The 144,179-nt window shown below is 42.8% G+C and overlaps 3 protein-coding genes across 5 annotated transcripts; 2 read left to right on the forward strand and 1 right to left on the reverse strand.

The window, feature by feature from the left end:
* Positions 1–736: 736 nt before the first annotated feature.
* On the forward strand, positions 737–26,884 carry LOC110491714 (protein FAM171A2). Its single transcript, XM_021565388.2, has 8 exons — positions 737–1,012; positions 3,170–3,397; positions 5,296–5,388; positions 6,764–6,922; positions 7,423–7,602; positions 8,548–8,661; positions 19,005–19,134; positions 20,954–26,884. The coding sequence occupies exons 1-8, from the start codon at positions 874–876 to the stop codon at positions 22,431–22,433; spliced, it is 2,523 nt and encodes an 840-aa protein (XP_021421063.1). The 5' UTR covers positions 737–873; the 3' UTR covers positions 22,434–26,884.
* Positions 26,885–37,771: 10,887 nt separating this feature from the next.
* Positions 37,772–49,062, forward strand: zdhhc6 (zinc finger DHHC-type palmitoyltransferase 6). Of its 3 annotated transcripts, none has more exons than XM_021565390.2 (11): positions 37,772–37,915; positions 38,850–39,406; positions 40,227–40,318; positions 41,160–41,319; positions 41,678–41,836; positions 42,437–42,490; positions 43,110–43,277; positions 44,047–44,088; positions 46,724–46,872; positions 47,519–47,565; positions 47,863–49,062. In XM_021565390.2, exons 2-11 carry the CDS (start codon positions 39,140–39,142, stop codon positions 47,979–47,981), a joined length of 1,257 nt encoding a protein of 418 aa, XP_021421065.2. In that variant the 5' UTR covers positions 37,772–37,915; positions 38,850–39,139; the 3' UTR covers positions 47,982–49,062. The 3 variants fall into 3 exon arrangements, with proteins under 3 accessions (XP_021421065.2, XP_021421067.2, XP_021421066.2); XM_021565392.2 differs by having other exon boundaries at positions 46,727–46,872; XM_021565391.2 differs by lacking the exon at positions 37,772–37,915 and adding an exon at positions 37,932–37,956.
* Positions 49,063–49,276: 214 nt separating this feature from the next.
* Positions 49,277–83,003, reverse strand: acsl5 (acyl-CoA synthetase long chain family member 5). Its single transcript, XM_036946598.1, has 21 exons — positions 82,825–83,003; positions 76,846–77,009; positions 76,528–76,636; positions 76,285–76,349; positions 70,492–70,593; positions 69,715–69,814; positions 67,432–67,610; positions 66,513–66,545; positions 66,285–66,336; positions 66,082–66,155; positions 63,100–63,177; positions 62,635–62,769; positions 62,115–62,249; positions 61,812–61,907; positions 60,862–60,934; positions 60,475–60,563; positions 58,599–58,715; positions 52,097–52,240; positions 51,877–51,978; positions 51,358–51,429; positions 49,277–50,314 (listed from the first exon to the last, which is right to left on the reverse strand). The coding sequence occupies exons 2-21, from the start codon at positions 76,999–77,001 to the stop codon at positions 50,177–50,179; spliced, it is 2,049 nt and encodes a 682-aa protein (XP_036802493.1). The 5' UTR covers positions 77,002–77,009; positions 82,825–83,003; the 3' UTR covers positions 49,277–50,176.
* Between the last annotated feature and the right edge of the window lie 61,176 nt (positions 83,004–144,179).

Below are 144,179 nucleotides of genomic sequence, written 5' to 3' on the forward strand. Positions count from 1 at the left end.
GCTGAAATAGCTGAATCCACACATTTTTGAAGGCATGTCCACATACCTTTTGTATATATTGTGTAATTTATTTTACTGTATTTTATACCATCTATTGCATCTTGCCTTTGCTGCTCTGTCACTGCTCATCCATATATTTATATGTATATATTCTTATTCCATTCCTTTACTTAGATTAGTGTGAATTAGGTAGTTGTTGTGGAATTGTTAGAATACATGTTAGATATTGCTGCACTGTCGGAACTAGAAGCACAAGCACACGTCCATAGCAATAACATCAACATTTTACAATTATGAAACGCTTACATTGTACATATGTTTGTCCTCTGTGGTTGCCTGCCTTTCTTTGTTTGATGAAATCAATACTTTTTAATAAATGTTAATGAAATACAACCACCGACTGTTTTCTTGTTGCGATTTGATTTGCATTCGCGCCGAATTACCATTTTAGAGCAACAACAATGAGGAAGCAGTCAGTGGTTGTACTTGATAAAGGTTTTCTTGAAAAGTAGGCTATGGATTTCAGCAAACAAAGACGTGTAAGGAAGTACCCACGTTTCTTTAATCAACAAGCACAAAATAGTAGCTAATCGGCCATTCATGTTGAAATTAACTTTAAGGATAATGAAAACCTTACATTTCACTTATGAATCGGAACCATCCATATTCGAGGATGTTTATCGCAGTTTAATTTCGATACCAGTAGAGGGTAGTAGAGTGAAACCTAGCGTCCACACCAGACAATAAAAGCAAGAGAGAGCTGACAGACGGCAGCTCAGGCTCAACCTCAGCATCCTTTAAGGTGGTGGGCAACCGAGAAATGACTGCGAATTAATTGTCAACAGCCCAGTAACCCGCCCGGGAGAAATATGGATGTATGGCCGCCGAATTTGGAATAGAGATGTAGTTTCAAGGATGTCACCCATTTACATCTCTCGTTTGTTCCTCTTTATTTTTATCTCCGCGGTCTGGGAGACGCGAGCCAAATCTCTTCCAGATCAAGGAGCACTTGGTAAGCTCACGCCATATGGGATGCTGCACAATGAGGGAGGATGGGAGTGGTTGCGTTTTTAAAAAAAAAGGCTTTTGTTGACAAATATTAACGAAATTGCAACCGTTGGTTTGGAAGGATTCTTTGCTAATGATACGAGTCACCGTTTTTCTTAAATTGTATTGTTGATCAATGTGTATGTTGCATCAAATGGATCTTCGGAGCATCCCAATCAAATGAAATAGCTAGTCATGCCGTGAAGCGTGTGTGTTTATAAAAATTGGTAAAATAATCTTTACCTTATCAGCTTTTTGAAGATATGTAAAATCAAATAAAAAAACTCAATATAAGCGATCAAATTGTTACAACATAATTCTCCCTGTCAGGCTATTTGAAGGGCTCATCATGATAAGGGAAAATGTGCCGCTGTAAAACATATAGCCAGCATAGTCGAGGAAAATAAATCACAGGCCTAGGTGTTCACATATTTCTCTTGTTAGTTAGGTCCTAAATCGATGTCCCTTTAGCGGCTATGCTAGCCAGGGGTCAATATAGTAATTCATTTAACAGTAACAATGTATCCCGGCCATTCGTGCATTCAAAAACTGCTCATGTAGGCCTTGGCATAGAAATATACAGGCCTATATAGTATGTAAAGCATAGTCCCACTCCCAATAAAAAAAATCTGCTGTATCTATTCTATTCAGCCCTTCATATTTCATATTTGGTTCTGGAATATATTCATTGTATAAATACACCCCCAGCAATTATTTATTTTAGCCTGTGTCCTCAAACACACTAAATGCATTTGTTGAAACATTAGGGCTCTGTAATGATGGTATGCATGGCAGAAGGAAACACATATGCATGGGAATGCATGCATATGCATGTAGCCTGCTATTGGACAGAAATTAAGAATTAAGAATTAAGAATGGCAACATATGTCTATTTAACAGTCGGCCTAGGTCTCATCCTGTAGGCCTACACCCATTCCAGTAGCATTTTTATTTGCCATCTTGAAATACACCTAGTGGAGACTCCTGTATCCACTGAAACCTCCACAGCATAACCCATATCCATGGCATTAGAGAAACAAGATGCGAAACAAAATGTTCTCAGAGGAAACAATCAGTAGGGGGTCCCAAAGTGTCTACTTGGGTGTGAAGCTACACAGCGTTGGATAGGTTTAGAAAGAAACAATTGATCAATTTTATCTGTTGCTCGTGTTTATTGTATTGGCTTATTCAACTGAAGACCAAATACTGGACTTTGTCAACAACAATAACACCAGCAGCACACACGTTTACTTCTGCAAGTTAGCAGTCGCGAGTTTGGGACTATCATGGTTCTACCTGCATTTTTGTAAAAATTTTGTTTTTGGCTCTAGCCTAGTTCTGTGCAATGTACTCTACCTATCAGAGGTGGCTGGTGGGAGGAGCTATAGGAGGACGGGCTCATTGTAATGGCTGGAATGGAATTAATGGAATGCTAGCAAACATATGGAAACCACGTTTGGCTCTCTTCCATTTATTCCATTCCAGCCATTACAACGAGCCCATCCTCCTATAGCTCTTCCCACCAGTCTCCACTGCTACCCATATAGAACTCTAAATACACCAATTCAGGTTGTTAAGTTTAAAAGAATACCATATACAAATTGCTGACACCATTCAAAACAATGACGGTTCGGAACTTTTTAAGCCAATTTATCTCAGAATCAACTTTTTGCACATACATCCCAAGCTCTCGCAATTGAACTGTTATTTAACTAGGCAAGTCAGTTAAGAACAAATTCTTACTTAAAATGACGGCCTCCCTCGGCCAAACCCGGACGACGCTGGGCCAATTGTGCGCCGCCCTATGGGACTCCCAATCACGGCTGGATGTGATACAGCCTGGAGTCGAACTGTAGTGACATTTCTAACACTGAGATGCAGTGCCTTAGACCGCTGCGCCACTCGGGGGCCCAATAGAATGACATAGAAGCGGAATTATGACAGCACCATTGTGCGTGTTTGAGATCAACGACAGTCAGACTGCACAAAATCACTGGTCTAAAAATCATCCTGCATGCCAAATAACTACTAATTATGTGATCAAGATGATCAATTTCTGCACCTCACCTCGCCTCACTCACACTGATCCCCTCAAGCACTGATTGTTTTCATTCCTTTGCAGAGGTCCAGATCAGAGTTCAGGTGTTCGACAACAGTGACCTCTCACCTTTGGCCGGCGCCGCCATAGAGGTTCATGGGAACCGGTCTGTGTTAGCGTCCAGCCAGGCAGGCAGTGATGGCGTGCTTAGGGTGACCTTCCTGTACCACCCGGGGACCTGGGTCATCATTTCAGCGTCCAAACACGACTATGTCACCAACTCCGTCCCCTGGCACGCTAGCCGCATCCCTCGTAAGTGAAAATGCCTATTAGAAATTACTTTTCATTTCAGTTCACGAAAATGTGACGAGACGACAAGACTATTATGTGACTAAAATGGACGTGACTAAAACTAAACAAACATTTTCCAGAGTTTTAGTTGAATGATAACATAAACTAATGAAGAATGAAATTACTAAAATGTGACTAACACCAAAATTCATTTTAATACTAAAACTAAGACTGAAATATAACAAAACTGTTTGACATAGAAACACTGGATTTTAAGGCGGAGTTTTGAAATAATGTTGATTAATGATTAAATCTGGTCCCCTCACATACAATTATCTGTAAGGTCTCTCAGTTGAGCAATTTCAAACACAGATTCGACCACAAAGACCAGGAAGGTTTTCCAATGCTTCGCAAAGAAGGGCCCCTATTGGTAGATGGGTAAAAAAAAGCAGGCATTGAATATCCCTTTGAGCATGGTGAAGTTATTAATTACACTTTGGATGGTGTGTCAATACACCCAGTCACTACAAAGATACAGGCGCCTAATTCAGTTGCCGGAAAAGAAGGAAACCGCTTAGTTAAATCCCTATGAGACCAAGGGTGATTTTAAAACAGTTAGAGTTTAATGGCTGTGATAGGAGATGACTGAGGATGGATCAACAACATTTTACTGTAGTTATTACTTCACGATACTAACCTAAATGACAGAGTGAAAACAAGGAAGCCTGTATAGAATACAACTATTCCAAAACATGCATCTTGTTTGCAATAAGGCTTTAAAGTAAAACTACAAAAATATGGCAAAGAAATTAACTTTATATCCTGAAAGCGTAATGTTTGGGGCAAATACAACACATCACTGAGCACTACTCTTCATATCTTCCAGCATGGTGGTGGCTGCATCATGTTATGGGTATGCTTGTCATCGGCAAGGACTAGGGAGTTTTTTAGGATAAAAAGAAACGGAATAGAGCTAAGCACAGGCAAAATTCTAGAAAACCTGATTCAGTCTGCTTTCCAAGAGACACTGGGAAAAAAATAATCTTTCAGCAGGACAATAACCTAAAACACAAGGCCAAATATACACTGGAGTTGCTTACCAAGATGACATTGGTAAGTGACTTAGTTACAGTTTTGACTTAAATCGGCTTGAAAATCAATGGTATAACTGGAAAATGGCAGTCTAGCAAAGATCAACAACCAACTTGACAGAGCTTGAAGAATACAAATAATAATAATGTGCAAATATTATACCACCAAGGTGTGCAAAGCTCTTAGAGACTTACCCAGAAAGACTCACAGCTGTAATTGCTGCCAAATGTGATTCTAACATGTATTGAGTCAGGGGTGTGAATACTTAATAATTTAATTTGCAATAAATTTGCAATATTGTCTAAAAACAAGTTTTCACTTTGTCATTATGGGTGAATTGTGTGTAGATAGGTGAGATCATTTTTAAAAATCCATTTTGAATTCAGGGTGTAACACAACAAAATGTGGAATACGTCAAGGGGTATGAATACTTTCTGAAGGCACTGTAATTGGTTTGTATGTGTGGGGCTTTAGCTGAGATTGTTCTTTACGGAGTCAAGTGTATTTGTCCAGGCCTCAATTGTTTTGCTGTCGATAATTCTAATGTTATAACTTCTAACAGTAACTGTATCCACTGGTTATTTTTTTTTAGAATAGTCACACACAAAAAAAACACAAAAATAGGTTGCTCTGCCACATCCAGACCCACGCAGAAGTGATCCTATCCTTTTGTTTCTCTGTCTCTCAAAATAGGCTGAATTCCAAATTGGGGCCCCTAGCCGCTTCTCCCTAGGCATTCCTGTAGATCTGAAATGCAGGAGTAGATGTAAGAAATTGTCTAGCTAGACTCAGTCGCCCATTAATATTGGTGTTTTTCTCTCTTGCAGTGTATGCATCGGTCAGCTTGTACCTCCTAGTCCAGAGGCCAGGCACCCTCATTCTCTATGATGATGTCATCCAGGTGCTGCATGGATCCCCAGGTAGGCTACAATAACGACCTAAGTGGTATTGCCTAGTTGGTCTTTTTCAGTCTTTCTCCCTAGAACAACATCCAGACTAACTAGGATGATCAATTGAAATGAATAGAAGCCAAACTCTCTTAGGTGGGGGGGACCCATCCTGCCTATACATTTTACATTTGAGTCATTTAGCAGACGCTCTTATTCAGAGCAACTTACAGGAGCAATTAGGATTAAGTGCCTTGCTCAAGGGAATATTGACAGATTTTTCACCATGTCGGCTCGGGGATTCGAACCAGCAACCTTTCGGTTACTGTCCCAATGATCTTAACTGCTAATGGTAAGGGAAACACTGCTTCTTTGTCCTGCTCTCTGCATTACCTTTTCCTCCTAAAGGGGCAGTCTTTACTCAAGACTATTACATAAATTATGGAAGGAATGTGGTGTTTCAGGTTTGATGGACTATTTGAAATCTGATCAGAGTTTTGAGGCCAACAACAAACATTTATTGTCCAGAATCCACCTCCTTCAAAGAGGGGAGTGAAGGTCCAATTTTCACCTGACTCTTCTCTGTTCTTGCACCCAACGGCCTCCAGAGGTTCTCACGTGACACTCTTATTTCCTTCTGCTGTCTCCATAGCAACAACCACAGTGGAGTACTTGGCTGCTGTTTTGTACGAGTCCATTTCCCAAATTCATGACTGCATGTCTCATGTCTCAAACATACAGTACTATTGCCTTAAAGGGGCAATCTGCCGTAGATACAACAACAAAGCAGGCACCCCGCCACTGTTTTTGGTAAACAGCTTAGTGTTGGGGCTAGAGAAATGTTACCTCTCAAATTCATAAACAGAGCTATGGGTGCAAGGACTGACCATCCATGACATCAAAATCATAGTTTTAACCATGTTTAGAGGCTTTACAGTTTGTTTTGAGTAGCATGTTTAAAAACAATAAAATACGCTTATATTCTGGGTTCTTATGGGGTACGACAGTTTAACTAAGCCCATGAGGCATTTATAAGTCGTATTCTTCAAGAATCAATATGTACAGTATATATCATTAATGTAAAAGTAAAAAAAAAAAAATGTATGTAGCTACTGCAGATTGCCCCTTTCAGTGTTGATAGTGATGTAGTATTTTAACCTACATACTGTAGCTTTTATGTCAAAAAGTCACTGCCAGGCGAGTGCTGTTATGGTTGTACCAGACTTTGGGTCATTTTTCATTAGCCACCAGACAAGAAAAGGGACTGAAACGGTGTGTGGGGGGGGGGACGGGACGGACTACCAGGATTTGTCCAATAAGAAACACCATTTTTTTTTATTTTCTGTTAAATGCCCTACTGAACATGACCCATATGTCTCACGATTGGCATCTGTTACTTCCTTTATAGGTGCACGGAACCAGCCATTGGTCCAGCTCCAGAGAAAGTCCCTTCAGCTGCCAGCTGATTCCAACTACACAGCACTATCGGCTGTGCTGACTACTGCCAGAAGCCAGTATGAGATCGGGGGCTTCCCGTACCTCCTGGGCCTGGAAACCAACAGCACAGGTTGGCTTGGGAGAAAGAACATTTACATTTTAGTTATTTAACAGATGCTCGTATCCAGAGCGACGCACAATAAGTGCCTTCAATAAAGTAGGTAAGATAACTACATATCACGACGATCATTACAAAATCATGATTGGCCCAGCTTGTTTGGTGGTAGTTGATATCAAGGGCATAGTGTTAGGAATGCTTGTTGTTATAGGCTATGGGTGATCAACATATCTCTCTGTTCATCATATATGCATAGTCACTTTAACCATATCTACATGTACATACTACCTCAATCAGCCTGACTAACCGGTGTCTGTATGTAGCCTCGCTACTGTATATAGCCTGTCTTTTTTCTGTTTTATTTCTTTGCTTACCTATTGTTCACCTAACACCTTTTTTTGCATTATTGGTTAGAGCCTGTAAGTAAGCATTTCACTGTAAAGTCTACAGCTGTTGTATTTGGCGCACGTGACAAACTTTGATTTGATTTAACAATAACATGTACACTACAGGGGCAGAGACAGGATGGACAGACTTAACAGCACTGGCGGTGGTCAGCGTTCAGCTCTTTGACCACGATGGGACCGCCATCCAGGTGTCTGACCCGGTTCACGTCTCCGTACCGCTGCCCTCGGATACTCGCACCAGGATCGCCACCAGCATTCCCGCCTGGCTGTACCAGCCCAAGACGGGTATGTGAAAGCTACTGGGATCATATGTTCCATTTGAAATTCTCATATTCATCCATCAGTCTGTGTTATATCTATAGACACAAACATGATCAATAGGTAATCTGGGATAAAAATGACTCCTTAACCCATAAAGCTGCACTTTGTAGAAATCGCTCCGCCATTTCCTAGGTGCAAAAATTCTAGTAGTTTGCCTAATTTAAGTTTATGTGACAAAACAAACATGTACAGTGTAGATAACCATTGTACCAGCTAAACCGCTGTGAAATATATTATCCATAACCCAAATTATCGTACAGTATTTTTAGCTGTTTGAAGCTGGTGTAAAAAAACGGATAAAACAAACTTAAGAATGGGAAGCATAAAAATAGCCCCATAGAACATATCTACTGACTTGCTTTCAATGAGAATGACAGATCTATTACCACATATCTATGTGAATTTGGTCAGGTCACCCAAAAGGTTACATATTGCAGCTTTAATCTATATTAAGCATATCCCTGGACTGCATTGAGCATGCTTTTTAGTTCATTAGAAATCTTAAGGGGCCTGCACTTACAGCTTAATGAATGTTTCGGTAATGTATTACAAAATCCCTGGATTATTTCGTTTTAGAGACCAATTTCAGACTACCAAAATGACATATTATTTAACCTTTTTCTAACTAGGCAAGTCCGTTAAGAACAAATTCTTATTTACAATGACGGCCTACACCGGCCAAACCCTAACCAGGACGACACTGGGCCAATTGTGCACCGCCCTATGGGACTCCCAAACACAGCCAGTTGTGATACAGCCTGGAGTCGAACCAGGTTGTCTGTAGTGACACTTCTAGCACTGAGATGCAGTGCCTTAGACTGCTGCGCCACTCGGGAGCATATGTTTGAAAGCTTTTAACTTGTTGCCTACTAAAACATTTATATGTTGGGTGTGTGGATTTTGTTGCAGGTCTGTGGGTCAGGAATGGAACTGGCTACATTAAAAAAGAGGGCACACAACTAATCTGGAACGTGGTCGTTCCCCAGTTGGGGTATTGGGTCGCAGCCTTCCCTTCATCTGCAGGTACTGTAACTGGCTAATCGCCTTGTACTACGTCTTGGACATTTAGTTAGGATCTTAATTTAAGCCAGTTTGCTACAGCAGGAAAATAATCCTGCAGCAACTGGAAATATGAATTATTAGGTGGATTATAATTAATGGACATTTTTGTCGTGGTTGATACATTTTTCGTTAGGGTAAATCAAGTCTGAAGTCGAAATGAAAGACTTTAGAAGCTTTTTAAACACTCAAATACACTACAGGTTTGCATTTCCTGCTAGGCAGGAAAATTCACAGCAACAAAATAGTGATCAAATTAAGATACTACATCTGTAACAGCATCATCTACAAACTAACCAATTTCATCATGTAATGCTCATTGAACCCCGGTTGTTTTCTTTCTGCCGCGGTGCTTTTGCACACTGCACCACAATATATCGCTCAGATATTTCCCTTTTAGCCCACAAATATACAGTACCAGTAACTAGTCCTCTACTGCACATATTTCTGATTTTCATAGAAAAAAAGTATTCCATCCTATTTTAGGCTTTCGATTGTATCCCCAAAAATGTTTTATTTTTACCCCCTACACTCAAATCAAATGTATTGATATAGCCCTTTTTACATCAGTTGATATCTCAAAGTGCTGTACAGAAACCCAGCCTAAAACCCCAAACAGCAAGCAATGCAGGTGTAGAAGCACGGTGGCTAGGAAAAACTTCCTAGATAGGCCAAAACCTTGGAATAAACATAGAGAGGAACCAGGCTATGAGGGGTGGCCAGTCCTGTTCTGGATGTTTCCGGTGGAGATTATAACACAATAATAATAATAATAATCACAGTAGTTGTCGAGGGTGCAACAATTCAGCACCTCAGGAGTAAATGTCAGTTGGCTTTTCATAGCCGATCAATAAGAGTATCTCTACCGCTCCTGCTGTCTCTAGAGAGTTGAAAACAGCAGGTCTGGGACAGGTAGCACGTCCGGTGAACAGGTCAGGGTTCCATAGCCGCAGGCAGAACAGTTTAAACTGGAGCAGCAGCACAGCCAGGTGAACTGGGGACAGCAAGGAGTCATCATGCCAGATAGTCCCGAGGCATGGTCCTAGGGCTCAGGTCCTCCGAGAGAGAGAAAGAGAGAATTAGAGAGAGCATACTTAAGTTCACACAGGACACCGGATAAGACACGAGAAGTACTCCAAATATAACAGACTGACCCTAGCCCCCCGACACACAAACTACTGCAGCATAAATACTGGAGGCTGAGACAGGAGGGGTCAGGAGACACTGTGGCCCTATCCGATGATACCCCCGGACAGGGCCAAACAGGCAGGATATAACCCCACCCACTTTGCCAAAGCACAGCCCCACACCACTAGAGGGATATCTTCAACCACCAACTTACCATCCTGAGACAAGGCCGAGTATAGCCCACAAATATTTATTTTTTTGCCTCACGGCAAAGCTTTGCCATAAGGGTACTGAAACTCAAAGGAAAATCTGATATTTTCAGACCATTTATTTTAAATAAAATATAGTAGAAACAAGCACTCTTTTCATAAGAACATTTGTTCAGGACATATTTGTATTGTGCATTAAGCACAATTGTCTCTCCTCTTTCCCCTCCCCCTTGTCCCTCCCCACTGTCTCTCTCTCCATATGTCCCATCTGAATCTCTTTATCTATCTCTGTCTCCCCTCCTACCTCGTCTGTGTCTCTCTCTTTGCCCTCTCCTGTCCCTGTCCTCTCCTGTCACTTTGTCCTGGTTTGGAATAGTTATTTCTTCCAGGAATAATTATTGTATACAAGTTGGGCATAAACTAGTATTTCACTGCCTCTCAAACCTGTTCTCACTATCAGGGTATGATCCTTACTGCTCGATTTGGCTCCTTTCACCCATAGAATGTCCCTGTGTCCATTGCCTGTGATTGTCAGTGCAGGTCGAACAGTCTTGAGTATCTCCTCTCGTGGGAGCCTGTATTTTTGAGTGTTTGCCCCATCATTGTGAGTCTGCAATGGGCTCAGGTCATTGCAAGTATGCACATTTATATAAACCAACCGACTGTGCGGCCGGTGCAGTGGTTATGTTGGAGAGCAGCAAGCCGCTGATGTTAAGGGTGCGTGAATGAGGACCCAAAAGCGAACTAACGTAAACAGGGCTTCTTTAATAACAAAACATACGTAGGCTCAGATGGACCGGCAGATTCCGACAGGACAGGACAAGGTTGCAGCAAACATGACGATAGTCTGGTTCAGGCATGAATAACACAAACAAGAATCCGACAAAGACAGAAGCAGAAACAGAGAGAGATATAGAGACCTAATCAGAGGGAAAAAGGGAACAGGTGGGAAAAGGGGTGAACGAGGTAGTTAAAGAAGACAAGGAACAGCTGGGGGAAAGAGGGGAAGAAAAGGTAACCTAATACGACCAGCAGAGGGAGACAGGGTGAAGAGAAAGAACAGGAACAGGACACAACATGACAATACATGACAGTACCCCCCCACTCACCGAGCGCCTCCTGGCGCACTCGAGGAGGAAACCTGGCGGCAACGGAGGAAATCATCGATCAGCGAACGGTCCAGCACGTCCCGAGAGGGAACCCAACTCCTCTCCTCAGGACCGTACCCCTCCCAATCCACTAGGTACTGGTGACCACGGCCCCGAGGACGCATGTCCAAAATCTTACGGACCCTGTAGATAGGTGCGCCCTCGACAAGGATGGGGGGGGGGGGGGGGGGGGGAAGACGAGCGGGGGCGCGAAGAACGGGCTTAACACAGGAGACATGGAAGACCGGGTGGACGCGACGAAGATATCGCGGAAGAAGAAGTCGAACTGCGACAGGATTAATGATCTGAGCAATACGGAACGGACCAATGAACCGCGGGGTCAACTTGCGAGAAGCGGTCTTAAGGGGAAGGTTCTGAGTGGAGAGCCAAACTCTCTGACCGCGACAATATCTAGGACTCTTAGTTCTACGCTTATTAGCAGCCCTCACAGTCTGCGCCCTATAACGGCAAAGTGCAGACCTGACCCTCTTCCAGGTGCGCTCGCAACGTTGGACAAAAGCCTGAGCGGAGGGGACGCTGGACTCGGCGAACTGAGATGAGAACAGCGGAGGCTGGTACCCGAGGCTACTCTGAAAAGGAGATAGCCCGGTCGCAGACGAAGGAAGCGAGTTGTGGGCGTATTCTGCCCAGGGGAGCTGTTCTGACCAAGACGCAGGGTTGCGAAAAGAAAGACTGCGTAAGATGCGACCAATAGTCTGATTGGCCCGTTCTGCTTGACCGTTAGACTGGGGGTGAAAGCCGGAAGAGAGACTGACGGAAGCCCCAATCAAACGGCAAAACTCCCTCCAAAATTGAGACGTGAATTGCGGACCTCTGTCCGAAACGACGTCTGACGGAAGGCCATGAATTCTGAAAACATTCTTGATGATGATTTGTGCCGTCTCTTTAGCAGAAGGAAGCTTAGCAAGGGGAATAAAATGAGCCGCCTTAGAGAACCTGTCGACAACCGTAAGAATAACAGTCTTCCCCGCTGACGAAGGCAGTCCGGTGACAAAATCTAAGGCGATGTGAGACCACGGTCGAGAGGGAATGGGAAGCGGCCTGAGACGGCCGGCAGGAGGGGAGTTGCCGGACTTAGTCTGCGCGCAGACCGAACAAGCAGCCACGAAGCGACGCGTGTCATGCTCCCGGGTGGGCCACCAAAAACGCTGGCGAATGGAAGCAAGCGTACCCCGAACGCCAGGATGGCCGGCTAACTTGGCAGAGTGAGCCCACTGAAGAACGGCCAGACGAGTAGGAACGGGAACGAAAAGAAGGTTCCTAGGACAAGCGCGCGGCGACGGAGTTTGAGTGAGTGCTTGCTTTACCTGCCTCTCAATTCCCCAGACAGTCAACCCGACAACACGCCCCTCAGGGAGAATCCCCTCGGGGTCAGTGGAGGCTACTGAAGAACTGAAGAGACGAGATAAAGCATCAGGCTTGGTGTTCTTAGAGCCCGGACGATAAGAAATCACGAACTCGAAACGAGCGAAAAACAGCGCCCAGCGCGCCTGACGCGCATTAAGTCGTTTGGCAGAACGGATGTACTCAAGGTTCCTATGGTCAGTCCAAACGACAAAAGGAACGGTCGCCCCCTCCAACCACTGTCGCCATTCGCCTAGGGCTAAGCGGATGGCGAGCAGTTCGCGGTTTCCCACATCATAGTTACGTTCCGACGGCGACAGGCGATGAGAAAAATACGCGCAAGGGTGGACCTTGTCGTCAGAGAGGGAGCGCTGAGAAAGAATGGCTCCCACGCCCACCTCTGACGCGTCAACCTCGACAACGAACTGTCTAGTGACGTCAGGTGTAACAAGGATAGGTGCGGATGTAAAACGATTCTTGAGGAGATCAAAAGCTCCCTGGGCGGAAACGGACCACTTAAAGCACGTCTTGACAGAAGTAAGGGCTGTGAGAGGAGCTGCCACCTGACCGAAATTACGGATGAAACGACGATAGAAGTTCGCGAAGCCGAGAAAGCGCTGCAGCTCGACGCGTGACTTAGGGACGGGCCAATCAATGACAGCTTGGACCTTAGCGGGATCCATCTTAATGCCTTCAGCGGAAATAACAGAACCGAGAAATGTGACGGAGGAGGCATGAAAAGAGCACTTCTCAGCCTTCACAAAAAGACAATTCTCTAAAAGGCGCTGGAGGACACGTCGAACGTGCTGAACATGAATCTGGAGTGACGGTGAAAAAATCAGGATATCGTCAAGGTAAACGAAAACAAAGATGTTCAGCATGTCTCTCAGGACATCATTGACTAATGCCTGAAAGACAGCTGGAGCGTTAGCGAGGCCGAAAGGAAGAACCCGGTATTCAAAGTGCCCTAACGGAGTGTTAAACGCCGTCTTCCACTCGTCCCCCTCCCTGATGCGCACGAGATGGTAAGCGTTACGAAGGTCCAACTTAGTGAAAAACCTGGCTCCCTGCAGGATCTCGAAGGCTGAAGACATAAGAGGAAGCGGATAACGATTCTTCACTGTTATGTCATTCAGCCCTCGATAATCTATGCAGGGGCGCAGGGACCCGTCCTTCTTCTTAACAAAAAAAACCCCCGCTCCGGCGGGAGAGGAGGAGGGGACTATGGTACCGGCGGCAAGAGCTACAGACAAATAATCTTCGAGAGCCTTACGTTCGGGAGCCGACAGAGAGTATAGTCTACCCCGGGGGGGAGTGGTTCCCGGAAGGAGATCAATACTACAATCATACGACCGGTGTGGAGGAAGAGAGGTGGCCCTGGACCGACTGAACACCGTGCGCAGATCGTGATATTCCTCCGGCACCCCTGTCAAATCACCAGGCTCCTCCTGTGAAGAAGAGACAGAGGAAACAGGAGGGATAGCAGACATTAAACATTTCACATGACAAGAGACGTTCCAGGAGAGGATATAATTACTAGACCAATTAATGGAAGGATTATGACAAACTAGCCAGGGATGGCCCAAAACAACAGGTGTAAAAGGTGAACGAAAAATTAAAAAAGAAATGGTTTCGCTATGATTACCAGAAACAGTGAGGGTTAAAGGTAGCGTCTCACGCTGAATCCTGGGGAGAGGACTACCATCCAGGGCGAACAAGGCCGTGGACTCCCTTAACTGTCTGAGAGGAATGTCATGTTCCCGAGCCCAGGTCTCGTCCATAAAACATCCCTCCGCCCCAGAGTCTATTAAGGCACTGCAGGAAGCTGACGAACCGGTCCAGCGTAGATGGACCGACAAGGTAGTGCAGGATCTTGAAGGAGAGACAGGAGTAGTAGCGCTCACCAGTAGCCCTCCGCTTACTGATGAGCTCTGGCTTTTACTGGACATGAAGTGACAAAATGACCAGCAGAACCGCAATAGAGACAGAGGCGGTTGGTGATTCTCCGTTCCCTCTCCTTAGTCGAGATGCGGATACCTCCCAGCTGCATAGGCTCAGCACCCGAGCCGGCAGAGGAAGATGGTAGTGATGCGGAGAGGGGGGCAACGGAGAACGCGAGCTCCTTTCCACGAGCTCGGTGACGAAGATCAACCCGTCGCTCAATGCGAATAGCGAGCATTGCTCTGGGGAGCATTCAGTGGGCTCCCCAGAGTAACACGGCGGGTTATTGATTCTGGGCTCCGGAGATTCGAAAGCCCTGGAAGTGGCCGGTGGATCGAGGCGGAGATGGTGAACCTGTTCTATGAGGTTGGAGACTTGGGTGGCCAGGGTCTCAACGGCATGTCGAGCAGCAGACAATTCCTGCTCGTGTCTGCCTAGCATCGCTCCCTGGATCTCGACGGCTGAGTGGAGAGGATCCGAAGTCGCTGGGTCCATTCTTGGTCGGATTCTTCTGTTAAGGGTGCGTGAATGAGGACCCAAAAGCGAACTAACGTAAACAGGGCTTCTTTAATAACAAAACATACGTAGGCTCAGATGGACCGGCAGATTCCGACAGGACAGGACAAGGTTGCAGCAAACATGACGATAGTCTGGTTCAGGCATGAATAACACAAACAAGAATCCGACAAAGACAGAAGCAGAAACAGAGAGAGATATAGAGACCTAATCAGAGGGAAAAAGGGAACAGGTGGGAAAAGGGGTGAACGAGGTAGTTAAAGAAGACAAGGAACAGCTGGGGGAAAGAGGGGAAGAAAAGGTAACCTAATACGACCAGCAGAGGGAGACAGGGTGAAGAGAAAGAACAGGAACAGGACACAACATGACAATACATGACAGCTGAATAGCAGCCATGCTGTATTATTGTTGTTCTGCTGACCTCTGACAATGGCTTGGCGTTTATAGTGTTCCAGGTGTTTCCAATTTGTACTGGATAAGATTCAGCTTTCGATAAAACGAAGCTTGACAAAATGTTAGAAATGAGTTCCTATACATCCTAAACCTCGTATGATCATTCCCATTCACACAAAATAATTATAAATCGTTTTAGAATGATTTCTTGTGAGGGAAGGCGGAAAACAACCCTAACGGTGTACTTTGGCTGCTCTATGAGTGGTCTGGATCACTCATAGATGTGAAAAGGTTTTTAAGAGCCACCTAACTAACGAAGGCTCTGGGAAACACCTCGGCTACTGAAGATAACATCGTAAGTTGGTTCTAACGATGATTTTCAGGCTATGAAGGCTCTGGGAAACGAGGCCCAGTACCATTATCCCGTTGGGAAATGTTTTGCTCCAAAAATATGACATCCCATGTAGCACATAAACACTATTTGGACTTCATTAATCACTTGAAGTACTGTGAAGGTGATATTATCCTACATTAATGATCTGCCATGCTAAACAGCATGTACAGTATGTACCATTCTTCCTGTTTAGTGGTGCACTTTCTCCTTTGAACATCTTTGGTGGAATGACACAGGTGTTATGTCCCTTCCCCAATCCCACAAGAAGATGAGCCATGCTACAGTATACTGATCAGACCTGAGTTCAAATACTATTTGTTGTATTTCAAATACTTTCACATACATTTCAAAGTAAGTGTTTGTTTCTTTGTAAATACAAGTGGTTGAATATTGGAATGTATTTTGAATTAAACTTGGAAAGTATTGGCATGTATTTGAGACAAGTGTATTTTCAAGTACACATATTTAAATACTCCATGCATTTGAACCCAGGTCTGATGCTGATACTCAGTCCCCAGCTGTTTCATTCCAGAAGGTTCCTCCCCCTGTCTTCATTCACACTCCTTCACAGATGTCACAGGACTGGGGGAAAAAAACATAACATTACATCCTGCATGTCCAAACATGTCCACTGTACAAGTTTCTAACCCCTACACAGAGACGATATGATCTGCGGAGTTCAAGGCAATACTCCATTTCAACAAGCCGCCCCACAAGACACCAGACATCTTTCTTGGCAAGAGCTCTCAAACTATATGCAAATTATATCTCTATCACTAAAGACATTCATATGCATAATTATTGATTTAATGGTATGCCAATTTGATGATCATGACTAATGATTTATTGATGACGCACTGTCCATGTCGTTAGGTTGATCATATGTTTTACTTATGTTTAATATTGTATGACATCACATGTATGTATGTTGCTGCATATGTACCAAGATGTTCAAAGAAACCTAAATATAAACAAACCACACATGACATATCGAAGTTACAGGGAGAGGGACAACTGCTTGTCTGAATGAAATATACAGTGCATTTGCAAAATATTCAGACTTTGTTACGTTACAGCCTTCAAAAATGGATTTAAAAAAAATCCTCATCAATCTACAAAAAATTCAAAACAGAAATATCTTATTTACATAAGAATTCAGACCCTTTGCTATGAGACTTGAAATTGAGCTCAGGTGCATCCTGTTTCCATTGATCATACTGGAATTGTTTCTACAACTTCAATTGATTGGTCATGATTTGGAAAGGCACACACCTGTCGATATGAGGTCCCACAGTTGACAGTGCATGTCAGAGCAACAACCAAGCCATGAGGTCGAAGGAATTGTCCGTAGAGCACAGAGACAGGATTGTGTCAAGGCACAGATCTGGGGAAGGATACAAAAAAAAATTCTGCAGCATTGAAGGACCCCAAGAACACAGTGGCCTCCATCGTTGTTAAATGGAAGAAGTTTGGAACGACCAAGATTCTTCCTAGAGCTGGCCACCCGGCCAAACTGAGGAATCGGGGGAGAAGGGCCTTAGTCAGGGAGGTGACCAAGAACCCAATGATCACTCTGACAGAGCTCCAGAGTTCCTCTGGGGAGATGGGAGAACCTTCCAGATGGACAACCATCTCTCCAGCACTCCACCAATCAGGTCTTTATGACAAAGTGGCCAGACAGAAGCCACTCCTCATTTAAAATGCAGCCCTCTTGGAGTTTGCCAAAAGGCACCTAAAGGACTCTCAGACCATGAGAAACAAGATTCTCTGGTATGACGAAACCAAGATTGAACTCTGGTCTGAATGCTAAGCATCACGGCTGGAGGAAACCTGGCACCATCCCTACGGTGAACCATAGTGGTGGCATCATTATGCTGTGGGGTTGTTTTTCAGCTGCAGGGACTGGATGACTAGTCAGGATCGAGGGAAAGATGAACGGAGCAAAGTACAGAGAGATTCTTGATGAAAACCTGCTCCATAGCGCTCAGGACCTCAGACTAGGCCGGAGGTTCACCTTCCAACAGGACAACGACCCTAAGCACACAGCCAAGACAACTCAGGAGTAGTTTTGGGACAGGTCTCTGAATATCCTTGAGTGACCAAGCATGTCCTTGAGTGGCCCAGCCAGAGCCCAGACTTGAACCCAATCGAACATCTCTGGAGAGACCTGAAAATAGCTGAGCAGCGAAGCTACCCATCCAACCTGACAGAGCTTGAAAGGATCTGCAGAGAAGAATGAGAGAAACTCCCCAAATACAGGTGTACCAAGAAGACTCGAGTCTGTAATTGCTGATAAAAGTACTTCAAGAAAGTACTGAGATAAGGGTCTGAATACTTACACTACCGTTCAAAAGTTTGGGTTCACTTAGAAATGTCCTTGTTTTTGAAAGAAAAGCACATTTTTTTTGTCCATTAAAATGATCAGAAATACAGTGTAGACATTGTTAATGTTGTAAATGACTATTGAGCTGAAAATGGCAGATTTTATCAGCAACCATCCCTCCTGTGTTCCAATGGCACATTGTGTTAGCAAATCCAAGTTTATCATTTTAAAAGGCTAATTGATCATTAGAAAACCCTTTTGCAATTATGTTAGCACAGCTGAAAACTGATTAAAGAAGAAATAAAACTGGCCTTCATTAGACTAGTTTAGTGTCTGGAGCATCATCATTTGTGGGTTTGATTACAGGCTCAAAATGAAAAAAAAACGATTTAATCAATGTATAAGGCTGTAACGCTACGTTAAAGACGTAACGTTACGTTAGACGTAACGTAACAGTCTAAAGCTGTAACGTAACAGAGGGTGGAAAAAGTCAAGGGGTCTGAATATATTCCCGAATGCACTGTAATCCCTTTAGTTGTAAGTAGGCTTCTGCTTCAATCATGGTTCAAATACATTATGTAAAATACTATAATATTACTGGTGTGCTTGATTTAGCTTGGAATTGGCACTTTTGGGACTACTCCACTGTTTCCATTGTACCAGGCAAAGTAAATCAAGCGCCGTTCCAGTATTTTAAAGTATTTGACCCAGGTCTGCTCTGCTTTTTCTTCCACTCAGGCGTAATCCTGGGTTTCAGGTGCCCTTGATTTAGCATGGAGTTTGCACTTTTGGAACTACTCTATCGGTTACATTTTATCAGGCAAACTAAATCAAGCGCAGCTCCAGTATCTGACCCAGGCCTGTTCCTATGGGCTTTGTCTTTCATGCAGGCGTGGGTCTGGGCGGTCACTCGGGCCTGAGAGACATCACCACCTACCACACCCTGTTCCTGCTCTCCATCCTGGGTTCGCTGGCCCTGCTGGTGCTCATCCTGCTCTGTGTGCTGCTCTACTACTGCAGGTGTGGAGCACGTAGACATACAGTGGGGCAAAAAAGTATTTAGTCAGCCACCAATTGTGCAAGTTCTCCCACTTAAAAAGATGAGAGAGGCCTGTAATTTCCATCATAAGTACACTTCAACTATGACAGACAAAATGAGAAAAAAAATCCAGAAAATCACATTGTAGGATTTTTAATGAATTTATTTGAAAAATATGGTGGAAAATAAGTATTTGGTCATAACAAAAGTTTCTCAATACTTTGTTATATACCCTTTGTTGGCAGTGACAGAGGTCAAACGTTTTCTGTAAGTCTTCACAAGGTTTACACACACTGTTGCTGGTATTTTGGCCCATTCCTCCATGCAGATCTCCTCTAGAGCAGTGATGTTTTGGGGCTGTTGCTGGGCAACATGGACTTTCAACTCCCTCCAAAGATTTTCTATGGGGTTGAGATCTGGAGACTGGCTAGGCCACTCCAGGACCTTGAAATACTTCTTACAAAGCCACTCCTTCGTTGCCCGGGCGGTGTGTTTGGGATCATTGTCATGCTGAAAGACCCAGCCACGTTTCATCTTCAATGCCCTTGCTGATGGAAGGAGGTTTTCACTCAAAATCTCACGATACATGGCCCCATTCATTCTTTCCTTTACACGGATCAGTCGTCCTGGTCCCTTTGCAGAAAAACAGCCCCAAAGCATGATGTTTCCACCCCCATGCTTCACAGTAGGTATGGTGTTCTTTGGATGCAACTCAGCATTCTTTGTCCTCCAAACACGACGAGTTGAGTTTTTATCAAAAAGTACTATTTTGGTTTCATCTGACCATATGACATTCTCCCAATCTTCTTCTGGATCATCCAAATGCTCTCTAGCAAACTTCAGACAGGCCTGGACATGTACTGGCTTAAGCAGGGGGACACGTCTGGCACTGCAGGATTTGAGTCCCTGGCGGCGTAGTGTGTTACTGATGGTAGGCTTTGTTACTTTGGTCCCAGCTCTCTGCAGGTCATTCACTAGGTCCCCCCGTGTGGTTCTGGGATTTTTTCTCACCGTTCTTGTGATCATTTTGACCCCACGGGGTGAGATCTTGCGTGGAGCCCCAGATCGAGGGAGATTATCAGTGGTCTTGTATGTCTTCCATTTCCTAATAATTGCTCCCACAGTTGATTTCTTCAAACCAAGCTGCTTACCTATGGCAGATTCAGTCTTCCCAGCCTGGTGCAGGTCTACAATTTTGTTTCTGGTGTCCTTTGACAGCTCTTTGGTCTTGGGCATAGTGGAGTTTGGAGTGTGACTGTTTGAGGTTGTGGACAGGTGTCTTTTATACTGATAACAAGTTCAAACAGGTGCCATTAATACAGGTAACAAGTGGAGGACAGAGGAGCCTCTTAAAGAAGAAGTTACAGGTCTGTGAGAGCCAGAAATCTTGCTTGTTTGTAGGTGACCAAATACTTATTTTCCACCATAATTTGCAAACAAATTCATTAAAAATCCTACAAAGTGATTTTCTGGATTTAAAAAAATAATTTTGTCTGTCATAGTTGAAGTGTACCTATGATGAAAATTACAGGCCTCTCTCATCTTTTTAAGTGGGAGAACTTGCACAATTGGTGGCTGACTAAATACTTTTTTGCCCCACTGTAGGTCTCACTTCTAATGGGCTTCTACATTATGAACATGCGTTAGGAACAAACAACAAAATAATACATTTTTTGATTTGTTTTGTCTGGGGTTTCCATGTTTTTGTCCAAGTTTTTTGTTTATTTTTGTCTGGGGTTTTGTTTGTTTTGTCAGAGTTTTTTAGTTTTGTCTGACTTTTTTGTTTTGTTCTTTTTCCAGACGGAAATGTCTAAAACCACGGCGACAACAGGGAAAGCCACACACTGCTCTGAACAGCTCCAAGCGCGACCAGGGCACCTCCACTTCCCGCCTCAACCTCATCTGTGGCGGCCACGTTGAATCCGGTCCATCCAATGATGCCAACAAATCTGACCCATCCCCCTCACGAGACTACCAGAGCTCGCGGGAGGAGTTCGCCAAGCACGTCCCCGCCCACAAGCTGCGGCATTCGAAGGCGAAAGGAGCCTCGGGACCCCAGAGGGGCGAGAGCTTCCCTATGAAGGTGACCCGCGCCACAGACACCAACAATCTCGACAACCCCCTGCTACTGCAAGAAGACTACTCACGGAACTACAGCCCCATCATGGAGGACGACAAGGACTCGGACTACCACATACGCTGCCACACCGCCAACGACAATCGTGGCTACACCTCAGATGGGGGCTCCCCACCTCGTTTCCTGTCGGACAAGTCAGACAAGCCTCCCGAGTACTCTGCGGCCGCCGCCGACCACCTGGCCCGCCCGACATCGCTCAACACGCAACCGGGCCAGATCATCTTCTGCCACTCCATGGACCAGATGAAGGAAAACATGTACCGAAGCATGGTGCCCACCTTGGTCATACCGGCCCATTACATGCGTATGTCCTCAGATTTCTCCGGGAAGGAGCAGCAGCAGGATAAGGAAGGGGGGATGCAGATGGGTGCCGGTCAGTCACACCATCCCCAGCAACAGAGCCAGCACCAGCAGCACCAGCAGCAGGGCGGCTCCCAAGGGGATGACTCGGAGGGTCAAAACTGGAACTCGGACCCATCCCAAGGCCCTGTGCGGATCCCTGTGCTCTTTAACGACTCCACCATGGCACAGATGAATGGCGAGCTGCAGGGGCTGACTGAGAAGAAGCTCCTGGAGCTGGGCATTAAGCAGCACCCACGCGCCTGGTTCATCTCAATGGACGGCCGCGCCAACCACGTGCGCCATTCTTACATCGACGTGAGCAACGACCTCAGCAGCGGCGGAATTGGCGGGGGAGGCGGTGGCCCCAGCTGCAGCACAATCCGAGAAGCCAACCTCGAAGGACCCATGGACGGCACCCAAGACCGCAAGGCTGCGGCAATCCGTAAGGGTAAGGACGAACGGTGGGGAACTGGTGGACGGAAGGGTGGTGGTAGTAAGGGCATGTCCAAGCTGGCATACCAGGAGCACAGCGAGCCCAGCAGCAGCGAGGGCCGCCCAGTGTCGCCCGAGGAGAATTCCCTTACCCCGCTGCTGGACGAGGGGCCCTCGTCGCGGGGCTCCACCGTCCCCCGGAGAGGCCGCAGCCGCATGAACAGCGCGCGCAGCAGCAACAGCGAGAACCGTCGCGACTCCATGACTAGCCCAGAGGACGACCCGGACAGCAAGGATGAGAACAAGAAGAGCCCGTGGCAGAAGATCGAAGACCGGCCTCTCATGGTGTTTCCCCCTAAAAAGTTGTAGGCTAACATCTCAGGCTCCACTCATATGGAACGTAAGAGTTGGTCCAGTAGTCAGGGCAGTTCTACAGCCATTTTGAGACACCTAGAGAAACAATAAAAGGAAGGTGGAGGAGTAGCATTTGACCGAAAGAAGATCCTAGAAAAGCACAAGCCTGCTTGATAATCCGTCAAATGGTACTATTTTAATGGCAGCCTCTTTCTATGGTTTTTGTGTTTCACATTTATTCGATCGCACCCCTAATTCCCATCATTCTTCTCCATGTCTTTACAAATCCATTTTTTAAATCCCTCTCAGTAAATTAGACTCTGAGCCACTGACTTTGGAAATAACCATCTTAACGAAGAAAACCCAAATGGCTATATTTGGAGAGAACTAACCTACAGTATCTTGTTGCGACTGAAATAATTTGCCCAGTATTGTGAATGGACTTCTACATGAGAAAGACAAGTTACTTCAAGGACAGGACTACCCTCTTCTCTCCTGGACTTGTGTACTACACATTTATGAAGGCCAGGGTCAATTCCATTTCAGTTCAGTCATTTCAGGAAGCAAACCGAAATGTGTAATTTCCGTTTGCGCCAGGAATTGGCTGAATTAAAATGGTACCAAAACTCTGATATAGGCCCACCTTGAGTTTTAGTGGTTGTAATTCTGTCACTTTGGTCTGCCTGCTTCCTGGACCATAAGGAGATACTGTATCTCTGTGAAGACATTAGCACACATTATCCCAAAGCATAAATGTGTGGAGATTATGTGGTTTCTTTCTTTATGGTTTTCTATTTGGAGGATTTTTATGGAATGATAGTTAGTGTAAAATATCTGTTGATCTCCATTTGTCGTGTGTACAATTATGTACTTTTAATGTGAAATGTGCATTACTCCTTCAGGGAAATGTATTTGCAATTCTTTATGTGTTGTAATGATTTACTATAATACTGTAAGCCACTTATCTGAGGTGGGATCTCCTACAATTTTGCACAGATTTGCCATCCTGGTACATGCCACCGGCCATTTTATATTCCACGGGTTTTATTTAGAATTTTTTCTGTTTTTGTGTTTGGAATACCACGGTTGCTATGGGAGATCATGCTGTCTCAATGCATATGATGTAAGCATTTGTAGGCCAATTTCGAAACTGTAGAATAACTGCATTACCTATAATGCTCTACTCAACCATCAAAAATCTTCTCCATCCATTGGACAACCCCTCTCTTACAATCACCACCGACCTCTGTGACAGTTTTCTGGCCTTCAGGCTATCTACCAACAGCTGCAGTAGTCTCACCTCACCCCCCCCCCCCCAGTGTTACATTTGAACCCCACATCCCTAACATCACCAAGTCAGCCTTTTCCCACCTCAAAAACATCTCATGACTTAGACCCTCTCTCACTGACACCACAACCCTCATCCATGCCTTTGTTTTATCATGCTGGCCTATTGCAACGCCATTCTCTACGGACTCCCCAACAAAACACTGGGCAAACTTCAAAATTCAGCTGCACGGGTACTCCCACACACCAGATCTTGGGACCACATCACCCCCAACCCTCATCAACCTCCACTGGCTCCCAGTTCAATACAGGATCATATTGCTCATGCTCACCTGCAAAGCACTCAATGGACTGGCGCCAACATACCTTACTGACGTCCTGCACCTCTACACTCCCACCTATTCACAGCGCCCCGCTCCATGGGAGACTGGGTTTTTAGCTGTGCAGCTCCTCAAGTCTGGATCTTCCTCACTCTCCATGTCAGAACCGGACAATCCATACACATATTCAAGTCCACACTAAATAGACACCTCTTCACACAGGCTTACCCGGATTATCGGCTGCTTTAGCTTTTATCCTCTGTCTAGTTCACTTCCCTGGTTAATCTGTCATCGTGTTTAGTGTTCTCCATGGTTAGTCTGTCCTTACATTTAGTGTACTTTTATATACTTAATTATTTTATGATGTGATTTTAATGCTTTTTATCCTGCTGATTCTCGTGTGTATGTAAAGTGACTTTGGGTGTTGTGAAAAGTGCTTCAAATAACATTTATTTTTGTTATTATTATAATGCCCATTGACTGAACATTCCAAATGACTATGGCAATTATGCATCACAATGCTACAATGGCAATTATGCGTCACAATATAAATTATATTTATATTGTGTAGGGCAGGCCAGTAACTTTTGCAACCAAATCATTGTATTGTACCCCAAAAAATAGGAGAGGGGAATTCCACTTTCACATATATTTTCTAGTTTTTATTTAGACAGATTCAATTGCAAGGGGATACAGAGGTAACGAGGGGAAAAGTCGGAAGGGTCAACTCGGGGATTAAACCCGGGTCTCTGGCGGGGAGTCGCATATAATATGTCACACAAAGATTGCATTTTTTTCGTGAGCAATTGACAGTGAGCAAAATAACCATAACATTTTAAATAAACGGGAAGGTGCAAATAGCTTATTAGCAGCATGAATTTCTGCTCTGTAGGTGGGGTTATTGAGTGAACAATCATGTGATGGGTGCAGTCCACAAAGATAAAATTGCAATGAATCAAATGAATCAGATCTATTGATTTACCGCCTGTAGGGGAGGCGGTGCCACTGGTGTATTGTATATAGCTATCAAAGATGACGATAACAATTTGAAATGTCGGTCATGATGCACAACCTTTCTTTTACTTCCAGGGTCTTCATTCATTTGTGTAGTATTGATACACTTTGCCCAAATTTGAGACATTTCTGCTTTTCTCCTGTGCCATTTGGTTATTTGCTTGCTGTAAATAATATTTAGCTTTGAGAGTCTACCTTTTGGTTGAAGGTTGCATGTATGAAATAAGCATAAGGCACCAAAAAAAAAGGCCATGCAAATCTGTACCACTTTTCTCCTGTAAGTGCCTTTTTACATAGGGTTAAGTGACTGGCATGGAGGGCCTTTTCAAAATGCAGTCCAAGAAGGTTTTACATCACCTAAGCTAATCTTGTCAAATGGACAGACACAAAAATGGAAGCACACTGCATTTAGTTAAGAACACACATATCTTCCCCGGGGGAGAGCATGCATGCCAAAATTTATCAATGACTCATTTTGTGTTCAATATGTCCTTGTGTTCATAGTTTCTTGTGTCTATCATTTCTCAACAAACGTGGTAGACTAAGTGATTGCTATTTATTGTACAAGTTTGATAACTGACAAATTCAGAGAACTATATAAGATTGTGTGTGTATATGTACTGTATGTGCATGTAATATGTAGAGTAGAGTGTTTTTAATGGAAAGTCTTTTTTGATAATATCCAGAATGTTGCTGGCACACATGAAGTATATCAAATTCTGTTGCCAAATGTACACACATTTTAGATGAATTTCGCTCTACTCTTAAAATTCACTTCCGGTCTTAAATGTTTACAAGTACAACATACTGGCCAATATGCTCTCACTGTAGATTGCATCACAATTGCCTATGACACTTAACAACTGTGAATCATATTTCTTACAGATGTAAATGAAGAAATGCATAGCTACAGTACAACACAGTCACAAAGAGTTGGTGCAGTAGATCTGTAAATGGATGTAATACCATTGAGAGAGATTGTAAAAAATAGACAAAAAAGTTATGAAAAATGCAACAATGCGAGGGTAAAACATTATTATGTTGCAGTACATTTTTTTTCTCTCTCTGTTTATAAATGGGGAGGACTTTGTTCCGTTTATATTGACAGTAGACTTTTATGAATTTCTTGTTTTTGCTATTTTCAAAGTCGTTCAGAATAATGTTCACTTAAATGTATAGTATGGCTACCCTGACTCTGGATGAAAAATTGTATAGCCCTATTCTAATGGATTCCCAGGTCTATTCTTGCCAAATTATGTCATTTTTTTTTCGTACAAGCTGTCTATAACCTTTTCCAATGCAGTAAGACAATTGTGATGTCGTGTTTGGTTGGTTACAAGAGGCAAAATAAATGTTCAGAATCTCCCTACCTACTACTAGGCCGGATATGACAGCATCTTGATATTAGTGCAATTGTGGATTTGTTTAGTTTGATACCAGACCTTGAATTGAGCAAAATTACAAAAATAGATGCATTCAAGTTTTTCCCAAAGTATTTTTAAAAGTTTTGTGATATCACAATATTACAAAATCAAAAAACAAAACGTACCTGTACACAAGTCTGAGTAATGTCCTGCAAATCTTACTTGTGGTTGTGAATTCAATAAATGTATGTTGGGGTCACCTAATTTCCATCCAATACCCTGATTGCACAAAAACACATTATTGTCACTATTGTGTATAAAGAGCAGCTGTATATTAAAAACATCTTTGGGAGTGGAAGAGGAGACAACACGTTGTATATTATTCTGTGTGAGAAAAAAAAACAGTCAGTTTGTAAACTGTAAATCGATTCTGTACATGAGATAAGATAGAAATAAACTTGTTTGCACTGTCTAACAATTACATTGGGGATGTGATTTTGTGTACATTTTTATCTCTGCTTGTTCTCATCCGTTCACTTTTGTCCTTAGCCGCTACTTTCTTTTACTGTGGTGAGGCCTTTAGCGGGTCATTTCTGTAGATCTCACACCAGCCATCCATATCTCTCTCTCTCAATTGGCTTTATTGGCATGACGTATTGAAAGCACAATGTTACATTACAAAAGAGTAATAATGGGACTAGATGAAATGATAATAGCTTTAGAAAATACACATTCTTTGTAACGATTTTCTTTGGTGGAAGAAGGAGTGGACCAAAGCGCAGCGTCGGACGTGTTCATGATACCTTTATTAAACTGAACACTGAATACAAACGAACAAAATAATAAAGGAAAACCGAAACAGTGGTGAAAACACTGAAACGGAAAATAATCACCCACAACTCAAAATGGGAAAACAGGCTACCTAAGTATGGCTCTCAATTAGAGACAACGATAGACAGCTGCCTCTGATTGAGAACCATACCAGGCCAAACACATAGAAAAAGAAAACCTAGACTTACAACATAGAATACCCACCCACATCACACCCTGAGCAAACTAAAAATAGAAACATACTAAGCAATCTACGGTCAGGGCGTGACAGTACCCCCCCCCCCCCCCCCCCCCCCAAAGGTGCGGACTCCGGCCGCAAAACCTAAACCCATAGGGCAGGGTCTGGATGGGCATCTGTACGCGGTGGCGGTTCTGGCGCGGGATGTGGACCCACTCTACCATAGTCTTGGCCCACTTAAGTGGCGCCTTTGGAGCGGCGACCCTCGCCGCCGACCTCGGACTGGGGACCCTTGCAGCGGGCCCCGAATAGACGGGAGAGGCGGGAGACTCCGGCGGCGCCGGAGTGAAGGGCGGCTCCGGCAGCCCCTGACTGACGGGCGGCTCCAGCAAGCCCCTGACTGACGTGCGGCTCCGGCTGCTCCTGACTGACGGGCGGCTCCGGCAGCTCCTGACTGACGAGCGGCTCCGGCAGCTCCTGACTGACAGGCGGCTCCGGCAGCTCCTGACAGGAGGGAGGCTCTGGAAGCGCTGGACAGGCGGGAGCACCTGGAGGGAGGAGACGGAGAGACAGCCTGGTGCGTGGGGCTGCCACAGGAGGCCTGGTGCATGGAGGAGGCACCGGATGGACCAGACCGTGGAGGCGCACTGGAGGTCTCGAGCACCGAGCCTGCACAACCTGTCCTGGCTGGATACCCCCTGTAGCCCGGCAAGTGCGGCAGGGTGGAACAGACCGCACTGGGCTGTGCTGGCGAACCGGGGACACCGTGCGTAGGGCTGGTGCCATATAACCCGGGCCGAGGAGTCGCACTGGAGACCAGATGCGCAGAGCCGGCTTCATTCCTCCTGGCTTGATGCCCACTCTAGCCCGGCCGATACCAGGAGCTGCGATGTAGCGCACCGGGCTATGCGTGCGCACTGGGGACACCGTGCACCTCACCGCATAACACGGTTCCTGCCCGGTCAACCCCTCACGGGGAGTTGGCTCAGGTCTCCTACCTGACTTAGCCACACTCCTCGTGTGTCCCCCCCCAAGACATTTTTGGGGCTTCCTCTCTGGCTTCCTTGCCAGCCGTGTTAACTCCTCATAGTGTCTCCACTCAGCCTTAGCTGCCTCCAATTCCTCCTGCGGACGGCGATACTCCCCCGCCTATGCCCAGGGTCCCTTGCGTCCAATATCTCCTCCCATGTCCATTTCTCCAGATATCGCTGCCTCTCGATACCACGCTGCTTGGTCCTTGGTTGGTGGGTGATTCTGTAACGATTTTCGTTGGTGGAAGAAGGAGTAGACCAAAGCGCAGCGTGGTACGTGTTCATGATGCCTTTAATAAACTGAACACGTATACAAACTAAATTTGAATACAAACGAACAAAAGAATAAAGGAAAACCGAAACAGTCCCCCGTATGTTGAAAACACTGAAACGGAAAATAATCACCCACAACTCAAAATGGGAAAACAGGCTACCTAAGTATGTCTCTCAATCAGAGACAACAATAGACAGCTGCCTCTGATTGAGAACCATACCAGGCCAAACACATAGAAAAAGAAAACCTAGACCTACAACATAGAATACCCACCCACATCACACCCTGAGCAAACAAAAAAATAGAAACATACGTACAAAGCAATCTACGGTCAGGGCGTGACAATCTTCCATAACTTATTGTCACTACCTGTCCTTCATCATGTGGCAGGATGTGATGTAGTGTGCTGCCAACCTACCACTGTCTATGCCCTCTAATAGTAGGATTGGTAGCTTTTCTTAATCAGAGAGGTTTTTGAAACATTTATTATCATTTCAAATTTGTGGAAGTAAGATTCTTAAATTGTTGTGTATTTTGTGCCTTTTATTGGGAAGTGCAGCTCTGTCGCTGTTTCTTGGTGGCGCAGTGATCACACAGCTTTTCTACTTTTGGCAGCCAGCTTTTTCTGTGTCTGCCCTTTTCTATGGCTAGGGGCTGTCTTCACTGAGTCTGTGCTTTCTCAAATGTTTTTGCAACGTTTTGTCATGATGTACTGTCAATTTAAGGACAGATAGCGATGGCATTTTGCTTTGTGCGTGTGTTTTTTTTTTACCCAATAGGTGATATAGTTTTGTTTTGACTGGGTTGTCATTTGTTTTATTCTAATTGATTGGATGTTCTGGTCCTGAGGCTTCAGTGTGTTAGTAAAACAGGTTTGTGAACTCAGGCCCAGGACCAGCTGGAATAGGGGACTCTTTGCTCAGCTCTTGGCATTACAGGGCTTGGTAATATAATAGGGGGTCACTGTATTTCAGTGTTTCAAGTTTTAATGTCACATGCACAGTGAAGTACAGTGAATTGCATTTCTGCCAGGTCTAACCTCAACAATGCAGTAATCAATAACAATGTAATACTAAAAATAGCAAAGTAGAACGAAAACATACAATATATAAAAACAAATAAGAGCACGATAAAGTAATCATACTATATACAGCAGAGGAAGCTGGTGGGAGGCGCTATGGGAGGACAGGCTCATTGTAATGGCAGAAATTGATTAAATGGAACGGAGTCAAACTAGTTGTTTCCATGTGTTTGATGTGTTGGTACCATTCCATAGATTTCATTCCAGCCGTTACAATGAGCCTGTCCTCCTACCAGCCTCCTCTGATATACAGGATCAGTTCCAGTACCCTATTTTTAATGTGCAGGGATACTGGATGGATAGAGGTCGATATGTATAGGGGTAAGGTGACTAGGCATCAGGATATATGATAAACAGAGTAGCAGCAGCGTATATATGCTGATTGTATGTGTGGGTGTGCGTGTGTGTAGAGTCAGTATAAATGTACTGTACAGTGTATGCATATTATGTGTGTGTGAGAGAACATTTGTGAGCGTTTGTATGTGTGTTGGAGTGTCAGTGTGCATAAAGACAATAAGAAAAAAGTCTGTGTAGTCATGTTGTTTGCTATTTAGTTAGCAGTCTTATTGCATGGGGATAGAGGTGGTTTAGGAGCCTGTTGGTGTCAGACTTTATGTACCGGTACCGCTTGTCATGCGGAAGCAAAGAGAATAGTCTATGGTTTGGGTGGTTGGTGTCTTTTTTTTGTTGTGGTTATGTCATTGGGTGAAATCTTGTGCTGGACATGAAGTGCAATTGATTTAATGACACATTTAATTGCTTTTGATCAAACTTTAATAGGTATTTCAATTTGAATTATAATTGTTTTAATGGCATGTAATTCCCAGTGTGCTTTATCTCTCAGTTCATTCACTGCCTGATCTAGGTGTCCAGTTGTGCTTATTTTTAAACATAAGTCATTGTAATGTGTACAGTACTCGATGGGGCGGTTTCGCGGACACAGATTAAGCCTAATTCTAGACTAAATTGCACTTTAAAACTGGACTAACTGAAATGGTATGCAGAATAATCGACAAAGTCTGCAATGCTATATGTGAATTCAAAGACAATTACTTCAAGTTATTTGATGCTACTGCCCAAGCCAACTACAAGGTAGATTTCTATGAATATGGAAACTTCCCTGGAGTCATTGGCTGAATAGATGGATGTCATATTCCCATCAAGTATCCCTTTACAACAGATGCTGAGAAGTACAGGAATCGTAAATACTGGTTCTCAATGAATGTACAAAGGGTGTGCACTCCCAATTTCCAGTTCTCCAACATTGTCGCACGTTGGTAAAGTGCAACTCACGATGGCTCAAGGATTTTCCAAAACCCTATGCTCAGCTTGAAGGAGGACAACATAGTGGAATCATACTTGGTGACAATGGGTACGCACAGGCCAACTTCTTGTTCACCCTTTATCTTCCTGCAATAGGACCTGAGCAACAACGGTACAACCAAGCCAGAGGTGTAGTGGAGTGCATGTTTATTGTATGGAAGAGTCGTTTCCAGTGTCTCAGAAACACATTTCAACCAAGAAGATTGTCATAATTGCAACAGCAATGCGTCACAATTACCTCAAACAGCATGGCTGCCCAGATCTTCGCATTGAAAATGAGGATGACCCAGATGTTCCCATGGTTGAGGCAGACAATGATAGAAATGGACTAGCCTCGCAGAGATGCTTTTGCTATGCAGCACTTCTCACAACAAAGAAAGCTCAAGTGATTGACGCAAACAATAGCCATGGATTCTTAACAAAGAGGTTTGATTGAAGCAAACAGCCATGGATTGGTAATCAAAGACGTTTCATTCACAAATGGAAATATTGTGACCCCGAACTGGTGCTGGTTTGAGAAGAACATTGGTACTGCTGCCGCTTCATGTTTCCCTCCGCCTTCATAGCCGACTCAACAGGAAGGACTTACATCCATGCTCTTCTTATAAATACATTAGTTTGTGCTCATGAAATTCCATGGCCAGTTTCTCATGCATGCTCAGCCTCCGTCTTTATCCTCCGGCCTGGGTTAGCGCACAATGTTCCCTCCTGACTGCTGCAGATGTAGCAAGTGGACCTTCATCCTGTCTTGTCCCCTCCAAGCTATGGTGATAATTTGCCTTTCAAACATTATTACATTGCTTCGTTAGAGAACATTACATACATTTGTATAATGGGAGTGCACGAGATGACTGACAACATTGCATATTCCCTGCAATCTGGGGATGGCACGTGTTGACAGATTGTGTCCTACCAAATGAGGATTGGAACAGTCCCCAATCTGAACTGGGTGGTGGTTCATTTCTTTACTATCAAATGAGGAGAGACAAACTTATCACACAAGTCAGAGCTTTACTTAAACTAAATCTTTATTAGTGAGAGCTTAGCAATAGCGATGGCTGGTCGACGAATCACCCTCAGGTGATTTGTTGAGAGCCCCGAGACAAAAGGTATTTTATAGCTAAGATACACCCCTTTCAACCTACATGACGAACAACAGATATATAGAATGGGTCACAAGGTTAAGATCTGTAGGAAAGATACCTATAATTCACAGCAGACAGTATCTGCTGTAAAACCAGTCATCTTTGTGTACAGACCAGGGTCTGACCCTGGGGTCATCTCTCCCCGGTACCATATAGAACAGAAACATTAACTGGAATGCGGTCTCTAGGTTTTATCACCCACAAGACAATATAAATCCTCAGTAGAACACACACACAATAGTTATACGAATACTCTATTCTGTTGCATAAAACAACTATTTGATGCAATAAAAGTATTATAACATAATCTTGCAATTAACCACCATAACTGTCAAAATGGTCATCGGGGATACCATCCAGGGGTTGCTGGCTATCAATGATCCCGGTCAACAAGTCCCCCAGCTCATCTGTCTCTGGTCTTACTGGGGTCTGCCACCAGTCTTGTTCAGCAGTCTTCTGGCTTGGGGGTAGAAGCTGTTAAGGATCTTTTTGGTCCTGAACTTGGCGCTCCGGTATCGCTTGCCCTGTGGTAGCAGAGAGAGCAGTATCACTTGGGTGACTGGAGTCTTTGACAATTTTTTGTGCTTCCTCTGACACGCCTAGTATATAGGTCCTGGATGGCAGGAAGCTTGGCCCCAATTGATGTACTGGGCCGTACGCCACACAGTCATGGATTAAAAGGGAGTACAGGAGGGGACTGAGCACACACCCCTGATAGGCTCCAGTGTTGAGGATCAGCTTTGCAGATGCGTTGTTGCCTACCCTTACTACCTGGGGCGGCCCGTCAGGAAGTCCAGGATCCAATTGCAGAGGGAGGTGTTTAGTTCCAGGGTCCTTAGCTTAGTGATGAGCTTTGTGGGCACTATGGTGTTGAACGCTGAGCTGTAGTCAATGAACAGCATTCTCACACAGGTGTTCCGTTTGTCCAGGTGGGAAAGGGCAGTGTGGAGTGCGTTTGAGATTGCGTCATCTGTGGATCTGTTGGGGCGGTATGCGAATTGGAGTGGGTCTAGGGTATCCGGGATGATGCTGTTGATGTGAGCCATGACCAGCCTTTCAAAGCACTTCATGGTTACCGACGTGAGTGCTACAGGACTGTAATCAATTTACATAAATACTCATTATAAATGTTAAATGAAAATACAAGTGTTATGCATGGAATTAAATATATACTTCTCCTTAATGCAACCGCTGTGTCAGATTTCAAAAAAGCTTTACGGAAAAAGCAAACCATGCAAACCATTCGGCGCTCAGACAAAAAATACATATATCCGCCATGTTGGAGTCAACAGAAGTCAGAAATAACATTAGAATATTCACTCACCTTTGATGATCTTCATCAGAATGCACTCCCAGGAATCCCAGTTCCACAATAAATGTTTAATTTGTTCAATATTGTCCATCATTTATGTCCAAATAGCTACTTTTGTTAGCGCGTTTGGTAAACAAATCAAAACTCACGAAGCACATTCACTAGTTGCAGACAAAATGTGAAATGCGCGTGACCAGCGCGTGACTGCTGGCAGACCTCTGACTCATTCCCCTCTCATTCAGCCCCCCTTCATAGTAGAAGCCTCAAACAAGTTTCTAAAGACGGTTGACATCTAGTGGAAGCCTTAGGAAGTGCATGATGACCAATGTCCCACTGTAACTGAGTTGGAAATTGACCAACCTCAGATTTCCCACTTCCTGGTTGGATTTTTTCTCAGGTTTTTGCCTTCCATATGAGTTCTGTTATACTCACAGACATCATTCAAACAGTTTTAGAAACTTCAGAGTGTTTTCTATCCAAATATACTAATGGTATGCATACCTTCTGGGCCTGAGTAGCAGGCAGTTTACTCTGGGCACCTTATTCATCCAAGCTACTCAATACTGCCCCCAGCCATTAAAAGATAAAGGTCTTGCTCACATCGGCTACCGAGTGCGTTTTCACACAGTCGTCCGGAACAGCTGGTGCTCTCAGGCAAGATTCTGTGTTGCTTGCCTCGAACTGAGCATAAAAGGCATTTATCTTGTCTGGTAGGCTCGTGTCACTGGGCAGCACGTGGCTGGGTTTCCCTTTGTAGTCCATAATAGTTTTCAAGCCCTGCCACATCCGATGAGTGTCAGAGCTGGTGTAGTAGGATTCAATCTTAATACTGTATTCACGCTTTGCCTGTTTGATGGTTCGTCTAAGGGCGTAGCAGGATTTTTTTATAAATGTCCGAATTAGTGTCCCGCTCCTTGAAAGCGGCAGCTTTAGCATTTAGCTCGATGCGGATGTTGCCGGTAATCCATGGCTTCTGGTTGGGTTATGTACGTACGGTCACTGTGGGGACGACGTCGTTGATGCACTTATTGATGAAGCCAATGACTGAGGTGATATATTCCTCCATGCCATTGGATGAATCCCAGAACATATTCCAGTCTATGCTAGCAAAACAGTCCTGTAGCGTAGCATCTGCGTCATCTGACCATGTCCGTATTGAGAGAGTCACTGGTACTGCTTGTAAGCATGAATCAGGAGGATAGAATTATGGTCAGATTTGCCAAATGGAGGGCGAGGGAGAGCTTTGGATGCATCTCTGTTCGTGGAGTAAAGGTCATCTAGTTTTCTTCCCTCTGGTTGCACATGGAAAATCCCGACAGCTCTACATTATCTGTGTCGTCGTTCAGCCACGACACGGTAAAACATAAGATATTACAGTTTTTAATATCCCGTTGGTAGGATAATCTTGATCGTAAATCATCCATTTTGTTTTCCAATGATTTCACGTTGACCAATAGAACAGATGGCAGTGAGGGTTTACTCACTCGCCTACAAAATCTCAGAAGGCAGCCCGACCTCCACCCCCTTTTTCTCTGTCATTTCTTCACACAAATGACGGGGATTTGGGCCTGTTCCTGAGAAAGCAGTACAGTATATCCTTCATGTTGGACTTGTTAAAGAAAAAAATCTTTGTCCAGTTTGAAGTGAGTAATATTTTTTTCTGATGTCCAGAAGTTATTTTCGGTGCTAAGAGACGGTAGCAGCACCATTATGTACAAAATAAGTAAAAAGGAGGTTATAAACAATGCGAAAAAACGAACAAACTAGAACAGTTGGTTAGAAGCACATAAAACGGCAACCATCCCCTCTGGCGCCATTCTGTCACTGGGCTCGTCTGCTACAAATGGTAGTCCAGGCATTATTTTTCTTGTTTTCTGTTGATGACTCGTGCTGTTTTTCTCAATAATTGGGTGTTTTTACACAATTTGCTTTCATATGTTTTTTTTTCAAATTCACAGAAATGATTTGAATGTTTTCCTTTACCTCTGTACATTTTTTGGTTTAGGTGACTTGCTCCAATTCCACAAAATGCTTATGTTTAAGTGTCCCATCCCTGGTTTTTGAAGCATCCTCAGGTCAGCACCTAGTGCACATTGTTATCTATTTAGGATTCACAAAGATTAACTTTACCTTAGTCTGGGGCTACCTAGTCTAGACCTAATTAATCTGAAGTTAAGCAACATTTTAGAAAGCCATTTAAAAAAATCTGGATTAATTTAAGTATAATTAGCCTAGTCCTGATTTTAAATTCAACTCAGTACACAAAACCACTCCTATATGTTTGGTACCAGTTGAGAACTTTGGTCTAATTCCCTGAGATATGGATCTTCTCTGGAAAATCAGTATTTTGGTATTTTTGTTTACTACCAGGGCCCAGGTCAGGCAGTACTGCTCTAGAAGGTCCAGGCTCTGCTCTAGGCCATGTGCTGTGGGTGACAGCAGGCACAGGTCATCTGCGAAGAGAAGGCATTTAACCTCTGAATTGTTCAGATTAATACCAGTGGCTCAGGATTTTTCTAGAAAAGTGGCCAATTAGTTTATGTAAATGTTTTGGAGCACAGGGCTGACTGAGATTGCAACCCTGGCGATGGACCCGCTCCTGGTTAAAGAATTCTGTTATTTTCTTGCCCATTTTGATGCTGCACCTATTGATTTAATTATGTAATATGTCTTACCCCCTTCACCACTTTCAATAACCTCTCTCTCTTTGGGGGATTTGGTTGGAGCTAGTTTTACAATCTTCTCTACATACCACAGTCATAAACTCAGCAAAAAAAGAAACGTCCTCTCACTGTCAACTGTTTTTATTTTCAGAAAACTTAAAATGTGTAAATATAAATATTTGTATGAACATGACAAGATTCAACAACTGAGACATAAACTGAACAAGTTCCTCAGACGTGTGACAAACAGAAATTTAATAATGTGTCCATTAACAAAGGGGGGGTCAAAATCAAAAGTAACAGTCAGTATCTGGTGTCGCCACCAGCTGCATTAAGTACTGCAGTGCATCTCCTCCTCATGGGCTGCACCAGATGTGCCAGTTCTTGCTGTAAGATGTTACCCCACTCTTCCACCAAGGCACTTGCAAGTTCCCGGACATTTCTGGGGGGAATGGCCCTAGCCCTCACTCTCCGATCCAACAGGTCCCAGACGTGCTCAATGGGATTGAGATTGCCTGCAATGACAACAAGCTCAGTCCGATGATGCTGTGACATACCGCCCCAGACCATGACGGACCCTCCACCTCCAAATCGATCCCGCTCCAGAGTACAGGCCTTGGTGTAACGCTCATTCCTTCGGCGATAAATGCGAATCCGACCATCACCCCTGGTGAGACAAAACCGCAACTCGTCAGTGAAGAGCACTTTTTGGCAGTCCTGTCTGGTCCAACGACGGTTGGTTTGTGCCCATAGGCGATGTTGTTGCCGGTGATGTCTGGTGATGACCTGCCTTACAACAGACCTACAAGCCCTCAGTCCAGCCTCTCTCAGCCTATTGCGGACAGTCTGAGCACTGATGGAGGGATTGTGCGTTCCTGGTGTAACTCGGGCAGTTGTTGTTGCCATCCTGTACCTGTCCCGCAGTTGTGATGTTCGGATGTACCGATCCTGTTCAGGTGTTGTTACACGTGGTCTGCCACTGCGAGGACGATCAGCTGTTCGTCCTGTCTCCCTGTAGCGCTGTCTTAGACGTCTCACAGTACGGACATTACAATTTATTGCCATGTCCACATCTGCAGTCTTCATGTCTCCTTGCAGCATGCCTAAGGAAAGTTCAGTAGAAAGGCCTCTTTAGTGTCCTAACTTTTCATAACTGTGACCTTAATTGCCTAAGCTGTTAGTGTCTTAACGATCGTTCCACAGGTGCATCTTCATTAACTGTTTATGGTTCATTGAACAAGCATGGGAAACAGTGTTTAAACACTTTACAATGAAGATCTGTGAAGTTTTTTGGATTTTTACAAATTATCTTTGAAAGACAGGGTCCTGAAAAAGGGACGTTTCTTTTTTTTCCTGAGTTTAGTTCTCATAAGGTTCTCCAACTGTCCAACTAATGAATCGTTTTCGTCACAATTTGATGTACACTGTGACATGGTTTTATTGTATTATTTCAAATTATTGGTATTTCATTCACTTATTATTTTTGTTGTGTCAAAAGTAATAATTTGTATCAATTTCACAACTTTCTGTTCAAAAAGTAAGTGCTTCTGTTCAAAAAGTAAGTGCTTCCGAAAATACGTTTATTTTGAAATGCATGGAAAAAAACGTTGACGCCAGGTCCCACGGTAATCTCGCGATAGACTGGAACACGGCTTAAATCAAGGAAGTCGCAAGGTGGGTAGTTTACTTCATTCATGAACATTGACATGTTGTCGGTAGTTATTAATATCACGATTATCTATTAAATAATATGTTTATGGTCTTTGAAAAATGCCTATAATTTACATGTCATGTAAATCGCGCACAATTTGAAACATCAGGGTTGGGCTAACGTTAATGCTTGGCTAGCTAGCTAGCTCGCACTGGGAAACAAAACAGTCAGGACAGGCAACGACATCGTTACTAACGTTAGCTAGCGTAGATACTAGCTAGCTAGTAATGTTCGCTAGCTAGCTTTGCCTGAATTTGCTTTGAGAACCCAGTTATTTTCACCTGTCCGTGTTGTTCTTGTTTTGTCGAACTGACAGTCTGTTGTTGTCTTTCCTGGACACTGACTGCTGGCATATTCAAAATATTTATGTTGATTTATGAGCAGGGAGGCACTTTAACGATGTTAGCCGACTGTCTGCCCAAATTAGTCAGCTAGCTAATTACCATGAGCTAGCTAATCGGGGCCATCGTCTCGGTCTGCTCATTTTAAGTTTACTAGCTAGCAACCTATATGTCATTAAAGTAATGACAAAAGCAAAAGGCTCAGGCCATGTTCAGTGTGATCTTTTAGCAGGTCACAGGTGCTTTGGTTAAATTGAGCAAAACCATAGGGTGCCTTATTGTAAAATAATTTGGCATAACTATAACGTTGTCACACTCAAAATAGTGTTACACATAACTTCCCCCCTTGTTGACAATAAGTAGCTTTGCAGTTGGTTATTATATTTGGGAGACCTTAAACAACTTGGCTAGCTACTAATTTGAAGTAGCTAACTTGCTCCAGTGTTGTTATGCCAAACAACTGTTTTAAACTAAAGTATACAGTGCCAATCTTTCAAACAGTCAATTCCCTATCAGTGTCACTCACAATGTGGTCATATTTATGTCCTTCTCTCAGATGGAGAACTTGCATCTCTCACAGGGATAGTGCAGTCTCCCGTGCTGTCAAAGGATGCCGCTCATCGCCAGGAACACAAAGAACTCTGGGACACGGACTGCCTCTGTAACTTGCAACCCAGCCGGTTGCTGGGTGTTCAGAAGACGAGAGAAAAGATGCCCGTTGTCTTCATTGTCTGTGCCAGATAGTAGAGAGAAGCAGTGCGTCTAACCTCTGTGTTCGACAAACTCCCCAACCACAACGCCTTTAAAACCTTAACACAACACACACAAAAACAACCAAAAAAAACTATGAACTTTCTTACAGCCCTCGTGACGTTTGAGAACATCCATGAGGTCCGGAGGTTGTGTCACTGGGGCCCAGTGATAGCCCTGACAGTCATCGCCGTGTGCTCCTCCATGGCCATATTAGACTCCATTATCTGGTACTGGCCATTGGACACCACAGGAGGGAGCTTCAACTTCATCATGCTCATCAACTGGTCCGTGCTCATTCTCTACAACTACTTCAACGCCATGTTCGTGGGCCCTGGTTACATCCCCCTTGGCTGGAAACCAGTAAGGAGCTAAGCTGAGAAATACATCTATTAATAACCCATTATACAGAGACAAGGGAAACGGATCATTTTGCTGCTACACAACAATGTGTTGATGAACAGAGTGGTCACTTAGCCTTATACCCTGGTCCTCCTGGAGAGCCAATTGGGTGCAGCCAGGCGTTTGTTCCAGCCCAGCACTTGATTGGTTCAATCCGGAGTGTTGGTGTTGGGTTAGAACAAAAGCCTGCTCATCCTGTAGGACCAAGGTAGCGATGGGCACGGTTAATCGAATATCCGAACGGACATTAGTGTTATATTATTTGAGTGAGTGTTCATTTTTGGAGAGAACATTTTAACAATGAAAAGCTTTGTCTAAATTAAATACTTATTGTGGCATTTTTACCTTCAAGGATATACCATGACTTTTAATTTTTTTTATCTAATAAAATGACAAACTTTTGAATGTAGTTTTTATAACGGTGCGTTGAGCTACTGCTGAGCATTTATCCCTCCAGGCTGCCTTGACATCAGTATGATATATCCCCCACTTCAAATAGCATTACAGGCACTCACCTAATGGACTTTCCATTAAACCTTTTTGTAACAGAAACAGTTCTATCATGGTGAAAATCTAACTTATTTTTCTCTGTTGCTTTTAGCTAAACCACCGGAGGAAAGCAGCATATCCCGTTTACCTCTGTCATGTGTATTTGCGTCATTCTGATTGGTCTAGAGCCAATAGCGTTTAAAAAAGAAATACAATTTGTCTATCCGGATATCCGATAGAGTAGAAATTGAATGCATCAGGCCCTTGACGTGTGTTTTCTCCTCTTAAACAGGAGAAGGAAGAAGACACCAAGTACCTTCAGTTCTGCAGAATGTGCCAAGGCTACAAGGCCCCGAGATCCCACCATTGCCGCAAGTGCAACAGGTAGACTTGGCAACCCTGACTCTGTCTTGTCACTGCTACAAATGTGCTCTAGTTGTGCTTCTTTATAGCGTATGCTTACTTTTTTTTTCAGGCAAGTCTCCCATTGACGTAAATTAATGATTTACTTGAACATTTTATTTGCCCACATAGCTCACCTATAATTTGGTCCCAAAATGATTGAATAGCACATGTTGGGCTTTAAAGCAAAAGGGTTTATTCACTTGGAAGCAAACCGGACGAAACAGGGAGGGACTAACTGGATCTTGGCCAGTAAGTTGCAAAACATTTTGCTACTGTTTGCTACGGTGTGCACTAATGAATAAACACCAGTATAGTTTAAGCCAATTTACTGAAATGTATGCACCCATCCATTAGTTCTTTATATCTTAGTAGAGGTCTAAGCCTGAGCTCTACTAACTCACTTAAATATGGGGTGTGCTCAGCTGGGTGATACAAAGGAGATTGCAGTTAGAGATTAACCACATAGAATGGGCGCTGATTTTTACTACTGATACTTTCTACTAATGCTACGATTCATAATAAGGTAATTGTCTGCTCTGTAACGTCACATTTCTTCCTGCCAGTGCCATCAGCATGTCAATCATTCAAGCCTGTGTTTCACAATGCTGATATTCCTCCCCTTCCACTTTTTCCTCCGCCTTTCTCCTCTTCCTTCTCGCCTCCACCACTTCTTTAAGATCCACAATGAAAATAAGTCTGACTTTATTGTTTTTAATCCTCAATTACTTTTAATGTGTGTGTTGTTGTATTCACATGGCTGAGACAAGTTCATATGCTTTTTAAAATTGATAAATCATTTCATTCATTTATTCATCCTCAGGTGTGTGATGAAGATGGATCACCACTGCCCGTGGATCAACAACTGCTGCGGCCACCAGAACCACGCCTACTTCACCAGTTTCCTGCTGTTGGCGCCTCTCGGCTGCTCGCACGCCGCTTTCATCTTCATCATGACCATGTACACACAGCTCTACGAGAGGGTGAGGAGTCAGTGGCACACTTGCATTTGACATCTTATCAATTCATCATTGTAGGCTGGTTTCCCAGACCCATAACCTCACGTTATTGCCGACTCGAACCATACTGTTTTGTTTGGATATATTACAGTACTTTTTATGCTTCCAGCAACTATCTTGGATATGTAAACAGGCCAGCACAGTACACTTTGGCTCAGTTTGACTTGACTCAGTAGTGTGAAAAGGGTACCAGATTAAGCCTACTCCTGGACTGAAAAGCATGCTCAATGGAGATTCTAAATTGATAGTGTATTTTCGTCTAGTAGTCTTTGGGTCCTAGAAAAGCTCAATATAAATGCATTCTTATTAATTGTTATTATAGATATCCTTTGGCTGGAGTACCGTGAAGATCGACATGAGCGCCGTCAGACGGTTTCAACCCATCATGCCGTTCAGCGTACCCGCCTTCGCTGCCACTCTCTTTGCCTTAGGGCTGGCACTGGGCACCACCATAGCCGTTGGCATGTTGTTCTTCATACAGGTAACATGCTCATTGGGGTTAATATTATACTGATGGTAATTGTGTGCCCATTGTCCATATTCAGCTATTTTCCAGGTGCAGGGTAGACTCATATGTCTAGTGGATTCACCTCTCGTAGATGACACTGTATACTTGAGTGTGTATTTAATTAAAGACATTCTCCGGAACTTTGGCGACTACTTTTTCTAAACTTTACTGTCTTACCTCAATTAGCCACGAAATCCCTAGTTTGAACTGTTGTTCTGGAAGCTATGCTGTGCCATTTTCCCTACATATGCCCCCATGTGGGCCAGCCCCCTAGAAATGTAAGTTCTATCCAATGAGCTTCAGCCCCTCGCCATTGGAGTGACAGCTAGCAAGATGAACACACAGCAGAGATGGGGAGAGAGAGAGCGATGACATGGTGCACATGTGAAGTAGTAGCAATTTACGGGGACCTTGTGAGCGCTACTTTCAGAGCTGCTGGCTAAAAACGATACAAAATCTCTTTAAGAGATGATGGTAGTACTTTTTGATAGGTGTTACACAGTAGTAACTGTGAGTTGCCCATGTTTCCCTCAAATAATTCCCACCAAACCTTTATTCTTCTCTCCACCCAAGATGAAAGTCATCCTTCGAAACAAGACCTCCGTTGAGGCCTGGATCGAGGAAAAGGTGAGTGTTTGTCATGGAATAAGCAGTTTGATTAGGTTTTGTTCAACCACTATACAACCTTACCTTGTTTGAAAATTACAACCTCATTACTCCTCGTCTCCTTTTTCTTCTGGCCAAGTTTTTTTGTTCACCTGCTAGGCCATAACCTTCATGATCCCTGGTGCGAGTGTGTTTGTCAACAGCCGTGCCACTGTTGTCCAAAAGGCAGGATAATCCAGTAGATCTCAGCTAATCTAATAGACTAGACATCAGTGTTATTCTAGTGGCTGCTTCGCCTGTCAAGGGCTTAGTACAGAAGAACTTAGCTAATGTGACACTAGGATTTTAAGATGGTAGGTAAACCCTAAGACAAACATTGGAGCCAGAAAGAACCATGTGAACTCTTTCACTCTCTTTCTGTGTGTGTGTGTCTCATTATCAATTACTTTATTTATCTTACTCTTTTGCTCTCCCTCACTCTGTCTCACTCCCTTTCTCTTATCTCTTTCTCTCTTACTTTTTAATGTATTTTTCTCTCACTCTGTCATGCTCACTCACTCACTAAATGTTTCTCTCTCTCATGCTTTCTCTCGTTCCTGCCTCGTTTCTCTTTTTCCCATTCCGTCCCCTCTATCCTCAGGCCAAAGACAGAATTCAGTACTACCAAACGGGGGAAGAGTTTATCTTCCCCTACGACCTGGGCCGGCGCTGGGAGAACTTCAAACAGGTGTTCACCTGGTCAGGGAGCCCAGAGGGCGACGGCATTCAATGGCCCATCCACGCCAAGTGTCACCAGCACACCTTAACCGTAAGCGATAATGATGTTGATGTAATGTTGTCAATTAGCATTAGCAGACATTTGTATCCAATTTTGACTTACATTCAGTTATGCTATTATAAGCATTTTTAAAGAGAACACTAGGTTTGTATTGTCATGTTGTTATGGTGATGTAAAATGGAATCCGATGTGACTGACAGTCAGATGTGTGTGTAAATATACAGTGCAAGTCAAAAGTTTGGACACACCGACTCATTCAAGGGTTTTTCTTAATTTTTTACTGTTTTCTACATTGTAGAATAATAGTGAAGACATCAAAACTGAAATAACACATATGGAATCATGTAGTAACCAAAAAAGTGTTAAACAAATCAAAATATATTTTATATTTGAGACTCGTCATAGGAGCCACCCTTTGCCTTGATGACAGCTTTGCACACTGACTTGTTGGAAAGGTGGCATCCTATGACGTTGCCACGTTGAAAGTCACCGAGCTCTTCAGTAAGGTCATTCTACTGCCAATGTTTGTCTATGGAGATTGCATGGCTGTGTGCTCGATTTTATACACCTATCAGCAATGGGTGTGGCTGAAATAAATATAGATAGATATATATAATACATTTTGTTGTCGTAAGTATGTGTGTGGTCCATCTGGTAATGAAATCCACCATTCTGGTATTGCTAGCGCCATGCTCCAACCCAACTGAACCATCAGAACATGGGTTGTCACACTTAACAGACTTGAGATGTTTGGCATTTTCAATGATAAACCTTTATCTTGTGTTTGTTTGCTTTCTAGATTGAGCAACTGAAACAAAAAGCTGACAAGCGGGTGAGAAGTGTAAGTAGCTGACCTGTTCCTGTTCAGACAGCAATGGGTAGCATTGGTTCAAAGACACCTCGTATGTATTGATGGATGGTGAAATATTTGCAACCTCATCTACTTAGGTGAATGTTTGTTTGCAGTGTCTTTAGTATTCCAGACAATATGGTATTCTATTTTCCCATTCATTCAGAAAACGTGTATATACAGTGCATTCGGAAAGTATTCAGACCCCTTCCCCTTTTCCACATTTTGTTACGTTACAGCCTTATTCCAAAATGGATTCAATTAATGTTTTTCCTCATCAATCTAAACATGTTACCCCATAATGACAAAGTGAAAACAGGTTTTTAGAACATTTTTCAAATGTATAAAACAATATATTTAAAAAACGTATTTACATAACTATTCAGTCCCTTTGATATGAGACACAAAATTGAGCTACGGTGCATCCTGTTTCCATTGATCATCCCTGAGATGTTTCTACAACTTGATTGGAGTTTACCTGTGGGAAATTCAATTGATTGGACATAATTTGAAAAGGCACACACCCGTCTATATAAGGTCCCACAGTTGACAGTGCATGTCAGATCAAAAACCAAGCCATGAGGTCGACGGAATTGTCCGTAGAGCTCTGAGACAGGATTGTGTCAAGGCACAGATCTGGGGAAGGGTACCAAAACATTTCTACAGCATTGAAGGTCCTCAATAAGTTTGGAACCATCAAGACTCTTCCTAGAGCTGAGCAATCGGAGGAGAAGGCCCTTGGTCAGGGAGGTGACCAAGAACTCGATGGTCACTCTTACAGAGCTTCAGAGTTCCTCTGTGGAGATGAGAGAAATGTTCAGAAGGACAACCATCTCTGCAGCACTCCACCAATCAGGCCTTTATGGTGGAGTGGCCAGACGGAAGCCACTCCTCAGTTAAAGGCACATGACAAACGTTTCGGGTAGCCTTCCACAAGCTTCCCACAATAAGTTGGGTAAATTTTGGCCCATTCCTCCTGACAGAGCTGGTGTAACTGAGTCAGGTTTGTTGGCCTCCTTGCTCGCACATGCTTTTTCAGTTCTGCCCACAAATATTCTATAGGATTGAGGTCAGGGCTTTGTGATGACCACTCCAATACCTTGACTTTGTTGTCCTTAAGCCATTTTGCCACAGATTTGGAAGTATGCTTGGGCTCATTGTCCATTTGGAAGACCCATTTGCGACCAAGCTTTAACTTCCTGACTGATGTCTTGAGATGTTGCTTCAATATATCCACATAATTTTCCATCCTCATGATGCCATCTATTCTGTGAAGTGCACCAGTCCCTCCTGCAGCAAAGCACCCCCCCACAACATGATACTGCCACCAACGTGCTTCACGGTTGGGATGGTGTTTTTTGGCTTGCAAGCCACCCCATTTTCTTCCAAACATAATGATGGTCATTATGGCCAAACAGTTCTATTTATGTTTCATCAGACCAGAGGAGATTTCTCCAAAAGGTACGATCTTTGTCCCTATGTACAGTTGCAAACCGTAGTCTGGCTTTTTTATGGGGGTTTTGGAGCAGTGGCTTCTTCCTTGCTGAGTGGCCTTTCAGGTTATGTCGATATAGGACTCGTTTTACTGTGGATATAGATACTTTTGTGCCTGTTTCCTCCAGCATTTTCACAAGGTCCTTTTGCTGTTGTTTGGGATTGATTTGCACTTTTCACACCAAAGTACGTTCATCTCTAGGAGACAGAACGCGTCTCCTTCCTGAGCGGTATGACGGCTGCGTGGTCGCATGGTGTTTATGCTTGCATACTATTATTTGTACAGATAAACGTGGTACCTTCAGGCATTTTGGAAATTGCTCCCAAGGATGAACCAGACTTGTGAAGGTCTACAAATTTTTTCTGAGGTCTTGGCTGATTTCTTTTGATTTTCCTATGATGTTAAGCAAAGAGGCACTGAGTTTGAAGGTAGGCCTTGAAATACATCCACAGGTACACCTCCGATTGACTCAAATGATGTCTATTAGCCTATCAGAAGCTTCTAAAGCCATGACATCATTGTCTGGAATTTTCCAAGCTGTTTAAAGGCACAGTCAACTTAGTGTATGTAAACTTCTGACCCACTGGAATTGTGATACAGTGAAATAATCTGTCTGTAAACAATTGTTGGAAAAAATGACTTGTGTCATGCACAAAGTAGATGTCCTAACCGACTTGCCAAAACTGTAGTTTGTTAACAAGACATTTGTGGAGTGGTTGAAACACTTAGGTTGAAGTCATTAAAACTAGTTTATGTAAACTTCCGACTTCAACTGTAAATTTAATATTTCTGTAGATAAAAAAAAAAAATATATATATAAAATGTCTAAAAACCTGTTTTTGCTTTGTCGTTATGTGGTATTGTGTGTGGATTGATGAGGGATTTTTTCCCCCAATCCCTTTTAGAATAAGGCAGTAACGTAACAAAATGTGGACAAAGGGAAGGGGTCTGAATAATTTCCGAATGCACTGTACCTTCCAAACGCCGACTACATTGGCATCCCTTTCTGAAGCCGCGTCTGCATCATATTTCTTTACAAATATGTCACTATAATCCACTTTTAAATGTTGACGTTGGGATGTTATGGTCATGATGGTATAATAACCATATTATATCCTGTGGCTCGGCCAGCAGATTCAGTATCGGGTAGTGGAGGACTACAACGGAGCCTGCTGCCCACTGAGCAAGGGCTTCAACACCTTCTTCAGGACTCCCTGCACCGAGGAGCCCCGCATCGGCCTCCACAAGGGGGAGACCATCCTTGCCACCCGGGGGACCAAGTGAGTTTCTTTTGAGAACTAATCTGCTAGCTTTTGGGTGGGGGGGGGGGGATCAGTCTGCAGACTGTTGGGAGGCAAACCATCTGCAGACTTGTTAGGGGGGGGGGGGGGGGGGGGGGGGGCAAATCTGCAAGTTTATGGCTGGAAACAATCTGCAGTTTGTTTGTGGGGAATGTATTTTCAGGCTTTGGGGAACCAATCTGCAGATTTTGAGGCGAACCACTAAAGTGAACTCCATGACCTCCATGGTGATACACACGTCTCTTCTGATTGGGGAAAACTAGTCTGATAGTTACCGTAGTCATGGTATTACTCATTGCCATAGCGATAGTACCATTTGGAAAAGTCCTGAGTGCCTCAATAGAGAAGAGAAATGGCAATATTTTACGCCTTTGGGGTTATTAGTTTGTCCCTATAATTTAGTTATTTTTGAAGTTGGTTCTTACAGGCTCCATTTGCTGCCAGGTATTATGTTCGGGCTATTCCGAGCTTCTTTTTTTCAGCTGAGTGCTTTCCCACATGCCTGCCAGGTTGTCAGTTGATAAATTACTGTACCTGAATGGCCGGAGAATGTCAGAGAACTAATTGATTTCTCAAAATTTTCAGAGAATTTCAGAACCATGAATTATTTTCTGTGCTTCTTCAGATGGTGGATGTATGGGGACAAAGTGCTGGATGACGAGCAGACTAAAGGTATGGCTCCGAACATGAAAGAATACCAGGTTTACTCCAAGCTTTCTCACCTGTGCACATTTTTTCAGCCATTTTGCAGAAGAGAATGGAAACTTCCAAACAGAGCTGTTACATAATCAAGATTTTAATGTGTGTGGTTCTATATTTGCCCTTTTCTGGTTTCATCTTCCAGAGAGAAAAAAATACATAGCAAAGATGCAAGTGAATGACGTGAATCTGGCCCTCCCGACACTGCAGAATGACAATAATTACTGTTACTGTATATTTCTAATGTGATCTTTTTGGTTCTTCCTTCAGCTGGAGCTCGCCTGCGGGGTTGGTTTCCCCGCCGGTGCGTAGAGAAGTGCCATTACGACACAGCAGTGACTAGTGCAATGACCAGTGAGACCAGCAGTGAGGAGAAGAAAGTGAAATAAGTTTATGACATTCAGATTTGCCACAAGGCAGGGAGTGGTATGACGCCCAATTCCTGGAGGTCTGCATTGTCTCTTGTCTTTCTCCTTGGTAATATGTAATACTATATGCCACTGAACAGATGATTTTTTAATTCAAGCGAAGTACAGTGAGTGATGTGTATGTGTTCCCTGTGGAAAATGAACCCGCTACCTCGGTGCCACCAGCGCCATGCCCTTACCAACTGAGCCACCGAGGTCTTTGTGTGTCTTTCAATGGGTGAATCGTAATTGTATTTTTGCGCTCTGGGCTTTGAATACTGTTGAGACTCGCCCCCAGTCGCTCACCAACTAAGGAGTTCACAATCCCGGGATGTGTTTTGATAGTCAATTACTTGGCAAAGTGACTTTCACCCTTCGTCTGTACTGATCTGGAAACGTAGGCTCAATGAGAGCAATATGGTGAATGCTTACAGACTTTTTTTCATTCACCTGTCAAAATCACATCAGTGCAGATAAGGAGAGGAAGCCACTTTAGCCTATTGAAATACATCCCTGCTTTCCCAGGTCAAAATCGGATACTAGTTACAAGGAAACATTTTCATTTTAGCAGACACTATAATTCAGAGCGATTTACAGGAGCAGTTAGGGTCAAGTGCATTGCTCAAGGGCACTGACAGTTTTCACCTAGTCAGCTCGGCGATTCAAACCAGCGACCTTTGGGTGACTGGCCCAATGCTCTGAACCGCCAGGCTACCTGCATACGCCCCTGGCCTCCAGGAGTTTAGTTTGATACCGCTGCCATAGAAAGAGACAACTATAGTCTTAAACAATAGGGATTTCATTTGTTTAGGAGTTGGGCCTTTTACTTGAATCCGCTGTTTTATAATTTTTCCTGATGTCCTTTGCCGATTATACAATTATGCAAATTCCTCTGCCCAGCTTTAACCCAGGGCTTCGTCATGCAATTTCTTCTCTGTATTCTTTGTACAGCCAAAAGAAAATGCTAACTTTTGTTTTAATTTTTTTAATTGTTCTTATTATTTTTGTAAAACACTGTCACCCTCAAAGTGAATAAAAAAATGAAACATGTCCTTCCCTATAACAGCAGTGTCAGTTATCTTTTTTATTTCACACTCCATCAGGAATGACCTTTGACTTTATTGTGTGAAACTGTTATTTTTAGGTATATTTACTGCTGTGTCGTGTGTGTGTGATGCAAACCTTCAGGGCCCCTAATAACAAAGTGTCTCAGCACAGATCTAGTATCAGGACCCCTCTGTCCATATCATCTTATACATTATAGTTTGAAAGACTGATCCTAGATCAAGATGTACTTTATTGTCCATTAATTTACAGATAATCTAAATGTGTCTAGGTTCACAACCTAACCTTTAGGACACACGTATACCCGAAGGGGCTGGAAGCAATGAGCCAGCCTTATTGCAGGGACCTTGAAGCAAATCTGCATTGCATCTGCATTGCTTGCTGTTTGAGGTTCAGGCTGGGTTTCTGTATAAACATTTAGTGACATCTGATGTAAAAAAGGGCTTTATAAATACATTTGTGGGTTAAGTGTCTTGCTCAAGGGCCCTTTGGTTGCCAGCTTACTCTGCACCAGATTTCCCTGTCTGAACTGGGATTCAAACCAGTAACCCTCCAGTGGTTGAGATATTGTTGAACTGGTGACTTGGGCCCGTATTCCCAAAGTGTTTCAGAGCGGTGGGGACTGCAGACTTTAGGAATACGAGCCCAGGTCACCATAATGGCATATCCATTATCAATTACATTTGCAGGGCTATTTATTATTGATAAATGGCTAATTTGAGGACCCATAAAAATATAATTATGTTTCTAGGAATTATATTTATATGGGAGTACCAGCTGCCCTTGAGGTGTATACAGTTCACAATGTCGCTTCATTCTGGAGTCAATATAAAAATCATAATTTCATTCCATGGATTCACTGTGAAGGTCATTGAGAAATTCTCATTCTGAGCATATTTTTGATGTAACTTTTTTTTCCACTGTTACAGTAATTTATTAAATTATGTGCTAACAATGGGTACTCTGATAGTGGTGGTGCTTGTTTTAATGAAACAAAAGTAATTACACATTTCCCATGTAAATTCTCTCTTCAATAAAATGTACAGTATTTATCGACTGAAAGGTCAACAGGAAGTGAAGCTACTTCATCCTCCTTCTACCCCTCAGACCAGTCACTCCATGCTAGCATAGAGACTGTCGATCTGCGGCTGGAAGAGCTTCTTGAGGTCGGCCCTCTTGGCCTTCAGCGTAGGAGTGAGAAGGCCGTTCTCTATGGTGAACAACTCTGGGTGCATGTACAGGTCTTTCACCTGCACAACAAATAGAAACAGCGCATTAGGACACAATGGGAAAACATTTGAAAACATTTTGCAACAGATTCTTTAAGGTAGTTCCTTCCTGTTTTAAATTACTGTTCCTCCAATTGGTGCCTAATGAACATGACCCATGTTGTTGGGTCATTTCCATCAGGCAAAAATGGCTTTGTCACTGTGTAAGAACTGAAATAATCCCTGTGTACAGTATTACTGCTCCAACAAGTGAATTTATTGATTACATGGAGACCACCGGCTATGAGGGTTTTTGTCCTTTGTCCGTAGTCTCCTCTAGTCTTTTTCTAATCTAGCCAACTTTTTTTTTCTTTTCTTTTTTTTTCTAACTTTTTCTGCAACCGAGCTGGTCAACATACAATGTGGCTGTTGGCTTAAAAATGTCTAACCAAGACTTCAAACAAAAATGGGCAACAAAGTTTCATGGTTTGGCTCTTCTCAAACCCAATTCACATTGACATCAATCCTATTTGTCTGTCTTTGCTCAGTAGTTCACCACCACCTTTAGCTAGTTCACACAGCAAATCCACAGCATTGACTGTTGCTGAGAAAATCAGAGAAAATCAGACTGAGAAAATCAGCTCAACACACTTAGGATTAACTGCAGTAAAGAGTATAGAGTATGTTTGAAGTGGCATGTCGAGTGAAATAAAATCAAGAAGGGCAGGGAGCTTCTGAGTTAATGACGAGATTCATAAAGTGTCTAAGAGTAGGAGTGCTGATCTAGGGTCAGTGGTTCTCAAACCTCTCCTCTGGGACCTCTACTTGTTTCACAATTTTGTTGTTGCTCTGAACTAGCTCACCTGATTCAGGTGTGCTAGCTCTGGAATAGCTCAAATTCATGGAATGGCAGGGGTGGGGTCTCAGAGGAGAGGTGTGAGAACCACTGTTTTTAGATCATCATGAAAAAGATGACATAGACAGGGGGGACTGATCTTAGATCAGCACACCTACTCTGCGCTTTATGAATACGGGCCCAGGTCTTAATGGGGATCGGTGAAAGCATGTTGAAAAGAAACGCTCACCTGTTCGAATGACTTCAGCCCTGCTTGCCGGCCCAGCTTGACCAGGTCAGCGATAATGGCCTTTTTGATTTTCTGCCGCAGGAAAAAAAGGAGAGGTCAAACTCAGGCCATCATTCAGTGGTACGAAATAGATTTGCTTCAGTCAGGAGTGCATTCGAAACATGGTCTTGTGAAGCACTTGGACTGTAGTAGCAGTTTTGTGTTTAGTGGCACCCAATGTATGGACAAGCATTTATACAATATTTGTATGTCCTTTGTATCTGTGCAAATGTATGAAGAGCATTATGGACAATCACACTTCTGTTTGATGAATGAATCCCAAGGTCATGTTCATTAGGGCACGCAACGGACAGTGTTTTAAAATATTTTGGAACAGAAAATGAAAATAAGTCTTATTGATTATTATAGGTAGTCCATCTCTGTTTCAGTCCATTTGCTTCCGTTTGGTGGCTAAGTAATGAACATGATGCTGGTATTCTGACAACGTTATTAGTGGAAAGGTTCTGATAGAGCACTCACTTGGCTTTTGCACAGCTCCTCATGAGAACCCTGGACTCCTAGTTTCTGGGCGAAACCTGGCAGGACCTCTGGGTCAGGGACCACAATGGCTACCAAGCTGGCCTAGACACACACACACACACACACATTCTGTCTAAGTATTGTATGCTGCTGAAATGTTTGTGCTTGGCATGTGTGCTTAAATGTGTGTAAGTTTTTATGCTGTGCGTGTGTGTTGTACCTGAAGACTGTCTCCATGGACAAACACCTGGGCTACAGGTGCACTGCGGATGTACACGTTCTCTATCCTCTCCGGGGCGATGTACTCTCCCTGAGCCAGCTTGAAGATATTCTTCTTGCGGTCAACAATCTTCAAGACTCCACTCTGCCATCATTTTGATCATTAGTATTTTCAACAAGATATACATTATCCTAACTTGTCAATCGGAAATCGCCAAGGAACTAGATTGTATCTTGAGTAATACAGTATGACATCATGATTGCTCATATCATGAGCCTTATAAACAAAATATGCCTCTAGGATATAAGTATAGAGAGAGAACGAGAAAAGATAATTACTGAGTTACGTAAAAGTGTGTGCGTGCACATATATGTGTGTTTACCAGAGGAGGCTGGTGGGAGGAGCTATAGGAGAACGGGCTCATTGTATTGGCTGCAATGGAATATGTGCAATGGAGCCAAACAAATCAAACATGGAAACCACATGACTCCATTCCATTAATTCCATTCCAGTTGTTACAATGAGACCGTTCTCCTGTAGCTCCTACCACCAGCTTCCTCTGGTAAACAGACATACATATGCACACACACACACACACACACACACACACCACATTCACACACACGCGTGTGTAATTACTGAAACCTAAGAGCAAGCTTAGACAGGTCCCTAATGGACATGCCATCTGTCTGTGTTGAGAAAGAAAGGGTCCCCTGGAGAAATTAAAAAGGGCCTACATTATGACAGAGCGAATCAATTAACTCAATTACCTTTATCCCCCCCCCCCCCCCCCACCACCACCCTCTCTCTCCCCCTTCTTTTCTCAGATAATGAACGTCCCATGTTGAGGCTGGTGAGGCCACAGAGTGCAGAGGGAGAGATCGTTAACTAGGCTAATGGCCTTAGGGGGTTAGGACAGGTCCAACATCTGACGTCTGTAACATCTGTGACACAGCCCTCACAGGTGATAAAACTGACCCTGGGCCTATGCCAAGTCATGCAGCATTCATGTGCTACTCAGAATTGGGAAACTCACTATCCAACTGGGAAACTGATTCTCCTACTCCTATTTCCCACTTGGAAGCTCATTAAGACCAGTTTTTGGTGTTATGATGCGTTTTGGCACATAACTCTCCAAGTTTCCAGAGTTACCAATAATTTCGGTAGCACATGAATGCATCATCATTCACTGTTCTATATAGACCGGATTCCGACTTAGGAAATGACGCCTTTCTTATGCACACCTTTCCTACGCCCTTCTGAGTAGTTTTGTATTCAGACCTACCTTGTGAAGGCGCATAACGGGCTTTGTAGGAGTGGTTCCCTGGCGCGCACTGAATAAATTGAATTAACCAGCTGAAAACCCTTCTACATGCTGGCCAACAGATTTTTCTCATGGATTTTTCAATTCAGTACATTTATCTTAAACCGTCTCTTTAAATACGCTGTACCTTTTAGTTTGAATTCTACTGACAGACTCAATAGAACATATAAAGAGAACGGGTTCAGAATATTAGGGATCAATGAAAGAAAGTCATCTAAATATATGCATATTCGTCTGTTTCAGCACCAATTGATAGTTTTAAAAAATACTCTGAAAATAATAAAGGAAAATATATTAAAATATATTAATATATTTTATATATATACACATATTTTATATATTTACAAAAATATATATGGGGGATTTGAAATGATGCAGACAATTACATTGATGGAAGCCACAATCTATCTGGAATATTTAAGCAGATCTACCCCCCCATTTAAAAAAAAATGGCCAATATACCAAGGGCTGTTCTTAAGCACGACGCATCACAGAGTGCCTGGATACAGCCCTTAGCCGTGGTATATTGGCCTTATACCACAAACCCCCGAGGTGCCTTATTGTTATTATAAACTGGTTACCAACGTAATTAGAGCACTAAAAATAAGTGTTTTGTCATACCCGCGGTATAAGGTCTGATATACCACGCCTGTCAGCCAATCAGCATTCAGGGCTCGAACCACTCAGTTTATAATTAGGGTTAGGAAAGTATTTATGAATCATAAAAAACAGGTTTGGAGAGCCTTTACACACGAAAGAAAGAAAACGGTGAGTTGATTAATAAAAAAATTATCCCATGGTAATGTTGGAAGATTAGTGTACATAGAATTATAATAGGGAGAATAGTGTATAATAGCAGGCTATACCCTCGCCTATTGCCTGCACTAACCATGGAACTGTGTGATGACACAGTCGTGGCACAGTGGCTGGTTCAAACTGTTATGGCTTGGTCTGCGCTCCGCTCCATTACAATTTAATTAGCCTACATGTCTTTTAAAAAATATAATTATCCACTGTTACTAATGATCCTCATCAACATTCACATGACCGTTTACAGAGGAAGCAAATGAATGTTAACAAATCAATGTAATGATGTTAATGTACAATAGGCAATACCACCTGAAGGGATCAAACAGTCAAATTTGCAGTGCAATATGTGTTGTTATTAGGCCTACTGACAGTCAGTACTGATAGTGGCTATTATTTAACATGATAGAAATAGGAAACGTGTTAGCTTATAATTAAGACATTCAAGAGCGCCCCTCCTTGCAAGTTAAAAGGCCATACAATTGACATTTTTCGTAATGTAACAGCATTTATTAAACACTACTGTGGGAAAGTTGATATGTTTCAGTTTGCTGCCATATGACTGGTTTCACATTTGTCTCCAGCGTTTACTAGGTCAAATATATCTAAAACAAGTGTCATTTATATTTACAATTTCCTTTTCCAAATGGATTACTCATTTACCTGGCTCTTATCAATGGCCCTTATCAAGTTGTAAATGACAGTGCATGGAGAATGGTGTTATTTCTATCTGAAAAAAATCCACTTGGAACCACTTGGAACTGGTTTGTTTGCTAGACGTTATTCATGGTTTCCTTGCGTGTACAGGTGGTGGAATTATTAAGGAATTACAGTGAGTGTAAAGCACTTAGTATTTTTTGGGGTATCTGTACTTTACTTTACTATTTATATTTTTGACAACTTTTACTTCCCTACATTCTTAAAGACAATCATGTACTTTTTACTCCGTACATTTTCCTTGACTCCCAAAAGTATTCGTTACATTTGAATGCTTAGCAAGACAGGAAAATTGTCTGATTCACACACTTTTCACACACAATTATGTCTGAGTGTTCGAGCATGCCCCTGGCTATCTGTTTGGTTTGGTTTGCTTTATAAAAGGAATTGTTATTTATTTATACTTGTACTTTTACTTTTGATACTTAAGTATAATTTAGCGATTACATTTACTTTTGATACATAAGTATATTTTAAACCAAATACTTTTAGAATTTAGCTTAAGAAGTATGTTACTGGGCGACTTTAATTTTCTACTTAATTTTCTAATAAGGTATCTTATGAAAATGACTTTTTCCACCACTGGGGAATTAAGTCAAGATCAGAGACACTAGACACACACCTCTGCCACACCTTCATTTATTCTATCACCACCCAAAAAGCCAGATTCTGACCAGAGTTATTCCTTTTTTATGTACTTTTCTCTCTATGCGTATTCTGACCTTGAACTTAAGTATGTTTGAGTGGCAATCGAATAAATGAAGTGTGTGGAGGATTATATATTTTGATTTGTTTAAACATTTTTTGTTACTATATGATTCCATATTTATTATTTCATGGCTGTGATGTCTTCACTATTATTCTACACTGTAGAAAATAGTAAAAAATAATGAAAACCCTTGAATGAGTAGGTGTGTCCAATTTTTGACTGGTACTGTATAGGTTATAGCCTGTCATGTCTACCTCCGCTCCCCCTCTCCAGTGCTCCACGTCTCCATTCTACTCACCACCGGGCCTGGCAACCCTCATTACGCACACCTGCGCTTCGTTATGAGCCACACCTGGACTCCATCACTACCCTGATTACTTCTCTTTATATAGCACTCCTTTTTTTTTTTTTATCACCCACCAGGCAATGTTGTCTATGTTTTCCATGTTAGACAGTGCCTTTGGTTTGCATCCATCAATGTTCTTTGTAATTAACTCACTAACTGCACTTGTTTCCTGACTCCCTGCGTCTACATTACATTACAGAATCTTGCCTCTCAAAATGGAAGCAGCAGCCAACCGAGACATCTCCCAGATGGTTGACGAACAGGGAGACCTACTTCGCCGGCACCACAATCAGCTAGCGCAACTAGGGAGGGTGGTGGATGAGGTCCTCTAAGAGGCGTCACCCCCAACGAGCGGAGGATCCTCTACCATGAGTCGACCCAGCGAGCCAGCCCATTCAGCAGTCTGCTCTGGTCAGTGATGCCCGTTTTTCCCTTCATGACAAATATGACGAGACTCCATTCAAATATTGTGGCTTCCTTCTCCAGTGCTCCCTCTATTTTGCTCAGCAAACGGGTGCCCCCACTACCGAGTGGTCCAAAGTTGCCAAGGTTATTTCCCTGTTGACAGGGTATGCGTTTGAATCGAATACGGCCATCTGGGAGAGGGGAGAAGCTGGGTTCTTATGGGAGGTTCATGGAGCTGTTCAGAGGAGGCTTCGATTATCCACCGGAGGGCAGAGAGGGGGGGTGAGCACCTACTCCAACTACGGCAGGAGGACCAGACTGTTGCGGAGTTCGCACTCACCTTTCGTACATTGGCAGCATCCAGCAGATGGCATGAGCCGTCGCTCCACACCTTATTCCGAAGAGGATTTGCGTGAGGAGGTCCAGACAAAGCTGGCATGCCGAGACGACACCCTCTCATTGGATGCACTCATCATGATGACCATCCGTCTGGATAACCTCCTTCGGGAGCATTGGCACTCCATCGCCTCTCTCCCTCTTTCGTTGACGGATATGAGTTTAAGCCTGACCCCTTGGAGGTAGGGGCTACACGCATCCCCTCGGCTGAGTGATGCCGCCGGAAGCAATTGGGGCTCTGTCCCTATTATGGCCAGGAGGGACACCAGCTTCAACGATGTCCGCTACATACTAACCGGTTCCATCAGGTTTCCGTCTTGGGATATGGGATAAGCCCACAGGGAGTGGTTATGGAGGAGAGGAAGGAAGATGGGTGGTCAGGTCATGGCCAGTCCCAACCACCATAAAGGGACAACAAAGTTTTTTGGGGGTTGCCAACTTTTATTACCGCTTCATCAGGAACTTTAGCTCCATCGCCTCTCAACTCTCTCCTCAAAGGTGTTCCCCCGTAAGTTGGCGTGGAATCCTGCAGCCGTTGCTGAAACACCCAGACCCCTCGCTGCCCTTTGTGGTGGAGGTGGGCGTGGGGGCCATCCTGTCACAACGTCAAGGTAATCCACAAACTGTATCCATGTGCATGCTACTCTAAACTGTGTTGTCACACAGTTCCATGGTTAGTGCACGCAAGACGCGATACAGCCTACTATTGTACAAAATTTGTATTTAAAAATAATTAAATGTATCTAACAATTTCTGCTGAAAAGATGATGAATATGCATATATTTAGATGGCTTTCTTTCATTTATCCCTAATATTCTGAGTCTGTCAGCTAAAAGGTGCACTGTATTTAAAGATGGCTTAATATGAATGTACTGAAATTAAAAATCCATGAGAAAATCTGTTTGCCAGAACATAGGAGTGTTGCCAGTGGTTAATTACACTTATTCAGCGCATGCAAGGGATCCACACCTACAAAGCCCATTACGCACCTTCATAAGGTAAGTCTGAATACCAACTACAGAGAAGTGCATACTGTAGGAAAGGTGCTATTTCCTAAGTCTGAATCAGGACCAAAACAAATAGCATGTGAATAGCACACTATTAGAGTACTCATGGAGAAAAGTGCATAAAAGGGAAATTACAGTACTTTCCATTTACCCTTCACTCCCGTCGGAATCGGGCCCTATGTCAGCCTGCAAAGCCAGTTCTGCTTACAACTAATGACAGTCTTGGGGTCTCGTTTATAATGTCCTTAGACACAATTGTATGATCCAATCTTTGTATGTCCATGTTTTGGTTCATAACCATTGAACTTGAAAATCTGATTTATTGTTTTTAAAAAAAAATGCATTTAGACATTTTTGTAACTGAAATGTTGTATTAAAAACGGTGTACATTTTATAAATCAAGACACTGTATGACCTTGTACAACTACGACAATCAAATGGCCCTGCTGATGATGATGTAGACCCCAGTATAGAAATAGTGAAATCTTGAATCAGATCTTCAATTCAGATCTGCACTGCCCTTTGTCCTGCTTGTAATAATAGAACAGTTGGGTTTGGAAAGTATAACGATGCTGCAGATGACACACAACCCCAGTAATTCACCCCACTGATTGCTTGTCTGGCTTTGAGATGAATGAACAGGAGAGAGCCGGAAAGCTATTCTACTCGGTCCTGATATTAAACTCCTCTACCACTGTCATGGAAATTGATGTCAGATTGATTGTATGCGGAGATAAATTCAGGTTATTTTATTGTTCCCACGGTTCAGTTTGTATCTACGAGAATCTCACCGGTAGCCATTTGCCAATGTCTCCGGTGTGTAGCCAGCCATCTTTGTCCAGGGCCTCTGCTGTCTTCTCAGGGTCTTTCAGATATCCGATGAACACGTTTTTACCTTTGATACAGACCTGAGAAAATAGAAAAGTATGCATCAGTAAGTGAAGTGTTCTCCTTGTGTTCTGAGTACGGCCGGGGACCATGTGACCTGATCAGGCCATGTGACCTGACCAGGAAAAACTCCAGCTCCTAGTTCTAAGGCAGGCAAACCATAGAAACCAATTCATTCAAAAGGTTAAACTAAGAGAGAAAATATATATATGATAAATGAAAGTAAAAGCTGCAAAATGCAAAAATCACTCCACCATTTACTGTATGCAATTATTTATTTTTTTTTGCATAAATTTCATTTGTTTGTGACTGAACAAACAATGTGTAGAGAATCATTGTAGAGGATCATCTTAACATCTAAACATCTTCTTTGAAATATATTTTCAATAACCAAAAATATATCAGTTATTTGAAGCTGGTGTGCAAAACTGACATTAAAAAGAAGCAACTTAACTATTGTGTAGTCTTAACATTCTGTATACTCCCCTTGTCCTAAGGGTAAAAATTGACCCGCCTTCGCTGCAGTCTCAGGTGGATCAGGACAGCTTTCACAAGTGCTGCAGAGGCTTCTGTGCGGTGGAGGTGCTCCCTTCTTTGAATGTGTGGGGTTACAAGTGCCTTTCCCAGCTGTTCCAGGAACACCCTCTTGTTCCGCTTATCAGGCATCCGGATAGGGTTGATCTTGTTCCATATCACGAAGGCATTGTATGAGGACACATCAATGATGTTATGAAAGATGACCAGGGGCCAGGCAGTCATCCTCCTGCAGCTGTAAGTTCCAATCAACTTGTCCAGATTGTCCATGCCTCCTTTTTTGTGGTTGTAGTCCAGGATGATGGCTAGCTTCCTGTCCTCACGATCACTGATCTCAACCGTTTTGTGCAGTGTGCTCACGAGGACCACATTCTTGTTCCTTTTTGGGAGGTAAGAAACTAGAGTGGTGGTGGGTGTGAATGCAAACTTTGTTGAGAAGGCCTCTTTCCCCCTTGTTGTGAGGAGTGCAGGGGGTAGCTCAGGCTTGTTCTTTCTAACTGTGCCAACCATGGCTATCTTCCTCTTCAGGAGCTGCTGGCTGAGTTCAATCAGTAGCACACATATTCTAAATTTTGTGTGTGTATACGTATAGTTTTTGTGGTGTGTAAATTATTTTATAACTGCCAGGTAATAAATGACCCTAAGACAATCTTTGTACCCTGGTGGTGTACAGCTTTCATGGAAATAGGAACAAAGGCGATGTTTCACTTTTTATAATGTTCGGGTCACTTTTGGAAAAGTCATTACATTTCAAGTTTAAAAAATATCATTTAGGGGGTTTTCGCCGCTGTTAAACACAGTGGCAGGTCATTTTTTACCTTAAGACAACACAAGGGTTAAGAACAGTAAGTAAAGACATAGAGCACAAAGAACAGTCCTGCCACTTTTCAGACTTGCTTTCAAAGACAATGACAGATCTATAACTCACATGTGTATGCGGATTTGGTCGCGTCGCCCAAAAAGCTACATATTGTGCCTTTGAGCTAATTTTCTACAAATTAAGAAGTCTGGGGAAATCGTGGGAAATACCATGCCCCCCCCCCCCCCCCCAATGCTTTTGAATGACCCCTGACATTGCTACATTCTCCAAAAATGATAGCCAGATTATTCTGAACATTTACTAAATAACCAGATAGTTTTATGGTTTGAAGAATACAACACCCAAGGGAAGTTGAAAAATGTTCTTTTACATTTTTTTTGTTTTTCCATACATTGCAGCATGGCTAGGTAGTGACAACCACTTACCTCCCCTTCACCATTGGAAGCAAAGTAGTTCATCTCTTCAACATCAACCAGTTTCACAATGTTACAAGGTATAGGAGCTCCAACATGCCCTGAGGAAAGAAACACCTGTTATATAATTTGGGTGAATATATAAGGTCCCTATTTTGAGAAGGAAGTAAGAAGAAAGGATGCAAGTGTTCTCAACTTAAAGGGATAGTTCAACCAAATTACAAAGTTACATTGCGGTTGGTACAAGTGGCTAGGTAAACAAACACAAAGCATGGATTGCAGTCTCTCCTTGTCCATAGACTGCTTTTAGTGTAAGTAAACAAAAAACTAGACATTTAGGTGAACTATCCTTTTAATTTAGCATCCTCTGTGAGGTTGTAAATATTTGTAGTGACATACCAGAAGTGGCGTCTCCCGGCATAGTGAAAGAGCAGGCGGCAGTACACTCTGTTTGGCCGTATGCCTCAAAAATCTGGAGAACCAATCAGAACCGAGAGATCAGTAGGGTCAATGAGATCTGGTTGTCACAGCGACACGGACAGATCAATACATTTGAGGTCATCTCTGCTCTCCAAACAAAAGCACATGGCCTCAGTTGCTCAATGCTATTACAAGATCCACAATGGCACAGGATTGGTTTCATTATATAATAATGACAAACTTATGGTCTTTACAGAAAATATAATGGAAGTCGCACACTATTCTCTCCTTGCAGGGATTCTGATGAAGACTTCAAAAATTCTAGGTGTGCAACGGTGATTTTTATTTTACAAATGTATCCTTGTTTGGTCAGGGTATGTTCTTTTTTCATTTATACTTTATAATACGGTCTTGTTATTATCCAAAGTGACCTACCTCAGCATGTTAATTCAATAGAAATTACCCATATATGTAGGAATCAAACTGGCAACTCGGGTATTGTTAACACCTTCCAGTGGCAAGTGTGTGTGATGTTGAAGCATCTATTTGACTGCTTTCTAGGTGTATTTGATGTGAGTCATGACCTGTTTTGACAAGTTCTCCTTGACACAGTAATATGTATATGATCATTGACGGAGGTGTCTCACTAAAGAGTTTTGGAAACCCTTTAAGTCCTGTTCACACTGCACTTCAATCACAGAGCTCCAATGTCATCTAATTTGAATATTCTACTCCAAAAAGTGACCGCTGGGTTTCCGTTAGCCCAGGGTTAACACATGCTTGTGTAAAAACAGCGTAAGCTAGGGTAAAGAATAGCCATGGGCCAAGAACATGCAGTGTGAAAAGCCCTTTTGAGTGGTAGAAAAAAAATGGATGGGTAGACGGTAGATCTATGGTAGATAATAGATGGGTAGATGGTGCTAAAGTACCTGACACCCCAGAGATGCCCGCAGGAAGTTGAGAACGGAGGGAGAGATGGGCGCTGCTCCCGTCACCATCACTCGCACACGTCCCCCCAACGACTCCTGCAGAGAACCGACACGACACGTTCTAGATTGTAGAGCATTCTGTAACATAACAACCTCCCAATTCACAGCCCCTGCAGTGGAACATTCTTATTCTCCCGGAAACGGTTTACATGTAGCCTCCAAGGATTGTTGGCACAACATTGGCAATAGCATTGTTGACCTCCTTGAACACGATGACTCACTCCTACTTGGAGAGTACAATACCTGAACTTTGTGGAAGATGAGCTTGTCCCATATACTGTCTTTTCTGATGACACCCTCCTTAACTTCGGCAAGCTTTCTGTCAATGGCAAAATTCAGGAGCCATTTTTTGAAGGGGGTCTGGGCTCCACTTTGGACCTACAGTAGAAAGAGAAAGGATACTCATTTTGGTCTCATATTATATAGATAGTCCTCTTTGGTATTTATTTGGATCCCCGTTAGCTTATTCAAAAGCAGCCGCTAATCTTCCTGGGGTCCACATGAAACATGACATAATACAGAACATTAATAGTCAAGAACAGCTCAAGGACAGAACTACATCAATTTTGAATGGTCTGTAGATGTTCAAACTATCCATTACAGCTCTCAACTGTAACTCTGTAACTGTAACTCTGTAACTGTAACTCTGTAACTCTATTGACACGCAACAATTTGCTGTGGGTAAGGTTTACGTAAAGCGCTGATATTAGTGGTGGGGTTAGTGTACAGTATGAGTGCACACTTCAGCAGACTAATAACTCACTTTGTCATATACGCGGTTCAGAAGTCGCGGCACCACGGGGAAGACGGTGGGCTGCAGGTACTTCATGTCGTCTGGCAGTAGTTTAATGTCTCCCTGAAAGAATCCAACCCTGGCCCCAGCACCGTACAGCACTGTCTGGGAGAGAACACAAGCACTTCTAGACTAGCATCCATCAGCCTCAATACTCAACTCAGTGAACTCAATGTCCTCTGCTCCCATAGGTGAAAAATGTAAGAGATAAATGTCACTTGTCAATAGAAAACTTTTTTTTTTTGTAACAAGAAAGAATAATTTGTTCCTCATTGACTTGCCTGGATAAAATACTAAATTAATACATTGTAAAAAGTAACTATTTGTCATAAAGTACTTGTCATGGATTCCATGCTAAAGCTGGAGGTACTCAAAGATAATGTTGAGTTAATGCAAAATATTCAATACCAGTTTGCAGTTAGACTGTGAACTCACCTGTACAACCCTCTCAAACATGTGTGCCAGAGGCAGGAAGGAGATGGACACATCCTGAGTAGTAGGAACCACGGAAATCTGTGAGGGACACAAATTGATGCAGAAGGTTATGATTACAAGACTACAAATCTCGGCAATCCAGAACCAAATCCCATGTGAATGCTCGCCTCTCTTTTTGCCATTCACAAGAAGCTACATTATTATAAGATCTCTCTCTTTCTCTTTTTCTCCCACACACATATGCAACCCCCCCCCCCCCCCCCATACACACACACACACACACACACAAGGATAAGATCACAGTGATCATATTAAATTACTACAGTTAGCTCCAAAAGTATTGGGTCTGTGAATTATTATTTTTTGTGCACAAATTTGTTTAAATCCCTTTGAGGGAGCGTTTTGAGGGAGCATGCAATTGGCATGCTGACTGCAGGAATGTCCACCAGAGCTGTTGCCAGATCATTTAATGTTAATTTCTCTACCACAAGCCACATCGAATGTCATTTTAGAGAATTTGGCAGTACCTCCAACTAGCCTCACAACCGCAGACCACGTGTAACCATGTCAGACCAGGACCTTCACATCCGGCTTCTTCAACTGCGTGATCGTCTGAGACCAGCTGAAAAAACTGCTGAGTATTTCTGTCTGTAATAAAGCCGGTTTGTCGGGAAAAACTCATTCTGATTGGCTGGGCCCGTCTCCCCAGTGGCTGGGCCTTGCTCCCAAGTGTGTGGGCCTATACCCTTCCAGGCCCATCCCATGGCTGAGCCCCTGCCCAGTCATGTGAAATCTATAGATTAGGGCCTAATGGATTTATTTCAATTGACTGATTTCCTTACATGAACTGTAACTCAATAAAATCGTTGAAATGGTTGCGTTTATATTTTTGTTCAGTATAAAATATTTTCCTATATTACTTTCCCCTAACCCTACCACCCCTCCTGTAATTGAAGTAAACTAATTGACAACAACATTTAGGATTCTACTTCCAGTTTATACATACTATATATATTTTACGGACACAGTATATTTTACAATAGTTATGTTTTGTTTGTTTTTAGTCCCATCCTTCAGCTACCCTCAACCCCTCCCATCTATCTCTGAACACCATCCAGTTTTGACTTCTATTTGCCATATATTTGTCAACTGTGCTGTGATGTTTCACAAAAGTTCTGAACATTTCTATTCTCATAGTTTCTACAGATTGTAAATATATATATGTTTTTTTGTTAAGAGTATTATTATATTATTGACCTATTGACTATGCCTTTCAAATCCCTCAGCAGTGCTATTTGCAGAGTTAGCTTGAGGTAAATGTTGCAATTCTTCAGCCATTCCTGAATCTGCCACCAAAAACAAGCTACATATGGACAGTACCAACTTGAATGATCGAATGATTCTGTCTCTTCGCAGCAAAATTTGCAGAGCTGGGATGGTTATATCCCCAATATATAACATTCTATTGGTTGCAAGAGTCTTTGAATCCGCCGTCGTTTTGTGTATCAGTTCATAAACCATGTGCCATGGAATCGATACATCGAAAATCTCTTCCCAACTATTTTGCAATCTGTATGGCACAGCTGTCCATTTTTGGTCCTTAAATTAAACTGGTATAGTTTTTTATTTATCACCATTTTCTTTAACTAATTGTGTTCTTTAATGCAGGGCCAACAGACAAGTTCCTTACTCCCCCCCCCCCCCCCCCCCCCCCTCCACTTGCCTCTTCAACTTTTGCGCAAATGCTGCAAGTAGTTGGTTGTAATTTTGGGTAGAGCAGACATTTCCATATATTTTGTTAGATGCATGTGTAACATAACTCCACCAGTCCTATTAATGATATAATTTACAAAGATAATACAGAATAAAACATTAAAAAATGTTTTATTGACGTTCTTCTTTTAGCAATTAGTATATTTGAGTTGAACCATAATATTAGTTGTAATACTTGTTCTGTCTATTCTGATGGATTAAACTGAAAATGCGACAAACTTTCTATGGTTTGTTTTTAAAATAGCATTATATAAATAGGCCCGTTTATCTGAATTGCCGTTCCAAATAAAATGTTCTATTTTTTTTCTCAAATAATTGAAAAAACAAGCCGTTGGGTGTAGTCAAGGCCATAAGCAAATAGGTAAACTGGGATATGACTAAAGAGTTAATCAGGGTGTTTTTTCCACAAATAGACAGGTATTTTCCTTTCCATTATAGTAAGATCCTATCTATTTTTGCTCATTTTCTATTCAAATGTATTGTATTGAGATCATTTCTCTCTTCCTGAGTATGTCCACTTCACCTTCAGATCATTTTATTGGTAAACTACATGGTCATGTAACAGTTGTATTTTTTTAGTGATCCAATATGTCATATAGTACACTTATCATAATTTGGTTGTAATCCAGAGAGGTTAGAGAAAGTATCTAGATCCTCTATGAGGCTGTGGAGGGATTCTAAATGTGGTTTTAAAAGAAAACATGAATCATCAGCGTACAATGACAGCTTTGTTTTTAAGCCCTGGATTTGTGGCCCCTTGATATTATTGCTAGATCTGATTTTAATAATCAACCTTGTTTTGAGTGAGAAAGTTAGACACACAAATATCAAAGAGATGCTAACCTCTCACCATGACATTAACAGGGGCTGTAAGCATTTCTTTTGGGTGGGAACAAAACTTTTGTGCAAAAAGTGCTGTTATTTCTAAACCGTTCGCTCGATATGGATGAAAATAACCTCAAATTCAAGCTGACAGTATGCACTTTAAACTCATGGTCATTGTATCATTTCAAATCCAGTGCTGATGTACAGGGCCAAAATAACAACAACATGTGTCACAGTCCCAATACTTTTGGAGCTCACCGCATGTGTTATTGAATTACTTTATGGGATTCTAGATGTTGTTCTATGGGTAAGATAACGTTCCTACAGGGTAAAACCTGGACCTAGGCAGTGTTTATATGTCAGTTCCTGATGGAGTATGCATACCTCAAAGGTTTTAATCACACCTGCTGCATCTGAGACCACATTTTCATGAGTCAGCATGGCTCCCTTAGGGTCACCTGAAACCAATAACTAATATTTGGAGGGTGTTCACATGATATACAAGCGAGAGAGAGAGAGAGAGACACACACACACACACACACACACACACACACACACACACACACTAAAGTGCAGTATGGTCAACCTGTAGTTCCACTGGTAAAACATATGATGCTGAGGTCCTCTGGCTTTGGTGGCTGTAGGTGAAGCAAAAACACACATTTATTGTAGTATTTCTACATACAATGTTGGCAGAAAATAACTATTTTGAAATCAAAAGCAGGTGGCTTAAATACAGCTAAATATTTCAAAGATTATTTTTTTAGACTGGATAAAAAATATACAAGTAACATATTGTATGAATTTGACTTACAACTGGCTTGTGTAGATGGTCCTTCCCCAGAGCCTAGAAAATATTTAGGATTCAATTGATTTATCTAAAACAGTTTTTCGGCAATGTTTGAAAAGAGGACAGCATTTGCTCTACATTGGGCATGGCCACTGAAATACTAGAGACTAATACTTGCTTAACTACCCTTTAGCATTGTTTACCAAACCTCTTCTTGAGTACTCCCAGAGAGTTCCACAAATTGTATGCATTTCAGCATTGTCTTGCATTGCGCTGGTATAAGACTATGGAATTTCAGTACAAGCACACTTGATTCAACTCGTCAACTAATAACCATGCACTTCATTAGTTGAGGTGTGCTTTAACTGGAATAGGTCAAATAAGAGGAACTAAGTAGAAGGACGTGAGGAGGGATTTGCGAAACACTGCCCTAGAGAGTAGCGATTACCACTATAACTTTCTTGACCCATTACAGTTGGGACCTCATTAAGAAAATACAGGATTAGAGATAAGACAGCTTAAGTTGGCAATGTAAGTCCTGCAGTATTATCCCCCAAATGGTTGTTAGGATCAGCTTTACATTCCCAACTCCTATCTATGATTAAGATCAATTTGTTCTCTGAGCATGGGTAAAATACAGCTGGACTTATCATAGACCCTTGAGGAACCCCTCGGGAGAAACAAAAAATAATAATAATAAAAATTCTGTAGGAAAAAAGTCAGTTCTGAGTTTGAAGCCTCAGTCACTGTCAGAGCCAGAGCCGTGGTTGGAGACACCTGATGAAGACCCCAAGGGTCGAAAAGCTTCGAAGCATAGATTAAAGTGTGCAATCTTTCTTTCTTTACTTGACAAATATTTTGTTCCCCAGCACCTGCTCAATGCCAATGTGTGTAAATGTTTATTTTCTTATACATCCCTATATACTGTCATACAGTGCAGTACCTCCACTTCCTTCAGGGACAGAATGTCCACCCCACACTTTGCGCCCCGTGCGGTCAGCTCGGTGTCAAAGGCATCCATGAGGATAATGGTTTTGAGCTCAGGCGTCTCTCCCTTCTCACAGTTTTCCAGCAGTGTCTCGGCTTTGTTCTGTTTGTCACACAGCACTGTGGAGATGTCCGCTGAAATCACAAACAATCAGTTGAAAATGTGGCAGCTGGAACATGTATGTACAGTGGGTATCATAAGTATTCAGCCCCCTTGGATGTTTATACATTTTGTTGCGTTACAAAGTGGGATTGAAATTAATTAAATGATAATTGTCTTGTCATTGACATATACAAAACACTATGTAATGTCAAAAATTATAATAAAAATAAAACACTAATATAGCTTGATTAGTATATTCATCCCCAGAGTTAATATACTGTTGTTAGAAACACCGTTGGTAGCAACTCCAGTGTAGATGTGGCCTTGCATTATAGGTTATTGTCCTACTCAAAGGTGAATTCCTCTCCCAGTATCTGGTGTATGACAGGCCTAAAGCAGTCTGAAGCAAGTTTTCCTCTAGGATTTTGCCTGTGCTTAGCTAAATCCCATTTAGTTTCATCCTGAAAAACTCCCCAGTTTTTGCCAAGGTCAAGCATACCCATACCATGATGCAGCCACCACTATTCTTGAAAATATGGAGAGTGTTGTATTGGATTTGCCCAAACATTTTGTATTCAGGACAAAGTTTAGGTCCAAGAGGCTTCTTAACAGCTTCTACCCTCAAGCCATAAGATTCCTGAACAGCTAATCAAATGGCTACCTGGACTTTTTGCATTGTCCACCCCGCTGCTGCTACTCTCTGTTTATTATCCATGCATGGTCAATTTACCTCTACCTACATGTGCATATTACCTCAATTACAGTGACTAACCTGTGCCCCCGCAGATTGACTCTGTACCGGTACCCCCTGTATATAGCTTCGCTACTGTTATTTTATTGTTGCTCCTTAATTATTTGTTATTTTCTATTTTTTTTATTATTATTATTTTATTTTTTACTTCATTTTATTTCAGTAAATACTTTAACACTTTTTTTTCTTAGAACTGCATTGTTGGTTAAAGGCTTGTAAGTAAGTGTAACATGTGTGCTGAGAGTCAGGAAGCAAGTTCAGGGAGTGAGTGTTTTAATAAATAAACGTAACATAATACCAAACACGAGCAATGCACAGACATGACACTGGAACAGAAACAATAATGCCTGGGGGAGGAACCAAAGGGAGTGACATATATAGGGAAGGTAATCAGGGAGGTGATGGAGTTCAGGTGAGTCTGATGACGCGCAGGTGCGTGTAACGATGGTGACAGGTGTGCTCGATAATGAGCAGCCTGGTGACCTAAAGGCCGGAGAGGGAGCATACATGACAGTAAGCATTTAACTGTAAGGTCTACATCTGTCTTATTCGGCGCATGTGACAAATACAATTTGATTTGATATTTAATGTCTGCTTTTTATTTCATTTTTACCCATCTACCAATAGGTGTCGTTCTTTGTGAGGATTTGGGAAAACCTCCCTGGTCTTTGTGGTTGAATCTGTGTTAGAAATTCAGTGCTCGACTGAGGGACCTTGCAGATAATTGTATGTGTGGGGCATAACGAGGAGGTAGTCATTCACAAATCTTTGTGGTTGAATCTGTGTTAGAAATTCAGTGCTCGACTGAGGGACCCTGCAGATAATTGTATGTGTGGGGCATAAAGAGGAGGTAGTCATTCACAAATCATGTTAAACACTATTATTGCCCACAGAGGGAGTCCATGAAACTTATGTGTCTTGTGTAGCATATTTTTACTTATTTAGACTTGCCACAATGAAGGGGTTGAATACTTATTGAATCAAGACATTTCAGCTTTTTTATTTTTTCTTAATTTGTACACATGCCTGCATGTATGTATTCATACTGGGTTGCAACAGGTCCATGGATCTTGATTTTGCCAAATGTGGCACAACCCTTTTGCCACATTCTTTATAGCATTACATTTGTTTATAAATGATTTCTAAAGCATTTATGTGAGAGTTATAAAGGGTTTATGAAGGCATGCACTATACTAGCAGTGGCATAGAGGGGAGGAGGTGGAGTTAACAAGTGAGAGAGGAAAAATAAGAAGAAGATTAGTCAAGGTAAAATATAGTGGACTTGGGAACAAGCCTTGTGGAACCCCTAGGGAATGACAGGCCTAAACCTGTCCTCATTAACACTGTTAATGAAGTGCAGTACATGGTGGAGAAGGCCCAATTACCTTTCTTAATAATGAACTCCAGTGCCTCATGTCCCAGGGTGTCGTACAGGGGCACCGCCACCATGGAATAGGTGTAGCAGGCCAGCTCACTGATAATCCACTGGACCAAAGAACAAGCAGGGAGCAATAATAAGCCGTAAAGGATCAATGTTCAATGGATCAACACTCATGTGCACAGCTCATGTCTTGCCCATTTCTTTTTTTGTTGTTTAATTTTTTTTTTTACCCCGTTTTCTCCCCAATTTCGTGGTATCCAATTGTTTTAGTAGCTACTATCTTGTCTCATCGCTACAACTCACGTACGGGCTCGGGAAGGTTGAAAGTCATGCGTCCTCCGATACACAACCCAACCTGCTTCTTAACACAGCGCCATCCAACCCGGAAGCCAGCCGGCCTGTGTCGGAGGAAAACACCGTGCACCTGGCAATGTTGGTTAGCGCGCACTGCGCCCGGCCCACCACAGGAGTCGCTGGTGCGGGATGAGACAAGGATATCCCTACCAGCCAACCCCTCCCTAACCCAGACAATGCTAGGCCAATTGTGCGTTGCCCCACAGACCTCCCGGTCGCGGCCGGTTACGACAGAGGCTGGGCGCGAACCCAGAGTCTCTGGTGGCACAGCTGGCACTGCAGTACAGCGCCCTTAACAACTGCACCACCAGGGAGGCCTTGTCTTGCCTATTTCAGATTTTTCAAACAGTTCAATAACTGCAACTTCTGTATGCATCAATATGACAGTGATAGATGAAATATACTCAACCTACAAAAAATGTCTCACCTCTGGTCTGTTCTGAGCAAAGATACCAATGAAGGTATCAGGGGTCGGCTTCAGGCCCCTGTGGATCAGCCCCGACCCAAGGTGCTCAGCCCGATTGGACACCTGCGGTGGAAGGCATTACATTAAAGGTCAAAGTCAAGGATGTTACGGTGTCTTTACACACAGAGCTTGATCAAATGCACGAAGAATGCACTACGCATCCGTCTGTCCATCAAAAGTTCTAATTACGGACAAGTCACTGTCATGACTACCTCTGATAAAGCAATAACAACAATCAAACAACCCAGATAAGCGCTACAAATGAACGTATGAATTATTAACATTAACATATGTAGCCTAAAAAACAAGGTTAATGAAAACGATAACTTGCTAGAAACAGAATGCATTCATATACTGGCCCTCTCTGAAATTCAGTTAGATCATTATTTTGATGATACAGTGGTAGCAATATATGGTTATAACATCAACAGTTGAGACAGGGATGCCAATGGGGGAGGTGTTGCTGTTTATATTCAGTCATATTCCTGGAAAGCTGAGAGGATTTCATGTCAAATGCTGTTGAAGTAATATGGCTACAGATTGGTTCACCTAAAGCCTATACTTGTGGGAAGTTGCTATAGACCACCAAGTGCTAACAGTCAGTATTTGGATAATATGTGTGAAATGCTTGAAAATGTATGTGATATCAACAGAGACGTGTACTTTCTGGGTGACAAATATTGACTGGCTTTCATCAAGCTGTCTACTCAAGACAGCTTCAAACTATAACCAGTGCCTCCAACCTGGTTCAGGTTATTCATCAATCTACCAGGGTATTTACAAACAGCACAGTAATGAAATCATCCACATATATTAATCACATCTTTACTGATGCTGCTGCAAAAATGTGTTCTACAGCAGTATCCACATCCTTTGGATGTAGTGATCATAATATTGTAGCCATATCTAGGCTACAATAAAAATGAAATAGAAAACATTTCCAAAGGCTGGGCCTAATATAGTGTACAGTGGGGCAAAAAAGTATTTAGTCAGCCACCAATTGTGCAAGTTCTCCCACTTAAAAAGATGAGAGAGGCCTGTAATTTTCATCATAGGTACACTTCAACTATGACAGACAAAATGAGAAAAAAATCAAGAAAATCACATTGTAGGATTTTTAATGAATTTATTTGCAAATTATGGTGGAAAGTAAGTATTTGGTCAATAACAAATGTTTCTCTCAATACTGTGTTATATACCCTTTGTTAGCAATGACAGAGGTCAAATGTTTTCTGTAAGTCTTCACGAGGTTTTCACACACTGTTGCTGGTATTTTGGCCCATTCCTCCATGCAGATCTCCTCTAGAGCAGTGATGTTTTGGGGCTGTTGCTGGGCAACACAGACTTTCAACTCCCTCCAAAGATTTTCTATGGGGTTGAGATCTGGAGACTGGCTAGGCCACTCCAGGACCTTGAAATGCTTCTTATGAAGCCACTCCTTCGTTGCCCGGGCAGTGTGTTTGGGATCATTGTCATGCTGAAGGAGGTTTTCACTCAAAATCTCACGATGCATGGCCCCATTCATTCTTTCCTTTACACAGATCAGTCGTCCTGGTCCCTTTGCAGAAAAACAGCCCCAAAGCATGATGTTTCCACCCCCATGCTTCACAGTAGGTATGGAGTTCGTTGGATGCAACTCAGCATTCTTTGTCCTCCAAACACGACAAGTTGAGTTTTTACCAAAAAGTTATATTTTGGTTTCATCTGACCATATGACATTCTCCCAATCTTCTTCTGGATCATCCAAATGCTCTCTAGCAAACTTCAGATGGGCCTGGACATGTACTGGCTTAAGCAGGGGGACACGTCTGGCACTGCAGGATTTGAGTCCCTGGCGGCGTAGTGTGTTACTGATGGTAGGCTTTGTTACTTTGATCCCAGCTCTCTGCAGGTCATTAACTAGGTCCCCCTGTGTGGTTCTGGGATTTTTTCTCACCGTTCTTGTGATCATTTTGACCCCACGGGGTGAGATCTTGCGTGGAGCCCCAGATCGAGGGAGATTATCAGTGGTCTTGTATGTCTTCCATTTCCTAATAATTGCTCCCACAGTTGATTTCTTCAAACCAAGCTGCTTACCTATTGCAGATTCAGTCTTCCCAGCCTGGTGCAGGTCTACAATTTTGTTTCTGGTGTCCTTTGACAGCTCTTTGGTCTTGGCCATAGTGTAGTTTGGAGTGTGACTGTTTGAGGTTGTGGACAGGTGTCTTTTATACTGATAACAAGTTCAAACAGGTGCCATTAATACAGGTAACGAGTGGAGGACAGAGGAGCCTCTTAAAGAAGGTCTGTGAGAGCCAGAATTCTTGCTTGTTTGTAGGTGACCAAATACTTTTTTCCCCCACTGTATAAGAGATCATACAAGAGGTTTTGTACTGATTCCTTTGTTGAAGATGCTGCACTTAACACATTTATGAAATTGCTTATTCCAGTTACTAATAAGCGTGTACCCATTAAGAAAATTACTGTAAAAACTGTTAAATCCCGGGTGGATCGATGAGGAATTTAAAAAAATGTGTAGTTGAGAGGGACGAGGCAAAATGAATGGCAAATCAGTCTGGCTGCACAGCTGATCGTTGAATATGCTGTAAATTGAAAAATCATGTGACTAAACTAAGCAAAAAGAAGAAACAAAGATAGATTATATAAAGAATGATTGTAAAAACGTTTTGTAGCACCTTAAATTACATTTTGGCCAAGAAAGGCAACTTCAGCTCCATCCTTTATTGAATCAGATGGTTCATTCATCACAAAACCCAATGACATTGGCAACTACTTTAATGATTTTTTCATTGACAAGATTTGCAAATTTATGCATGACTTGCCAATAACAAACTCTGAACCTATACATCCATTCATAATTGACCGAATTATGAAAGACAAGCACTGTAGTTTTGAATTCTGTAAAGTGAGTGTGGAAGAGGTGAAGAAATTATATTGTTGTCTATCAACAATGACAAGCCACCTGGGTCTCACAACTTGGATGGAAAAGTACTGAGAATGATAGTGGACTATATTGCCACTCTTATCTCTTCAATCTAAGCCTACAGGAAAGTGTGTGCCCTCAGGCCTGGAAGGAAACAAAAGTAATTCCGCTACCCAAGAATAGCAAAGCACCCTTTACAGCTGACCAATCAGCCAGCTACCAACCTTTACTAAACATTTGGAAAAAATTGTGTTTGACCAGATATAATGCTATTTTACAGTAAACTAATTCACAATGGACTTTCGCAATGCTTATAAGGAAGGGCACTCAACATGTACGGCACTTACACAAATAACTGATGATTGGCTGAAAGAAATTGATAAGAAGAAGCTTGTGGGAGCTGTGTTAGCATTTGACATTATCGATCATAATCTGCTGCTGTAAAAACATATTATTATGGCTTTATATCCCCTGCTGTATCGTGGATCAAGAATGACCCATCTAACAGAAAAGTTAGTGTTCTTTAATGGAAGCTTTTCCAACATAATCAAGGTAGAGTATGGCATTCCCCAAGGAAGTTTTCTAGGCCCCTCACTTTTTTCAATCTTTACTAATGACCGGCCACTGGCACTGAGTAAAGGCTGTGTATATATGTATGCTGATAGCACAACATTATACACATCAGCTACCACAGCAAGTGAAATCACTGCAATCCTTAACAAAGTTTTTAGAAAAGATGCAAGTAACAAGCTACTACTAAATATTTAAAACATTTAAAGTTTTGTATTTTGGACAGACAATTCACTAAACTCTAACCCTCATCTAAATCTTGTAATGAATAATGTGGAAATTGAGCAAGTTGAGGAGACTAAATGGCTTGGTGTCACCCTGAATTGTAAACTGTCATTTTCAAAACATATTGATGCATTGTTAGCTAAGATGGGGAGAGGTCTGTCCACATAAAGCGCTGCTCTGCTTTCTTGACATTGCTATCATCAAAACATGTCCTACAGGCCCTAGTTTTGTCGCACTTGGACTACTGCTCAGTCATATTGTCAAGTGCCACAAAGAGAGACCTAGGCAAACTACAGTTGGCCCAGAACAGAGCAGCAAGACTGCCCCTTAAATGTATGCAGAGAGCTAATATCAATGCCATGGATATCAAAATGCTCAAAGTAGAGGAAAGATTGACTGTATCACTAGTCTTTTTTGTCTCTTTTACGCTGCTGCTACTGTCTGTTATTATCTATGCATTGTCACTTTAATAACTCTACCTACAAGTACATATTACCTCAATTACCTTGACTAACTGGTGCCCCCACACATTGACTCTGTACCAGTAACCTCTGTACATTGCCTCGCTATTGCTATTTTACTGCTGCTGTTTAATTATTTGTTACTTTTATTTCTTACTTTTTTTGGGGTATTTTTCTTAAAATTGTGTTAAGGGCTTATAAATAAGCATTTCAATGTAAGGTCTACACCTCGGTGCATGTGACAAATAACATTTGATTTGATTTTGATTTGATTTGTGAGAGGTATTGACATGTTGAAAGCACCTGTCTGTTCAAATGACTAGCACACAGCTCAGACACCCATGCATACCCCACAAGACATGACACAAAGGGTTTCTTCACTGTCCCCAAGTCCAGAACAGACTCTGGGAAACGCACAGTACAACACAGAACCATGACTACATATAACTCTATTCCACATCAAGTAACTCATGCATGCAGTAAAATCAGGTTTAAAAAAACATACATCTACACTTCATGGAACAAAGCAGACTGAAGAGACACACACAGGTTCACACGCATACGCAAACACGCTAGCACACGCTCTCTACAAAGTTTGGGGTCACCAGTTGAGGACTTGTGAGGCATCTGTTTCTCAAACTAGACACTCTAATGTACTTGTCCTCTTGCTCAGTTGTGTGCTGGTGGGCCTCCCACTCCTCTTTCTATTCTGGTTAGAGACAGTATGCACTGTTCTGTGAAGGGAGTAGTACACAGCGTTGTACCAGATCTTTAGTTTCTTGGCAATTTCTCACATGGAATAGCCTTAATTTCTCAGAACAAGAATAGACTGACGAGTTTTAGAAGAAAGTGCTTTATTTCTAGCCATTTTGAGCCTGTAATAGAACCCACAAATGCTGATGCTCCAGATACTCAACTAGTCTAAAGGCCAGTTTAATTGCTGCTTTAATCAGCACAATAGTGCTGTGCTAACATAATTGCAAAAAGGTTTTCTAATGATCAACTAGCCTTTTAAAATCATAAACTTTGATTAGCTTACACAACGTGCTATTGGAACACAGGAGTGATGGTTGCTGATAATGGGCCTCTGTACACCTATGTAGATATTCCATAACAAATCTGCTGTTTCCAGCTACAATAGTCATTTACAACATTAACAATGTCTACACTGTATTTCTGATCAATATGTTGTTATTTTAATGGACCAAAAAAAAGGCTTTTCTTTCAAAAACAAGGAAGTTTAAGTGACCCCAAACTTTTGAAAGGTAGTGTACATTGTAATATTGTTGTATGGTGGTATTATAAATGTTGTATTGTAGATATGTAGTGGTGTAATAATGTTATATGATGTAAGGTTTTTTGTGTGATGTAAGTGCCTTAATGTGTTAGGATAGGACCTAACACATTGGGATACCAAATAAATACACATACAAACACAAATTAATGTAAAAGCATGAACCACTTAGAAAAGCCATTTTCAATATTTTTTCCAAAATGTTGTATACAAAATATTTTCTGAATTCAGACCCAGAGAAACGCTGGCCTATGTAAGTAATATCAGTGATAGTGTCATACCTGTTTGTATTTCAGCCACTGGTACGGTTGCCCTGGTTTCCTGTAGCCTAGACAGGGTCCATTACCTGTAAAGGAGACATGGATTTGATCTCCTCATTATGATAACCACACAATCTCACTGACCTTGCTACGCTCAGTCAGACATGAATACTACTATGTATTCTAATGTTGATTCCAAAAACCTCTCTCTTATTCTTAGTGCAGACACAAGATATATGTGACAGAAGGAGATATGGTGGTGACCTGAGACTTGTAGTCCCCTCTGGAAAACTTCGTACAGTGTTCTGGCGTCGTCATGAAAATACGACATCAGGTTGTCATCTTCCTGCAGGGCACTTTTCCTCGCTCCATCCTGGACATGAGGGAGAGCAATGACATATAAGGGAAGACACATTGAAAAGCAATGAGGAAAATTGCAATTGGAATCTGTTTTCTGATTTGACTGAATTTAAATGGAATTGACCCTCAACCATGTGATCCAATCCTCTCAGATACAGGAGTGCCTAGGGTGTAGGTAGAGGCTAGGGGTCAATTTGGAATTGAGCCGGAGAGTGTCCTTACCTTGACTCCTACGGTCTGGCAGTTGAGGTCTGCAGGCATAGTGAGGGGTTTAGGCCTGGTGTTGAGGTAGACCAGGGCAGCCCCCATCAAGGCAAACAGGGAGACGATGGCCGAGGTGGGCAGAGGGCTAAACAGGAAGTTGAGGAGGAAGTCCATGTTCAAATCTGACGAGAGAAAGGAAGTGCTGTTACCAATACACAATATTAACACTATAACTTGTATACACTTATATTGGCGGTAGTTAGCCTAGCGGTTAAGAGCGTCGGGCCACTAACTGAAATATTGTGGTTTCGAATCGAATCAATGTGTCCAAATAAATGGGGATACTGTCACGTTCACTGTCTTCAAACTCCCCGTCATAGATGAGCCAAGGCGCAGCGTGCATGTAATTCCACATCTTTAATGAAGTGAAACCTTCACAAAAAAACAGGTAAACAGAAACCGAACTTGACGCAACCGTGATGCACACAAACAGAAAATAAATAGTTACCCACAACATAGGTGGGAAAAAGGCTGCCTAAGTATGATTCCCAATCAGAGACAACGATAGACAGCTGCCTCTGATTGGGAACCACACTCGGCCAAACACAAATAAATAGAAAACATAGAATGCCCGCCCAAATCACACCCTGACCTAACCAAATAGAGAAATAAAACGGCTCTCTAAGGGCAGGGCGTGACAGTACCCCCCCCCCCCCCCCCCCCCAAAGGTGCGGACTCAGGCCTGACTCTATAGGGGAGGGTGGGCATCTATCCTCGGTGGCGGCTCTGGTTCGGGACGTAGCCCCCGCTCCGCACGCTGTTCCCTCCGCTTCCGTGGAACCGGACCGTGGATCATCGCCGGAGGCTCCGGACTGGGGACCGTCGCCGGAGGCACCGGACTAGGGACCGTCGCCGGAGGCTCCGGACTGGGAACCGTTGCCGGAGGCTCCGTGCCCTGGATTATCACTGGAGGCTCCGTGCCCTGGATTATCACTGGAGGCTTCGTGCCATGGATCACTACTACAGGCTCCGGGCCATGGATCATCACTGGAGGCTTCGTGCCATGGATCATCACTGGAGGTTCCGGGCCATGGATCATCACTGGAGGCTCCGAGCCATGGATCATCACTGGAGGCTTCATACGTGGAGCCGGAACAGGTCTCACCGGACTGAGGAGACGTACTGGAAGCCTGGTGCGTGGAGCTGCCACAGGGCTTACCAGGCTGGGGAGACATACTGGAGACCTGGTACATGGATCCGGAACAGATCTCACCGGACTGGGGAGATGCACTGGAAGCCTGGTGCGTGGAGCAGGCACCGGATACACTGGGACGTGGAGGCGCACTGGAGGTCTCAAGCGTAGAGCTGACACAACCCATCCTGGCTGGATGCCCACTTCCGCCCGGAAAATGCGGGGCGCTGGCACAGAGTACACCGGCCTGTGAATGCTCACTGGAGACACCGTGCGCATCACTGCATAATACGGTGCCTGACCAGTCACACGGGGCTGCCTCTCGTGCTTGCTTCGTTGAGCTTACTCCTCGTATCGTCGCCGTTACGCTTTCGCTGTCTCTATCTCCTCCTTCGGACGACGATACTCCCCGGCCCTTGTCCAGAGTCCTGCTCCCTCCAGGATTTCCTCCCAGGTCCAGTCCTCCTTACCACGCTGCTTGGTCCGTTGGTGGTGGGATCTTCTGTAATGTTCGTCGTTAAGGGCAGACCAAGGCGCAGCGTGATTTGAGTTCATCATATTTTATTGAAATGTGAACCAGCAAAAAAAAAAAAACAATACAACAAACGAAAAGCTTCGTCTTGCAAAAATACATGCAACCAAACAAAGACAAGATCCTACAACTGAAGGTGGGAAAAGGGGCTGCCTAAGTATGATTCCCAATCAGAGACAACGATAGACAGCTGCCTCTGATTGGGAATCATACTAGGCCAACAAGGAAAAAGAAAACATAGATATACAAAACTAGAGTACCCACCCTAGTCACACCCTGACCTAACGAAAATATAGAGAATAAACAAGGATTTCTAAGGTCAGATTGTGACAGATACTTAATAAATACACATACAAACACATACAAAAAGCGAAGGCACTTAACCCTAATAGCTAAATGACTCAAATGTACACATTGTATTGTCTAGCTGAGATATGTAGTGATTTCATTGGAATATGACACATTTATTTTGTGCAGGGTATATGTACATGTATTACATCATGTATGATGTTCAGTACCAGTCAAAAGTTTGGACACACCTACTCATTCAAGAGTTTCTTTATTTTGACTATTTTCTACATTGTGGAATAATAGTGAAGACATCAAAACTATGAAATAACACATATGGACTCACGTAGTAACCAAAAAAGTGTTAAACATATCAAAATACATTTTATATTTGAGATTATTCAAAGTAGCCACCCTTTGCCTTAATGATAGTTTTGCACACTCATGCCATTCTGTCAACCAGCTTCACCTGGAATGATTAGTTCCCACATATGCTGAGCACTTGTTGGCTGCTTTTCCTTCACTCTGCAGTCCAACTCATCCCAAACCATCTCAATTGGGTTGAGGTCGGGTGATTGTGGAGTCCAGGTCATCTGATGCAGAACTCCATCACTCTCCTTCTTGGTCAAATAGCCCTTACACAGCCTGGAGATGTGTTAGGTCATTGTCCTGTTGAAAAACAAATGATAATCCCACTAAACTCAAACCAGATTGGATGGCATATCTCTGCAGAATGCTGTGGTAGCCATGCTGGTTAAGTATGCCTTGAATTCTAAATAAATCACAGACAGTGCCACCAGCAAAGCACCATCATAGCTCCTCCTCCATGCTTCATGGTGGGAACCACACATGCGGAGATCATCCGTTCACCTACTCTGTGTCTCACAAAGACATCAAAAATATCAAATTTGGACTCATCTGACCAAAGGACAGATTTCCACCAGTCTAATGTCCATTGCCCATGCTTCTTGGCCCAAGCAAGTCTCTTATTATTATTGGTGTCCTTTAGTAGTGGTTTCTTTGCAGCAATTCAACCATGAAGGCCTGATTCACACAGTCTCCTCTGAACAGTTGATGTTGAGTTGTGTCTGTTACTTGAACTCTGTGAAGCACTTATTTTGGATGCAATTTCTGAGGCTGGTAACTCTAATAAACATATCTTCTGCAGCAGAGGTAACTGGGTCTTCCTTTCCTGTGGTGGTCCTCATGAGAGCCAGTTTCATCATAGTGCTTGATGGTTTTTCCGATTGCACTTGAAGAAACGTAAAAAGTTCTTGAAATTTCAGCATTGACTGACCTTCATGTCTTAAAGTAATAATGGACTGTTGTTTCTTTTTGATTATTTGAGCTGTTCTTGACATAATATGGACTTGAACCAAATAGGGCTATCTTCTGTATACCACCCTTACCTTGTCACAACACAACTGATTGGCTCAAACGCCTTAAAAACCTCTTATGGATAGGGGAGACGCTAGAGTCTCAACTGGCCAATTGCCAGGGGAAATGCAGATCGCCAGATTCAAATAAAATGCTATAAAATTCAAACTTTCATTAAATCACACATGTAAGATACTCAATTAAAGCTACACTCGTTGTGAATACAGCCATCATGTCAGATTTTAAAAATGCTTTTCGGTGAAAGCATAAGAAGCTATTATCTGATAGCCTGCACCCATCTGCACCAGCAGTAAACAAAGGAGCTAGCGTAGCAGGCGCTACACAAAACGCTGAAATAAAATATAAAATATGCATTACCTTTGACGAGCTTCTTTTGTTGGCACTCCAATATGTCCCATAAACATCACAATTGGTCCTTTTGTACGATTAATTCCGTCCATATAAAAAATGTCCATTTATAAAGCGCGTTTGATCCAGAAAAAAACAGCTTACAAAAACACAACGTCACTACAAAATATTTCAAAAGTTGCCTATAAACTTTGCCAAAATGTTTAAAACTACTTTTGTAATACAACGTTCTGTATTTTTAAACGTTAATAATCGATCAAATTGTAGATGGGGCAATCTGTATTCAATACATGAACGAAAAGAAACCAGCTCTGCTTTTCACATCTTGCGCAACTCACAAAAGTGTCCCCAGTTCCGAGTTGGCCTACTTCTTCATAGAACAAAGGAATAACCTCAACCATATTCCAAAGACTGGCGACATCGTGTGGAAGCGATAGGAACTGAAAATTGGTTCCTATTAAATATCCAATGGCAAAGACAATATAGTGAACAGGGGAGGGGGGGGGAATCTGAACAGTTAGTCCTCGGGGTTTTGCCTGCTACATATGTTCTGTTATACTCACAGACATGATTCAAACAGTTTTAGAAACTTCAGAGTGTTTTCTATCCAAATCTATGAATAATATGCATATCTTATATTATTGGCATGAGTAGCAGAAAGTTGAAATTGGGCACGCTATTTATCCAAAAGTGAAAATTCTGCCCCCTAGCTTTAAGAGGTTTTAAATAAAGAAGGACATAAATTAAACAAGGCACACCTGTTAATTGAAATGCATTCCAGGTGACTACCTCATGAAGCTGGTTGAGAGAATGACAAGAGTGGACAAAGCTGTCATCAAGGCAAAGGGTGGCTACTATGAAGAATCTCAAATATAAAATGTATTTTGATTTGTTTAAAACTTTTCTGGTTACTACAGGATTCCATATGTGTTATTTCATAGTTTTGATGTCTTCACTATTATTCTACAATGTAGAAAATAGTACAAATAAAGAAAAACCCATGAATGTGTCCACACTTTTGACTGGATCTGCATGTGTATGTGTTACCATTAAATGGGGTCAAAGTCAGTGTATATTACTGTAGTGTTATCTGCAATGACTTTTGCCCCATATACATTTACTGTTAGAGTAATTCTCAATGTAGTGGTCTACTCGGTACATTGTAGAATGCTGTTTACCTAGGTTTACCCATTTCCGCCATCTCCTTCAATTCAATGCTTGCCTCTAACAATTCTCAATGTCAATATTTGTCTTTGACCTAGTGTGTGGGTGTGTTTGTGTGCACGCTTGTGTGTGTATTCAACACTGACTGTATTTCAGTAAGAGGAGAAACGAAGAATTTATCGATTTATGCTAACAGATTGGCCCTCTGAAACGCCTGCATAGGGAACAGTGAAAGACATTGATAAGACTTTATGGTCATCTACAGTCCAAAGTCAGAACTTCAAAGGCACTTGGGAGGTCGGACCCACTGGACGCATAAAGATTTTGATTTTGATAAGATTTTGATACTGTTGATAATACCATTGACCATATCTCCAGGAGTATACTCCCCCTCTTGAGATCAAATGTAGAGGGTGTACCACAGGGATCGATTTTTGGACCTTCAAATTTATATTCATGATCTGCCAAACGCATCTAAAATGCTTTCTCAGATTCTGTTACCTGATGATACGTGGATTTTCTATGTTTTCACATAGCATGCCATTTTTGTTTGACTCTATTTCCATCTATTCTCTCTCTCTATTTGGTCCTTTTACACATACTACGATTGCATAATGCATCACTTGATATCACAGTTTTTCTTAATCTGACCAATGGTCAAAATGGTGCATTGTGGTTAATACTATCCATCTGACATGCCTTTTATGCAAATAAAGGGGCAAATACAAAGACTCGGTTAGCCCATCAACATCACTAGCCAATAAAGTACACCCAGTTTTTAACAGTTTTAACTGTGCAAAACCATAGTCAGAACTACATATATGTATACTCAAACAGTCTAAAACCATTTAGCTAGGCTAACTCTGCTAACATGTTTTCTTTAAACTTAGTTGAAGCATGTTGCAGTTGAATTCATCATACTGACAGTGTCAATACTTAGTCGAACATCTTTAGATCACCTGAGAGGGGTTATGCAAATAAAATGTTAACGACATGCTTGTTTGACCAATGTCAACAGTCTAACCCCTACACCTAACAAGCACACAAAACATGACATGAAGCACTGCCACCCTACCTGTCTTTCTCCCAGGTATCTTTCTCTGCCGTCCTTTACAATTTCACCGTCTGCTCTTTGGGGGCTCCACTCACTGATGACAGGTGTGTGTTTATGTGTGTGTCTGGGACCAAGCCTCGTCCACTGGTCTGCTTGCTGACACTCGGGCGAGTGAGGAAGTCATAACCTAAGCTCCAATAAAACTGAGCTGAAAGCAAGTGACCTTTGAACCTTGGCCACTATCTTTCAAACTGATAACTGAAAATGAGCAAAGACATCTACGTAAGGCGCTACAGAGGGTAGTGCGTACGGCCCAATACATCACAGGAGCCAAGCTTCCTACTATCCAGGACCTATATACTAGGCGATGTCAGAGGAAGGCTCAAAAAATTGTCAAAGACTCCAGTCACCCAAGTCAAAGACTGTTCTCTCTACCACCGCACAGAAAGCGGTACCGGAGTGCCAAGTCTAGGTCCCAAAGGCTCCTTAACAGCTTCAAACCCCAAACCATAAGACTGTTGAACAATTAATCAAATGACCACCTGGGCTATTTGCATTGACACCACCTCCTTTGTTTTTACACTGCTGCTACTCGCTATTTATTATCTATGCATAGTCACTTTACTCTTACCTACATGTACAAATTACTTTGACTAACCTGTACCCCCGCACATTGACTCGGTACTGGTACCCCCTGAACATAGCCTCATTATTGTTATTGATTTTTTTTTAAACTTTAGTTAATATTTTCTCAACCTTATTTTCTTAAAACTGCATTGTTGGTTAAGGGCTTGTTAGTAAGCATTTCACTGTAAGGTCTAATACCTGTTGTATTCGGCGCATGTGACAAATAAAAATGGATTTGATTTGATTTGAATTGGTCATTGGGTGAAAGGTTGTCATCTAGGTGCAGCTTCTAGCCAAGATCTTATCATCTGGCTCCTCTCCTTCTCATTCAATTTTTGGTACCATTGCTAATACATGTTATACAATATGTCGACATAATGTATAAAATATGCTTTCCAATAACAGATAATTTACTGGATTGGTCACTAGGTTAAAGGTTGCACAGGCTTCTAGCCATGTTTTCATATTCTCCTCCTCACCTAACCTTTCCATACCAATATCTCAAATAACCCCAAAATCCATACCTTACTTAATACTCTGTATAGGCAACACGTGTCCTTATCGACTGGGGAAGCAAGATAATGTACATGTGTTATTGACTTGAAAAATACTTGATAATCTGTTGCGATTGAGCTTATCTTGACACGGTACTGCACTGCCTATGTGTGTTGCATTTTTGACCTCAAAGGTCAAACTACTGTAAAAATGTAATTCCATGATAAACTAACAACAATCATGTGATTTAGTATGACAATCTTTTGTATTTGGGCAAATTCTGGGGGTTTACCACATGGTGTAAGCATTCAATACACACACCCAGGCTACCCCTTTTGATTTAATTATTTATGCTAGCCAGACAGCAATGATGCTATCAATGCATAGCTAGCTATGCTAGGTGGATCAGGGTTTCTCCAGAAGGACACTAGAATGACTGAGGTTGTGGTAGCATTGTTTTGTAATGCTAGCTTATCAGAAGATACAAGACAACATGTTCACATATACAATGCCATCAAAAATTATTCACACCCCTTGACTTTTTCCACATTTTGTTGTGTTACAAAGTGGGATTAAAATGTATTTAATTGTAATTTTTGGTCAACGATCTACACAGCTGCCAAAGGGGTAAATCTCTAATAGCTTTGCACACCTGGATTGTACAATTTTGGCCATTATTCTTTAAAAAATGGCTTCAAGCTCTGGCAAGTTGGTTGTTGATCATAGCTAAAAAGCTATTTTCAAGTCTTGGCATCCATTTTCAAGCCGATTTAAGTCAGAACTTTAACCAGGCCACTCAGGAACATTCAATGTCGCCTTGGTAAGCAACTCTAGTGTAGATTTACCCTTGTGTTTTAGGTTATTGTCCTGCTGAAAGATGAATTTGTATCCCAGTGTATGTTGGAAAGAAGACTGAACCAGGTTTTCCTCTAGGATTTTGCCTGTTCTTAGCTGTTTTCTGTTTATTTTTACCCCAAAAACTCCCTAGTCCTTGAAGATGACAAGCATACTCATAACATGATACAGCCACCACCATGATTGAAAATATGAATATGAGTGGTACTCAGTGATGTGTTGCGTTGGATTTGCCCAGAACATAACGTTTTGTATTCAGGACAAGAAGTTCATTTCTTTGCCACATTTTTTACAGTATTACTTAATAAGTGCCTAGTTGCAAACAGGATGCATGTTTTTGAATATTTTTATTCTGGACATAACTACAATGTTGTTGATCCATCCTCAGTTCTCTCATATCACAACCACTAAACCCTGTAACTGTTTTAAAATCACAATTGTGCTCATGGTGAAATCCCTAAGCAGTTTCCTTCTTCTTCGGTTACTGTGTTAGGAAGGACGGCTGTATCTTTGTAGTGACTGGGTGTACTGATACACCATCCAAAGCCTAATTAAGAACTTAACCATGCTCAAAGGGATTTTTTTTTTTTTTTTTTACACATCTACCAATCAGTGCCCTTCTTTGCGAGGCGTTGAAAAACCTCCCTGGTCTTTGTAGTTGAATCTATTTTAGAAATGCATTACTCAATTGAGGGTCCTTACAGATAATTGTATGTGTAGGGTAGAGAGATGGGGTTGTCAGTCAAAAATCATGTTTAACACTTGTTATGTGATTTGTTAAGGACTTTCTTACTCCTGAACTTATTTAGGCTTGCCATAACAAAGGGGTTGAATACTTATTGACTCAAGACATTTCAGCTTTTAATTTTTTATTAATTTCAAACATTTTATACAAACAAAATTCCATTTGGACATTATGAGTTATTGTGTATAAATCAGTGACTCTAAATCTCAATTAATACATTTTAAATCCAGGCTGTGACACAACACAAAGTAAAGCGGTATGAATACTTTCTGAAGGCACTGTATAAGCTACTTGCCAGCATCAACACTAGGAAATTCTCGATTCTAGTGTTAGCTAAACAGGATAGTGTTCATGGTGGGGCTAACGATGGGGAATCTGTGGGGATTAAGGCACACCAACTTCAATCAGCATCACCTGTATTCTGTTCTATTCACCTTTAGTCGTTAGCACATGGTTAACACATTGTTAGTGCGACACAGCATGACCCTGGAAACACAATAGTTGTCACCCTAGTCATCAGCACAGAAAGTGCCACCATGATAATTGATTCCTAGGTCAATTAAAAGGCGGAGGCTGCACTACCTGATTGAGCTGTCCCATCCCACGCCTCTTCCCTATAGCTAAAAATCCTTCAGATTCAGAGTGTTTAATGGTCACATGTACAGGGTTGCAGTTGTGATTTCAGGGTACAGTGGAAGTCTTTGGCGCCAAGCTCCAACATGCAGGATCAAATCAAATCAAATCAAATCAAATTTTATTTGTCACATACACATGGTTAGCAGATGTTAATGCGAGTGTAGCGAAATGCTTGTGCTTCTAGTTCCGACAATGCAGTAATAACAAGTAATCTAACTAACAATTCCAAAACTACTGTCTTGTACACAGTGTAAGGGGATAAAGAATATGTACATAAGGATATATGAATGAGTGATGGTACAGAGCAGCATAGGCAAGATACAGTAGATGGTATCGGGTACAGTATGTACAAATGAGATGAGTATGTAAACAAAGTGGCATAGTATAGTATAAAGTGGCTAGTGATACATGTATTACATAAGGATACCGTCGATGATATAGAGTACAGTATATACGTATGCATATGAGATGAATAATGTAGGGTAAGTAACATTTATATAAGGTAGCATTGTTTAAAGTGGCTAGTGATATATTTACATCATTTCCCATCAATTCCCATTATTAAAGTGGCTGGAGTTGAGTCAGTGTCAGTGTGTTGGCAGCAGCCACTCAGTGTTAGTGGTGGCTGTTTAACAGTCTGATGGCCTTGAGATAGAAGCTGTTTTTCAGTCTCTCGGTCCCAGCTTTGATGCACCTGTACTGACCTCGCCTTCTGGATGATAGCGGGGTGAACAGGCAGTGGCTCGGGTGGTTGATGTCCTTGATGATCTTTATGGCCTTCCTGTGACATCGGGTGGTGTAGGTGTCCTGGAGGGCAGGTAGTTTGCCCCCGGTGATGCGTTGTGCAGACCTCACTACCCTCTGGAGAGCCTTACGGTTGAGGGCGGTGCAGTTGCCATACCAGGCGGTGATACAGCCCGCCAGGATGCTCTCGATTGTGCATCTGTAGAAGTTTGTGAGTGCTTTTGGTGACAAGCCGAATTTCTTCAGCCTCCTGAGGTTGAAGAGGCGCTGCTGCGCCTTCTTCACGATGCTGTCTGTGTGAGTGGACCAATTCAGTTTGTCTGTGATGTGTATGCCGAGGAACTTAAAACTTGCTACCCTCTCCACTACTGTTCCATCGATGTGGATAGGGGGGTGTTCCCTCTGCTGTTTCCTGAAGTCCACAATCATCTCCTTAGTTTTGTTGACGTTGAGTGTGAGGTTGTTTTCCTGACACCACACTCCGAGGGCAATCACCTCCTCCCTGTAGGCCGTCTCATCGTTGTTGGTAATCAAGCCTACCACTGTTGTGTCGTCCGCAAACTTGATGATTGAGTTGGAGGCGTGCGTGGCCACGCAGTCGTGGGTGAACAGGGAGTACAGGAGAGGGCTCAGAACGCAACCTTGTGGGGCCCCAGTGTTGAGGATCAGCGGGGAGGAGATGTTGTTGCCTACCCTCACCACCTGGGGGCGGCCCGTCAGGAAGTCCAGTACCCAGTTGCACAGGGCGGGGTCGAGACCCAGGGTCTCGAGCTTGATGACGAGCTTGGAGGGTACTATGGTGTTGAATGCCGAGCTGTAGTCGATGAACAGCATTCTCACATAGGTATTCCTCTTGTCCAGATGGGTTAGGGCAGTGTGCAGTGTGGTTGAGATTGCATCGTCTGTGGACCTATTTGGGCGGTAAGCAAATTGGAGTGGGTCTAGGGTGTCAGGTAGGGTGGAGGTGATATGGTCCTTGACTAGTCTCTCAAAGCACTTCATGATGACGGATGTGAGTGCTACGGGGCGGTAGTCATTTAGCTCAGTTACCTTAGCTTTCTTGGGAACAGGAACAATGGTGGCCCTCTTGAAGCATGTGGGAACAGCAGACTGGTATAGGGATTGATTGAATATGTCCGTAAACACACCGGCCAGCTGGTCTGCGCATGCTCTGAGGGCGCGGCTGGGGATGCCATCTGGGCCTGCAGCCTTGCGAGGGTTAACACGTTTAAATGTCTTACTCACCTCGGCTGCAGTGAAGGAGAGACCGCATGTTTTCGTTGCAGGCCGTGTCAGTGGCACTGTATTGTCCTCAAAGCGGGCAAAAAAGTTATTTAGTCTGCCTGGGAGCAAGACATCCTGGTCCGTGACTGGGCTGGGTTTCTTCCTGTAGTCCGTGATTGACTGTAGACCCTGCCACATGCCTCTTGTGTCTGAGCCGTTGAATTGAGATTCTACTTTGTCTCTGTACTGGCGCTTAGCTTGTTTGATAGCCTTGCGGAGGGAATAGCTGCACTGTTTGTATTCGGTCATGTTACCAGACACCTTGCCCTGATTAAAAGCAGTGGTTCGCGCTTTCAGTTTCACACGAATGCTGCCATCAATCCACGGTTTCTGGTTAGGGAATGTTTTAATCATTGCTATGGGAACGACATCTTCAACGCACGTTCTAATGAACTCGCACACCGAATCAGCGTATTCGTCAATGTTGTTATCTGACGCAATACGAAACATCTCCCAGTCCACGTGATGGAAGCAGTCTTGGAGTGTGGAGTCAGCTTGGTCGGACCAGCTTTGGACAGACCTCAGCGTGGGAGCCTCTTGTTTTAGTTTCTGTCTGTAGGCAGGGATCAACAAAATGGAGTCGTGGTCAGCTTTTCCGAAAGGGGGGCGGGGCAGGGCCTTATATGCGTCGCGGAAGTTAGAGTAACAATGGTCCAAGGTCTTTCCTCCCCTGGTTGCGCAATCGATATGCTGATAAAATTTGGGGAGTCTTGTTTTCAGATTAGCCTTGTTAAAATCCCCAGCTACAATGAATGCAGCCTCCGGATAAATTGTTTCCAGTTTGCAGAGAGTTAAATAAAGTTCGTTCAGAGCCATCGATGTGTCTGCTTGGGGGGGGATATATACGGCTGTGATTATAATCGAAGAGAATTCTCTTGGTAGATAATGCGGTCTACATTTGATTGTGAGTAATTCTAAATCAGGTGAACAGAAGGATTTGAGTTCCTGTATGTTTCTTTCATCGCACCATGTCACGTTAGTCATAAGGCATACGCCCCCGCCCCTCTTTTTACCAGAAAGATGTTTTTTCCTGTCTGCGCGATGTGTGGAGAAACCTGTTGGCTGCACCGCTTCGGATAGCGTCTCTCCAGTAAGCCACGTTTCCGTGAAGCAAAGAACGTTACAGTCTCTGATGTCCCTCTGGAATGCTACCCTTGCTCGGATTTCATCAACCTTGTTGTCAAGAGACTGGACATTGGCAAGAAGAATGCTAGGGAGTGGTGCGCGCTGTGCCCGTCTCCGGAGTCTGACCAGAAGACCGCCTCGTTTCCCTCTCTTTCGGAGTCGTTTTTTTGGGTCGCTGCATAGGATCCACTCCGTTGTCCTGTTTGTAAGGCAGAACACAGGATCCGCGTCGCGAAAAACATATTCTTGGTCGTACTGATGGTGAGTTGATGCTGATCTTATATTCAGTAGTTCTTCTCGACTGTATGTAATGAAACCTAAGATGACCTGGGGTACTAATGTAAGAAATAACACGTAAAAAAACAAAAAACTGCATAGTTTCCTAGGAACGCGAAGCGAGGCGGCCATCTCTGTCTATTTTTAAGTGAAATAAAATAATGAAAATAGAAAAACAACAACAATATAAATAGTATATATAAATATATACACTGAATATACACTGAACAAAAATATAAGTCTTAATTTTCATATGCACAGAAAGCTTATTTCTCTCAAATTTAGTGCATAAATGTGTTAACATCCCTGTTAGTGAGCCAAGATAATCCATCCACCTGACAGGTGTGATTAAACAGCAGGATCATTACACTCGTGCACCTTTTGCTGGGGACAATAAAAGGCCACTCCAAAATGTGCAGTTCTGTCACACAACACAATGCCAGAGATGTCTCAAGTTTTGAGGGAGGGTGCAATTAGCATGCTGACTGAAGGTATGTCCACCAGAGCTGTTGCCAGAGAATGAGAATGCTATTTTCTCTACCATAAGCTGCCTCCATGTTGTTGAAGATAATATGGCAGTAGGTCCAACTGGCCTCACAAACGCAGGCCACAGTGTTGCGTGGGCGAGCGGTTTGATGATGTCAACGTTGTGAACAGAGTGCCCCATGGTGGGGTTATGGTATATGCAGGCATAAGCTATGGACAACGAACACAAATGCATTTTATTGATATCAATTTGAATTCACAGAGATACCATGACGAGATCTTGAGGCTCATTGCCGTGCCATTCATTCGCCGCCATCACCTCATGTTTCAGCATGATGATGCACATATCTCAAGGATCTGCCCACAATTTTTTGAATCTGAAAATGTCCCAGTTCTTCCATGGCCTGCATACTCACCAGACATGCCACCCATTGAGCACGTTTGGGATGCTCTGGATTGACATGTACAACAGCGTGCTCCAGTTCCCGCCAATATCCAGTAACTTCGCACAGCCATTGAAGAGGAGTGGGACAACATTAAACTGGCCACAATCAACAGCTTGATGAACTCTATGTGAAGGAGATGTGTCGCACTGCATGAGGCAAATGGTGATTACACCAGATACTGACTGGTTTTCTGATACACACCTCTACTTTTTTTTTTTTTTTTACATATCTGTGTGACCAACAGATGCACATCTGTATTCGAGGTCATGTGAAATCCAGAGATTAGGGCCTAATTAATTTTTTTCTATTGACTGATTTCCTTATATGAACTGTAACTCAGTAAAATCTTTAAAATTATTGCATGTTGTGTTCATATGTTTGTTCAGTATACATCATAACTGTACAGTGATAAATAATTGTCCGTTGGGGTGGAGGCTGAGTAAAGACTGTTTAGGGCAGGGCAAAGGCTGGCCCGAGGCCGTATGTGGCCTGTGACCTGATTCAATATGGCCCACGGAATCATGCTCAGATCACATAAAGAATTTGTGATAGTAAAGTTTAGAAAAACGTAAATGTTATTCAAATTAAAAGCCCAATGAATACTCGCCTTTGTGTAATGATTTAACTCCCACCACTTGTGGGACATTTATTTTGAAGGCACGTATAAATAACAACTGCACGAGGACGGACAGTGACTGACAGGCTGACACACACGTCACAGTTACGAAAAGTATCTAGCTCGAAATTGCACAAAAATGTGTTTTTCAAAGATTTCAAAGAAAAGGAAAGTAGACAATGAGTGTAGGGTGTTCCAGCAAGAGTGGACATCAAAATATTTAGTTATTGAAATATCAGGGAAAGCTGTGTGCTTAGTGTGCAAAGAGAGCATTGCTGTCTTGAAAGACTACAACTTATCTTGACACTTCCAGATGAAGCATGCAGAGAAATATATGAATATGCCTTCTGAGCAGAGGGCAAGTGCATCGAAAGAGTTGCTTTCTCAGTTGCAAAAGCAGCAAGGACTTTTCACAAAACTGTATTCAGCAAATTACGGAATTGCGAGAGCTAGCTATGTACTGTCCCACAAAATTGCTAAACATGGCAAGCCATTCGCTGAGGGCGAATTCATAAAATAATGTTTAATTGACTATGCAGCAATACTTTGCCCCGACAAGAAAGAGCTGTTTGAAAATGTTTCCCTGTCAAGACGAACATCGCAGAGAATATGGAACAACAGTTGAAAGAGAAGGTAAATGATTTCCCCTGTTTCCCCTTGGCCCTGGATGAGATTAGTGATGCACGAGACATGGCGCAGTTGTTGATATTCTTACGAGATACAGTGCCTTGCGAAAGTATTCAGCCCCCTTGAACTTTGCGACCTTTTGCCACATTTCAGGCTTCAAACATAAAGATATAAAACTGTATTTTTTTGTGAAGAATCAACAACAAGTGGGACACAATCATGAAGTGGAACGACATTTATTGGATATTTCAAACATTTTTAACAAATCAAAAACTGAAAAATTGGGCGTGCAAAATTATTCAGCCCCTTTACTTTCAGTGCAGCAAACTCTCTCCAGAAGTTCAGTGAGGATCTCTGAATGATCCAATGTTGACCTAAATGACTAATGATGATAAATACAATCCACCTGTGTGTAATCAAGTCTCCGTATAAATGCACCTGCACTGTGATAGCCTCAGAGGTCCGTTAAAAGCGCAGAGAGCATCATGAAGAACAAGGAACACACCAGGCAGGTCCGAGATACTGTTGTGAAGAAGTTTAAAGCCGGATTTGGATACAAAAATATTTCCCAAGCTTTAAACATCCCAAGGAGCACTGTGCAAGCGATAATATTGAAATGGAAGGAGTATCAGACCACTGCAAATCTACCAAGACCTGTCCGTCCCTCTAAACTTTCAGCTCATACAAGGAGAAGACTGATCAGAGATGCAGCCAAGAGGCCCATGGTCACTCTGGATGAACTGCAGAGATCTACAGCTGAGGTGGGAGAGTCTGTCCATAGGGCAACAATCAGTCGTATATTGCACAAATCTGGCCTTTATGGAAGAGTGGCAAGAAGAAAGCCATTTCTTAAAGATATCCATAAAAAGTGTCGTTTAAAGTTTGCTACAAGCCACCTGGGAGACACACCAAACATGTGGAAGAAGGTGCTCTGGTCAGATGAAACCAAAATTGAACTTTTTGGCAACAATGCAAAACGTTATGTTTGGCGTAAAAGCAACACAGCTCATCACCCTGAACACACCATCCCCACTGTCAAACATGGTGGTGGCAGCATCATGGTTTGGGCCTGCTTTTCTTCAGCAGGGACAGGGAAGATGGTTAAAATTGATGGGAAGATGGATGGAGCCAAATACAGGACCATTCTGGAAGAAAACCTGATGGAGTCTGCAAAAGACCTGAGACTGGGACGGAGATTTGTCTTCCAACAAGACAATGATCCAAAACATAAAGCAAAATCTACAATGGAATGGTTCAAAAACAAATATATCCTGGTGTTAGAATGGCCAAGTCAAAGTCCAGACCTGAATCCAATCGAGAATCTGTGGAAAGACCTGAAAACTGCTGTTCACAAATGCTCTCCATCCAACCTCACTGAGCTCGAGCTGTTTTGCAAGGAGGAATGGGAAAAAATTTCAGTCTCTCGATGTGCAAAACTGATAGAGACATACCCCAAGCGACTTACAGCTGTAATCGCAGCAAAAGGTGGCGCTACAAAGTATTAACTTAAGGGGGCTGAATAATTTTGCACGCCCAATTTTTCAGTTTTTGATTTGTCAAAAAAGTCTGAAATATCCAATAAATGTCGTTCCACTTCATGATTGTGTCCCACTTGTTGTTGATTCTTCACAAAAAAATACAGTTTTATATCTTTATGTTTGAAGCCTGAAATGTGGCAAAAGGTCACAAAGTTCAAGGGGGCCGAATACTTTCGCAAGGCACTGTATAACCTCAGATTTTGAAATTACAGAGGAGTTTGCTTCAGTGCAGTCGATTGAAGAGCACAACCACAGATTTATTGGAGGAGGTTACTTAGTGTGTTGCGAAGCTGGGACTCAGTTTTGAAAAGTTATCCATTATACCCACTGATGGGTGCCCAAACTTGACAGGAAAACACATTGGCCTTTTAAAAAGGATACATGATCAAGTAGCTGAGCTGAACCCAGATCAGAAAATTATTTTCCTGCATTGCATTATGCATCAGGAGGTGCTTTGTAAATGTGTTCTGAAAATGAGCCATGTTGTGGTTACAGTCACTAAAGTGGTAAACTTCATAATAGCAAAATCTTTAAACCACAGTCAGTTGGTCTCACTGTTGGGAGAGACAGAGTGCAGATCTCCCTACCACACAAACGTGAGATGGCTGAGTTTGGGGAAGGTGCTTAAAAGGGTGTGGGACCTGAAGTCGAAGAAGCTGTGTTTTTGTGCAAATGAAAGGAAAATATGGATTTCCCTCAACTGCAAGATAAAAAACGGTTGGCTGATTTTGCCTTCACCGTGGACATCATGGTCCTCATGAATGAACTGAATTCCAAACTACAAGAGAAGGGCCTTTTTGCACATCAGATGTACAGCCTTGTCAAAGCCTTCAAAGGAAAATTACTCCTCCTGACCCGCCAAGTAGAAGCCAACAATCTCATCCAAATTCCGACACTACTAGTCACTACTACATGGAACATGACATGCTGTTGGTTTCCTCTCCTTTCACCTTCAATGTGGATTACAATCCCACTGACCTGCAACTTGAGTTTATCTATCTTCAGTCTGATGCAGTGATTGGAGAACTATTCAGAACAATGTAACTGACAAGATTCTATGCATCACTCGATGAACAAAACTTTCCAAAGATTAGGAGTCATGCTCAGAAGGTGTTTGCACTGTTTGGGTCAACCTATGGACGTGAACAGACATTTTCAGTGATGAAATATAACAAGTCAAGGCACAGATCATCTCTCATTGACTCTCACCTCTCAGCAATCCTGAGCATAGTTTCAGAAACTACACCTGACTTCACTGCTCTAGTCAATGCCCATCAGAGACTTCACTCCTCAAACTGATTGAGTAGTTTAAATGTAATGTTGAGCTCTCTCTCTCTTTCTTGCGTTTTGTGCATACCCGTTAACAAGAGTTCTGTCCATGGTGCTGAATGCAGGGTACTTTTCCCTCCGTGTGGTTCATTGCATGTTTAATAATGAAAATACCTACCAAAAGGAGAACATGGATGTATGTGGTTTATTTCTGTTCATGTTAAAAAAGTTAAATAAGTAGCATATCTGGACGTGATTTACCGTAGATATATCTGACCACACACTCATACACATGAGGTATAATCCTGTCGTATGATTCTGGCCCGCGATGGCAAAAATGTAGTCTAATCTCCATGGAAAATAATGAGGTTTACATCTAATTGTTGTATAAGAAGAATGAGTGAGGATGATACTGTTTGTAAAATTGTGTAATGTGATTTTGGACTGTTTAATGAAGGAAACTCCAATTCCCTTTTGAGTTGAACTAAATCAGAGGACCGCCCATTAGCCCAGTTCGGGTCAGGCATCCTGGGACAGCCCATTTTCTGCAATTCCAAATAAAACCCAACTTTGAGAAATTCTCAGTAGACCATGTTTCTCTCAATCACGGGAGGACAAAGGCTGCAGACCATTGTTGAATCTTTTAACCATACCACGTGGTTAAACTCTTAGACTATCGATCCCGACAGAATAAGAACAAGTCTTTGATATTAATTACTAGTCTGCAGCTAGGAATTTGGTATCATTGAACGCGAAGAACGACAACCGCCGAAACATCCATTCTACAACAACATGAATGAATGTTACTCTGAACTACCCACTATAACCACGACAGAGAGAGAGTGAGAGACGGACAATTCTACAAAAGAAACAAACTTTTCAACAGCAATCAAGACGACACACTGAGCGTAAATATATACATTGATTACAATTGTTCCCGAATGAGTGAGCGTTCATGTGTAAAGGATTAGCATTTCAATTGTTATAATTATTAACTCTGTTGTGACTTCTTAGTCGTGTTGTGTTGTGACCCCCACTTCCCGGTTTAGCCCACTAGGGCACATTCTCCTATAATTTATTCTAACCATATTTACTTTGTTTGTTTTGTTTATGCATTTCTGTGAATTACTTACAGTAGTTAGTAATAAATAAATGATTTAACACAATTGATGTATGGATGACTCATAGTGAAGACTGGGTTCGTGCAAATAACCAACAATTTACGACGTTTGGAATAAGACTAACGTGAGGTAAAGTAAATAATTCATTAATCAGAAGACTATTGATCAGATATGAAAATATTTGAAAGGTTATATTGGGGAATTATAACTTTCTGAATATTTTCCTTGGTGCCCCGACTACCTAGTTAATTAAAGTTACATGATTAATCAGTTTGATCGCGTAATACTAATTACAGAGAATCGTTGATAAAAACTAAGTCTTCAATTTAATGATAGTAAAGACACGACAGTGGCCACGCAGTCGACTGTCTGTGGCGGTCAAATTATCGTACCAGGTTGTTATGCAGCCCAAGAGTATGCTCTCGATGGTCCTATTGAAGAACACTGTGGGGGCCCTTAGGGACAGGCCAAATTTCTTCAGCATCCTGAGTTTGAAGAGTCGCTGTTGTGCCTTCATCACCACAGTGTCCGTGTGGTTAGACCATTTCAGCTTCTCTGCGATGTGTACGCCAAGGAATTTAAAGTTATTGACCATCTCCACGACGTCCTCGTTGATTAGGGTGGGGGCGTGTCCAGCCTGGTTCCTCCTGAAGTCCACAATCAGCTCCTTTGTTTTGTTAATTTTGAGGGAGAGGTTGTTTTCCTGCACCTTCTCCCTTTAGGCTGTCTCGTTGTTGTTGGTAATCTGGCCTACTACTGCTGTGTCATCAGCGAACTTGATGATGGAGTTGAAACTGTGTGAGGCCAAGCAGTCGTGGGTATACAGGGAATAAAGGAGGGGACTGAGAACGCCAGCTTGCGGGTCCCTGTGTTGAGAATCAGTGTCGAGGAGGTAATGTTGCCTACTTTCACCACCTGGGGGGCGGCCCATCAGAAAGTTCAGGATCCAGTTGCATAGGGAGGAGTTTAGAGCCAGGGCCGTGAGCTTTGTAATGAGCTTATAGGGCACTATGGTATTGAAAGTGAAGCTGTAGTCGATGAACACATATGCATTCCTTTTGTCCAGGTGGGTAAGTTCAGTGTGCTGTTTAATAGCGATTGCGTTGTCCGTGGATCTGTCACAGCGGTAGGCAAACTGGAGATGGTCGAGTGTGATTCAGGATAGTTTTGAATCACGTCATCTGTGCATCTTTTTATGAATCCGGTGACTGAGTAGGTGTATTCATTAATGTTATCTCCAGAAGCGACCCGGGACATATTCCAGTCCACATGATGAAAACAGTTTTGGAGAGGGAATTCTGATTGGTTGGACCAACGTTCTACAGACCTGACCACCTGAGTTTTTGTTTGTAGACGGGGAGAAGTTAGGTGGAGTCATGGTCGGATTTGCCGAAAGGAGGACGGGAGACTGCCTTATACCTGTGTCAATATGCTTGTAGCAGTGATCGAGAGTAGAATTTCCTGAAGTTAGACAGTCGATGTGTTGGTAATATTTTGGGAGCACGGTTCTCAAATTACTTTTCTTAAAGTCCCCCGCGACAATGAGCACTGCCTCCAGGAATGCGGTCTCCAGTTTTTTCAGGATCCAATGGAGATCGTTGAGAGATTTTTGGTGTTGGCTTGGGGCGGGATGTACACAACCATGGCGATAATCCCTGAGAACTCTCTCATAAAGTAAAATGGGTGACATTTATTGACCAAGTATTCCAAGTAAGGACAGAAGACGCTTGCAAGTTCCAGTAAGTTTCCTCTATGTAGTTGGTCATAAAGCAGAGTCTACCCCCGTTGCTCTTGCCAGAAAGAGCCCGCCTCCTATCTGCTCAAAAAACTGTAAAAACCTGCTGGTTGTATATAATCTGTTTGGATGTCGGAGGAAAGCCAAGTCTCAGAAAAACAAATTATGTTGCAGAATCTGATGTCCCTCTGGAAGGAGATCCTCGCTCTGAGTTCGTCAAGTTTGTTAATTATTGACTGAAGGAGGACGGGTCGCCAGCATCTTAATCTCACTAAGACCCTGCCACGTCTGCCTCTCTGTCGGCGTCTTTGCTTCCTACTCTCTGGTAGGACTCCCAAGTATCTTGACGCATCACTGAAGAAACTATGTAGCAATGCATGAAGCAAACGGATTAAGAAGATTTTAGAAAAACACTAGAAAACACGCTGAAAATTGTAGAAACCTGCAATGTTTTATCAGAGTGTGAGGCGTCCTCTGTCGGCGCCATCTTAACCATTTTACAATGTTCTGCATGATGTTACTTTAGGCACACACAAAACATTTGTTTTACTTAGCTGCTGCTCCCCCTCCACCTCCCTTCACGTTTATCACTTTATACTCACCCTCTTCCCACACCTTCCTATCAGCGACATATGATCGTCATGATGTACCTTCATATTTTTTAACAACTGAAATAAAAACCCAGCAGCGATTTGAATAAACATTCAAACACACGAAACACATGTTTCATAATATAACCTAGCCTAGGTTATGTAACATGTAGCCTAGCCCTGTCTACACATTGCATTTGGGGCCAAACAATCTGCGTTTAAACCATAAATAATATACAATTGTTATTTAGCTTCTACCCTAAAGCTACCCCTAAGAAACATATACTGAGTGTACAAAACATTAGAAACTCGACTGATCAGGTGAATCCAGGTGCAAGCTCTGATTCCTTATTGATGTCACTTGTTTTAAATCCATTTCAATCAGTGTAGATGAAGTGTAAGAGAAAGGTTAATTAAAGAAGGATTTTTAAGCCTTGAGACAATTGAAAAATTGATTGTGTGTGTGTCATTCAGAGGATGAATTGGCAAGACAAAATATTTAAGTGCCTTTGAATGGGTATGTTAGTAGGTGCCAGGCGCAGTGGTTTGAGTGTGTCAAGAACTGCAAAGCTGCTGGGGTTTTCACACTCAACAGTTTATCAAGAATGGTCCACCACCCAAATGACATCCAGCTAACTCCACACAACTGTGGGAAGCATTGGAGTAACTTGTAGTTACATATCATTTGCAGCATGCATGATCATGAGCAAAGTCAATCTAGCCTATCATTTCACCTCCCCTGTGAGAACCATGAGCACGGACTGACTTGGCTTTGCTGTACCACAGCTGAAGCCTGCAGCAGCCTACCAAAGGTTGCACTGTGTCCATTACAATGTGTAAAAACACGTATCAGCAACAAAAAATAACATTAGCTAGCTAGCTAGATTAAGTTAGCATGTTAGCTAACTACACTGACAGCCATCAGTGGCTATTTGTTGATGTTCATCAATTCCATGTGGAAATTCCCACACCCAATTTGTGAAAATGTATAAGTAGCCTTTGTCATTCTTTCGAGTTAGAACCTAAACGTGCATTTAATCTCTAGAACAGGAAATTACATCAAAATAGTGACTGCGACTTCCTCTGGGGGGGGTTTCCTTTATTTAGGTAAGGGCAAATATGATCTATTATATTGACAAGATAGTAGAGTGACTGCTCTAACAATGGAAATACATGTCCTCAAAAATGGAAAGCAGGTGGGAGGAGGCAAGGTCAGGTGGGACCATTCTAGCCAATTTGAGACCAGATATGTATGTGAACAAGAGGCACAACTCTGATGTTTTGTTTTTGTTGCCAGAATGCCATGTATATCCTCTTATAATAGTGCATTCGTAACAAACTAACCATTTTGAAACTTATATTTGATCAAATTAGCCTCACGTAGTAAATTTGCAAAACATTCATTTTTTACCAAATTCAACATTCTCTCATTGACCTCCATACAAAAATGGCTCACTTCTGGGTTTTACTTTTGTGGGCATATTTTGGGCGGAGTAAACCCTCTCACTTCACCTCTTCCTCTCTGGTAAGGGTTAAGCCCCCTACTTTTTTCAATTTCTGCCTGAAGACATGCCAAAATCTAACTGCCTGTAGCTCTGGCCCAGAAGCAAGGATATGCATATTCTTGGTACCATTTGAAATAAAACACCTCTGAAGTTTGTGTAAATGTGAATTGAATGTAGGAGAATATAACACAATAGATCTGGTTTAGATAATACATTGAAAAAAACTTTTTTTCTTTTTATTGTTGTATCATCATCTTTAAAATGAACAAGATAAAACAAACATTCAGATAGGATGATTTCACTGATTTCAGTGAAAAATATAAGAGGGCAACAGTACTTGTGCAAAGTTTCAGAATGATAACTTCCAAAAATGAGTGTGCTGCATGACATTTATCATGAAGTCACCCAGGTGTCCCACACAAGTAGCCCAAATGTGGCCATATTGGTGAAGGTATACATTTTGAAACAAATAGCTATGTACAAAATGCCAAAATGGTATTCTAACACACACCCCCAAAAAATAGAGCAAAAAATATGGAAAAAAAATATGAAGAAAAAAATACATACATTTACAAAATAACATGGGTAACTATTTACACACTTTCAATATTTGGAAGACCCTCAGTCCTCTAACAAATAAAATGTATTCATATAGCCCTTCGTACATCAGCTAATATCTCTAAGTGCTGCACAGAAGCCCAGCGTAAAACCCCAAACAGCAAGCAATGCAGGTGTAGAAGCATGGTGGCTAGGAAAAACTCCCCAGAAAGGCAAAAACCTAGGAAGAAACCTAGAGAGGAACCAGGCTATGAGGGGTGGCCTCATAGCCTGGTTCCTCTCTAGGTTTCTTCCTATGTTTTGGCATGGTCCTAGGACTCAGGTCCCCCGGGAGAAGAGAGAAAGAGAATTAGTGGGAGCATACTTAAATTCACACAGGACACCAGATAAGACAGGAGAAATACTCCAGATATAACAGACTGACCCTAGCCCCCCGACACATAAACTATTACAGCATAAATACTGGAGGCTGAGACAGGAGGGGTCGGGAGACACTGTGGCCCTGGCCGACGATACCCCCAGACAGGGCCAACCAAGCAGGATATAACCCCACCCACTTTGCCAAACCACATCCCCCCCACCACTGGAGGGATATCTTAACACCACCAACTTACTACCCTGAGACAAGGCCGAGTATAGCCTACAAAGATCTCCCCAATGGCACGAACCCGAGGGGGGCGCCAACCCGGACAGGAAGATCACGTCAGTGACTCAACCCACACAAGTGACGCACCCCTTCTAGAGACGGCATGGAAGAGCACCAGTAAGCCAATGACTCAGCCCTTGTAATCGGGTTAGAGGCAGAGAATCCCAGTGGAGAGAGGGGAACCGGCCAGGCAGAGACAGCAAGGGCGGTTCGTCGCTCCAGTGCCTTTGTTCACCTTGAAACCCCTGGGCCAGACTACACTCAATTGTAGGACCTACAGAAGAGATGAGTCTTCAATAAAAACTTAAAGGTTGACGCTGAGTCTGCGTCTCTCACATGGGTAGGCAGACCATTCCATAAAAATGGAACTCTATAGGAGAAAGCTCTGCCTCCAGCTGTTTGCTTAGAAATTCGAGGGACAAGGAGGCCTGCGTCTTCTGACAGTAGTGTACGTGTAGGTATGCACGGCAGGACCAAATCGAAAAGATAAGTAGGAGCAAGCCCATGTAATGTTTATAGGTAAAAAAATAAAAAGTAATGCCTTGTAGGTTAGCAGTAAAACCTTCAAATCAGCCCTTGCCTTAACAGGAAGGCAGAGTAGCGAGGCTAGCACTGGAATAATATGATACATTTTTTGGGTTCTCGTCAAGATTCTAGCAGCCGTGTATAGCACTAACTGAAGTATATTTAGTGCTTTATCCCGGGTAGCCGGAAAGTAGAGAATTGCAGTAGTCTAATCTAGAAGTGACAAAAGCATGGATTCATTTTTCTGCATTATTTTTGTTTGATTTTTGCAATGTTACGTAGATGGAAAAAAGCGGTCTTGATATATTTGTCAAAAGAGAGATCAGGGTCCATAGTAACGCCGTGGTCCTTCACAGTTTTATTTGAGACGACAGTACAGCCATCAAGATTAATTGTCAGATCCAACAGAAGATCTCTTTGTTTCTTGGGACCTAGAACTAGCATCTCTGTTTTATGCGAGTTTAAAAGTAAAACAATTGCCACCACCCACTTCCTTATGTCTGAAACACAGGCTTCCAGCAAGAGCAATTTAGGGGCTTCACCATGTTTCATTGAAGTGTACAGCTGTGTATCGTCCGCAAAGCAGTGAAAGTTAACATTACTTTTCCCCGAATGACATCACCAAGAGGTAAAATATATGGTAAAAACAATAGTGGTCCTAAGACAGAACCTTGAGGAACACCAAAATCTACAGTTATTTTGTCAGAGGACAAACCATCCACAGAGACAAACTGATATCTTTCTGACAGAATAGATCTATACCAGGCCAGAACTTGTCCGTGTAGACCAAATTAGGTTTCCAATCTCTCCAAAAGAATGTGGTGATCGATGGTATCAAAAGCAGCACTAAGGTCTAGGAGCATGAGAACAGATGCAGTCTCTTGGTCTGACGCCATTGAAATGTAACTTACCACCTTCACGAGTGCAGTCTCACTGCTATGATCGTGTCTAAAACGAGCCTGAAGTGTTTCGTATACATTGTTTGCCTTCAGGAAGGCAGTGAGTTGCTGCACAAAAAACGTTTTCATATTTTTTTTGAGAGGAATGGGAGATTCGATATAGGCCGACATTTTTTAAAATATTTTCTGGGTCAAGGTTTGGCTTTTTCAAGAGAGGCTTTATTTTTTTCATTTTTATCTCACCTTTATTTAACCAGGTAGGCAAGTTGAGAACAAGTTCTCATTTACAATTGCGACCTGGCCAAGATAAAGCAAAGCAGTTCAACACATACAACACAGGGTTACACATGGAGTAAACAAACATACAGTCAATAATACAGTAGAAAGAAGTCTTTATACGATGTCGAAAGCCTTGGCCAGGTCAATGAATATGGCCTTTGGGAATCTCAGACGACACGAAAGAGAGGTTGGCAGATCTTTTTTTGGCAGATCATTTTAGAAAGAAAGGGTCCAGATAGGTCTAGCCCGGCTGATTTGTAGGGGTCCAGATTTTGCAGCTCTTTCAGAACATCAGCTGACTGGATTTGGGAGAAGGAGAAATGGGGAAGGCTTGGGCGAGTTGCTGTGGGCGGTACAGTACTGTTGACTAGGGTAGGGGTAGCCAGGTGGAAAGCATAGGCAGCTGGAGAAAAATGCTTATTGAAAGTCTCAATTATAGTGGATTTATCGGTGGTGACAGAGTTTCCTATCCTCAGTGCAGTGGGCAGCTGGGAGGAGGTGTTCTTATTCTCCATTGACTTTACGGTGTTCCAGAACTTTTGAGTTTGTGTTGCAGGAAGCAAATTTCTGCTTGAAAAAGCTAGCCTTGGCTTTTCTAACTTCCCTGAAAAGGTGCATATCACGGGGGCTGTTCGATGCTAATGCAGAACGCCATAGGATGTTTTTGTGTTGGTTAATGGCAGTCAGGTCTGAAGAGAACCAAGGGCTATATCTGTTCCTGATTCTAAATTTTGTCAATGGGGCATGGTTATTTAAGATGGTGAGGAAGGCATTTTAAAATAAATAACCAAGCATCCTCTGACGGGATGAGGTCAATATCCTTCCAGGATCCCCGGGACAGGTCGATTAGAAAGGCCTGCTCGCTGAAGTGTTTCAGGGAGCGTTTGACAGTGATGAGTGGAGGTCGCTTGACCGCTGACCCATTACGGATGCAGGCAATGAGGCAGTGATCGCTGAGATCTTGGTTGAAAACAGCAGAGGTGTATTTAGAGGGCAAGTTGGTTAGGATGAGGGTGCCCGTGTTTACGGCTTTGGGGTGGTACCTGGTAGGTTCATTGATAATTTGTGTGAGATCGAGGGCATCAAGCTTAGATTGTAGGATTGTCATGTACTGTCATGTTGTGTCTTGTCTCTGTCCTTTCCCTTCACCCTGTCTCCCTCTGCTGGTCGTTGTTAGGTTACCTTTCCACCCCCTCTTTCCCCCAGCTGTGCCTTGTCTCCTCCTAACCACCTCGTCACCCCTTTTCCCACCTGTTCCCTTTTTCCCTCTGATTAGTCCCCTATATCTCTCTCTGTTTTTGTTCCTGTCCTTGTCGGATTCTTGTTTGTTGTGTTTCATGCCTGAACCAGACTGTCGTCATGTTTGCTGTAACCTTGTCTTGTCCTGTCGGAATCTGCCGGTCCGTCTGAGCCTACCTATGTTTGGTAATTAAAGAAGCTCTGTTTAAGTTAATTCGCTTTTGGGTCCTCATTCACGCACCGTAACAGAAGAATCCGACCAAGAATGGACCCAGCGACTTCGGATCCTCTCCACTCAGCCGTCGGGATCCAGGGAGCGATGCTAGGCAGACACGAGCAGGAAGTGTCTGCTGCTCGACATGCCGTTGAGACCCTGGCCACCCAAGTCTCCAACCTCACAGAACAGGTTCACCATCTCCGCCTCGATCCACCGGCCACTTCCAGGGCTTTCGAATCTCCGGAGCCCAGAATCAATAACCCGCCGTGTTACTCTGGGGAGCCCACTGAATGCCGCTCGTTCCTCACCCAGTGTGATATTGTGTTTTCTCTCCAGCCCAACACTTACTCCAGGAGCACTGCTCGTGTCGCCTACGTCATATCTCTCCTTATTGGACGGGCTCGTGAGTGGGGCACGGCAATCTGGGAGGCAAGGGCTGAGTGTACTAACCAGTATCAGGACTTTAAGGAGGAGATGATACGGGTTTTTGATCGATCTGTTTTTGGGGAGGAGGCTTCCAGGGCCCTGTCTTCCCTATGTCAAGGCAATCGATCCATAACAGACTACTCTATTGAGTTTCGCACTCTTGCTGTCTCCAGTGGCTGGAACGAGCCGGCCTTGCTCGCTCGTCTTCTGGAGGGTCTCCGCGCAGAGGTAAAGGATGAGATTCTCTCCCGGGAGGTTCCTTCCAGCGTGGATTCCTTGATTGAACTCGCTATTCGCATCGAGCGACGGGTTGATCTTCGTCACCGAGCTCGTGGAAAGGAGCTCGCGCTCTCCGTCGCCCCCCTCTCCGCATCACTACCATCTTCCTCTGCCGGCTCGGGTGCTGAGCCCATGCAGCTGGGAGGTATCCGCATCTCGACTAAGGAGAGGGAACGGAGAATCACCAACCGCCTCTGTCTCTATTGCGGTTCCGCTGGTCATTTTGTCACTTCATGTCCAGTAAAAGGCCAGAGCTCGTCAGTAAGCGGAGGGCTACTGGTGAGCGCTACTAATCCTGTCTCTCCTTCAAGATCCTGCACTACCTTGTCGGTCCATCTACGCTGGACCGGTTCGTCAGCTTCCTGCAGTGCCTTAATAGACTCTGGGGCGGAGGGCTGTTTTATGGACGAGACCTGGGCTCGGGTACATGACATTCCTCTCAGACAGTTAAAGGAGCCCACGACCTTGTTCGCCCTGGATGGTAGTCCTCTCCCCAGGATTCAGCGTGAGACGCTACCTTTAACCCTCACTGTTTCTGGTAATCATAGTGAAACCATTTCTTTTTTAATTTTTCGTTCACCTTTTACACCTGTTGTTTTGGGCCATCCCTGGCTAGTTTGTCATAATCCTTCCATTAATTGGTCTAGTAATTCTATCCTCTCCTGGAACGTCTCTTGTCATGTGAAATGTTTAATGTCTGCTATCCCTCCTGTTTCCTCTGTCTCTTCTTCACAGGAGGAGCCTGGTGATTTGACAGGGGTGCCGGAGGAATATCACGATCTGCGCACGGTGTTCAGTCGGTCCAGGGCCACCTCTCTTCCTCCACACCGGTCGTATGATTGTAGTATTGATCTCCTTCCGGGAACCACCCCCCCCCGGGGTAGACTATACTCTCTGTCGGCTCCCGAACGTAAGGCTCTCGAAGATTATTTGTCTGTAGCTCTTGACGCCGGTACCATAGTCCCCTCCTCCTCTCCCGCCGGAGCGGGGTTTTTTTTTGTCAAGAAGAAGGACGGGTCTCTGCGCCCCTGCATAGATTATCGAGGGCTGAATGACATAACAGTGAAGAATCGTTATCCGCTTCCTCTTATGTCTTCAGCCTTCGAGATCCTGCAGGGAGCCAGGTTTTTCACTAAGTTGGACCTTCGTAACGCTTACCATCTCGTGCGCATCAGGGAGGGGGACGAGTGGAAGACGGCGTTTAACACTCCGTTAGGGCACTTTGAATACCGGGTTCTTCCTTTCGGCCTCGCTAACGCTCCAGCTGTCTTTCAGGCATTAGTCAATGATGTCCTGAGAGACATGCTGAACATCTTTGTTTTCGTTTACCTTGACGATATCCTGATTTTTTCACCGTCACTCCAGATTCATGTTCAGCACATTCGACGTGTCCTCCAGCGCCTTTTAGAGAATTGTCTTTTTGTGAAGGCTGAGAAGTGCACTTTTCATGCCTCCTCCGTCACATTTCTCGGTTCTGTTATTTCCGCTGAAGGCATTAAGATGGATCCCGCTAAGGTCCAAGCTGTCATTGATTGGCCCGTCCCTAAGTCACGCGTCGAGCTGCAGCGCTTTCTCGGCTTCGCAAACTTCTATCGTCGTTTCATCCGTAATTTCGGTCAGGTGGCAGCTCCTCTCACAGCCCTTACTTCTGTCAAGACGTGCTTTAAGTGGTCCGTTTCCGCCCAGGGAGCTTTTGATCTCCTCAAGAATCGTTTTACATCCGCTCCTATCCTTGTTACACCTGACGTCTCTAGACAGTTCGTTGTCGAGGTTGACGCGTCAGAGGTGGGCGTGGGAGCCATTCTTTCTCAGCGCTCCCTCTCTGACGACAAGGTCCACCCATGCGCGTATTTTTCTCATCGCCTGTCGCCGTCAGAACGTAACTATGATGTGGGTAACCGCGAACTGCTCGCCATCCGGTTAGCCCTAGGCGAATGGCGACAGTGGTTGGAGGGGGCGACCGTTCCTTTTGTCGTTTGGACTGACCATAGGAACCTTGAGTACATCCGTTCTGCCAAACGACTTAATGCGCGTCAGGCGCGTTGGGCGCTGTTTTTCGCTCGTTTCGAGTTCGTGATTTCTTATCGTCCGGGCTCTAAGAACACCAAGCCTGATGCTTTGTCTCGTCTCTTCAGTTCTTCAGTAGCCTCCACTGACCCCGAGGGGATTCTCCCTGAGGGGCGTGTTGTCGGGTTGACTGTCTGGGGAATTGAGAGGCAGGTAAAACAAGCGCTCACTCACACTCCGTCGCCGCGCGCTTGTCCTAGGAACCTTCTTTTCGTTCCCGTTCCTACTCGTCTGGCCGTTCTTCAGTGGGCTCACTCTGCCAAGTTAGCCGGCCACCCTGGCGTTCGGGGTACGCTTGCTTCCATTCGCCAGCGTTTTTGGTGGCCCACCCGGGAGCATGACACGCGTCGTTTCGTGGCTGCTTGTTCGGTCTGCGCGCAGACTAAGTCCGGTAACTCTCCTCCTGCCGGCCGTCTCAGGCCGCTTCCTATTCCTTCTCGACCGTGGTCTCACATCGCCTTAGATTTTGTCACCGGACTGCCTTCGTCAGCGGGGAAGACTGTTATTCTTACGGTTGTCGATAGGTTCTCTAAGGCGGCTCATTTCATTCCCCTTGCTAAGCTTCCTTCTGCTAAAGAGACGGCACAAATCATCATCGAGAATGTTTTCAGAATTCATGGCCTTCCGTCAGACGTCGTTTCGGACAGAGGTCCGCAATTCACGTCTCAATTTTGGAGGGAGTTTTGCCGTTTGATTGGGGCTTCCGTCAGTCTCTCTTCCGGCTTTCACCCCCAGTCTAACGGTCAAGCAGAACGGGCCAATCAGACTATTGGTCGCATCTTACGCAGTCTTTCTTTTCGTAACCCTGCGTCTTGGTCAGAACAGCTCCCCTGGGCAGAATACGCCCACAACTCGCTTCCTTCGTCTGCGACCGGGCTATCTCCTTTTCAGAGTAGCCTCGGGTACCAGCCTCCGCTGTTCTCATCTCAGTTCGCCGAGTCCAGCGTCCCCTCCGCTCAGGCTTTTGTCCAACGTTGCGAGCGCACCTGGAAGAGGGTCAGGTCTGCACTTTGCCGTTATAGGACGCAGACTGTGAGGGCTGCTAATAAGCGTAGAACTAAGAGTCCTAGATATTGTCGCGGTCAGAGAGTTTGGCTCTCCACTCAGAACCTTCCCCTTAAGACGGCTTCTCGCAAGTTGACCCCGCGGTTCATTGGTCCGTTCCGTATTTCTCGGGTCATTAATCCTGTCGCAGTTCGACTTCTTCTTCCGCGATACCTTCGTCGCGTCCACCCGGTCTTCCATGTCTCCTGCATCAAGCCCGTCCTTCGCGCCCCCGCTCGTCTTCCCCCCCCCCCCCCCCCATCCTTGTCGAGGGCGCACCCTTCTACAGGGTCCGTAGAATTTTGGACATGCGTCCTCGGGGCCGTGGTCACCAGTACCTCGTGGATTGGGAGGGGTACGGTCCTGAGGAGAGGAGTTGGGTTCCCTCTCGGGACGTGCTGGACCGTGCGCTGATCGAGGATTTCCTCCGTTGCCGCCAGGTTTCCTCCTCGGTGAGTGGGGGGGTACTGTCATGTACTGTCATGTTGTGTCTTGTCTCTGTCCTTTCCCTTCACCCTGTCTCCCTCTGCTGGTCGTTGTTAGGTTACCTTTCCACCCCCTCTTTCCCCCAGCTGTGCCTTGTCTCCTCCTAACCACCTCGTCACCCCTTTTCCCACCTGTTCCCTTTTTCCCTCTGATTAGTCCCCTATATCTCTCTCTGTTTTTGTTCCTGTCCTTGTCGGATTCTTGTTTGTTGTGTTTCATGCCTGAACCAGACTGTCGTCATGTTTGCTGTAACCTTGTCTTGTCCTGTCGGAATCTGCCGGTCCGTCTGAGCCTACCTATGTTTGGTAATTAAAGAAGCTCTGTTTAAGTTAATTCGCTTTTGGGTCCTCATTCACGCACCGTAACAAGGATGGCTGGGGTGTTAAACATGTTCCAGTTTAGGTCACCTAGCAGCACAAGCTCTGAAGATAGATGGGCGGCAATCAGTTCACATATGGTGTCCAGAGCACAGCTTGGGGCAGAGGGTGGTCTATAGCAGGCGGCAACGGTGAGAGACTTGTTTTTAGAGGAGGTGAAAAGTAGAAGTTCAAATTGTTTGGGTACAGACCTGGATAGTAGGACAGAACTCTGCAGGCTATGTCTGCAGTAGATTGCAACACCGCCCCCTTTGGCCATTCTATCTTTTCTGAAAATGTTGTAGTTAGGGATGGAGATTTCAGAGTTTTTGGTGGTCTTCCTACGCCAGGATTCAGACACCGCTAGGACATCCGGGTTGGCAGAGTGTGCTAAAGCAGTGAATAAAACAATCTTAGGGAGGAGGCTTCTAATGTTAACCTTTTGCGTGTAGGGGGCATTATTTTCGTTTTTGGCTAAAAAAACGTACCCATTTGAAACTGCCTATTTCTCAGCCCCAGAAATTAGAATATGCATATGATTGTCAGATTAGGATAGAAAACTCTAAAGTTTCCAAAACTGTATAAATATTGTCTGTGAGCATAACAGAACTGATATTACAGGCGAAAACCTGAGGAAAATCCAATCAGGAAGTGCCTCTTATTTTGAAACCTCTGATCCTTTGCATGCCTATCCTCCATTTAAAGGGATATCAACCAGATTCCTTTTTCTATGGCTTCCCTAAGGTGTCAGTCTTTAGACATAGTTTCAGGCTTTTATTTTGAAAAATGAGTGTGAAAGATCACATTGCGTAAGTGGATAGGTAGGGGCTCTCAGAGTGAGTTTTGCGCTACAGAGTAAAGCGGCCATTGTTTCTCCCGGTGTTATTGAAAAACCTGGATTTACCTCTACATCACCAGAGGAACAGAGGAGTAGGATAAGGGTACGGCTAAAAGCTATGAGAATTGGTCATCTAGGACATCCGGAACAGAGAGTAAAAGGAGGTTTCTGGGGGCGATAAAATAGCTTCAAGGTATAATGTACAGACAAAGGTATGGTAGGATGTGAAAACAGTGGAGGTAAACCTAGGCATTGAGTGATGAGAGATATTGTCTCTAGAAACATCATTGAAACCAGGTGATGTCATCGCATGTGTGGGTGGTGTAACTGAAAGGTTGGATAAGGTATAATGAGCAGGGCTAGAGGCTCTACAGTGAAATAAGCCAATAAACACTAACCAGAACAGCAATGGGCAAGGCATATTGACATTAAGGAGAGGCATGCTTAGCCAAGTGATCATAAGGGTCGAGTGAGTGGTGAGGTTGGTTGGGGGCCACTTTTAGTGAGTTTGGTACACTTCCGGTGGATAGGGAGCCGTTTATTATTTGAAACATAGGAGGGCCAAGCACAGGAAGCAGCTCTTTCAGTAGTTTAGTTGGAATAGGGTCCAGTATGCAGCTTGAAGATTTAGAGGCCAAGACTATTTTCATCAATATGTCAAGAGATATAGTATTAAAAAAAACTTGTGTCTCGCTTGATCCTAGGTCCTGGTTGTGTTGTGCAGACTCAGGACAACTGAGCTTTGGAGAAATACACAGATTTAAAGAGGATTCCGTCATTTGCTTTCTAATGATCATGATCTTTCCATCAAAGTTCATGAATTTATCACGGCTGAAGTAAAAGCCATCCTCTTGGGGAATGCTGCTTTTTAGTTAGCTTTGCGACCGTATCAGAAATAAATGTTCGATTGTTCTAATTCTCCTCAATTAAGTTGGAAAAATAGGATGATCGAGCTGCAGTGAGGGCTCTTCAATACTGCACGGTACTGTCTTTCCAAGCTAGTCGAAAGACTTCAAGTTTGGTGTAGCCCCACTTCCGTTCCAATTTTCTGGAAGCTTGCTTCAGGGCTCGGGTATTTTCTGTATACCAGGGAGCTAGTTTCTTATGACAAATGTTTTTTGTTTTTAGGGGAGCGACTGCATCTAGGGTATTACACAAGGTTACATTTAGTTTCTCAGTTAGGTAGTTAACTGATTTTTCTACTCTGATGTCCTTGGGCAGGTGGAGGGAGTCTGGAATGGCATCTAGGAATCTTTGGGTTGTTTGAGAATAATAGCATGATCCTTGGTTGGGGTCTGAGCAGATTATTTGTTGCGATTGCAAACTTCATAAAAAGGTGGTCCGATAGACCAGGATTATGAGGAAAAACATTAAGCTCAAAAGACGAAAACGCAGTCATTTATTTTAGTTAAATTGAAATTTGCTATCGTAAATGTTAGCAACACCTCCGCCTTTGCGGGATGTGCAGGGGATAGTCACTATTGTAATCAGGAGGAGAGGCCTCATTTAACACAGTAAATTCATCAGGTTTACGCCATGTTTCAGTCAGGCCAATCACATCAAGATTATGATCGGTGATTAGTTCATTGACCATAACTGCCTTGGAAGTGAGGGATCTAACATTAAGTAGCCTTATTTTGAGATATCACAATCTCTTTCAATAATGACAGGAATGGAGGAGGGGTTTATTCCAGTGAGATTGCTAAGGCAAACACGGCCGTGTTTAGTTTTGCCCAACCTAGATTGAGGCACAGACATGGTCTCAATGGGGATTGAAGGCGGTTCACCTAGGGGTCATGATAGGGGCTGTACTAAATGGTTGCTGTATTATAATAACTGATTATGCTTATGTTGTATTAATAGAAGGGGAGGGGTTATAAGACCCCTCCCTCTTTACATTTATAGGGTCCTAGACTACAGATTAACAATATATATACATTATGAGGTTTAATATTGTTTCTCAGTACTTTTCTAGGCTCTCTGCCTCTTATGAAGAAACTGTCTGAGAAATGTGTGACTGTGAAGACAGAACTCTACAGGGGAGTGTAAGAGATAAGAGATTAGTCAGACATTCCACTATAAATCAACTTGAACATTTACTGCTAAGCTTTTAGATAGCTATATAAACAAGAGTTTTAGTGTTGAGTAGGCATGGTTTTGGTCTCAGGAGTAGAAGATAATGACGTACGCAGAGACATCACAAAGGCTGGACTTCGGGTTTAATAAAAGAACTTGGGACCTTTTCTTTGATGCAGAACTTACTCGAAAACATGCGTGCTATGTTCCTGGTGTCAACTTCTGTCTGCAATTGCATTAATAAAGGTTGAATGATTTAATTAAAGACATTGTCATAATGCTAATTTCACCAATGAGCCAATGATTGACAAGGAACAAGGAAACGAACCACAACAGGATAGCTGAGCTGACTACACTGTCTGTGCTAGTAGCAGACTCCACTAAGCTGGCAGGCTGGCTAACACCCTGCTGCCTGGCCTACACCCTATCTCATTGTGGAGCTAGGGGAGTTAGAGCCCTGTCTATGTTCATAAATAAGATGAGAGCACCATTCCAGGTAGGATGGAGTCCGTCACTCCTCAGCAGGCCAGGCTTGGTCCTGTTTGTGGGCGAGTCCCAGAAAGAGATATTTTGGGAAGGGCAGAAAACAGTTTTCAACCAGCAAATGAGCTGCTGCAGAGCGCATCACTCCCCCTAACTGGGCAGAGACAATTACTCGATGCCAACACATCCTTCTGGCTGATTTACACTCTGAAGCTATATTGCGCTTGGTGACGGTTTCAGCCTAACATCGTTGGTGCTGACGCGGATAATAATATCCCTATACTCTCTACACTGGCCAGTTTTAGCCTTAGCCAGCACCATCTTCAGGTTATCCTTAACGTCTGTAGCCCTGCCCCCTGATAAAGTTTATGATCAATGGATGATTCTTTTTAAGTCTAATACTGCGGGTAAGTCGCCAATGACTAGGGTTTTCAATGTGTCAGAGCTAATGGTGGGACGCTTCGGCGTCTCAGACCCCGTAACGGGTGGAGGAGAGACCAGAGAAGGCTCGGCCTCTGACTCTGACTCGTTGCTTAATGGGGAGAACCGGTTGAATGTTTGTTGGCTGAATGCGCAACACCGGTTGAGCATTTCTACAGCGTTTCCTTCCAGAAGCAATGAGAAAATTGTCAGGCTGCGGGGACCGTGCGAGGGGATTTATACTACTATCTGTACTTATTGGTGGCACAGACGCTGTTTCATCCTTTCTTACACTTGCATTACCCTTGCCTAATGATTACGTCTGAAGCTGGGCTTGCAGCACGGCTATCCTCACCGTAAGGCAATCGTTCTCCTGTATATTACAAGTACAGCGACTGTAATTAGAAGGCATAATGTTAATGTTACTACTTAGCTTTGGCTGGTGGAGGTTCTGTAGAACCATGTCCTGATAAAGCGTCTGAGGTGAAAAAGTTTAATTAAAAAAGTGACCGGATTACTTGGGCTGTAATCCGTCAAACCTGAGGTTGGTGTGTTGTCGGTAAGTTTTTTTTGTATGATTATATTTGACTATTTTTTTCCATTAGTAATGTAAAATTAACAACCGTGCAGAACTACAAATTTACAGAGGAGGAACTTCTTGATGCATGTCCGGGAAAACTCCAGAGCTGGATGACATACCAGAGGAGGCATATCAAACCTTTTTTAATACAGTATATTCAGAGGACCGTTATTAACATGTTTAAACCACTCCTATGTAAATGGTAGATTATCAGACACTCAACAAGAAGGTCTGATTTCATTATTACTGAAACAGGATACAAGTGGGAAATATAAAAGATCCAGTCCATTTAAAAAATTGGAGGCCCCTTACTCTTCAGTGTTGTGATGCAAAAATTCTAGCAAAATGTAGTCGGACATTATTCAATCTAACCAGACAGGTTTTTTACATGGACGATACATTGGAGATAATATGTGACCGACTGGCTCAAATCGGTCTTATGTTCAAAAATGTGAAATTGTGTTTTTTTTAAATTGGATAGACTACAAAATGGTATATCATACACTACAGTTGAGGAACAATGTGAAAGTAATTTTGCTTTGAAAGTTGACAAACTTGTAAACTCTCTTCAGAGAAAATGGCCCATTCAGCATCATTCACACCCTCTTAAGCTTTAGCCCCACTGTCACGGTCTTCCTCCTCTTCATCTGAAGAGGAGAGGCGAGAAGGATCAGAGGACCAAAATGCGGCGTGGTAAGTGTTCAGAGTGAATTTTAATAAAGAAAACACTGAAACACTATACAAAAACAATAAACCAATGACGACCGTGAAGCTACAAATGAGACCTGTGCTGACACAAGCCACTAACATAGACAATCACCCACAAACAAACAGTGCAACCCAGGCTACCTAAGTATGATTCTCAATCAGAGACAACTAATGACACCTGCCTCTGATTGAGAACCATACTAGGCCGAAACATAGAAATCCCCAAATCACAGAAAATCAAACAGACTGCCCACCCAACTCACGCCCTGACCATACTAAACAAATACAAAACAAAGGAAATAAAGGTCAGAACGTGACATCCACCCATCTCTTTAAGGGTTGATCTGAGCATTCTATACTAACAGCAGTCAAGCACCCAGGCAAACTTGCTAGCTACTTCCAGACACAAATGAGAGAAAAGCTCACTGAACATTACTCACCCTTGCAGAGCTGGTTAGGCTGTTATATTATCAAGAGCGTTGGGGACAGCAACTGTGGTGTCAGATTGTCCATTCTTAAATTCAGAGCGTTTCGCTCTTGTAGCGTTCAGAGAGCACACTGGATGCTCTGGCCAATGAGTAGGGTTGATCCGAACGTTTTGACCTCACAATTTAATAATTTTTTTGCCGATGTTTACTGACACTGGCCATATTCAGAGGGTGTTGAGCGTTCGTAAATTCACTAGTTATTCTGCGCTCTGGTACACTCAGACGAGAGTCTTTTGTTTAGACATGTAGCTAGCTAAACAATTAACCATAATCCCAACTTTAATTTGAAATTATAAATCTAAATTAGAAACAAATCACTGCAACAACCTATCAACAGTTGTTGCAGTGACATTCTATTGAAATGGATACTTGTATAGTGGAGTCTTTTGTTAAGACATGTAGCTAGCTAAACATTTAACCATAATCCCAACTCATGACATTACTTCCCTGCACGAATCTGCAGGTAGCTAACCAACCAGGTTCAATGTTAGCTAGCTAACATTAGGCTATAACTAGTCAAGTAAATGGCTGAGATACAAATAAAAAGATCATACACGTTACGTTAACTAGCGAGCCAGCCAGCAATGTTAGCTAGCTAACAGTACACTTTAACTTGACATTAGGCTTACGCAGTTTTACTATGTGATACATTTAAAAAAAAGCTGCGTTAGACAGGATTACCTAGACATACTGACCAGCTCAAATAAACAGAAGTGTGCCTAATGGCAGACCAAGCCAAACTCATCTCTCGGCATGTCCAGCCCACTCATTATCTCAGCCAATCATGGCTAGCGGGAAGGTTGCCTCTCTTTCTGTGGCTAAACCAACTAGGCTCGTAATTGAACAATTTAATTAGTATTTACAGATGGCATACACTTTTGTTATTAAGGCATATTAAAGTTCACATGTTCAAGAAGACATTTCTTCCAACAGTAACCCGCGACATATGCCTAATTTCCTGAAACGGGTCACAAATAAGGCAAGTACTGGAAACAATGGAACACTATGACACATCTGGGAAACCAGGCCTGCTATTCATAACGAACTTTGAAAATGCTTTTGATGACGTACGACTGGAGTTTATACATAAATACCTGGAACATTTAAATTGGAGAATCTCTTATAAAATGGGTAAAAATCATGTATAGTAACCCTAGATGTAAAATAGTAAATAATGGCTACTTCTCAGAAAGATTTAACCTGTCAAGAGGAGTAAAACAAGGTTGTCCACTATCGGCACATGTATTTATTATGGCCATCGAAATGTTAGCTATTAAAATCAGATCCAAAAATAATCTTAAGACATTAGGAGTCCGGGGCTTAAAAACAGAGGTGTCATTGTACACTGATGATTCATGTTCTTTTAAATCCACAATTTGGATCATTCCACAGCCTCAGAGGGTTGGCAGGGTAGCTTAGTGGTTAGAGCGTTGGACTAACCGCAAGGTTGCAAGGTCAAACCCCCGAGCTGACAAGGTACAAATCTGTCATTCTGCCCCTGAACAGGCACTGTTCCTAGGCCGTCATTGAAAATAAGAATTTGTTCTTAACTGACATGCCTAGTTAAATAAAGGTAAAATAAGAGGATCTAGATCATTTCTAACCTCTCTGGATTACAACCAAATTATGATAAGTGTACTATACATATTGGATCACAAAAAAATACAACTTCGACATTACCATGTTGTAACGATCTTCTTCATCTGAGGAGGAGTATGAAAGATCTGAACAAAACACAGCGTGGTAAGTGTCCATTTTAATGAAATATAACTGAACATAAAATAACCAAAGTGAAACAATGAAAATCAAAACAGTTCTGTATGGTGAAACACAGAAAACTACACACAACCCATAGTGGGAAAACAGGCTCCCTAAGTATGGTATTTAAAATTAAGTATTTTATTTGGAACGGCAATCCAGACAAAATTAAATGTACCTATTTATATAAGGAATATGAATTTGGAGGGCAGAAATGATTAAATATTAAAGCATTAGACCTCTCACTAAAGGCTTCAGTCATTTAAAAGTTATACTTAAATCGGAACTGGTTCTCTAGAATATTAGTAAGAATGTCTCAACCTATGTTCAAGAATGTCCTTTTATCCTTTATTCAGATTACAACCTCTCACTTTTAGTTATTTGAAAAGGAAATCCTCTCCCAAATATCACAATTTTTAAAACAAGCCATAGAAAGTTGGTTGCAATTTCAATTTAATCCAGCAGAAAAGACAGAACAAATAATCCAATAAATATTGTGGTTAAACTCAAATATACTAATTGATAAAAAAAACATTTTTTTTGTTTTTTTTGTTTAAAAAGGTTATAATCTTCGCAAAGGATGTCAGAAATAGGACTGGTGGAATTATGTCACACACGCAGCTAACAAAAACTTATGGAAATATCTGCTCCACCCAAAATTACAACCAACTAATTGCAGCATTACCGCAAAAATGGAAGAGGAAAGCGGAAGGCGGAAAAAGTAAGGAACTGCATTGAACTGCATTGAAGACCATAAATGGTTAAAGATAATTGTGATTAATATAAAAGTATACCAGTTTAATCTAAGGACCAAAAAATTGACAGACGTGCCACAAAGATTGCAAAATAGCTGGGAAGAGATTTTTGACGTACCGATTACATGGCACATGGTTTATGAACTGATGCGCAAAACCACGGCAGATTCATAACTTCACATTTTTCAATTTTAATTATTATACTAAATTCTTGCAAACAATAGAATTTCATGTACAGTTGAAGTCGGAAGTTTACAAACACCTTGTCCAAATACATTTAAACTCAGATTTTCACAATTCCTGACATTTAATCCTAGTAAAAATTCCCTGTTTTAAGTCAGTTAGGATCACCACTTTATTTTTAAGAATGTGAAATGCCAGAATAATAGTAGAGAGAGTGATTTATTTCTACTTTTATTTATTTCATCACATTCCCGGTGGGTCAGAAGTTTACGTACTCTCAATTAGTATTTGGTAGCATTGCCTTTAAAAAGTTGAACTTGGGTCAAACGTATCGGGTAGCCTTCCACAACCTTCCCACAATAAGTTGGGTGAATTGTGTCCCTGATTGTAACTGAGTCAAGTTTGTAGGCCTCCTTGCTCGCACACGCTTTTTCAGTTCTGCCCACAAATGTTCTATGGGATTGAGGTCAGGGCTTTGTGATGGCCACTCCAATACCTTGACCGTTGTCCTTAAGCCATTTTGCCACAACTTTGAAAGTATGCTTGGGGTCAATGTCCATTTGGAAGGCCCATTTGCATCCAAGCTTTAACTTCCTGACTGATGTCTTGAGATGTTGCTTCAATATATCCACAATTTTATTCCCTCATGATGTCATCTATTTTGTGAAGTGCACCAGCCCCTCAAATCAAATCAAATTTATTTATGTAGCCCTTCCCACATCAGCTGATATCTCACAGTGCTGTACAGATATGGGTGCTGCCACCCCCGTGCTTCACGGTTGGGAGGGTGTTTTTTGGCTTGCAAGCCTCCCCCTTTTTACTCTATTTTTGTTTCATCAGACCAGAGGACATTTCTCCAAAAAGTACAATCTTTGTCTGTCCCCATGTGCAGTTGCAAACCGTAGTCTGTCTTTTTTATGGCGGTTTTGGAGCAGTGGCTTCTTCCTTGCTGAGCGGCCTTTCAGGTTATGTTGATATAGGACTAGGAGACAGAGCACACCGCCTTCCTGAGCGGTATGACGGCTGCGTGTTCCCATGGTGGTTATACTTGCATACTATTGTTTCTACAGATGAACGTGGTACCTTCAGGCGTTTGGAAATTTCTCCCAAGGATGAACCAGATTTATGGAGGTCAACAATTTATTTTCTGAGGTCTTGGCTGATTTCGTTTGATTTTCCCATGATGTCAAGCAAAGAGGCACGGAATTTGAAGGTAGGCCTTGAAATACATCCACAGGTAGACCTCCAATTGACTGAAATTATGTCAATTAGCCTATCAGAAGCTTCTAAAGCCATAACATCATTTTCTGGAATTTTCCAAGCTGTTTAAAGGCACAGTCAACTTGGTGTATGTATACTTCTGACCCACCGGAATTGTGATACAGTGAATAAGTGAAATAATCTGTCTGTAAACAATTGTTGGAAGAATTACTTGTGCCATGCACAAAGTAGATGTCCTAACCGACTTGCCAAAACTATAGTTTGTTAACAAAGAATTTGTGGAGTGGTTGAAAAATGAGTTTCAATGACTCCAACCTAAGTCTATGTAAACTTCTGACTTCAACAGTATATGAGAAATACAACCTTCCCAGCTCATGAGATAATTTGTTTTGGTACTGTCCATATGTAAATAGTTTTTGGTCACAGGTCCAGGAATGGCTGAATTATTGCAATATTTACCTGGAGCTAACCCTGCAGATAGCACTACTGGATGATCTGAAAAGTCAGTCAATCGATCAATAATACCTTTAGCAAAAAATAAATAAATAAAATTTACAATCTGTAGAAACAATGAGAATAGAAAGATTCAGAAATTTTGTGAAACATCACAGCACAGTTGAAAATTGTATGGCATTTAGAAATCCAATATGGATGGGGTTAAGAGATAGATGGGAGGGGTTGAATGGAGCTCAAGGTTGGGACTAATAACAACAAGATAACTAATGTAAACATACTGTGTCCGCAAAACGTATATAGGTTAAGAACTTTTGTGAAAGAACATAGTTTGAAAGCTATGGCAAATAGAAATCAAACCGGATGCACATCATAAATGGATGGGAGAGGTTGAGGGTAGAGGAAGCAGAGGAGTAAAAATATAACTATTGTAAAATAGACTGTGTCCATAAAATGTATATAGTATGTATAAGCTGGAAGTAGAGGCCAAAGTGTTGTTGTTCACTAGTTTACTCTGAATTAGGGGAGGGGTGGTTGGGTTAGAAAGTAATAACCCGTCAGTTAGACCCATCAGTTGTGTTGTGACAAGGTAGGGGTGGTATACAGGAGATAGCCCTATTTGGTAAAAGACCAAGTCCATATTATGGCAAGAACAGCTCAAATAAGCAAAGTGAAATGACAGTCCATCACTACTTTAAGACATGAAGGCCAGTCAGTGCAGAACATTTCAAGAACCTTAAATGTTTCTTTGAGTGCAGTCGCAAAAACCATCAAGCGCTATAATGTAACTGGATCTCATGAGGACCACCACTGAAAAGGAAGACCCAGAGTTACCTCTGCTGCAGAGGATAAGTTCATTAGATTTAACTGCACCTCGGATTGCAGCCCAAATAAATGCTTCACAGAGTTCAAGTAACAGACACATATCAACATCAACTGTTCAGAGGAGACTGCGTGAATCAAGCCTTCATGTTCAAATGGCTGCAAAGAAACCACTACTAAAGGACACCAATAATAAGAGGAGACTTGCTTGAGCCAAGAAACACGAGCAGTGGACGTTAGACCGGTGGAAATCTGTCCTTCGGTCTGATGAGTCCAAATTTGAGATTTTTTGATCCAACCACTGTGTCTTTGTGAGACGCAGAGTAGGTAAATGGATTGATCTCATCATGTGTGGTTCCCACCGTGAAGCATGGAGGCGGAGATGTGATGTGGTGGGGTGCTTTGCTGGTGACACTGTCTGTAATTTATTTAGAATTCAAGGCACACTTAACTAGCAAGGATACCACACTATTCTGCAGCGATATGCGGGACTATCATTTGTTTTTCAAAAGGACAATGACCCAAAACATACCTCCAGGCTGTGTAAGGGCAATTTGACCAAGAAGGAGAGTGATGGAGTGCTGCATCAGAAGACCTGGCCTCCCCAATCACCCGATCTCAACCCAATTGATATGGCTTGGGATGAGTTGGACCACAGAGTGAAGGAAAAGCAGCCAACAAGTGCTCAGCATATGTGACTGACCGGCTCAAATCATTCTCATGTAGCAAAATTTGAAACAGGGTTTTTTACAATGGATAAAAGTAGAGACTCAGAGCTAGAAAATGGTTTACCATACAACGCATTTTTGAGGAACAATGGGAAAGTAATTCTGCTTTGAAAGTTGATAAACTTGTAAACTCACTTTTAACCTTTCTTGGGTAGGGGGCAGTATTTTCACATCTGGATGAAAAGCATGCCCAAAGTAAACTGTCTGTTACTCAGGCCCAGAAGCTAAGATATGCATATAATTGATAGATTTTGATAGAAAACACGCTAAAGTTTCTTAACCTCTCTGGGGTATGTGGGAGCGTCTCACCTGGCCAACATCCAGTGAGATTGCAGAGCGCCAAATTCAAATACAGAAATACTCATTATAAAAATTTATTAAAGATGAACTTCTTGTGAATCCAACCACGGTGTCAGATTTAAAAAATGCTTTACGGCGAAAGCATACCTTACAATTATTTGAGAACATAGCCCAGCAGACAAATCATTACAAACAGCAACCAGCCAAGTAGAGGAGTTACACAAGTCAGAAATAGAGATAAAATGAATTACTTTCCTTTGATGATCTTCATATGATTGCACCCAGAAGACATTCATTTATTCAATAAATGTTCCTTTTTTCGATAAAGTCTCTATTTATATCCGAAAATCTCAATTTTGTTCACGTGTTTTCTTCAGTAATCCACAGACTCAAACGCAGTCACAACAGGCAGACAAAAAAATCAAAATCGAATGTATCCGTAAAGTTCATAGAAACATGTCAAACAATGTTTATATTCAATCCTCAGGTTGTTTTAAGCCTAAATAATCGATAATATTTCAACTGGACAATAATGTTGTCAATATAAAAGGTAAACAAGAAAGGCACTCTCTTGGTCATGGGCATGAAAAAGCTCTGTTACGGCAGGGTCCACTCATTCAGACTGCTCTTACTCCTTCAGTTTTCAGAATACAAGCCTGAAACAATTTCTAAAGACTGTTGACATCTAGTGGAAGGCACATAACTGCAATTTGAGTCCTAAGTCATTGGATACTGTAATGGCATTGAATAGAAAACAAACAAAACTAAAAATCCAACTTCCTGAATGGATTTTTCTTAGGTTTTTGCCTGCCAAATCAGTTATACTCACAGACATTATTTTAACAGTTTTGGAAACTTTAGAGTGTTTTATCTAAATCTACTAATTATATGCACATCCTATCTTCTGGACCTGAGTAGAAGACAGTTTAATTTGGGCACTCTTTTTATCCAAATTCCAAATGCTGCCCTCTACCCTAGAGAAGTTAAACTGTTAAAATGTCTGTGAGTATAACATAACTGATATGGCAGGCAAAACCCTGAGGACAAACCACCCCCCCCAAAAAAAAAAAAATTCAGCCTACCACTGTTTTCAATGGCTGTCACTTTTATTATAAGGCTAAATTCTCCCAGATTGCAGTTCCTAGGGCTTCCATTAGATGTCAAAAGTCTTTAGAAAGAGTGTCATGCTGGTTTTTGGAAAAATTTGCCAGAAATTGTACTTTTTCTAGGTGGCTCCCATTTTGGCTGTAGTGTTTCCCACTGCGTGGAAGAGAGTGCGTTCTTTGGTATTTTTCTTTGGTAAAGACAATAACGATTCTCCGTCTTAAATTGTATAGTTTATTTATGTACTAGGGTACCTAAGGTTTGATTATTAGGTTTGATTATAAACGTTGTTTTAAAAGTTTATTAGTAACGTTTGGGATTCATTTTGTATGCATTTTGATGGAGGGAAACTGGGTGGATTATTGACTGAAGCACGCCAGCTAAACTGAGATTTTATGGATATAAAGAAGGACATTATCGAACAAAAGGACCATTTGTGATGCATCTGGGACCTTTTGGAGTGCCAACAGAAGAAGATCAAAGGTAAGGCATTTTTTATATCGCTATTTCTGACTTTTGTGGCACCTGCCTGGTTGAAATATGTTTTTCATGCTTTTGTATGCAGGGCACTGTCCTCAGATAATCACATGGTGTGCTTTCGCCGTAAAGCCTTTTGAAATCGAACACATCGGCTGGATTAACAAGAAGTTAAGGTTTATTTTGATGTATTACACTTGTGATTTTATGAAAGTTAAATATTTATAATTCTGTAGTTTGAATTTCGCGCTCTGCAATTTCACCGGATGTTGGCCAGGTGGGACGGCCCATAAGAGGTTTTAAGAAAAGGGCATTTGAATGTTTTGGTACCTACTGGAGAGCTCTCCTTTGTATACAGCCATTCAGCATTGTTCACACCCTCTTAAACCAGCCCCACCCATCTCTTTAAGGATTCACATGTGAGGTCTAAACAGTAAGTAGTGTAGTAAAGACTAAACGTGGTAGTAGCCTACAATAGGTAAAAGTTCCAGGTAAACAGAAAGTGTCCAGATAAAAATATTTTATAAATATTAGATGACGCTTACCCAGACACACTTGTCTAAATTGATGGGTCTTGTGAAAGAAATGCTATAACCCCCAGCCACATCCAGTGGTAAAGTACTACATTGTCATACTGTATAATTAATGTATAGTTAATTTAAAAATTCTTATGTTAAACTAGATGGTTTAATATTGACGGATAGCCAGGGGCACACTCCAACACTCAGACATAATTTACAAAGCATTTGTGTTTAGTGAGATGGGATGACCAGGGTTGTTCGGTTTAGTGTGAATTGGACATTTTTCCCGTCAAAATGTAACGAGTACTTTTGGGTGTCAGGGAAAATGTAAAAAGTAGTAAAAGTCAAAAGCCAAAAACATATATAGTAAAGTAATGTACAGATACCCCAAAAAAATACTTAAGTAGTATTTTAAAGTATTTTTACTAAAGTACTTTACACCACTGCCCAAATGTCTTCACACCAGTACATTAGCATACTTTATATCGTGGCGTATAGCAGGTCAGCCACCAGGTGGATACTCGCCGTTGCCTGGTGACAGACGGAGTCTACATCATGAGGCGATGGCACATTGGGGAGGGGACTGGGGGAAGAGAGGTTACTCCCGTATCGTTGTGCTAAGTCCCAGGGATAATGTAGGGAGTTCAGTTTTGTTCCTCACAGGATACAGCAAGATCCGGAGCCCAGAAGTCTCCTGCGGAGACCCTTTTCTTTTCTACAACGAGACCCAACTGAATCGCATCCAAACCGTTTTTAAATCAAGCTAACGGAAGACGATAACATCGAAACATACCTCTGCATGTTTGAACAGACAGCACTACGGGATGAATGGCCAAGGCCGAAGTGGGCAAGTCTGCTGGCCCCGTTCCTCTCTGGGAACGCCCAAAAGGTGTATTGCGACCCTGACGACAAACCCCATGACATGAAGAGGACAGTGAGACGGCTGGGGGAATGCCGACCCACCACCAACGACCCCAGGTAAATGGTAAATGGAGACTAAAGGAGATGTTTTGAGTGTGGCGCCCGGGGGCACCGTGCCTGGAATTTCCCAGCTCATGAGGAGTCAATGCCATGAGCAAGGTGGGCTATGCAGTAAACTACGTTATTTCTTGTTGGACGACCCGTCACCTGCACGGACCAGGAGGCAAGTGGTTGACAAACTCGTATCTATGGGTCCGGAGTAGGAGTCGGAGAGGGAGCCGGAACCCGACCCCACTGGTGAACCACTAGAGGAGGAGCCCATCCCCCCCCTCCTTGATTTCGAGGGACCAGTCGAGACACCCGCTGGGGGCCAACTGAGGGGACAATTCGGGACTGCCTAGTGGGAGGATATGAACTTGAAAGCCACCGCAGGCCGAGTGATTGTGATGGATGGACAGCTACTTCTGGGGGTGAGTGACTTGCAATACCCCCATTTCCAAATCAAGTATAACTTTTTGCATCAGGTGTCGCGCCAACAGGGGTAACTTTGACAGGTACTGTTGCTGCCCCGACGGTACATGGGAACCATTCTTCAGCTGGCCCACACCCACCTGTTGGGTGCTCACGTGGGAATGGAGAAGACCTGGGAATGGATCGCTGCCCGGTTCCACTGGCCCGGGATGAGGAGGGCCATGGAAGACAATTATCAAAGCTGCCCGAAGTGTCAAATCACTGCCCCAAAGTACACTTCCGAAACCCGCTGGTCCCCCTACCGATCATTGGGGTGCCCTTTAAACGCATCACCATGGACATAGTACCACCTCTCTAGCTGGGTGGGAATCCCGAACTAGATCCTGAAAGACCAAGATACGGAGTTCATGTCCCGTCTAATGAAAGATTTGTGTGCTGTCCTGCAAATCAAACAGACCTGGACCTCCGTCTTTCACCCGCAGACAGATGGGCTCCTCGAGCGCTTAAATAAAATGCTCAAACAAATGCTGCAGTCATCGAGCAGGACGGGAAGAACTGGGACCAGCTACCCCACCAAATGTTCTTGATCTGAGAAGTACCCCAGTTCTCCACAAGTTTTTCCCCTTTTGAACTTGAACCCAGCCCAGAAGCAAACGCTCAGGGAGCTTGTCGATCGGAACACGGCGTTGTTCTCTGAGATACTAGGCCGCACGACCCTCATTGAACACAACGTCCGCATCTGGCACGGGAAATGGTACGAAAGTGGCCATATCTGATTCCCGAGGCCCGAAGGAAGGCTGTGAAGCAGGAAGTGGAGGCTATGCTGAGGATGGGGGTCGTCGAAGAGTCCCACAGCACATGGTGCAGGCCTATCATGTTGCGGCCCAAACCGGACGGTAACCTGCGCTTCTGTAATGATTACTGGCGTGTGAACGACATCAGCTTGTTCGACGCCTACCCAATGCCGAGGATGGACGAGCTCATTGACCGATTGGGAAAGGCCTGCTACATCAGTACCCTCGACCTGACAAAAGGAAATTGGCAGGTACCGTAGGCAGCCTCCTACCGGGAGAAGACTGTTTTTCACACTGGACGGATTAACCATAGAGTACTAGCAATACAAACTGATTGTCATAGCTTGTTAAAGTTATAACTAGCCATGCGAAATGGCATTCTGAGAAAACATCACTAACGTTACACACAGTTCATACACGCTGATCGCCGTTTCATCCCCATCACTGTCCTCAGAAGACTCTGCAATGTCTTCTTCAATAAACATCTTTTTACCTAAATCAGGGATTTCCTCATCGTCTGATTCATTTTTCAGAGTCAGAGAGAGTCAGCATGGCATGATCGTCCTCCAGAAAGTAGTTCATCACAACTTTTTCCCACTGAAATTTGTCGATAGCGCCTGATAAATTCAGGGCAGCAATGTTATTGAGAGCAGCAGGAACATATTTGCTGTTCTCCATGATTAACGTTATATCTTTTTTTTTAAAATGCAGTAGAAAGGATTATGTATGAATAACGAGCAGCTAATTTTATAGACACAAGATGCTACACCGCAGACCAATCTGAAACTCATCTCTAAGCATGTCCAGCCCACTCATTATCTCAGTCAATCATGGCTAGCAGCACGGTTCCAGTCTTTTCCTTTGGCTAAACCAACTAGACTCATAAATGAACAACTTTATTCATATTTACAGATGGCATAAAAGTTTGTTATTATGGCACATGAAAATAGTAAAAATAAAGAAAAACCCTTGAATGAATAGGTGTGTCCAAACTTTTGACAAGTACTGTATGTACAGTATAAGTGTGTAAATATGTGTATCTATGTATGTGTATCTACTAAAACTGTTTCAAGTTTTGAGGGAGCGTGCAATTGGTATGCTGACTGGAGGAATATCCACCAGGGCTGCTGCCAGATAATTGTATGTTAATTTCTCTACCATAAGCTGCCTCCAAAGTCATTTTAGAGAATTTGGCAGTACATCCAACAGGCCTCACAACTGCAGACCATGTGTAACCGTGCGAGCCTAGGACCTCCACATCCAGCTTCTTCTGAGACCAACCGAAGTCAGAAAAGCTAATTTGCGTAAGCTACGGAAAACAAACACAATTGGATTTTATCGATGGCAATTTGAATTCACAGAGATACTGTGACAAGATCCTGAGGCCAATTGTTGTGCCCTTCATCCGCCGCCATCACCTCATTTTCAGCATGATATTGGATGGCCCCATGTTGCAAGGATCTGTACACAATTCCTGGAAGCTGAAAATGGCCCAGTTCTTCCATGGCCTGCACACTCACCAGACATGTCCCCCATTGAGTGTGTTTGGGATGCCATTGATCAACGTCTACGACAGCGTGTTTCAGTTCCTGCCAATATCCAGCAACTTCACACAGCCATTGAAGAGGAGTGGGACAACATTCCACAGGCCACAATTAACAGCCTGATCAACTCTATGCAAATGGGGATGTGTTGCGCTGCATGAGGCAAATGGAGGTCACACCAGATACTGACTGGTTTTCTGATCCACGCCCCTACCTTTTTTTTAAGGTACAGTATCTGTGACCAACAGATGCATATCTGTATTCCCAGTCATGTGAAATCCATAGATTAGGGCTTACACTCTTCGAGAAAAAGGTGCTATCTAGGAGAACTCTTTGTAACTCAGTAAAATCTTTTAAATTGTTGCATGTTGCGTTTATATTTCTGTTCAGTGTATATTACCAGGGCCTGTATTCATAAAGCGTCTCAGAGTGTGAGTATAGGCAATCAATGTGGGAAAGCAGTTTGTTTTTAAAAACGTTTGGTAACAACAATTCCTATGAATACCCTCCCCATAATGCATAGTAAAAGTATTTCTAAACCCTTATCTTCCATAATGCGTTATAATGCATAACATAGGCCCTAAACGGCTTATTAACGGCTTATTGATGTCTATAACTACATTATGTACACTATGCATGCTGCATACAGTTGTAAGAGTTACTATGTATTTAGCAATGTGGACTTACTGTAATTTCACCCTATACAGGTTTACACGACACATGCCTATGTAACTACCAGTTATTATAGGGATACTTATTGTAGTACAACCTGACATGACTGCAATGTTGTTTTGTGTGTAACCAACAATGGGAGAAAATTTTTAAAAATGTAACCTACTGTGCAACCTCAGTTTTCCATCATTCATTGAAAGGTCAGGAAGGAAAGGAAATGGGAGGAGAAAACAATTATGGCTAGAAGCATTTTGCACACTGAGATGTTTAATTTATATGAAATAAAAAGTAAAAAAAATGTGGCTGCTCATTAGGATATAAACAACATGTCAAAGTGTGTACATTGAATGCTAACCACTCCCTCTTCACAGGTACTCTGAGAGGGTTCAATCATTATTCCCCCTGTGAAGGTAGAGGAGCAATGACAGAGGAGCGTCAGGGGTATTTAAACCTCTCACCATACAAGAGAGCATACTCTGCTTGTCCTAGAAGGACTAGGAGGATGACAGGGAGAATGCACACCCTTTTGCCTTTACCTCTCTGCAGCATGAGCCATAGCTCCCTGTATTTGTCTCTGCTGCTACTGCTCATAGCTACTACCCCAGTTCTCTGCAATGGCATGAATGGGACCAACTCTTACCGGCTACTGATTGGCTTCCAGGCTCCCTGGAACGTGTCCTATCCCTTCAGTGCCCGCCGGTTAGGCTCCGCAATACAGATTGCTGTGGAAAAGGTCAATAGCAACCCATCATTTCTGGGGAACTACAGCCTGGATTTTGTTTATGTGGACTCGGAGTGCGACGCCAAGGTTTCCATAAGAGCCTTCATTCAGCAGGTGTGGAAAGAAAACGTGTCGGCGGTCTTTGGTCCGGCTTGTCCCGAGGAGGCGGAGGTACAATTCAAATCAATTCAGTGCAGTTTAATAAATGTTATTTCATTTCAATGTACATTTTTTTTTTTTATAATTTGACTATTTTATGAATTTGAATGCATATTTAGAGCTTACGTATGCAAATTGGTAACACTTTGCTATTTCAGATTAATTTACAATTTACTATTATATAATATTACTATGTAGCGGACCATAGATATAATAAGTGAAAACTTTTACATGCAGATATACAATAAGATAGATCCTTATGCTGGCCAAATAAAACAAAAAAATACTGTTTAAAGGGACATTTAAATCAAAGTTTGTTTAAAATGTTCCGACCTCAATTCTGGTTTTATATTGAGATAAGTCCACAGCCTAGGTCATTGTGTGTGTTGTGTATATCCAGTTACCCTAAATGACTGGAAAGGATAAGCACCACATCTCTTAGATCGTATTAGGTGCTTTCTTCCCGCAATCATTTAAGGTCGACTCATTTCAACGAATCGACACAATCGATGTTGTGAGACGTGGTTTAATCTTGGAATGTAGGCTATTTTTGAGGGGGAGGGGGAGGAATTGTGGAATTAATTTGAGATAATGATTACCACTATAGTAAATGTATTTTCACACCAAGTCTGATGCGTTTTCTCCCCACCTTTCAGAAATATTCACACATCAACAAACTAACCGTTGCTGCTGTGCTCATTCTCCTGCCTTTTAGAAGGCAGTGTCAATGTAATATGTTGTTCAACGTGGCTAGAGAGGACGCTGTAATGATAGATTATTTATCTATGTTACTGAGTATATTGCAAAATGGAAATCATGACAGGAGCATTTGCTTTAGTTGCGTCCCATTTAGGATGAGACGAAATGCAAAACTGACACCTGTCGTCATTCCTTGCACATAAACTGTTGTTTTTACAACAACTTATTGGCAGCCAGATACCTGTACGTTATGTACAAAAATACGCAGTATATTACCATACAGTATTTTACAGTATCCAATACTGTTACTGTTATTAATTTACGGTACAACTAATAATACCTTAAGTATTTTTACTACCAAATACTCCCACTGTAATCTATTGTATGGTACTAACACTGTTACTGTACTCTATTGTACATACTAATACAGTTACTGTAATATATTATATGGTACAAACAGTTACTGTTATCTCTTGTATGGTACTAACACAGTTACTGTCATCTATTGTACATTACCACTGCTGCGACTGTAGTCTATTTACAGTAACATATCAATTACTTTGAGGAAAAGATGCCTTGAGTCAATCACAGAAGACAAGAGTCCCGATCCTCTGTACAAAGAACAAGAAGGGCTCCAGAGTGCGATCATTTCGTCCGGTCAAACAGTAGCATTAATATCCTGATTCCTGCATGAAAGTGTCTGCCCTGCCCTGAGCCTGTTTCTCACTGAGCCCTACGAGAGGGAGAGAAGGAGAGGGAGAGAAGAATGCACAACATTTCAAAATGCAATCGCGGGAAAGACACATTTTTAGCCAATGTGATATTTGTACACAAAAATATGTATGCAAATGAATCTCTACTGAACAAAATAAATATTTTGAGAGTAAAATGTAGCACATAGCCTCATTATCAACCCAAATTCATGACAATCACTGATTTAGGTAGCACATCAAAATATCTTGATCATGCTTGGACATGTTGGATGAAACTTATTTCTTGAAGCATACCATCTCAGTAGCACTGTGAATAACGATTAGTTGTTTTTTTTAAACTGAAAATGTAAAGTGCACCCAGGGGAAAAGTTAGCCTGAACACGAGTCTGGACACTGACCCCTAAAAATAAAAGTGAATGATAGCCATCAATCAATATACAGAAAGAGAGAGAAACAAGAGTGTGTATGAGGTGTGTGTGTGTGAGAGAAAGGGTATATTACTAGAAACATTTCAAGTTTACCAGCAAACTACTGGAAATTTGGTGTCTTTCAAGGATTTTATGTAATCTATAACAAGACAACTAGTGGCCCTTTGGGTACTTTAGATTATCACAGGTGTCTGTAATCATCTCTAGCCCTCTGTGTGGTCTTATCACAGGTAAAATACACGGAGTAAACCAAACATTAGGAACACTATATTAGGAACACCAAACATTAGGAACACAACTCAGTATTGAGTTGCAAGGCAGACCCCCATTTTGCTCTCAGAACAGCCTCAATTTGCCGGCGCATAGACTCCACATGGATGCTGGCCCATGTTGACTCCAATGCTTCCCACAGTTGTGTCAAGTTGACTGTCCTTTGGGTGGTGGACCAATCTTGATACACACGGGAAATTGATGAGTGTGAATAACCCAGAAGCATTGCAGTTCTTGACTCAAACCATTATCCCTAGTACATACAGTGGGGCAAAAAAGTATTTAGTCAGCCACCAATTGTGCAAGTTCTCCCACTTAAAAAGATGAGAGAGGCCTGTAATTTTCATCATAGGTACACTTCAACTATGACAGACAAAATGAGAAAAAAAATCCAGAAAATCACATTGTAGGATTCTTTACTAATTTATTTGCAAATTACGGTGGAAAATAAGTATTTATGTAGGTCTACATAGCCTTGGTCTCCGGACCTAACAGAGAGTACAGTCGTCCCCGTGGCGGAGTGGTGCCTTGGAGAAGGTCAATCCCGCAGTCATAGGGTCAGTGCGGTGGAAGCGAAGTGGCCCGGGCCTTACTGAACACCTCCCGGAGGTCCTGGTGTTCCGCTTTGATAGCAGAGAGGTCCGGAGCAACTTCCGAGCCCCCAGAAAGACGTCCCGGGGCAGGCTGCGTCCCGGGCTCCATCCCATGATGGCACCAGCAGTCCAGTCTATGATGGGATTGTGTCGCTGGAGCCAAGACAATCTCCATACCATGGGAACCTGAGGAGACTTAATGAGCGGCAATTGGACCGTCTGTGTTTCTCTGACACACAAAGGTTGATGGGATGGTATTGTGGGTGACCCGGCCTATAGAGCGCCCGTCCAGTGCTCTAACGTCCATGGGAATGGAGAGGAGCCGAGTGGGGATGCCCAGCTCGGACACCAGGATAGTGTCCATAAAGCTCTCATTGACCCCAGAGTCGATGAGTGCCCAGAGAGATTTTGATTGGTTCCCCCACAGCAAAATTACATGAAAAGGGGTGTGAATAAGGGGAGAGGAAAAGTTATCCATATGGCCCACCAGAGTACTCGCTCCTACCGGTGAGCCTGGTCTTTTAGTGGACAGGTGGAGACGAAATGACTAGTAGTCCTGCAATACAGGCAACTGTGAAGCCTGTATAACCGTTCGGCTGGAGACAGCCAAGCTCTGCCTAGTTGCATTGGCTCGGGAAGAGATGAATCGGCAGACTTCATAGACTCTCGGGGGAGCTTGGGTAGCCTCGGGTTCTCTCAGCAACAGAGCCGTCTGGGACTTCCGGCATGCCTCGGAGGCGAGGTGGAAACCTTGGGCGGGAAATCTCCTCTCCTTCCTTCGTTCCTGTAGTCGCCCATCAATCCGAATGGTAAAGTCGATGAGCGAGTCGAGATCCATTGGTAGTTCCTGGGCTGCGTCCTTTACTTCCTCCAAAACTCTGTGCAGGAACATGTGAAATAGCGCTTCCGGGTTCTAAGCACTCTCAGCTGCCGAGTGCGGCAATCCACGGCATAGTCTGCCACACTGAGCGAGTCTTGCCGAAGCTAGAGTAACTTCCGGGCAGCCTCTCTTCCGGACAATGGAGCATCAAAACTTTATTTGTCACCGCCACAAACTCCTCCAGACTGAGGCATACTGTTGTTCCCATACTGCCGTGGCCAGGCGAGAGCCCTCCCCGACATTAGTGTGATGAGGTACGCTATCTTAGAGCGGTTCGAGGGGAAGGAGGAGGGCAACCGCTCGATGATGAGGGAACACAGAGAGAAACGCCCAACAGGTGCCCGACTCTCCATCGAAGCGCTCCGGGGAGGTAAGCGGGGTGGCCGGGGAGACGGTAATGCTGCCTAACAGACAACCACGGAATTGCTGTTCAATGCTCGGTCATGGAGTATGGTCAAGGTCTGGAACCCTTCCATAATACCACGAAGCAACTCCTCGTGCCTTCCAATGGTGGCTCCTTAGGAGGAGATGGCGTTGCGGAGCTTGTCCGAGTCTGCAGGGTCAGTCATGGCAAGTTCGCACTATAACGTTTTAGGGAAGTCCAAGATACAAACGGTATCGAAGTAACAAACATTTGTTACTAGAACAGGGGGCAGGCAAAACGACAGGTCAAGGGCAGGCAGAGGTCGGTAATCCAGTGTGATGTGACAAGGTACAGAATGGCAGGCAGGCTCAGGGTCAGGGCAGGCAGAATGGTTAAAACTGGGAAAACTAGAAAACAGGAACTAGAAACAGACAAGTGCAAGGGGAAAACGCTGGTAGGCTTGACGAACAAAATGAAATGGCAACAGAAAAACAGAGAACACAGGAATAAATACTCTGGGGGATAATGGGGAAGATGGGCGACTCAAGTAAAAGTGAGTCACAGTAAAATACTACTTGAGTAAAAGTCTAAAAGTATTTGTTTTTAAATATACTTAAGTATCAAAAGTGAACGCAAAAGTACAAATAATTCCATATTCCTTACGTATATTAAGCAAACCAGATGGCACCATCCAACACATAGATATAATTTACAAACAAAGCGTGTGTATTTAGTGAGTCCGTCAGATCAGCGGCAGTAGGGATGACCAGGGATGTTCTTTTGATAAGCGCGTGAATTGGACCCTTTTCCTGTCCTGCTAAGCATTAAAAATGTAACAAGTACTTTTGTTTGTCAGGGAAAATGTATGGAGTAAAAAGTAAATTATTTTCATTAGGTATGTAGTGAAGTAAAAGTTGCCATGATAACAAAGCAATTTTAATAAAAAACAAAAAACATGATACCTTATTTACATAAGTATTCAGACCCTTTGCTATGAGACTCGAAATTGAGCTCAGGTACAACCTCTTTCCATTGATCATTCTTGAGATGTTTTTACAACTTCATTGGAGTCCATCTGTGGTAAAATGAATTGATTGGACATGATTTGGAAAGGCACACACCTGTCTATATAAGGTCCCACAGTTGACAGTGCATATCAGAGCAAAAACCATGCCATGAGGTTGAAGGTATTGTCCCTGGAGCTACAAGACAGGATTGTGTCGTAGGCACAGATCTGGGGAAGGGTACCAAAAATGTTCCGCAGCATTGAAGGTCCCCAAGAACACAGTGTCCTCCAGGATCGAGGCAAAGATAAACGGATCAAAGTACAGAGAGTTCCTTGATGAAAACCTGCTCCAAAGCACTCAGGACCTCAGACGGGGGCGAAGGTTCACCTTCCAACAGTACAACGACCCTAAGCACAGCCAAGACCATGCAGGAGTGGCTTTGGGACAAGTCTCTGAATGTCTTTGAGTGGCCCAGCCAGAGCCCGGACTTGAACCCGATCGAACATCTCTGGAGAAACCTGAAAATAGCTATGATGCGATGCTCCCCATCCAACCTGATAGAGCTTGAGAGGATCTGCAGAGAAGAATGGGAGAAACTCCCCAAATACCGGTGTGCCAAGCTTGTAGCGTCATACCCAAGAAAGGCCATAGCTTTTTGAGTTCTTCTAAGCTCGGTGAAGGGCTTCCTGTTATTGCGCAGTGCTGCTGTGCATACCTGCTGCTCAGACCACTGCACCATCGCAGTTCACTCTGCTGTGCACACGTGATCTTCATGAGCTCCTCCACTCTTTGGTCCGCACCTTTGGGGCGCCTCTCGTGAAAAGATATTGACCATCTCCATCCTCTTCCATGGTGTCAGACGTCTCGTCATCTGGCAAATCTTCAGGCTGCCAGTTAATGCAGCCATACTGTAGCTGTCCTTTTAGGCACAATTTGAAGGTTTGGGCTAGATTTCTTTAGTGTTAGTGCGCTTTTTTCTTTGGAGACGGGCAACCATATTAGTTCTGTTTTTCTTCTCTACTCATTTATTTCTTTGCATAAACAAAACCAATTCCCCCTCTTCTGTTTTGTCCTGAAAGCTGTCAGGGTGCTTTTGTATAATTGCCTTGGTAACTACTGCACACTGGTTGCGTGTAGGGTTCAAGCAAACCTTTTGGATTCCATTTACAGTAACTCTAATCATGTGTAGTCTATCTTGCTTCTCTGGTCTTTACCCATTGTTATCCTGTCCCACGGGACATTGAAACTGTCCACCAACCAGACAGCAGCCTTGGGGAATAGATTGTGCCTAAGGCTGTCTGAGACAGCAGGGGATTACACACGGGGAGTTGGCTGCTGGCTTTCTTGAGCACCATTATCTAGAAAATAAGGGAAGTAGTAACAGGTCATAAAATATGAGGGAGCAACTTCACAGGCTGTTTGTACCCCTCTGGTCTGGGCACAGAGTTCCAAAGTATTAAGTCCCAGACTATCAGGTTCCAGAGTTCAGCCTATTCACACATATAGTAGTGCACACAAATGTTTGTGTACAACGGCAGTATTTGCTACTCTGACTTATTTATTTTACTTCTATCGCAAGCCTTTCCCTTGAAGGCATGGATCATTTAACTACAGTGAATTGGTGAGCTAATGTTTTTGATGTCCTCCTCTTAACCAAATACAGACCTTGTGGCTCTTCCACACAAACTTTAGTTAGTTAATTTAATAAAGTCTGCAGTGACTACTCCAGTTTTGGCAGCACTCTCTGTATGGCCTTTTCAACAGTCTCCATTTCACCATGATATTTGTGCGTCTAACTTTCTCACTCATCATTATTCACTCATCATTCAGGACTATCTGTAATCATGGTAGCATCCACATTAATATAGAAATGTTCAGAAACATATTCTATTCTTATTTACAATAAAAGTGACTCCAAAATGACACAATACATTATTTGCTATTCATTTCTATTGGGCACAAAATGATCTAAAACACATCCAAAACAAACAGCAAATGGGCAACAAGTTTGTAGAGTCACAAGCTTGATGTAATCATTGGGTGCTAGGAATATGGGACCAAATACTACACTTTTGACTACTTTAATACACATTTTGTACCAATACTTTTGGTCCCCTAAAATGGGGAGACCATGTACAAAAAGTGCTGTAATTTAAAAAATACAAATATTGATATTGTTATTCTGTTTCAGTAGATTCTCTTTTGATAAGTCATTCATGATTTGTCTGATATCATTGTCTGAAGTGTTCGGTTTAGTCACTTTTTATAGTGCATGCCATACCATAATTATTTATTGGAACTCCTATATTATTGTTTGAATGGTGGTGGCCGATAACAGCATTTTTAGCTTGTATTCTAAGATTGAAATGATTATTCAAATATTCCTCATTGTCAAAGGAAACAAATGTGTCTTTTATCTCTACACCTGCACCCTCACAACTGTGCTTAGGCCTGGTCTCAGTGTGATGCGGATTACTGCTACCTGTGGGCCTACCTCTATCCCCATAGTCAGGGTGCTCCACCAATTATTTATGTTTTCTGCACAAATGTGATGTGAAAGATGACTTCGGACAACTGTTTAATAGACATTGTATTTTTTGTCAGATCCCTGATATGCCATTTCAGTGCTGGCAAAACATTGAACAAGTTGGGAGATATGAAAGTACACCCATCAAGTTGACATGTCAGATTCACATTTTTTCTCTATTTTGTGTTGTTATTGCTAGCTTGTGGTATTAAAACTTCAGTTTTAAGTTCCTCGGTGTACACGTCACAGACAAACTGAATTGGTCCTCCCACACAGACAGCATCGTGAAGAAGGCGCAGCAGCGCCTCTTCAACCTCAGGAGGCTGAAGAAATTCGGCTTGTCACCAAAAGCACTCACAAACTTCTACAGATGCACAATCGAGAGCATCCTGTCGGGCTGTATCACCGCCTGGTACGGCAACTGCTCCGCCCACAACCGTAAGGCTCTCCAGAGGGTAGTGAGGTCTGCACAACGCATCACCGGGGGCAAACTACCTGCCCTCCAGGACACCTACACCACCCGATGTCACAGGAAGGCCATAAAGATCATCAAGGACAACAACCACCCGAGCCACTGCCTGTTCACCCCGCTATCATCCAGAAGGCGAGGTCAGTACAGGTGCATCAAAGCAGGGACCGAGAGACTGAAAAACAGCTTCTATCTCAAGGCCATCAGACTGTTAAACAGCCACCACTAACATTGAGTGGCTGCTGCCAACACACTGACTCAACTCCAGCCACTTTAATAATGGGAATTGATGGGAAATTATGTAAAATATATCACTAGCCACTTTAAACAATGCTACCTAATATAATGTTTACATACCATACATTATTCATCTCATATGTATATGTATATACTGTACTCTATATCATCTACTGCATCTTTATGTAATACATGTATCACTAGCCACTTTAACTATGCCACTTTGTTTACATACTCATCTCATATGTATATACTGCACTCAATACCATCTACTGTATCTTGCCTATGCCGCTCTGTACCATCACTCATTCTTATATCTTTATGTACATATTCTTTATCCCCTTACACTTGTGTGTCTAGAAGGTAGTAGTTTTGGAATTGTTAGCTAGATTACTTGTTGGTTATTACTGCATTGTCGGAACTAGAAGCACAAGCATTTCGCTACACTCGCATTAACATCTGCTAACCATGTGTATGTGACAAATACAATTTGATTTGATTTGATTTGACACAAATGGGTTTTAAAGAGGCAACGTTTTTAAAAGTGCAGAGGCTCTCAGACACCCCACAGACAAATATTTGTGTTTCTTCACATGCTTTATAAATGCCGGGGTAGAGTCTGTGGGGAAACCACACTGTTTGCACATCTGCAAAATTGTGGCGAGGCAAGGAGGCTGAAGACGTACGTATTTTCCAGACGTTGAAATCAGGCACATTTTTGGTTCTGAATGAAAGTTTGAAAGTAGACGTCTATGTTTGGGCCAAATCAAGGCTGGTCCAGACTGGACAAAATCTGAACCAAACATAGACAACTATGATTTGTTCAGATTTGGTCCGGATCAAACCAAAATAACATATATAGAATCATGTAGTAACCAAAAACGTGTTAAACAAATCAAAATATATTTTATATTTGAGATTCTTCAATGTAGCCACCCTTTGCCCTGACTCTTGGCATTCTCTCAACCAGCTTCATGCTTCATGAGGTAGTCACCTGGAATGCATTTCAATTAACAGGTGTGCCTTGTTAAAATTTAATTTGTGGAATTTCATTCCTTTTTAATGTGTTTGAGCCAATCAGTTGTGTTGTGACAAGGTAGGGATGGTAAACAGAAAATAGCCGTATTTGGTAAAAGACCAAGTCCATATTATGGCAAAAACAGCTCAAATAAGCAAAGAGAGACAACAGTAGACCGGTGGAAATCTGTCCTTTGGTCTGATGAGTCCTAATTGGAGATTTCTTGTTCCAACCACCGTGTTTTTGTGAGACTCAGAGTAGGTGAACGGATGATCTCTGCATGTGTGGGGGTGCTTTGCTGTGAGACTGTCAGTGATTTATTTCGAATTCAAGGCACACCAGTATGGCTACCACAGCATTTTGCAGCGATACACCATCACATCTGGTTTGTGCTTAATGGGAGTATCATTTTTTTTTCAACATGACAATGACCCAAAACATACCTCCAGGCTGTGTAAGGGTTATTTGACCAAGAAGGAGAGTGATGGAGTGCTGCATCAGATTACCTGGCCTCCACAAACACCTGACCTAAACCCAATTGAGAAGTTTTGGGATGAGTTGGACCACAGAGTGAAGGAAAAGCAACCAACAAGTGCTCAGCATATGTGGGAACTCCTTCAAGACTGTTGGAAACGCATTCCAGGTGAAGCTGAATGAGAGAATGCCAAGAGTGTGCAAAACTGTCATCAACGCATTTGTTTAATACTTTTTTGGATACTTCATGATTCCATATGTGTTATTTCATAGTTTTGATGTCTTCACTATTATTCTACAATGTATAAAATAGTCAAAATAAATAGAAACTTTTCTCTTTTCTGCATTCTTGAGTAAGGCAGCTCCAAAATGCAGGTGTTTCAGCCTAGCTCAGTGCTTTCTGTGGTGGTGGGACAGCCAGCAGAAAATACAGAGCTTAGGGGTTGATAATGTTCTCTAGTTGCGTCGTGATTGACTCAATGTTCTGTCACTCATGAGGACCCTAGATTACCACAAAATCTATGGGGAGAGCTAGAAAATTAAAGCCCCTTGGGTGCTGCCATAGATTTACATTCGAAGTGCCAATCCAAGAAGGCTCAAGGTCATTGGCCACGGATAAAATGATGTCAAATCATGTTATGGACTGATCATATCAACATTATACTTTTAAAATCTTAGCTAGCAAGCTAGACATGCAGTCATCATCATGAATCAAGTCGACAATTTACTGGTAAATCCTTTTCAAATCTTGTCATATGAAGAGAAATTAAACTTAAAACATATCGGTGCTCAAAGGGCATTGGACAGAAACATTAAAATCGCAAATTCAACAATCAGCGGCTAACTGAAAGCTTTGCAAAGTTATCACTAGCCTACTATTCAGTGGAGAGGGTGTGTGGTCCAGATCTGGGTTTAAGGCTCTCATTTCCAAGGTTAAAAGGATAAACATTCACATGCAACACACCATGGGCCAGAAAAGGTTGAATACATTGGCCATGCTGTCAATCCAGCATGACTTCTGCCGTGTTAAAAACAACTGGAAACTCGGAACTGGGAAATCTCAGACTTCAGTGAATTCAAGAAAACTGGAAACTCTGGGGGGAAAAAAACAAGATCCAACTGGGAAAATAAATTTTGAACGATCATCCAACTTGGAACTCCAAGTCGGGAACTCGGGCCTCTTTCTAGAGCTCCGACCTGAAGATCACATGATTATACTTCATTTTTTTTAAAGTTCCCAGTTGTCTTGAAAGCACCATAAATCCGGAGAATGTCAGACTTTGATGACAAAGTTTGATGACAAAATTTGCCCCCAAGGAAGACTGCCACACCACCTTCCTGTTCAAGTTAGCACAGCAAAACAAGGTGAGTCCAAAAATGTCTTGTATGTTCCTGCATAAATTATGTAATATGCCAGGGAGATATACGTTCAAAAGTTTGGGGTCACATAGAAATTTCCTTGTTGTTGAAAGAAAAGCTATTTTTGTTTGTCCATTAAAATAACATCAAATTGATCAGAAATACAGTGTAGACATTGTTAATCTTGTAAATGACTATTGTACCTGGAAATGGCAGATTTTTTATGGAATATCTATATAGGCGTACAGAGGGCCGTCCCCAGGTGGTGAGGGTAGGCAACAACACATCCACCATGTTGACCCTCAACATGAGGACCCCTCCAGAGGTGTATGCTTAGTCCCCTCCTGTACTCCCTGTTCACCCACAACTGCGTGGCCGCACATGACTGCAACACCATCATTAAGTTTGCTGATGATACAACGGTGATAGCCCTGATCACCGACGATGATGATACAGCATATAGGGAGGAGATCAGAGATCTGGCAGTTTGGTGCCAGGAGAACAACGTCTCCCTCAACGTCAGCAAAACATAGGAGCTGATCATGGACTGCAGGAAAAGGCGGGCCGAACAGGCCCCCATTAACATCGATAGGGCTGTAGTTGGTCAAGCGTTTCAAGTTTCAAGATCACCAACGATCTATAATGGTCCAAACTCACCAAGACAGTCGTGAAGAGGGCACGACAACACCTTTTCCCACTCAGGAGACTGAAAAGATTTGGCATGGGTCCCCAGAACCTCAAAGTTCTACAGCTGCACCATCGAGAGCATCCTGACCGGATGCCACCTTTTATAACCACCTTTCAGCTGGACTTGCACTCGTGTTTGGATTTGTTTACCAAACGCCCTAACAAAAGGAGCTATTTGGACATAAATTATGAACTTTATCGAACAAATCAAACAGTTATTGTGGAACTGGGATTCCTGGGGGTGCATTCTGATGAAGATCATCAAAGGTAAGTGAATATTCATAATGTTATTTCTGACTTCTGTTGACTGCACAATATGGCGGATATATTTTTGGCTTGTTTGGTCTCTGAGCGCCGTACTCAGATTATTGCATGGTATGCTTTTTCCGTAAAGTTTTTTTAAATCTGACAAAGCGGTTGCATTAATAAGGAGAAGTTTATCTAAAGTTCCATGTATAATAGTTGTATCTTTTATCAATGTTTATTATGAGTATTTCTGTAAATTGATGTGGCTCTCTGCAGAATCACCGCATGTTTTGGAACTACTGAACATAACACGCCAATGTAAAATTAGATTTTTGGATACAATATGCACTTTATCGAAAAAACATGTATTGTGTAACATGAAGTCCTATGAGTGTCATCTGATGAAGATCATCAAAGGTTAGTGATTAATTTGATCTATATTTCTGTTTTTTGTGACTCCTCTCTTTGGTTGGAAAAATGGCTGTGTTTTTCTGTGACTTGGTGGGGACCTAACATAATAGTTTGAGGTGCTTTCGCTGTAAAGCCTTTTTGAAATCAGACACTGTGGCTGGATTAACGAGAATTTTATCTTTAAAATGGTGTAAAATACTTGTATGCTTGAGTAATTTTGATTATGTGATTTTTGTTGTTTTGAATTTGGCGCCCTGCACTTTCACTGGCTGTTGGCGGGGTGGGACGCTACCTTCCCGAATATCCCAGAGAGGTTAAATAGGTCAACATTCACAAAGCCGCAGGGCCAGATGGATTACCAGGACATGTACTCAAAGTATGAGTTCAAGCATGTTTCAAGCAGACCACCATAGTCCCTGTGCCCAAGTATGTGAAGGTAACCTGCTTCAGTGATTATCGCCCCGTAGCACTCACATCAGTAGCCTGAAGTGCTTTGAAAGGCTGGTCATAGCTCACATCAACAGCATCCTCCCTGATACCCTAGACCTACTCCAAATCACATACTGCCCCAACAGATCCACAGATGACACAATCTCAATCGCACTCCACACTGCCCTTTCCTACCTGGACAAAAGTAACACCTATGTGAGAATGCTGTTCATTGACTACAGCTCAGCATTCAATACCATAGTGCCAACGAAGCTCATCACTAAGCTAAGGACCCTGGGACTAAACACCTCCTTCTGCAACTGGATACTGACGGGCCGCCCTCAGGTGGTAAGGGTAGCCACGCTGATCCTCAACACTGGAGCCCCTTATGAATGTGTACTTAGTCCCCTACTGTACTCCCTGTTCACCCACGACTGCGTGGTCAAACACTACTTCAACACCATCATTAAGTTTGCTGACGACACAACAGTGGTAGGCCTGACCACCAACAATGATGAGACAGCCTATAGGGAGGAGATCAGAGACCTGGCAGTGTGGTTCCAGGACAACAACCTCTCCCTCAATGTGAGCAAGATAAAGGAACTGATCATGGACTGCAGGAAAAGGCGGGCCGAACAGGCCCCCATTAACATCGATAGGGCTGTAGTTGGTCGAGCGTTTTAAGTTTCAAGATTACCAACAAACTATAATGGTCCAAACACACCAAGACAGTCATGAAGAGGGCACGACAACACCTTTTCCCGCTCAGGAGACTGAAAAGATTTGGCATGGGTCCCCAGAACCTCAAAGTTCTACAGCTGCACCATCGAGAGCATCCTGACCGGTTGTGTCACCGCAACCCCCTTTGTATAGCCTCGTAATTGTTATTTTATTGTTTTACTTTTTATTATTTTTTACTTTAGTTTGTTTGGTAAATATTTTCTTAACTCTTCTTGAACTACACTGTTGGTTAAGGGCTTGTAAGTAAGCATTTCACGGTAAGGTGTATACACTTGTTGTATTCAGTGCATGTGACAAATAAAGTTGGATTTGATTTGATTCAAGAAACCAACAAAAAAAACGCAGACTTAGTCCGGCTTCGACCCTTGGTATCACATGAACACAAATAAGACATGACAAAATGTGTAGAATTGCAGGAAATGATCTTTAATCTGCAACATTTTCTCTCTGCCCCATGGCAAAAAGTGTAGAATTGCAGGAAATGAGCATTAAAAACGGTAAAATGTTCTCCCTTCCAAAAACAGGGGTGTATAGTTTGGGATCACATGGGTTGCGTGGTGATGGTTTGTTACTATGCCAATAAACAACATTATCCATTCGAACCTTTGCCACCTAGGAAATTTGTGTGACTGGACCTTCTCAAATATTACTTGAGTACCCCTCGCCTTTATGTACGGTGTTTATTTATGTGAATTTCACACTATTTTGTGGAAACAGCAAAATATATCCAGATAGGATTTTATTAACCTGAATGCCTCCTAGAGCAGGACTTTGTATCTGTTACAAATCTAAATAAAATCAAACTTTATTCACAAATGTGACCCTTTCCTGGCGGGCCATGACGTTTCCCGTCAGCTCTGGGCATGTAGAACGGAGATGGCCAAGACCTCCGCCGTAGAGGAAGCTACCTTCGCACATTTGGCTGTCACTTTCCAATGGACTCAAACGTATGTGGCCTCGCTGCATGGAATCCTCCATGCTGGGCTCGGTGGACTTGCGGTGCTCAGGAAACTGGAATGCTGGAGTGGTGTCAAAAGAGAGCTGTCTCACCCGTTCCCAGATGAGGTTGTCATCCTGATTTCCAGCGTTTTCAGGGACTCGAGGTCTTCTCACAGTTCCCAAGTGGCCAGTTCATCTTTGATGGAGTTAGACAGACCCTAGTGGAAAGCGGTAACCAGTTATTCCGTATTCCACCCACTTTCGGCAGCAAGGGTGCAGAACTCAATGGTGAAGTCAGCTACTGGTCTAGCTTCTCGTACGCCGACTGGGTGGTCGAAGACGCATCGCAGCTCGGCAGTGACGGCTACTATGGATCTGCAAGATGGTGGCTGCTGTTCCCACACCGCTGTTGCCCACACTAGGGCCTTACCCGAGAGTAGAGAGATTATGTAGGCGATCATGGCCCGATCGGTGTTGAACGAGAAGGACTGTAGCTCCAACACCAGAGAACACGGAGTGATGAACCACTTGCTTCCTCCCGGTTGGCCGTCATACCGCTTGGGGGCTGGTATCTTGGGTTCCCGCACTGGATGATGAGACCTGGGCATTGGCTCCTCCTGGGTTGGGGGCGTGCCGTGGTCGCAGGGACTCGGCAAGTTCCTGAAGAGTCCCGGGGATTTGGGAGTGCTTTTCTTGCTGCCGTCCTAACAGTGGGCTACCACATTCTGGACCTGGGTGATCTCTTCTGGATCCATGTTGTGGCAGAAGCTTGCTGTGACATGGTAAGGTTGGACCCAGGTACAGAGAAGAGACCAGACAAGGAATCAGCGGGGAAGGATAAACATAATACTTTACTGAGATACGGTAGCCGCAGGATCCCAGTATACTTGAAAAAACAGCAAACACTAAGTCTAGAAAACTCATTCAGGAAACGAATGCACACAGCTAAAAATTCAAGCTTCTGCAAAGGACCAGAGAAAACACACCTCTTTAACAGGGACACAATCATGAAATAAGACACACCTGAGGTCTCTGCTGCCCTCTGGTGCCAGGAGGAACCATGACAAAAGTTCATGAGTAAAAATGTGGTTATCAAGTCACATAATAAGTTCCATCGACTTACTCTGTGTGAAATAATCATGTTGATCATGACTTTTTAATGACTACCTCATCTCTGTATCCCCCACATACAATTATCTGTAAGTTCCCTCAGTCGAGCAGTACATTTAAAACACAGATTCAACCACAAAGACAAGGGACGTTTTCCAATGCCTCCCAAAGAAAGGCACCCAGTGGTAGATTGGTAAAAATAATCAAAGCAGACATTGAATATCCCTTTGAGCATGGTTGTCACGTTCTGACCTCTATTTCCTTTGTTTTTCTATTTATTTAGTATGGTCAGGGCGTGAGTTGGGTGGGCAGTCTATGTTTGTTTTTTCTATGTTTTGGTCTAGTTCTATGTTCGGCCTGATATGGTTCTCAATCAGAGGCAGGTGTTCGTCATTGTCTCTGATTGGGAACCATATTTAGGTAGCCTGGGTTTCACTGTGTGTTTGTGGGTGATTGTTCCTGTTTTTGTGTTTTGCACCAGACAGGGCTGTTTTGAGTTCTCACGTTTCTTGTTTTGTTTTCGTTAGTTTGTTCATGTATAGTTTCGTCAATAAATACAATGAACAACCACCACGCTGCGCTTTGGTCCGCCTTTACTTCACAAGAGGAGAACCGTTACAGAATCACCCACCACAACAGGACCAAGCGGTGTGGTAATGGGCAAAGGAGAAAGCAGCAGCAGGAGCAGCGCGAGGAGGTATGGACATGGGAGGACGAATTAGACGGTAAAGGACCTTGGGCTCAGCCAGGAGAGTATCGCCGCCCCAAGGAAGAACGGGAGGCGGCGAAAGCGGAGAGGCGCTGGTATGAGGAGGCAGCGCGGCGTCGTGGATGGAA

Source organism: Oncorhynchus mykiss, chromosome 16 (genome assembly GCF_013265735.2).
Source record: "Oncorhynchus mykiss isolate Arlee chromosome 16, USDA_OmykA_1.1, whole genome shotgun sequence".
Classification (NCBI taxonomy): domain Eukaryota; kingdom Metazoa; phylum Chordata; class Actinopteri; order Salmoniformes; family Salmonidae; genus Oncorhynchus; species Oncorhynchus mykiss.

Bases quoted from the DNA above. Each gene is read 5' to 3' on its own strand.
- LOC110491714 (XM_021565388.2), top strand. From the start codon at position 874: ATGTATGGCCGCCGAATTTGGAATAGAGATGTAGTTTCAAGGATGTCA. The intron at 7,603-8,547 runs GTATGTGAAAGC...ATTTTGTTGCAG, and splicing joins GCTGTACCAGCCCAAGACGG to GTCTGTGGGTCAGGAATGGA. The intron at 8,662-19,004 runs GTACTGTAACTG...TCTTTCATGCAG, and splicing joins AGCCTTCCCTTCATCTGCAG to GCGTGGGTCTGGGCGGTCAC.
- zdhhc6 (XM_021565390.2), top strand. From the start codon at position 39,140: ATGAACTTTCTTACAGCCCTCGTGACGTTTGAGAACATCCATGAGGTC. The intron at 43,278-44,046 runs GTAAGCGATAAT...TTTGCTTTCTAG, and splicing joins GTCACCAGCACACCTTAACC to ATTGAGCAACTGAAACAAAA. The intron at 46,873-47,518 runs GTGAGTTTCTTT...GTGCTTCTTCAG, and splicing joins CTTGCCACCCGGGGGACCAA to ATGGTGGATGTATGGGGACA.
- acsl5 (XM_036946598.1), bottom strand. From the start codon at position 77,001: ATGGACTTCCTCCTCAACTTCCTGTTTAGCCCTCTGCCCACCTCGGCC. The intron at 70,594-76,284 runs GTATGACACTAT...CTTCCACCGCAG, and splicing joins AGTGGCTGAAATACAAACAG to GTGTCCAATCGGGCTGAGCA. The intron at 60,935-61,811 runs GTACTTTAGCAC...TTGGTTCTCCAG, and splicing joins GGGCATCTCTGGGGTGTCAG to ATTTTTGAGGCATACGGCCA.